This window comes from Primulina huaijiensis, chromosome 16 (genome assembly GCF_012295235.1).
Source record: "Primulina huaijiensis isolate GDHJ02 chromosome 16, ASM1229523v2, whole genome shotgun sequence".
NCBI classification, from domain to species: Eukaryota; Viridiplantae; Streptophyta; class Magnoliopsida; order Lamiales; family Gesneriaceae; genus Primulina; species Primulina huaijiensis.
This window is the reverse complement of record NC_133321.1, coordinates 11,538,907-11,683,085: the sequence shown is the minus strand read 5'-3', so window position 1 is coordinate 11,683,085 and position 144,179 is coordinate 11,538,907. Positions and strand designations below refer to the sequence as shown.

General features: G+C 36.1%; 8 protein-coding genes and 1 long non-coding RNA gene across 32 annotated transcripts; 6 read left to right on the top strand and 3 right to left on the bottom strand.

Annotated features, from left to right (window-relative positions):
* The first annotated feature begins 30,556 nt into the window (after positions 1-30,556).
* Positions 30,557-33,206, top strand: LOC140961885 (protein FAR1-RELATED SEQUENCE 5-like). 3 transcript variants are annotated; one of them, XM_073420651.1, is made up of 3 exons: positions 30,557-32,748; positions 32,823-32,862; positions 32,908-33,206. In XM_073420651.1, exon 1 carries the CDS (start codon positions 31,210-31,212, stop codon positions 32,419-32,421), a length of 1,212 nt encoding a protein of 403 aa, XP_073276752.1. In that variant the 5' UTR covers positions 30,557-31,209; the 3' UTR covers positions 32,422-32,748; positions 32,823-32,862; positions 32,908-33,206. The 3 variants fall into 3 exon arrangements, with proteins under 3 accessions (XP_073276752.1, XP_073276750.1, XP_073276751.1); XM_073420649.1 differs by having other exon boundaries at positions 32,823-33,206; XM_073420650.1 differs by having other exon boundaries at positions 30,557-32,862.
* Positions 33,207-33,843: 637 nt separating this feature from the next.
* On the top strand, positions 33,844-35,527 carry LOC140960912 (uncharacterized). Its single transcript, XM_073419235.1, has 3 exons — positions 33,844-34,053; positions 34,420-34,535; positions 35,054-35,527. The coding sequence occupies exons 1-3, from the start codon at positions 33,949-33,951 to the stop codon at positions 35,373-35,375; spliced, it is 543 nt and encodes a 180-aa protein (XP_073275336.1). The 5' UTR covers positions 33,844-33,948; the 3' UTR covers positions 35,376-35,527.
* A 1,438-nt stretch (positions 35,528-36,965) lies between these two features.
* Positions 36,966-39,058, bottom strand: LOC140961719 (DNA-directed RNA polymerases II, IV and V subunit 9A). The gene is made up of 4 exons (XM_073420383.1): positions 38,919-39,058; positions 38,615-38,690; positions 37,538-37,696; positions 36,966-37,330 (listed from the first exon to the last, which is right to left on the bottom strand). Exons 1-4 carry the CDS (start codon positions 38,945-38,947, stop codon positions 37,250-37,252), a joined length of 345 nt encoding a protein of 114 aa, XP_073276484.1. The 5' UTR covers positions 38,948-39,058; the 3' UTR covers positions 36,966-37,249.
* A 6,739-nt stretch (positions 39,059-45,797) lies between these two features.
* On the bottom strand, positions 45,798-46,819 carry LOC140961277 (large ribosomal subunit protein eL29z-like). 2 transcript variants are annotated; one of them, XM_073419697.1, is made up of 3 exons: positions 46,700-46,819; positions 46,459-46,585; positions 45,798-46,094 (listed from the first exon to the last, which is right to left on the bottom strand). In XM_073419697.1, exons 2-3 carry the CDS (start codon positions 46,558-46,560, stop codon positions 46,011-46,013), a joined length of 186 nt encoding a protein of 61 aa, XP_073275798.1. In that variant the 5' UTR covers positions 46,561-46,585; positions 46,700-46,819; the 3' UTR covers positions 45,798-46,010. The 2 variants fall into 2 exon arrangements, with proteins under 2 accessions (XP_073275798.1, XP_073275799.1); XM_073419698.1 differs by having other exon boundaries at positions 46,459-46,588; positions 46,700-46,797.
* Positions 46,820-52,731: 5,912 nt separating this feature from the next.
* LOC140961275 (putative pentatricopeptide repeat-containing protein At3g16890, mitochondrial) lies at positions 52,732-58,740 on the top strand. Of its 2 annotated transcripts, none has more exons than XM_073419694.1 (2): positions 52,732-54,996; positions 57,941-58,740. In XM_073419694.1, exon 1 carries the CDS (start codon positions 52,778-52,780, stop codon positions 54,899-54,901), a length of 2,124 nt encoding a protein of 707 aa, XP_073275795.1. In that variant the 5' UTR covers positions 52,732-52,777; the 3' UTR covers positions 54,902-54,996; positions 57,941-58,740. The 2 variants fall into 2 exon arrangements, with proteins under 2 accessions (XP_073275795.1, XP_073275796.1); XM_073419695.1 differs by lacking the exon at positions 57,941-58,740 and adding an exon at positions 57,764-57,863 and having other exon boundaries at positions 52,732-54,985.
* A 605-nt stretch (positions 58,741-59,345) lies between these two features.
* Positions 59,346-61,528, top strand: LOC140961276 (uncharacterized). The gene is made up of 4 exons (XM_073419696.1): positions 59,346-59,989; positions 60,080-60,252; positions 60,947-61,172; positions 61,278-61,528. Exons 1-4 carry the CDS (start codon positions 59,911-59,913, stop codon positions 61,391-61,393), a joined length of 594 nt encoding a protein of 197 aa, XP_073275797.1. The 5' UTR covers positions 59,346-59,910; the 3' UTR covers positions 61,394-61,528.
* A 1,443-nt stretch (positions 61,529-62,971) lies between these two features.
* LOC140961241 (AMSH-like ubiquitin thioesterase 3) lies at positions 62,972-75,761 on the top strand. Of its 17 annotated transcripts, none has more exons than XM_073419639.1 (17): positions 62,973-63,137; positions 63,228-63,567; positions 63,711-64,438; positions 64,695-64,899; positions 65,708-65,911; positions 66,763-66,973; positions 68,197-68,397; positions 69,271-69,469; positions 72,337-72,414; positions 72,504-72,550; positions 72,910-73,112; positions 73,280-73,369; positions 73,444-73,506; positions 73,778-73,852; positions 74,777-74,839; positions 74,925-74,977; positions 75,491-75,761. In XM_073419639.1, the coding sequence occupies exons 5-17, from the start codon at positions 65,759-65,761 to the stop codon at positions 75,663-75,665; spliced, it is 1,611 nt and encodes a 536-aa protein (XP_073275740.1). In that variant the 5' UTR covers positions 62,973-63,137; positions 63,228-63,567; positions 63,711-64,438; positions 64,695-64,899; positions 65,708-65,758; the 3' UTR covers positions 75,666-75,761. The 17 variants fall into 17 exon arrangements, 16 of the variants coding, with proteins under 16 accessions (XP_073275740.1, XP_073275741.1, XP_073275743.1 ...); XM_073419640.1 differs by having other exon boundaries at positions 62,973-63,438; positions 63,517-63,567; positions 64,292-64,438; XM_073419642.1 differs by having other exon boundaries at positions 62,973-63,438; positions 63,517-63,567; positions 64,269-64,438.
* A 19,437-nt stretch (positions 75,762-95,198) lies between these two features.
* On the bottom strand, positions 95,199-99,849 carry LOC140962162 (uncharacterized). 4 transcript variants are annotated; one of them, XM_073421043.1, is made up of 7 exons: positions 99,703-99,849; positions 98,594-98,707; positions 98,398-98,527; positions 98,147-98,205; positions 96,411-98,072; positions 96,035-96,179; positions 95,199-95,940 (listed from the first exon to the last, which is right to left on the bottom strand). In XM_073421043.1, the coding sequence occupies exons 2-7, from the start codon at positions 98,594-98,596 to the stop codon at positions 95,270-95,272; spliced, it is 2,670 nt and encodes an 889-aa protein (XP_073277144.1). In that variant the 5' UTR covers positions 98,597-98,707; positions 99,703-99,849; the 3' UTR covers positions 95,199-95,269. The 4 variants fall into 4 exon arrangements, with proteins under 4 accessions (XP_073277144.1, XP_073277146.1, XP_073277145.1 ...); XM_073421045.1 differs by having other exon boundaries at positions 98,398-98,600; positions 99,673-99,849; XM_073421044.1 differs by having other exon boundaries at positions 98,398-98,600.
* Positions 99,850-132,818: 32,969 nt separating this feature from the next.
* Positions 132,819-134,145, top strand: LOC140962019 (uncharacterized). Its single transcript, XR_012172432.1, has 4 exons — positions 132,819-132,897; positions 132,983-133,006; positions 133,228-133,294; positions 133,878-134,145. It is a non-coding gene; the product is annotated as an uncharacterized lncRNA (long non-coding RNA).
* The last annotated feature ends 10,034 nt before the right edge of the window (positions 134,146-144,179 follow it).

The following is a 144,179-nucleotide window of genomic DNA, read 5'->3' as shown; positions in this document are numbered from 1 at the left end:
TTCAGCTAATGAATCGAGATACTCAATTGCCTCATTTGGATCTTTATCTTCAAATGTTCCATTACATATAAATTCAACCATTTGCCTATCTTTAGGTGTTAAGCCTTCATAAAATTGAGAAACAACTCTCCAAATTTCAAAACCATGAGGTGGACAAAGATTAAGCAATTCTTTATATCTATCCCAACACTGATAAAAAGTTTCTCCTTGTTTTTGAGTGAAAGTGATGATTTGCCTTTTGAAAGAATTTGTTCTATGAGATGGAAAAAACTTTTTCAAAAATTGTTGTTGCAATTCATCCCATGTTCGAATGGATCCCGATCTAAGATTTTGTAGCCAAGTTTTAGCTTTATCTTTTAAAGAAAAAGGAAAAAGCTTAAGTTGAATGGTGTTCATGCTACAATTTAGATCATTATATGTGTTGCACACTTCTTTAAACTCTCGTAAATGCATGTATGGATTTTCAGAATCTAAGCCATGAAAATTGGGTAAAAGTTGGATAATACCAGGCTTAAAATTGAAATGAGATGCATCGGGGGGAAAAAACTAGACATGAAGGTGCACTAGTACGTGTAGGATTCATGTGATCTCTAAGTGTTCTTCGTCTATCATGATCATGTTGAGATTGAATTTCATCTTCATTTTCTTGGATGGGTTCTTCTGCCATGTTTTGTAAAAATAAAGGGTTATTTCGAATGAGTCGACCACTAAGTGTACGTGACCAAATAATCATGCAAATGCAAATGCGAAAGAATAAAAACACACAAAAGCAATAAAAATTCAAATAAAGAAAAATAAACTATAAACAAAATTAAATAGACTTGAAATTAAATTATACTTCCCCGGCAACGGCGCCAAAAACTTGTTGTCACTTTGATTGTTGCACTCCCAAGAGCAGGTTGTCCACAAGTAGTATAATTCGGTGAGTCCGATATCGTATCCACATGGAAGCTAACGTAATTACAAGTTTACTACAATGTCTTTTTGCTTTGTTTTTATTTTTGTTTCTTTTTAATTTTAATTGTTTGAATCTTTAATGGGTAAATTTTAATTGTTCAATTTTTAATTTAAGTAGTTGAGATTAAAGGATCCACTCTTGGTATTTTAATAAAGTTAACATTAACGAACAATATTGAACTCCACTTAATAAAATGGTTCCAATATATTAAATAATCATATTTATATTATGTTATAAATTATTATCTTATAAGTATATTATATATACCAAAACTTATAAATGTGGTCAAGTATTTATTGTGTTATATATATTTGTAAACACTAAATCAAGGTTCTCACTTTAAATGGTTGGTAAAACCAAACAAACACTTAAATGGTTCCAAGAATTTAATATTATAATATATTCATGTATAATAAATCAAGGCATCCGCTTTAAATGGTTGGTAATACCAAACAAACATTTAAATGGTTATAAGAATTTAGTGTAACATATAGCAACAATAAATCAAAACTCTCACTTATAAGTAGGGTATAAAAATGCTTAAAGAAATAAATATAATATAAACAATAAATAATGATTAAATAATATAAAACATAGATTCATACCTTTTAATAACCTTATTATCATGCAAGAGTTTCACTTTATCATCTCAACTTTAGGAAGTGAGCTATTCAATATTCAAAGTGTAAAACTTTGAATATGAAATTAACATGCTAATTGTATTTAAATGAAGAAATAAAGGAAAAATATAGAGAGAAATATTATGAACTCAAAGGTTTGTTCATAGAATGAGGGATATCTCAATATATTACAATGTACCCCTATTTATAGCCAAATTTGGGGAGACAACCACAAATAAAATATTATTTTTTTACACATAAGTCTTCATTGGTGTTCCAAGATATTATATTACATTACACATCACTTTTGAAAATCTTCTTCTCCGAATTTGCTTCTTCAAATAAAAAGAAACATGTGGATAATTGAGTTGTCTAGTTGTGGTATTTTTTTCAAACCATTTGACCACGTAATTTGAGAGATATGGTCAAAATACTAGAGCATGGTAAAACTGCCACTCCTTTGGTAACTTTATTTATTGCTTAATTTGATCCCAATTGTGATAGGATTTTTATCTCATGCTTGTCAACAATATTGTAGATATTATAATCAACTTTCTACAGGTCCAAGAATCATCTTAATCTCATTTGCAACGCCAAGTTTATTCTTGTTTTATCGAACCTGTAAAACATAGTAAAAACTTGTAATTACACACCAACTTATATTTTATACAATTTATTATAAAACATATAATATTTAAACATTTAATAAAACAAAACCTATATATTTATATTATAAAACATTTAATTAATGTACAATTTTTATGTTTATCATCTAGTGAGTCTAAAGACTCAGCATGCATATATTGTAAATAACGAGTAAATAATATAGTAAAATTTGCATGGGATAAAAATATCATGTCATGAGGCATACGTGAAAATAACTTATCATGATCAATTATAATACGTGCATAACTGACTGAAAATCATAAGTGAAATGCTTGCTCAATCGAGCTCTGTCATAAATAACATGTCATAAATTTTCTGTTGAGATTGTGTTCTACGCAAGTGGCCCCTGCACTGAATTGAACTGAACTGACCGGTAACTGGCGACCGGACCGGTAATTGGCGACCGGGTGAAGTAATGTTTGTCTGATCAGACTAATGTCACAGTATACTGGGTGAAACTGAACTGAACTGACCGGTAACTGGCGACCGGATAATACAATGCTCCCATGATAGTGAAATGGCCACAAGCAATATCACATAAATCTCAAAAATGAATATTTTATATTTTTATGCACGTAATATCATTAAATGGCATAATTAAATATCTTGTATTATTTTACCACTCGGATTGGATCGTTCCCAGGCTCGCTGCGACCTAAATTTAACATGAAATATATGCAAATGATTTTCTTGACCAAACTTTGTAATTGAATCCGAAAACGAGACAATTACGCCCAACGACTTCGTATTTAATCATGACTCCGCGCCAACCCGAACCAACACCGAACCATCATTTAGTCATGATTAAAATACACTTAAAATGATGAAATAATGCTCCTAAAATATTGAGGGCCGAAATGTTGGTGAATGGAGGCCAAAACCTGAAACGCTCTTTCGAGAGTCAATTTGGCACATCACACCGTAAATTCTCGTACGACCTCTAAAATGATCCGAATCACAAACGGCCAAAAACATGACCTTTCTAACTTGATGAGGCACTGTCCAGTCCAAGGCCATAGGCTAAAAGCCAACCGAGAACTCGAAACACGCCTATGAACAACAACACGCTTGCTGTCAAAATTACAGCAGCAGTGCCTTCGCTTTTCTTGTGTCGTTTTCGAGACTACCGGCCATTGGGGCTTGAACCACCGACCAGAGGCTCTTACCAACATACCAAGGAATTATTTGAACCATGGCTAAGGGCCCTAAGCCAGCCACAATTCGCATCACACCAGCAACAAACCGAAAAGTCCCAACCGAGAGCACCCTTGCGTGCGCGTGTGGTGTTTTGCTTTGTTTGCTGTCTCGTGTCATTCCCGTGGCCATTGATTGACCATGGCAGAATCTAGACATCTAGGGGTATGGTATGAACCGTGGCTAAGGGCCGGAGGCCAACCAAGATCCACACCATGCCGCCAAACTCGAAAGACACATGCAGAATTTTTTAAGGGGTCGAAGGGGAGGGGCTGTTCTTTCTTTTTGTTTTAAAAACCGATTCCGACATGAACCAAGCCTCAAAGGGGCAACTTGGTCACGTCTTAGACATGATAGGGGAGTGTTCTAACCATGGATATAGGCCCCTAGGGCAGCCAAGATCAAGAACTCTCCCTTGACAGCAAGTAACAAGAAAAATCAATGCACCATATGGCATCATGAGTGAGTTGCTGTCCAACTGAATTTCCAGCGTGCGTGGGGCTGGAACCAACGTTCTTTCATGACCCTAACATGTCCTAGTACATGTCTATATGCAGCCTCAAGCCCCTGGAACGAGCCAACGTCCTGAAACCACAAAAGCACTACCAACCGTGGAGCATGAAGGAAGTAGACAAATCTGTGCAGAATTTTGTTGTGTAGTTGCTACAATATTTCGGTTTTGCTCTTAAAAATCATGAACAAATATGGTTTAAAAATATGTATATGACTTGATTGAAGAGTCAAAGAACGATATAAACATGCATTAGATTTGTTTGAAATGAAAACAAATCGATTACGACGACACGGCGCGGAGGAGACGGAGTTTCTTTTCTTCTTGTTTTTCTTTCTTGTTCTCTCCTTAGCCTTACACGATTTTTCTCTCTGAAATTTGCTCTGAATTTTTCGAAAATGGTGAGGGATAAATGGCTAGGGAAATGAGGGAAGTCTACTAATTAATTGGAGAGTTTGAATGGCAATTAAAAATCTTTCTATCCTTGTTGCTTGCTAGGTAGGAATGATATGATATGGTGGGATGATTTGATTTGATTGGGAAATGTTATCAACGGGCCAATTTGTTTTTTGAATTCAAATGTGATGGAAATATTGCTTATTTGTTTATTTATTTGGTGATTAAAAGAAGAGATTATCATATCAAGAAAAAGATAAAAGAATTGAATCAAGGTGGTGAGTTGTCAATCCATATCAAATCTTCAATGAGGTGGCCGATTTTTCTTGTTATTAGATGGAGGAAAAATTGCTTAAATAAATTATTTGTTGGTGATTTAGGAGTTGGGAGGATATCTACCTAGAAAAGATTAAGGGGAAGATAATAAAGAATTGCATTGTCCAACTAATAAAAATCTTTTAAAAATAAAGGAGGGCCGATTTTATTAGATAAAGTAGGGTAGGAAATTGCTTAATTATTAATTAAATGAGGATTTAAAATTTAGAGATTATCTACCATGAAATGGATATGGAAAGGAATCAAAGTTGAGTTGTAAATCAAAAATTAATCCTTTGGAAATGGGGTGGCCGAAAATTTGGATAAAGGGGAGGGAAAATATTTTTTAAATATTGTATTTTAAATCTTTTAAAGTTTTATCTACCCATTAAGTATTTTAGTGAATTAATTAATTGGTTTAGTTTAGTAATTATTTTGCATGCATGGCTAAATATTTAAATCTTAAAGGTAAATTTACTATCATGTTAAATTATAATTTCTTAATTAAAATAAGTCTAGATTAACTTATCTCAATTGGTCACATATTTTAATTTAGGCTATTAATTAAATTATTGGACATAAAGAATTTATTTGCTACTTATCTCAAGTTAATTAAATAAATCTCTAAACCTCCTTTTATTTTAAAATGACTTATTATTTATCTTAAATAAATTCTAAGAATATTTTCGTAATATTAAAATTTATCTCTTTACTCCAACTCCGGTCCGGCCTCACTTATTTAACTGAAAAGGTAGTAATTATACTACTGCGTAAAATAATTAAATTTAAAGAAAAGAATTCAAATACTCAACCAATAAAAATCATTTTAATTTAAATACTAAGAATTATGCATGACTTATACGTAGTCAAATTTACGGGTTCTACAGAGCATGTGCATGTCATGCCTAGATTATTGAAAAAGTTGACTCCAACCCTTAACCTCCCAAGCATTCAATTCTATTTGGGCTTGTAACAATTACAAAGCACATAGACTTTAATTTAATTGTCAGAAACAAATTTGAGAACAATTAAACCTTAATTGATTTTACTCAAGCCCATTAGTTGATAATTATTTCCTATTGGGCTCTACAAGACCCAATATTATTTAATTAATTCAAAAATTGAATTAATTTAATTATTTGGACTCTACTAGGCCCACTAGTGTTTAATTAATTTAACACTTGAATTAATTTAATTTAGTCCATAATAATGTTTATGAAAATCACAATTTTTAAATACATTATTTGTTTGGTCAACTTTTAACTTAGGAACACTTCCACAAATTAAAAGGTTACATTCCTCAAAATCTTCTTATAGAAGTCATACTTCTATTTTCGTTATAGTTATAAACTCCTTTATAAGCCGTTCAACACATTGAACTATTTTACTTCTCAACGGATCTAAAAAGTTAGTACTTGTGTGACCCTCAATGGTTCATAGATACAACTAGCCGTGGGTTCACATCTCAATGTGATTCGGGACTAAACTTAAAATGTCTGCTAATCTTATTGCTTAAAAAGTATTAGAAATTTTTTTTTTTTAAAAAAAAACTTAACCATGAAATCGGCCGAATCCTTAACAATACATAAAAATATTTTTATAAAATATTTTGCACCTTTATAAATCAACAAACTAGTATTTGAAAATTAAAAGAAATATCTCAAAGCATAAAATCGTCAAATGTTTTACCAACCTATAAAGCAATAAATTCGAAAAATATAGCACATACTAAACCTCTCAAAAATCTCTCAAAAGTATACATAGATAGTCGTAAAACTCTTTAACGTAATCATAAATGTAAATCATAACTGCGGAAAAATAGAAACGATGGTACTCGGGTTATGTGCACCTTCCGTCCAGTCAGGTCAACCATCAAGACCTCCATCAAACTCATCTGCATCTATCACACCTAGTGAGTCTAAAGATTCAATACACCATAATCTTTATAACAAATAATACGTATAAAATCACATAAAACAGTAAAAATACTTTTACGAAAAAATAATATTTTCATGATATACATAACATAAACCTCAACATTTTCTTTTTCCTCATTTCATAACATGTATCCTTTTATCATGATCATAAAAATTTTCCTTTTTATTGAATTCACATATTTAATTGTGACTTTCCTCATCCTCAATAGTCATAATTATTTCACTTCTTTCAACACTTTACATTTTCATCACTTTATAAAAATCATGCATTTAATATCTTTTTTTTAAACAAACATGCAACATGTCCTTTTAACTTTATCGTTTCATCATAATTTCTATGAATAAATTATAAAATTCCATAAACTTTTAACGTGACCATTTTATCATATAAAAATCCTTAAACATTAAAATGATCATAATAGCATATAAAACAACATTCAGAGTACTGCCATGACGTTTACCAATTTTCGGTTGTAAAATTACTGTTTTACCCCTAGACGTAAAATTTTACGATTCTGACTTTTTCTTAATTTTTTTGACTCTAACATGTCCCACATAATTATGTAAGCATGAATTAATTTTTTCATAATTTTATTTAGCTTAAATAATAGACTTTTTAATTTATCTTTAATTATTCGTTTTTAATGCGTTTTAATCCCGAAAAATTTCAAACTTAAATATAAAATTCCTAAATTCAAAACTTAGCCTTTGGATAATTATTTGACCCTCGTGAACCATGACTCGACCCCCGTGGATCATGTTTCTATTAATTTTTCTCAAAGAAAAGCCTAATTCGAACCTACTTGATCACCCTTGAGCCATCTTGAAATTCCATCGAGCCCAGCCTGAGCCATCCCCTTCCTAACCCTTTTATGGACCCTACTGGACCAACATGACTCCATGAGCCAGACCCTAGCCCCAACTGTGAGCCACAACCCCAGCTGCAAGCTCCCGACCGTGACTCCCATGCGACAAGGACTTTGTTTGGCACGCTAGGACCTAGCCGACGACTCAGCCCCTGAACCAATCTCTCATGCACCTTCTTAGGACCCTAAGGACTCGCCCTAGCCCCGCCCATGAACCACAGACCGAGCCAGCTTCCCTGCACATGCCGCGCAACCCTGAGAGATTGCACTTGGGCTCTCGGGTAGGAGTCCTAGCTTGCTATGACTCCTCCCAGCCCTCACGACTCGAGTCATAGCATGGCTAGGTGTAACGCCCCGAAAATTTAAAGTTCCACGCAAACCACATGTATGAAATTATTAAATTCTCTTGTATTTTAATTAAATGTTTTAATTGCATGAATTAATTTTGTTGTGCATATTTGCATGTTTAAAAATAACTTTTTTTACATGATTGCATTAAAATGTATTTTTAAAGGTTATTCGAGTTGCGATCGAGGAACGGAGAGCGAGGACTGAAAAATAGAAAATGATTTTATTAAATAATTATTTTTAATTGTTTAAAATATGGTTGATGGCTTTTTATTATTTTAAAAAATAAAGGGTTTTGAGGTGATGTTATACGCTATGACGTAAATTTTATCGGTGTTGATTTTTCAATAAAAATACAAACTTTTTGACAACTCGGCTAATAAATTCACAAACTTTATTTACCAAAACTATTTTAATATTTTAATTAAATCCTAATTATGACTAATGGGCCTAATTGTTGGCATAATAGGCCTAAAGCCTTGTTAGTGTTTAATTAGTATATATTATATATGAAACCCTCCCCACACCATCACACGTACACGCCACTTTTCTGAAATTGTGCACACCGAAAACACCCATCAAACACATGGCACACACATCATAATTGGAGGAAAAGCATCAAGGTTCTTCAAGGAAAAATCAAGCCAAGGTTTTCGCCGCCATTCTTCGATTTGTCAACGTAAAATCATGTGTTTATCACGGAAAAGCACGCCATATTTCTTTCCTTCAACCATCTATCACACCATAATATTTATTTGAACATGTTTTGAAAGAAAACAAGGCACACAACTTGATATTTTCGTAACTATGCTTACATGTGTATTAAACTCTTGAATTGTGGTTCCAAAATCATGTTTTCATGTTGTAAATGGGGCTGCCATGAATTACGAGGTTAAGGGGCAAGTTGTACCGAGTTTAGGGACATTAGAACACACGAAAAACACTGCAATCAAAATAAAAACAAGCTGGACCCAGTTGCACATTTTTGTGTCTAGGTGTTCAGTTTTGGGAACTTGTTGCTTGGCTTGGGTTTTGGTTGGACAAGCGCTGGGCTAGAGTCACATGAGGGGTCAGGGAAGAGTCCTAGCCACACTAGGACTCAAGACAAGAGGCTGGGAAGGAGTCCTAGCAAGCTAGGACTCCAACCCGTGAGCTTCAAGGAGAGAACATCACAGGTTCAGCAGCTGGTGCAGGGCTTGTGGGCTCGGCCAGGGGGTCTGGGCTGGTCTAGGTTAGGTCCTTAGGGTATTAAGAAGGTGCACAAGGGGTTGGTTCAAGGCCTGGTTTTGTGGTCAAGTGGCTAAGCAAGAAAACATGGAGTCCTAGTCTAGGTGGGTTTCTCGGCCATGCTTGAGCTGAAGTGGGGCTTCGGTTTTCAAGCTTGGGGCTGAGTCCTATCGGTTCTAAGGGTGCAAGAGGGTCCCTAGAGGGGTTGGTCGTGAGTTGGTGCAGGGTGGCTCGATGGGGCTCGAGCCAAACACAGAAAACGAGAGGTAAAAGCTCTTGGCAGTAAGTATGCGTGATGTTGCTGTCAAGGTTCAGGTGGTTGTGCGCTGGTCTAGGGGCTTGGGCTGGTCTGGGCTGGGTCTGGGCGTGGTCTAGGGATGGTCAGGGTCAGTATGGATCGATGGTTAACCAGCTGGAAGGGTCCTAGTTGGGTTAGGAGTCCTAGAAGTGCAAGAAGTCTCACCCACACACAAGCACAGATTTGGGTCGGTTTCCAGGAGGTTTCTGAGCGGGCCTGGACTGGTTTTTCAAGCTGTGCTTGGTCAGTAGGGTCCCTAGGTGGGTTGGCTAGGTTTTGGCTTGAGGTCGCTCGGGCGTGGCTCGAGTAAATTAGGAGATGGCTCGGTGTGTTTGGTTAAGGGTCAAAAACGAGATTTAAGAACTAAAAATTGAATCCATGGGTCCACGGGTATGGCTCATGACTTGGAAGGGTAGAATAAATCATAAAAAGGTTATGTTAAAAATTTGGGATCAAAATATTGAGTTTTTGATTTATTCGAGATTTAATCGTTACACGAAACGCTAATTAACGAGTTAATTGAAACGTCTAGTTTTAGGCTTTATAAAATTATGAAAAATTATATTTAAACTTAAATATTTATTAAAAGTCTAAGTTTTAAATTTGAGAATTTTATATTAAGTTTTGGTTTATTCGGGATTAAAACGCATTAATATGTAACATTTAAATATTAATTTAAAAGTCCTTGATTTAAGCTAAATAAAAATATGAGAAAAATTCATGTAGGCCTAAATAAGTATTTGGGACATGTTAGAGTCAACGGAATTAAGAAAAAGTCAAAAAAGTAAAATTTTACGTCTAGGGGTAAAACGGTCTTTTCACACCTAAAAATTAGTAAACGTCATGGCAGTGTCCTAAATGCTATTTTATATGCTAATATGATTATTTTCAGTGATTATGGATGTTTATGAAATTTTATATATTAAATGATGATTTTCAAATGTTCATGGATTTTGATGGTTAAATAATGAACATTTAAAAGAAATGTGCATGCTTGGTTTCAAAAATAAAAACGATATGTATATACATGATTTTTATTAAGTGATGATAACATGTTGAAGGATGTGAAGGGATTGTGACTACTACATGTTGGAGATAACGTGAGGATTATGGTCCCAGTGGGAGCCCGACGATCGTGTTTCCGTTGATACGAATACGATGACATGATTGGAGATGCCGTGAGGGGAGAAGGCCCCAGAGGGAGCCCCGACGATCGTATTTCCAATTACACGAATATGTTAATACGTAAAGCCAAGGCCCAGTTGACCGGTGAGAGTGTTGCTGATGTCCCCGCCGCCCAGTACTGTAGTTACATGTAGATGGATCCATCGCCCAATACGTTTAAGAATACGAGTCAAAATCACGATCTAAATTCAACAAATATGAACATGAATATGAATGTGTTAATATGAATATGAATATGATGACATGAATATGTTGATATGAATATGGATACGAATATGAATAAGTTTATGTTTATATGAAAATGTTTATGCATAAGATTATGAAAATGTTTTTATTTAAGGTTTTACGCATCATGAAAATGTTTACAAAAATGTTTATGTTTTGAAGTTTATGCATCTTCATGAAAATGATATTTTAAGTACAAGTATTTTTCATTGTTGTATGTGATCTGTATATGTATTACTTGTTATCAAGGATATGACGTGTTGAGTCTTTAGACTCACTAGGTGTGATTGATGCAGGTGATGATGATATTAATGTTATGGGAGGTCTTGATGGTTGACTTGACTGGACTGAAGGTTCACATAACCCGAGGACCGACGCTAGTTTTCCGCACTAGTTATGATTTATGATTTTAAGTAATGTTAAAGATATTTTTACGTCTTTTATTTATGTTATGAGAGATTTTTGAGATGTTATAGTATGGGCTATACTTTTCAAATAATGTTTTTAGATTGATAAAACGTTTGACGATTTTATGCTTTAAAATATTTTCCTTTGGATTTTTAAATATTAGTTGGATGTTTATTTTTTAAATGGTGACAAGATATTTTAAAGTATTTATATATATTTATATTTTTAATTATGGAGATTAAGGAGAAAAAAAAAATTTAGTACGTTTTAAGAAAACGAATAGCAGACGTCTCACTAGGACTCTCTCCTTGACCCTTCACCGACCCTGGCTAACCCCTGGACTCATGCCGTGACCGAACCAACGCCCAAGTCCCCCAACCGATCACCAAAAATTCACATGACAGCACCTTCCCGTACCAGCTAGCTTCGTTCGTGTTTTCAGCTATAGGGTGGGTGTTCTAGGACTCTAACTTGTGTAAAAACCTTGCTTGATCATAACCTAAATCATGACAGCCCCTTAACACATACAAAACATTATTTTGGATCAAAAACTCATAAGTTTAATACATGTAGGTGCAATAACACGAAAATAAATATGAGAACTCTATGCTTTTAATAAAAACGTTATTTAAAACCATAATACGATGTGATAGACGAGAAAAGAAAGATTAAGGCATGCCTTTGCATTTTAAACGCACGATTTTACGTTGACGACAAAGAACGACGAGGAGGAGGGTCTATACTTGAATTTCCTTAGAAACTTCAAAACTTTTCCTCTCAATTCAGATGTGTGTGCCGTGTGTTATTGGGGTGGAAGGAGTTTTGATGGTGATAGGAGAGTGGGGCGTGCAACAATGAGGTTTATGGTGGGGTTTTTGCACTTTAAATACTCAATTAATCAACTAACAAGGTTTAGGCCTATTAAAGATTTAATTAGGCCCATTAGTCTTTATTTAAATTATAAAAATACTTTTGTTTAATAAAGTTTGTGAATTTATTAGCCGGGTTGCCAAAACATTTGTATTTTTGTTGAAAAACCAACACCGATAAAGTTTACATCACGACGTATAAAATCACCTCAAAAACCCCTTATTTTCAAAAATATGAAAAAGCATCAATCATATTTTAAGTAATTAAAAATAATTATTTAATAAAAATATTTTCTATCTTTCAACCATCGGTCTCCGTTTCTCGATCGCAACTCGAATAATCATAAAAATACAGTTTTATTCATAATGATAATAAAATCCTATTTAACATATAATCATGCATGTCACATAATCGATTGAGCAATTAAAATCAATTAATTTGCCATTTTTCATATTTTCTAGATTTGCATGCCGTTGGATTACGTCGTCTTAATTTTTGGACTTTACAAAACATGTCCTTATATGAGCATATCCCAATTGCTCCACTCTTACTTATAACCTCCTTGATAATAAGAACGTCAGAACTCAAGTCTGATAGTACCCAACCAATCATGTTAAACGCCTAGCAGCATCGCTTCATGATTCCCTAGGTATCAAATGATAGTGCCTGCAAGAACCATTCTATTATGGTTAGCGTATAGTACGGTCCCTTCAACTCATATATCCTGATCGATTCGACAATTATTGGTATATCGAGAGTTGCCAAAAAATCGATATTATGTGTCATGTCGTAGTTGCATCGATGTTGTAATCTAAGAAACCCCTTTCTTAATTACCACCAACACTCTGATCAGATATTTCAAACTACATACACATAGGATATTCATACCTGAAGGTAAGCAGTGAATCCCGACTACAATGCATCGACTCCTATGTGTTTCGACAAAACACCCAACCTTGCCACCTGATGACCCCACATGAGTCGGTAAACAACTCAAAGTGCAATGCTAGCATATAAAGTCTCAATGTTGTCCCGGGTAATAAGTGTTGGAACTTTTCAAGTTCGCAATCTTTGTATAATTTTGATGTTAACAAAACTTGTTATTTTGTTTCTAATAACCTACCTTAGTGCGCATATAGCTGAAACTGAAATGATCAGTTTACGAGCCAAAACTGAAGCTATCAGATATGCTAACTGAAAGTACCAACTGATCGAACGAACTGAATCAGTTCAACTGATGCATCGCAACCAGCTCAACTGAATGTCTACCTGATAGGTAGTTTAGCAGAAGATCTTCAGAAGCCCGGCCAGCTGATGAAGAGTTCAGCTGATGAAGAGCCCAACTAAACAGGTAACTGAATCAGTGAAATCAGTTCAGCTGACGAGTCAACTGCTTTCACTAGATCAGTTCAAAGACCATTTGCTGATCAGTTTGAAGAACCAGTTCAAAACATCAGTTAGGAGCAATCAGTTGCAGATCACGACAAGCTTACTTAATGGATTACAGCTGTGCGTAAAGGTACAAAAGCAATTGTACTATCACAGTACAATCATGAACGTTGCATCAGAAGCTTAAGGCCAAATGTTCCGGAATGGATTCCAAAGAACAAATTCAAAATGCAACGGATACAATAATTGCGTCTCACTGTACGATCAAGCTTTGCGCATATAAATAGAAGATCAGTGAAGACTCAGCATCAACGATATACACAGTGTGGCTAAAAGAGAGAATACAACAAAAAAGAAGGGCACGCATATCGCGTATCAGCTTACAAGAAGCAATCAGCCTAGTCGTGAGGGAACACTTCAAAGTTATATCAGCTTAGATTAGAAGCTTATTTCCCTCAGTGTATGAGAACATTTTCGGGTAGTGTTCATTGTTCAGTTCTCACACACACGTACACACCACCACCCAAATTAGAGTCTTGCACAAAGACAATAAACTTGTGTATGTAGTCTTTGACACATAGACGTTAAAAAAGTGTTGCCTTGAAGGTGCTGCCTTCAGTCTAGACTAGGAGTCAGTTAGGCAGTGGGTAAGTCCTAAGCTGTGTAGGATTTGTACAAGGTGTTGTATAAATCTAAGTCTTCTAGTGTATCCAACCCGTGGAGGTAGAAAGGTGTCGTAGGAGCAGTTGAAGTCTCCGAACATCCATAAACATATCTTGTGTCTTTTAACTGTTTAACTGCTTGTTTTGTTCTTAACTGATTTGATCAGTTCAGTTCTGTCCATAACTGAACTAATATAAGCTCTAATTGATTTTCCCGTAAATTCAGTTCTTCAGTTGCACAGTATATAAAACATATCAGTTTTCTTAACGAAGGATTATTTCAAGTGTTTTTCGCTTGGTTTAATACCAAACTTGATCTAATTCATCGATGTATACTTTCTTAGAACACGAGCTATTGCAGCTCATTGATTGATTGTGTTGAAAGCACCTCTAAGGTGCCGAGCACACGATCCGTCAATAAAGACTAATGGTGTACAACCATAAACTATGACGTTTCCACTCGATAAATGAGAATCACTTGGAAAATCCTTAATGGAGGGTTGTTCAGTGCACTCTACAAGGAACACCTATCTGCATGCTCGGACATCACAATGTCTCCTACCAATGAAATTTGGTACTCATATTGCAGGCACTACTCTTAAACTCGAGCGACCTTTATCTTTCTTAGTGGCAGCTGAATCGACTAAGAACTGTTTAGAATATACAGTATTCCAAATACGAGTTTTATGATACTCATCATATGAGCATCTCATATTCTTTCTACTATTTGTATATTCAAGGACTTTATCTATACAAAAAGCATGGATATACAGATAAAGATGTGCCAAAATAATAATTTCAAATATTATCAAAATAAAGATTGTTTATACATAGAGTTTAAACATGAACCCTTAGCCAACACTTGGCTCGACGGGCACCTACTCTAACAATCTCCCACTTGCACTAGAGTTAACTACCCATATACTTCAAACCCATCGATTCAAGATGATTATCAAATAATGGTTCACGTAAAGGCTTAGTTAGTGGATCAGCAACATTATCTGCTGAGCCGACTTTGTCAATCGACACTTCTCTTCTTTCCACAATCTCTCGGAGGATGTGGTACTTTCTCAATACATGTTTGGATTTCTGATGAGACCTTGGCTCCTTCGCCTGAGCAATGGCTCCCATGTTGTCACAAAACACCGGAATAGGAGAAACTCCACTAGGAATTACGTCCAACTCTTGGACGAAATTCCTTATCCAAACAATCTCCTTTGCTGCAACTGATGCAGCAATGTATTCTGCCTCAATAGTGGAATCCACAGTACTGTCTTGCTTGGAACTCTTCCAAGAGACAGAAGCACTATTGAGTATGAATATGAACCCAGAGGTTGACTTTGAGTCATCAATATCGCTTTGGAAGCCAGAGTCGATATAGCTTTCCAATTTCAGTTCTCCACCCTCATAGACCAAGAACAGCTTATTGGTCCTTTTCAATACTTGAGGATGACTTTCACAGCTTTTCAGTGTGGAAGATCGGGGTTTGATTGATATCTACTCACTACACTTAGTGCAAAAGCCACGTCAGGATGTGTAGATATCATCCCATACATAATGCTACCAATTGCAGATGCATAAGGAATTCTTGTCATCGTCGCTATCTCTGCATCAGTCTTGGGAGACATAGACTTGGATAGGGACACGCCATGACACATTGGTAGATGTCCTCTCTTGGACTCATCTATCGAGAACCGCTTCAAGATGGTATCAATGTATGTGGACTGGGTAAGACCAAGCAATTTTCTTGATCTATCTCTATAAATCTGTATTCTTAATACAAAAGATGCTTCACCCAAGTCCTGCATCGAGAACTTATCCGCTAACCATATTTTAGTTGATTGCAACATCCCTACATCATTCTCAATTAGTATAATGTCATCAACATAAAGCACTAGGAATGTCACAGCACTCCCACTGACCTTCTTATACACACAGGGTTCCTCAAGATTCTTAGTAAAACCAAACTCTTTGATTGTACTATTGAATCTGAGGTTCCAACTCCTAGAGGCCTGCTTTAGACCATAAATAGATCTTTAAAGTTTGCATACCATATTCTCACTTCCGATAAATGTAAACACTTCCAGTTAAGACATGTAAATCTCTTCCTTAATATCCACATTAAGAAAGGCTGTCTTTACATCCATCTGCCATATCTCATAGTCATACCATGCAGCTATGGCTAACAATATCCTTATAGACTTGAACATTACAACTGAAGAAAAAGTTTCCTCAAAGTCAACTCCTTGTCTTTGAGTATATCCTTTTGCCACCAATCGCGCCTTGAAGGTCAACACCTTCCCATTCGCCCCAAGTTTCCTCTTATAAATCCATTTACACCCTATGGGAACAGTTCCCTCAGGTGCATCCACAAGATTCCACACTTGGTTCGAATACATGAAATTCATCTCAGATTCCATAGCTTCAATCCATTTGGATAAATCGGCATCAGATAACACTTCCTTGAAGGTCCTTGGATCACATCCATGGTTAGACTCATCATGGCCCTCTTCAAGAAGCAGACCATACCTCATAGGTGGTCTCGAGACTCACTCGGATCTTCTAGGAGCTTGTATCTCATCTCTTGGCTCTTTGGGTGTGGATTCAAAAATTGTGGGTGTCTCTCGAACCTCTTAGAGTTCTATCATCTACTCTTTTCTATCCAATAGAAATTCCTTTTCCAAAAAGATTGCATTCCTAGAAACAAACACTTTTGTTTCTTGAGGATGATAGAAATAATATCCAACTGAATTCTTTTCCTTGGATATCCCACAAAGTAACATAAAATGGATCGACTATCCAATTTATCTCCCACTACCTGCTTCATATAAGCAGAGCATCCCCATATTCTAAGATAAGAATATTTGGGAGGCTTACCCATCTATATCTCATATGGTGTCTTATCAACTGTCTTTGAATGGACATTGTTCAACAACATTTCCGTTGTCTCAAGTGCATATCCCCAAAAGGATGGCGGCAACTCCGTGAACCCCATCAAAGACCGAACCATATCCCCAAAAGGATGGCGGCAACTCCGAAACACCATTCAACTGCGGTGTAGTAGGCGGAGTCCATTGCGAGAGAATCTCTTTCTCCCTAAGATACTCTTGGAACTCGGCATTCAAGTACTCACCATCTCGATCCGATCGAAGTGACTTGATGCTTCGTCCCAACTGTTTCTCTACTTCATTTCTGAATTCTTTGAACCTTTCAAAGGTTTCATATTTTTATTTCATCAAATACACATACATATACCTCGAAAAGTCATCGGTAAAGGTGATGAAGTAGGCATGTCCATGATTAGTGGTGATGCTAAGCGGACCGCACACATCGGTATGGATCAAATCCAATAACCCTTTGGCTCGCTCCACGTGGCCCTTAAAGGAAATTTTGGTCATCTTTCTTTTCAGACAGGATTCACAAGTCGTGAGAGAGTTAATATTAGACATATCAAACATGCCTACTCCCACTAGCTTGTTCATCCTTCTTAGGGAAATATGTCCTAATCGAGCATGCCATAATTGTGCCGAATTTCGAGTATCATGTTTTCGTTTGTTTGTTGTCGTTATTGCTTGGACATTGTTTACTGGAATATCTTTCAATTTTAAGTTGTAGAGATTGTTTTCAAGTTCTCTAGTACCAATCAAACATTCATTTTTGTAAATGTTGCAAACACCTTTGCTAAATAAACAAGAATATCCATCTTTATCATGAATAGAAATGGAAATAATGTTTTTCACTAACTCAGGCACAAACAAAACATCTCTTAAAATTAACTTAAAATCATTGTTTAAAAGCAAGTAAACATCTCCTACGGCCTTGGCAGCAACTCTTGCTCCATTTCCCATCCTCAAGAGGTCTCACCTTCCCTAAGTCTCCTACTTCATTCCATCACCTGCAAATCATTATAGAGATGTGAGCCACAACCGGTATCCAATACTCAAGAAGTAGAGTTAATTGAAATATTTACCTCAATATAGAACATACCGTTTCCAGAACCCTTCTGGGCGAGATATTCTCTGCAGTTACGCCTCCAATGTCCAGGGTTCTTGCAGTGATGACAGATATCAGCAGTCTTTCAACCTTAACTGGTTTGGCTTCCACAACGAGATTCAGAGCTTGCCTCTTCAAGGGCACATTCTTCTTGGGACGTTGGAAAAAACGATTCGTTCCTTTCCCATGTGGACCAGTGTTCGCACCTGATGAAGAACCCACATAAAGAACCGGCTTTTCTTTATTGATGGTGGAGTCAAAGGTAACGAACATATTCACCAACTCCTCAAGGGTAGGCTCCAGCTTGTTCATGTTGAAATTCACCACAAAAAGATCAAATGAGCTAGGCAGTGACAAGAGCAACACGTCAGTGGTCAACTCCGAAGGCAACATAAGATCCATGCCAACAAGCTTATTCACGAGCCCAATCATCTTTAGGCCATGCTCATGGACCGAAGCCCCATCCCGCATGCGTAAAGTGATTAGCTCCTTGACGGTAGCATGCCTAAGAGGTCGAGTCTGCTCACCAAAGAGCTCTTTGAGATGCAAATGAATGTCAGCAGCACTCTTTGTATCCTCAAAACGCCTCTGCAGCTTATCATTCACAGAAGCCTGCATATAACACTTGGGCTTTCAAGTCATGGTCACACCATTCCTTGTAAGTCTGCAATTCCTCTGGAGTGCAGTCAGTCGGAGCCTCAACAGGGGCGATTCAGTCAGTGTATATGCTATCCTTTCCGAATTCAAGACGATTTTTAGATTTCTTAGCCAATTGAGGTAATTAGGTCCGGTTAATATGTGTTTGTCGAGTATTGCCGATAACGGATTGCGAATCAAAGACATTGTCAAATTTTGTACTGAAAAGTAAAAACAGATAAATGTTAATGACTATTTTAAAATATTTAGTAAGATATAAAGTATGGACTTTTACTTCATAAATTTTCGCTCCCACTGTTTGGACATCTTTCACTACCCTCTAGTGAAAACGGGAAACTCCTTTCCTCAGTAGGTACGTAAGGTTCAATTAGCAAATTATGATCACGAATAATATCAGCCAATCATAATTCCTAAAAGGTAGTTTTCAAGTGCATCTCCATGCAACCCTCTACGTAAACTTTTGTCTCACGTTTGATTAGAAACCAATAATATGACGTCGTTCATCTTTACGTGTCAAGCCATACCCATCGATGTTGAACCTTAATGGACGGTCGCCATGAGTTCCCTCAATAATATGAGCCGAAATCATGGGAGTTCCACGTAGTTCACATCACAATGTCAATGGATGTCACAGCTTTCCGGTGTCTAAGGCCCCCACAATAATATGAGCCGAGCCCGGAACACGGGTAGCGTTCATCATGCACCCATTGTCGATGGAAGACATGGAAATTATAAAAACCTTTATAATTCCCTTTTTCGGTCTTGATATTAAATTTGAATCTTATTCAAAATGAAGGTTTTTTTAATTTTGAAAGGTCTCATCATTAATTTTATTTAAATGCTCGCCATTTCATCGTATGTTTGCCGGATTCATGCAACTTTGTTATTATCATAATAATAACGCACATACTCATTATTTATAATATATCATGCATATATTATAAACAGTAAACTAAACACGGATGATCAATCGCCCCAAAACTAATGGCTCGTGTGAGCTAAGCACAGGCTTAGGTCCAATCCTAGGGAAATGTATGGGATGCAAATGCAACTTTTACATAAGCCTCCAATATTTACATGTTTTTTATCTTCATAGATTCGATGACTATCCTCACTGTACAAAGACGAGTCTTTCCAGCGTGCTTATGTCCTCACTCACACGCACCCTAGGAAACTTCCCAGGAGGTCACCCATCCCAGAATTGCCCCAAGTCAAGCACGCTTAACTTTGGAGTTCTTATGTGATGAGCTACCGAAAAGAAGATGCACCTTCGTGGTATGAGTAGTACATATCAAATCTTTTAAGCCCTCTTCAACTGTACAGTCCATTACATTGAACAGTCTCGGAATCCCTCTCCTTCCGCTGTAAGATCGGTTCATTCATGTTCCCTCCGCCTAGAAGCCTGCCAAGAGCCGCTCATTGTCCGTGCAACCTCATGGCACCGGCGATCACCCCCCGCCCTCTTCGGCCCCGGACCTCACATGCCCACCAGCTTCAGCTTGGTTCGTCCCCGAACCACACCGTACTAGGAGAGGTCGGCTCTGATACCAACTGTAACGCCCCAGATTCGATGATTGTCCTCACTGTACCAAGACGAGTCTTTCCAGCGTGCTTATGTCCTCACTCACACGCACCCTAGGAAACTTCCCATGAGGTCACCCATCCCAGAATTGTCCCAAGTCAAGCACGCTTAACTTTGAAGTTCTTCTTATGTGATGAGCTACCGAAAAGAAGATGCACCTTCGTGGTATGAGTAGTACATATCAAATCTTTTAAGCCCTCTTCAACTGTACAGTCCATTACATTGAACAGTCTCAGAATCCCTCTCCTTCCGGTGTAAGATCGGTTCATTCATGTTCCCTCCGCCTAGAAGCCTGCCAGGAGCCGCTCATTGTCCGTGCAACCTCACGGCACCGGCGATCACCCCCCACCCTCTTCGGCCCCGGACCTCACAATAATCATCAAGGCCACCATCTTCCAATCTTTATCTTCCACCATACAAATATTTACAAATAAATATCCATGGAAAATAGGGATACATCTCATGGGGTGGGAACGGGCCATAAACTAAGCCCACTTATAAATTGTTACAATCATTCAACACAAAATATCCTAGCATACACCTAGCAAATTGGACTTGGGCTTTTGATCATCCTTCATTCATAATATCACATATCATACACCATCAATTAATTATCTCAATAATCAATTGATCCAATATTATATATCTTAATCCAATCACTAACCGCCACGATTATAAACTAAATCAACAAAGTAAACAAACTCCTTTGTCTACTTTCTAATTAATTTATTTATAACTGAATTTCTTGTAAATCACCATTTACGATAAATAATTAAAGCCCAACTTCAAATATTTAGTTTATGAGAAAATATGTACAACTTTCGTAGATTTAAACTTAAGGGCCCAATAAGACATTTTCACCAAAAATATTTTTGGCTCATTTAAATTTTACAAATTATATTAGCCATCTAAAAAAAAAAATTTTGAAGGCAGGTTTCGGGCTGCCCTTGCTGCCCGAAATACCCCCAAAACCAGCCTCGATTTTGTCGTAACGATTATCTCATGCGATTAGAAATTGACCTCAATATAATATCAAGTATTTTCTACACAAAATAGTAACCATAGCTCATGATACCACTTGAAAGGGGATAGGTTACGGTGCTCGGATACGTAACAGAAGTTTAAAATTATTTTTCATAAAAAAACCGAGCACCTCTACTAGTTGTGTGTAGCAAATACCATAAAACACAAAATGTCATACATAGGATGTTTTAGAAATTACCTATCAATCTAAAAGATTGATTATTGGCTCCAACTAAGTTGTAAACAACTTAGCTCTTGAAAGTAGACAATCTAAAAGCTTCCTTGAGCACTCCTTGCTCAAATTCCTTCTTTCCTTCAAATTAGGTCCACCACTAACAAAGTAGATCCACTCTAATTTTGCACTAGAAAAATTAGAGCATTTTTCTTTGAGAAGTGTATATTTTTCTCAACCAAAATGTAGAAGAAAATTGAGAGGAATCTTAAAAGAAAATTTCGGCCATGTCCTTTTGCAGAGAAGGGGAGGATTTTCTTGGTTGTGCAAAAAGTTGAAGTGAGCATGTGCATGACATGCCTAGATTATTGAAAAAGTTGCCTCCAACCCTTCACCTCCCAAGCATGCAATTTTATTTGGGCTTGTAACAATTACAAAGCCCATGGACTTTAATTTAATTGTTTCAAACAAATTTGAGACCAATTAAACCTTAATTGATTTTACTCAAGCCTACTAGTTGAATAATTATTTTCTATTGGGCTCTACAAGATCCAATATTATTTAATTAATTTAACACTTGAATTAATTTAATTATTTGAACTCTACTAGGCCCACTAGTGTTTAATTAATTCAAGACTTTAATTAATTTAATTTAGTCCATAATAATGTTTATGAAAATCATAATTTTCAAATACATTATTTATTTGGCCACTTTTAACTTAGGAACACTTCCACAAATTATAAGGTTACATTCCTCATAATCTTCTTATAAAAGTCATACTTCTATTTTTCTTTATAGTTATAAACTCTTTTATAAACCGTTCAACACATTGAACTATTTTACTTCTCTACGGGATCTAAAAAGTTAGCTCTTGTGTGACCCTCAATGATTCAATGATACAACTAGCCGTGGGTTCAAACCTCAATGTGATTCGAGACTAAACATGTCCTTATATGAGCATACCCCAATTTCTCCACTCTTACTTATCAACTCCTTGATAATAAGAACGTCATAACTCAAGTCTGATAGTACCCAACCAATCATGTTAAACGCCTAGCAGCATCGCTTACATGATTCCCTAGATATCTAATGATAGTGCATGCAATAACCATTCTATTATGGTTAGCGTACAGTACTGTCCCTTCAACTCATATATCCCGACCGATTCGACAACTATTGATATAACGAGAGTTGCCAAAGAATCGATACTATGTGTCATGTCGTAGTTGCATCGATGCTGTAATCTAAGAAACTCCTCTCTTAATTACCACCGACACTTTGATCAGATATTTCAAACTACATACACATAGGATATCCATACCCGATGGTAAGCGTTGAATCCCCGACTACAATGCATCTACTCCTATGTGTTTCGACAAAACACCCAACCTTGCCACCTGATGACCTCATATGAGTCGGTAAACAACTCAAAGTGTAATGCTAGCATATAGAGTCTCAATGTTGTCCCGGGTCATAAGGACTAATGGTGTACAACCATAAACTAGGACGTTTCCACTTGATAAATGAGAACCACTTGGAAAATCCTTTATGGAGGGTTGTTCATTGAACTCTACAAAGAGCACCTATCTGCATGCTCGGACTTCATAATGTCCCCTACCAATGAAACTTGGTACTCACATCGCAGATAATAGTTTCAAACTCGAGCGGCCTTTATCCTTCTTAGTGGCGGCTGAATCGACTAGGAACTGTTTAGAATATACAGTATTCCAAATATGAGTTTCATGATACTCATCATATGAGCATCTCATATCCTTTCTACTATTTGTATATTCAAGGACTTTATCTATGCAACAAGCATGTATATACAGATAAAGATGTGACAAAACAATAATTTCAAATATTATTAAAATAAAGATTGTTTATAAATAGAGTTTAAACATGAACCATCGGCCAACATTTGGCTCGACGGACACCTACTCTAACAAAAATAATCTCGTCTTGATAAAAAAAATCTAAAAAAACTTTTCTGACGTGGAGGATAAGTCTAGGATGCAACCACATAGCATACTCAGAATTTTAAGAAATTTTAAACCAAGACTCTGATACCACTTGTTGGTCTCACGTGTGGAAATTTGAGATAATAAATATGAAAAAAAAGAATAAATTGAACACCGAGATTTATGTGAAAAACCCCTAAAAATTATTAGGTTAAAAACCACGGGCAAAATGAAAAGAATTCCACTATAATATTTTACGGTGTACAACCACTCACTGTGTTTCCAAAGATAACACACACTCTCTTAATACAGGAGAACAAAAAACCTCAAAAATATTATTGAACTAAGCACTCAAATGCTATAAGATGAGAGAAACTCCCTTATCATCGTAGAACGCGTTTTCAGAAATGTGTTCCCTTTAGAAACAAATAACATGTTCGAATTCTCCACTTTCCATTTAAAGAAGTCTGCCCCAACTTTAATGCATTATGTGTTGTCATTATTTGACTAGATGACTTTGCCGACAATAATGTTCGTAGTATGAGTGACTAACACCTCGATTATGCATGTTATCATTCCACCTCAAATTGCAAATGGGGTTAAAGGATGTAATATTCATGTTAAGTTTCCTTAATGAGAACATGTCCAACAGGCGAGGAAGCCTCGTTGGTTTCCTAGCCCTCCAATGGCCGAGAATGAAGTATATCGAAGCATTCATGTGCAATGCTCAAGATAATCCTTGCACGAAAACTTTCTTTTTAAAATTTTTTTTATTGTAAAATGAAATCAACTGCCAATTTAATATGATCGTTTAAAAAATAAAATAAAAATGAATGGTTGGGATGACCTGGTCATTACAGATCAACGGTCATATCAATCCCAATCTTTAAAAAAAATATTAAAATAATAAAAAAATCAAATCTTGGAAAAAAATACATGATTTTTTTAAAAAAAATTTACAAAAGTAATTGACACCCATTTTTTGAGAATCTGACAATACTATTATAAATTGACATTATTTACATATTCAAAATATCATAATCGTTTCTACTTTCATTCAAAAATTTAATTTTCTTCATCTTTCATTTCATTTAAATATAAATACGAAATGAATCAATGAAAAAATGATGATATCAATATTGTTTTACCAAATTCTTCTCGATTCAATTCTCAATATTATGACAACAAAATGTTAAGCTTTATATGTTCAACCAAACTCAATTATCTAAAAATCTCAATGAAGTATCTTCCCCAAAACCAAAAAAGAAAGGGAAGAAGATCGGTACTGACGATTGAGGTGAAGGCATCACAAGAAAATATTGAACGAAAACCAAAGATGAACGCTGAAAGGTATGCTGCAACTCTTCCACTAATCCAGCACTTGGCACATTGATCACAACAACACTAGTTTCTGACGATTGGTATGAAAGGAATATAAACATGAGTTTTCAAATGGATGGAAAGTACGTACACGAGACAATATTTCACGGATGTTGTGAACGAGTGTTCGCTTTTCAAAATAAATTAGTGAACTAGAAGCATTCAACAAAATCGGATAATCATTTTATATGAAATTATTCATCTGAAATATTTCTTTTAATTGAAATTTAGTAAATTCCTAATTATATATATTGGTTTAGTATGTCCGAGCTGAAACAATGTTCGAGCAATATTATGAGACTTCATGGTCTGATGAGAAAGCTTGGCAAGTACTGAGAGAACAACCAAAATGGAAGATATGGTCTTTAGAAAAATTCAAAATAGTTTCGACGAATGCTACCAAGAAGTTGAAGAATATTGATGGTGATTCATCTCTATCTCCTTTCTGCACACCTTCTGATACATCCATCGTCGATAAAGGAGATGAATTGCTGGAATTTGACAAAACCATTAGACTAATGAGAAGGAAAGCTTTCAAAAAGGCCATGGATGAGAAGGATTGACAGCTCCAAAGTTTGTGGATTTGCTCAAAGAAATGAGAGAAAAAGAGACACAATACTATGAAAAAGAGGATGCGAAGATTGCTCTAGAAGAAAAGTATTTTGCAAAATTTGAGCAAGTTATAGAAAGTAAATGAAAAATGAGGTTGATGTAGAAAGATAGAAAGGAGATGAAACAACAAAATCTAATCATGGAGAAAGATATTAATGATTCAAACCTGAATGATATTCAATGTGAGTATTATATAAAATGCAAGAAAAAGTTATTCGTGAACGATTCAAATACTAATATATTTAGTTCGTAATTTGTTACATTTAATTATTTATAATTTTTTAAGTTGCGTGTGTTTTTTAAGAAATGCGTGGAAGTTTTAAATTTTAATTATATGTATTTTTAATTTGTTATAATTATGTGAAATTTTATTTTGTTATTTTAAGTTATGTACTTTCCTTTTATTTTGAATTTTTTATATTAGTTGTAAATTTTGCAATTTTAATAATGTTAAATTTTATTTTTTTTCGTTGGTAGTTTTATTCTTTTTTCAAATACAAATGATAAAAGAATAAATAAATTAATATTTCAACACCAACTCTGTAATATGATCTCACCAATGTAGGATGATACAGTGACTTTATCAATATTGACATCAACATGAAATAAAGTTAACAACTTCATCACACCAACTTTCTCAGACCATCGTATATGCTTTGATAAGTGACATTAACGACCCTAATACAAATTTCGTCAAACTAGAAAAATCCACAAGATATAGAAAAAAACCAAGATTCGAGTGAGTTACTGTTGGAGTATCATTTTCTACCATCCAATACGTAGTGAAAGTTTAAAATTTTAGTTTTAACATTCAAAACATTCATTGGGTGTCGTATGATTAAAACATCTTTAGGGCGTTTAGAATTATTTACATCTGCGTATTTAATGTTGGACATCAAACCAGTTTGGGATTAGCAGAGTTGGTCATTAAGGATCTTCCTTCTTTTGATCGTCTAATCAAGTCCACGATCAAATATCGGATTCCTTATTTAGATCGTACTAGATATATTAAACAATTTTGCATCGAGACTAGATCGTCAGAATTTCAAAGCTCTTGTGACGATGTGGCCGTGGAAGTAGTCATGAGATTTTTCTTGTGAAAAATTGAAGGTGGCCAAAATTTGCAGTGGAGCATAGGGGAGAAAAATTTTGGTGGACAAATTTTTGTGTGCAAAAACTGTCTCTTTTCATATAATTCTTAATGAAATATTTATAGACTTTGATTCTTGATCACATCATAAGTCTATTTCTTATTAGGATTCATAATCCTAATCTTATTAAGATTCTTATTTTCATTAATTAATTAAATTTCTCATGTTGTTTGTGTGTATATATATGAACTTTAATTTTAGGCATGGTTATATGAACGAATTCCATCACTTGGAAACTTATGGGTATTGCATATATTTCCAAGGTTTTTTCATTGGATTTTATAAAATCCCAAACGATCTCGACACAATTTCCCTTGTGTTTTCTTTCCATAAAAACATAAGGTTTGATTTCATTTTATGTAATTGCATTATTTGATATCATTGTAAATATTTTTATATAATCATAATTATTAGCTCACTCAATTATCCACATATTCTCCATATCTTCCCTTTATCCACATATTTTGAACTCAAATATCATCACATAAAAAATTGAGTGTCATTGTTCCAATTTTCCATGTAAACAAATATTTATAGCTAAAAAAGATAAAACAAAAAAACAACCAAAACACATATAATATATAAACACAAAATATATCTTCTCGACTAACTCTATATGCTCGATAAGAACTTAGACATTACTCCACATAATGTTACTTTAAATAGTTTTTCAAAATTTCCTCAACTTTTCTTTTTGACAAATTAGGAATAAATAATAATAAATAAATGAAATATTACACTTGTTTAATGTATGTTGTGAGACAAGAAATGCATCTCTGTAAAAAAATCTCTCTGGCTCAAGAATTTCAACAAACGCAACAAATAAACATAATATATTAAAAAAAGATTAGGTATCTTGTGAGACTGTCTCACGAATCTTTATCTGTGAGACGGGTCAACTCTACCGATATTCACTATAAAAAGTAATACTCTTAGCATAAAAAGTAATATTTTTTCATGAATGACCCAAATAAGAGATCCGTCTCGCAAAATATGATCCGTGAGACCGTCTCACACAAGTTTTTGTCTATATATATATATATATATATATATATATATCTCCTAGAATGGAGCCACGGTGAGCAAGACTTGAGGAAGGCATCTTGTAGGCTCTCTTCATACTCATATTTAGGGTGTATGCGTTTGTGAAGTGAAGGACAATATTTTTCTGAGTTTCTAAAAGAAGAAAAAAAAATTTCTTGGACGTGAGGAGCTGAAAATTAAACTTTTTGAAAACATAAAAATTCTTATGAAATCGTCTTTAAGTCGACCCGTCTCATAAAAGACCTACTTTTTGGAAAAGAGAGAGTGTGGACGAGAAAAATAGGTTAGAGATTGAACTTTACTATAATATTAGGTTTGGTGATTTTTACGAAAATTTTCATGATAAAAATAATAGTTATAATATACATTGTAAAAATACGCATTAAAATTTTGATTTTAGTAAATGTAATGCCCGAGATTTTTATCCTGTTAATCTGAGACTATTTATTGATTCATTGATATGATTATAGACAGAGCACGACGAGATTGGATTGCAATTTTTGAGTTGGGAATATGTGCGATGACAGAAGGTCTCGCGCATATGCGCGACGGGTGGGCGCGCATATGCGCGACGGGTGGGCGCGTATATGCGCGAGCTGTGTGATTCCAAAATGTGCCGAGACGAAGGTCTCGGGCATATGCGCGATAAGAGACGCGCATATGCGCGAGTTGTCCAGAGTAGTGGGCGCATATGCGCCGAGAAGGGGCGCGCATATGCGCCAGCAGATTACATTGTTATATGCCGAGACAGTAGGTCTCGCGCATATGCGCCGGTTGAGGTCGCGCATATGCGCGAGACGTGCAGAATAAAAAATAAGCCAAGTGTCCTTGCCATGCATATTTAATGGGTTGTCTTCATTGCAGCATGCTATGAACGAAAGAGAGAGATAAGGAAGACTCAGAAATTCCTTCAAACTTCATTCCTACTTAGACCTTTGATTGTGAAGAATCTAACCATCCGATTTTCGATCCGAGATTATATTTGAACTCCTTGCATCATAGGCTTCTAAAGGATGTAAGTTTTGTTATGTTCTTATTTGATTTGGCAATATGATGTTGGGGAGAAATCAGATTTGATTCTATGATATGTTTTTATGATTATTATGAACTCATACTCGCAATCGGATTGAAGAACGGATATGATATGCGATCTTTTTATGTTCCAGCATGTCTTGACTTGGGTATATGCAGATTTCAGTATAGTAGATGCTACTATGATGAGAATTATGAGTTGTTGGTTATAGATTATTGATGTTGGATTGACCGGTATCGTGAGATTACGCCGTTATGCCGTCAAAATGTACCGAGATTTGATATTGAACCGTACTAGTATTGGTGGGAGTTGGAGATTGATCTTGTGATATTTGACATTGCCATTTCAGATTTATATTGACAAGATTCGACTTCAAGATTTCGATCACGATAAAGACTGTGCAACGAAAGGTATAATTCATGTTGATTCGGGGAGATATAACTCGAATTAGATCTGATTTGAGTTTCTCAAAATCACATACTAGATTGTTATCTTTTGATATGTTGATGCTTTGTTTATAGATTTATATTCAAGCATTTATGATAGGAAAGACATTGGCAGACTTGCCAAGCTAGACGTTCGGTGATATCGACGCATAGGAGCAGAATTGCCTCCGATTGTAGATATTCGATACAGACATGACCGAAGTCTAGGAATAAGACGTACCGTCACCCCGATTGGAAGGGAAGGTGACAGACTGTGACGTCTTATTCACACCGGGATCCCTAGAGTTAGAGTCGAGTCGAGTCAAGATATGATTTCGATTTCATTTGCATGCTGATATTGATTTGGTTTCATAGATTATGGAACCTATTGTCATTGATTCTATTCCGGATAGCATGCTTCATGATTTATATTGTGTATATGCATGTGTACATATTTTATACTGGGATTTGTTCTCACCGGAGTTTCCGGCTGTTGTTGTGTCTGTATGTGTGCATAACAACAGGTGGGGCAGGATCAGGGTCGAGACGAGGATGATTGAGAGTTGATAGCGTGGTGATCACGGGGCGTAGCAGAATAACTAGTTGTGGTATTAGGCATGTATTAATACTTTTAAGTACTAGTTTGATTGTATAACTGAAATGAGACATGTATTTGCTTTTAATGAAATACAATAAATTTTATGTATGTTTGTTATGTTAAAAGCAAATTTTTGACCCACATTTTCTAGCAAAGATCCATTTAATCCCAATGATAATCGAGTTAGAGCCCGGGTCCCCACAGTGATTTTTAATAACAGGCAAATAATCTGATAATTATTGACTGGGTGTTGCTACAGGTACACCCAATTTATCTTACTGCGAGATGTACACCCAATATATCATGATATTTGTACTCACTTAGATATTTTGACCAAAAGAATTCATTTTTTTATTTCTTAGATATTTTGACCAAAAGAATTCATTTTTTTATTTCACCAGACGGGCCATTTTTCTTTGGAAAACAAAACCTTCTTCAAGCCATCATCTTCACAATTCTGACCACCACTTCGGCGACAACGCACGACTCCGGCGACAACGCAATATTCCAACGACGACTATTTGGGTGCCCATTTTCACTTTAAATATTCTCCCAAAAATGATTAACCTAGGTATGATTCTATGATATTTGAGTGATTTTTATTTGTAAAATTAATTGCTGCTTTGAGATGATGCATTCTTTATAATGAAACTTATTGTTTGTAGAGAATTTTCCATAGAATTTGCTATGGGTGATTGATGAAACCTCATAGGAACACTAGAAAAGTTAATTTTCAGCAATGGGTAATAATATTTTGAAATTTTGTACAAATTCATGCTATTCTCTTCTTTATGGACGTCGACTAGGATTTCGTATACGTTTGAGTTTATTTTTATTCCTTGTCCCAAAAAGCCTCAGTCAAGATTGCAATATTGAAAAGTCAAATTTAAATAGTGTAGTTGGTGAATATGAACATACGATTGAAAATGAAATGGGAATTAAGGATTGTGCTACTGTGAATGTTGGGGTGTTCGAAGAAGATAACGACGTTGTTCCAGAGGTTGGGATGAAATTTAAGAGTGTTGATGAAATATATGAAATATACAAAAAGTACGCATATCTTGTATGTTTTCCAATCAGAAAGAAGACTTCTAGAAAAGGAAAAAATGGGGTTATCCGAAATGTGGCTTTCACTTGTGGCCGAGAAGGAAACCGATCAAGAGGTGCAACTACTTCTCTACAGCCTAGTGCCACGAGTCAAACAGGATGCAAAGCTAGGTTGAATGCAACTGTAGATGCTTTTGGTGTTTGGAGACTAACAATCGTAGAGCTAAAACATAATCATGAAATATGCCCCTCAAAGTCTAGGATGTATCTATGCAATCGACAACTAACTGAAAATGTTAAAAGGAAGCTAGAGCTTAATGATATTGCTGGAATTCCACTCCATAAAAGTTACAACTCTGTTGTTGTTGAAGATGGGGGATATGAAAACATGACTTTCATTGAAAAGGATTGTCGGAACTTCATTGATAAGGTTAGAAGACTAAGGTTGGGTAAAGGAGATGCAACTGCTATTCATGCATACTTTGCAAAAAAAAACTAATCAAAGTCCTGGTTTCTACTTCTCTATTGATTATGATGAGGATGGTCACCTAAAAAATGTGTATTGGGCTGATAACAGATGTAGACTAGCGTACAAGGAATTCGGTGATGTTGTCACATTCGATACAACTTACTTGACAAATAAGTACGATATGCCATTTGCTCCTTTTGTCGGTGTTAATCATCATGGACAATCGAATTTTCTTGGTTGTTGTTTGATTGCGGGTGAGGATACTGACACTTTTGTATGGTTATTTAAGACATGGCTTGATTGCATGGAGAATCAACCTCCCAAAGGTATTATCACAGATCAGGACAGGGCCATGCAAAATGCTATAGAGATTGTATTCCCTAACACAAGACATAGATGGTGTTTATGGCATATACTTAGAAAGTTACCTGAAAAGTTTGGGTATCACAGAGAAAAAGATTCTATTTTTAAGGACATACACAATTATATATATGAATCATTAAATCCTGAGGAATTTGTTCAGTCCTGGGTTGCAATGGTCGACAAATACACTTTGCACGAAAATTATTGGTTGTCTGGACTTTTTAAAGAAAGATCACGGTGGGTCCCATGTTTTTTAAACACAAGTTTCTGGGCTGGAATGTCTTCAACGCAACGTAGCGAGAGCATGAATGCTTTTTTCGATGGTTATGTGCATTCTAAAACAAGCTTGAAACAATTTGTTGAACAATATGAGCGGGCTTTGCGTAGCAAAGTAGAGAAAGAGTTTCAGGCAGATTTTCGTTCATATTCTCAGATGATTCCTTGTGTCAGTGCATATGATATAGAGAAGCAATTTCAAGCTTCATACACTATGGACAAGTTTAGAGAATTCCAGGAAGAGATCAGTCATCTGATGTATTGTAAAGTGATATATGGTGGGGAAGAGCCTGAGAGGACAAAATTTAAAGTACGTGAGGATGTCGAGGTCAAAGGAAAAATAATAAAACAAAGACTTGTGGATGTCCAGTTTGAAATAGAACAAAATGAGATAGTTTGCAGTTGTCATTTATTTGAGTTCAGAGGAATACTTTGTAGACATGCTGTGTTGGTTTTGTTATTCAATGATGTGAGATCAGTACCACAAAATTATATCCTTAGGAGATGGAAGCGTGATGAAAATCGCTTGTACACACGGGTGAAAGTAAATTATGATGGTTGAATTACTACTCCAGGGCATGAAAAATATGATGAATTGCATCGAGAATTTTCAGGACTAGCAGGTTTGGATGCGGATGATGAGGCAAGATTTCAGGAGGTGAAAAGATGGATTTCAGTCAAGAAGGTTGAGTTCACTTCGAGAATGATATTAGGTCATGAAAGTGAAGATTTAGTTCAACCATGTAATCCAGTGAGATCTGTCAGTGTTGGAGAAGTTGGAACCACCTTTTCTACTCAAACTCTAGACCCGAAGTGTACGAAGAGAAAGGGAGCCCCTCGTGCGGTTCGGAAAAAAAGACCATTGAAAACTAGAACAAAGAAAAACAAGGTATTATTTAATAATTATTTTGCTTATGTTATTATTCTTGGAAATATTTATATTAACATTCGTTATCTTGCTAGGTGCAAATTTAATCGAAGAAAGACAGAGGTACAAATGTCAGTAGCGAAAAAGAAGTTAATAATTTTGCAAATGTTACAAAAACAGTCCAACATGGAATCGACTTTGGATCAAGATTTGGGTTGGATCATGTAACAGCCCCATTACCTTTGTATTTTGGCCAACTAGATAATGATGGAAACTATTGGTTTGACAAATTGGAGCAGTAATGAGAGCATGAATGCTTTATTCCATGGAGTTTTTGGATGACTATGCAGAACAAGCTATTGGAACTTTTTTACTTGAATTTTATAATTTGATATCTGTCGATCCATTTCTTGGAGAATTAAACATATGCTACTTTTCATTTTTGGTATGCTTTTGTTTAATTTTTGGGATGCTGAAACATATGCACTTTTTTTTGTAAAGTGGACATCGTCCAAAGCTTCTAAATTGACGTCGATTGACAATGTGTGTTATGTTTCCCAAATAGAAGATAAAATAAATTGACATAAATTAACATTTTATTATGCATGAGTTCATGTTTTGTATAACATTTGTATCAATTATAATATCATATTTCACTTGAAAGATTAAATGACATTTTTATCTCCTGGAAAATAGATGAATTGGCCGTTATGTGAAAAACATATAATAGAATGAATAATGAAAATGGGAAGAATTTTATAATATGTTGATTTTTTTTTAAACTTGGAAATAAATTTATAATAGTGTGGTTAAAAAAAAATTCAATTGAAAGAAGTGAACTTTTTCATTACACAATGACTTCCAAAAAATTGAACTGTAATTGTTTAGTTTTTATAGGATAATTCGGTCATTTTAGATATGGTTGTAAAAATTGTTGTATAAATAATTGATGTACCTTTAGCATTCTCCTTAATGACTATAAAAATTAAATAAGAAAATCGATTTATTTTGTTTTTTTTTTTTTTTTTTTTTTTTTTTTTTTTTTTTNTCGATTTATTTTTTTTTTTTTTTTTTTTGTAATTGTTCTGATTTTTTTAAAATATAGATTTTTACATGAATACCCTGCCTGAGACGACGTCGTATAGGGTTTTCATCTCCACATTTCTGATAAATGGACAGGAAAGTCATCTCCTTTTCCGAAATCACCGAATTGGTTAGGGTATGGGATCCTCTGTGATTAGCCCAGAGGACGTGCTGGAGACTCTCATGAACGATGGCACAATCGACGCAATGCGACTCAAGATAATCAATCAGCTCAAAGCCAACGTGAGCTATTCCTCGTGTGCTTGTTTTCATTTGTGTTATGTTTTATGATTTTTTTCCATTAAGATAGATTATGTGTTGGAAATCATTGGATGGTATACGTGTAAAGCAATGTATTTGAAAGTTTTTTCCAAGGTCTTGAATTTTCCGAGGTTCGATAGACGATTTGGTGATGCATGTTCGAGGAATTGAACTAAATTATTTTACTTGGAGCTGATTTTTTGGCAGCAAAGTGTTTCTGGCCATTGTCGGATTTTTTTTTTACCGATAGAAGCAATTTTCTCATTAGATTGTTGAGTGCGGAATCGAGGTTTTTTTTTTTTTTTGAAAGTGGTTCGATTTTTTTTATGGTGGGCTACTTATACGCAGGGGGAGCTGAAGAGTAATGCCATAAAAATGATGGAGCAGAGTAAGGTACTCAATACTCCTGGTGCTGAAAAACAGACAAAACGAGAGTTATTCGATGCACTTCGACAAGAGCTCGAGTAAGCGATCTTATGTTTCCATGTTCGTTAATGTTGGATTATGAGTAATAGAACAATTTTAAAATAGCCATTAATGCTTATGCTTGTGGTAAGTGCCCATTACTTGATTAAAAGATCTTCGATGATGTTTTAGATTACTGCTAGTGGAGAATATCAAATCTTATGCTACACATTATTAAAATTCAATAGGTGACGCAGTGTGGCAAATGATGCGGTCTCAAAGAAGGTTTTAAGTGTATGGTTATGGACCTTTGAAGTCATTAAAATATTGAAGTAAAACCGATGATTTCTCCCACTTCTGGGAGTTTCATTTACTTGAGTTCGACGACTTCCAGCTTCTTAAGAAATTCTTATGTAAAATCATCCTGGCTAATTCTCGGGGTTTGCATATCGTGGATAGTCAAGTTTTAATGTGATGGTTTACTTTATTGCTGAAAAACGATTCATACTTTGGTATCTCAAATTGGTAACAAGATAATCATTTAGAAAAGTCTCATATTGGCCCCAATTATATGCAGAGGTCCTGTACTCGAGAAGGCATCCAAATCAGTATGGGAGTTGATTTTGGATCAAAATGGTTTGGGAAAGGAGATAAGTGAAACTGTTGAAAGAATCTTTTGTCAACTAAGTGGTCGAGACCCTCCATTGTTTCCTCCACCAAGCAATGAAACCCAGCCTGAGAAAGAGAAAAAGACTGCCTCGTCTTCCTCTTCATCCAAGAAAAGAAGTTTTAGCGAAGTGAGCAAGGAAGGAGTACACGTACTTGCAAACGAGTCTTCTGATGGATCGGCCATGACTGATAATGTTACTACATCTATATCACCACATTTGGGAAAATAGGACGGCATGTATCCCTGTTGATATGTGCTGGCCAACTTAGTTTTGTAGTTGTGAACGAGCAAAAAAATGTCTTGGAAATCCGATTTAACAAATACGTAGACTCTTCTTGTTCGACAATTGTTATGGGGATGTTTCTATCTTTTTGTGTGTTATATGCATGCTCTAGCATATGTATCTTATGATAGTAATGAGATTTGTTTGTGTTTTTGGTGTTCCTTTGTTTAGCATTTGACCTTGACATGTGAAGTCCAGAAACTGATCCAAAAGTGTTCGTATTCAGGTTTTAAATTTTGTTGTCGTCTTTACAGGCATTTCATATTGCAACTTATATATATTATATAATATAATAATTTTTTTTCTAGTCCCAAATTGAACTAAAAGGACAAGTATTAATTTCAATATATTAAGAGCATAATATTTTTTTTCTAAAAGTCCCTATGTCACCTACATGCCATTCATATTATAAATTAACAATTTACTAAAATTATAAAATAAATAAATATCAAATGTTTTCAAAATAAGAACTTGCTCTCTGGAAAATATACTGCATAGGTTTCGAACGGCGGCGACTTGCTCATCAACGGTTGTAAAGACTAAGAATTAAATAAGTATGCTACTGCAGCAAGTTTTTTTTATAAGATCTAAAGTAGTGCTTGGAGATATTGATTTTAAATTTTTGTCTTGCTTGGATAGATAAAATTCAAGTGGATTTCAAATCTATTCCATATCAATTTACGCAACCCTCAAATCCTTCCCCAATAAAATCCTCTAAACTCAAAAAAATAAAAAAATCAACACTCCATTCAAATCAAATTCATTAATCCAGATACAACATAAAATTATATTGTATCTTTTGTAGGAATACAATATTGACAAAAACTTGTGTGAGATGATCTCACGTGTTGTATTTTGTGAGACAGATCTCTTATTTAAGTAATCCATGAAAAAATATTACTTTTTATGCTAAAAATATTATTTTTTATTGTGAATATCGGTAGGATTGACCCGTCTCACAGATAAAAATTCGTGAGACCGTCTCACAAGAAACATACTCTACAATGTTAGCTACTGCCAGGTCTCTAAGGCATTCTTGAAGTAGGTATAGTCACCAACTTTATACTTCATTGTTGAATCTTGATTGAGAACAAGTGATTCTATATTAGTCTTTACATAATTGACGTTCCAACTTTAAAATAGTTTCATAATTATTCTCGTTCTTAAGAGAGTTCTATAATCGTCTTTTGTTTCCTTTCATTGCTATGGTTTTTAGGGGCCCCGAGATAGGTGTTCAGTCTGGTGGAAAAACGAGGGCAAGGAAAGGAAAATGGCGGTTGGTGGGAAGATCGAATTTAGCTATGGCGCCCAAAACGCTTGAATTTCAGGTTTATGCAATGTTACACAACTTTTCATCCCCTGATACAAAATCATTCAACTCACGTTGCCACACTTCACCGTAGCATAAAATAACGCCATATATACCATGGAAAAGATGATTAGGTAATAGGTGCCAAAGTGACCCCCTGAGACACGTCGTCGTAATACCCGGGGGCAACTTTATGATACAGGGATTATTACGTCTCCAACACGGCCAATTCTAGATTGAAATATTTTGGAATTTTGTTATCAATCATCAAACTGCAAACCCACGAAGCGATGTAATGAGCCACCATAATGGCATCTCCCCATGGAAAGATGAACCTTACTTTAAGTGTATCTTGCATAGATGAATCTTCAGTTACAAAAAGTAAAACGGGAATTGACGAATTAGTGTACTTGCATCTCTTTCAGAATACATTAAAATCCTGCAATGGAACTCTAACAATGAAGTAGGGTCGGTGAGCTATGAGTGACTTTGTGTTGCACAAAATGCAAATTCAATCCCTCCAACGATGGCCACAGTTCGGATTGCAGCAAACAAAGAACAGAGTCATTCCTTCTTCTCCCCTAGCAGTTGCCTGCTCGGAGTATCAAAATATGAACGGGAATCAAATGAAACTCTACATGGTAAAATTCGAGTACATGACATTGAGCAGGAAAATAAAAACCTGAGTTGCAATTATCATTACATTAGCAAGAAACTGCAGTGGAATGTGAGTCTCTCCTATTCTGAACAATGAAAAGTAGTTTACAAGGACATATCACATTAATAAATGATATAGTACCTGAAAGAAAACAGCTTCTCCATGACCACAACTGGGACAACGAAGTGATTTTGTACGTGGAAGTGTAGGATCTGCAGCTACGTCCTGTAAAACTTGGGTGCGCTCCCCAACAGAATGGTGTATTTCATTTCGGTATACACAATTGTTTTCGGAAACCTCCTGGAAGTTAACAGACAAGTCGAAATCATCACCAAAAAATTAAGGAAATCATAAACTTTGGTCAAGAGAGAGTCAAAACCGTCAATTTTCACAAGCTGAAAGAGTCGCAAAATTGACGAAGCCAAACCAAGAACTTTGGATATTTGATCAAAAGGAGGAAGAAAAGTAGCATAAATTCATAGAATACAACTAGAGAATGCCAGAATACAAGAATCGGTTATAAAAATCTTCCTGGATGTGATAACTCATGAAAATATTTCAAAGTTGGAATGTCAGGTATAAAAAGACCAACATTGGATCAACTAATCTCGATCAAGAATCAGATAAAATTAGTACTACTAGTTCAAGAACGCCTAAGATGTGATTACTAACTCACAGAAGCCCAGAAGGGCACATGCCGAACAATACAGGGAACACTGATAACAATTTCAGTTTCCGATGAACAAACTGAGAAAGAGGTATCTCTTCTCCATCAAGGTCGTCTGGTGACATTATTCACTGAGCTTCAAGATCTAAAAGAGATGATCAAACGAAAGACCATTCCTTACATACGGTTACAATAGATTGCGGAAAATTCAGTACGCTAGCAGTACAAACTTGAGAGGGAGACAAAGATGGGCGAGTTTGTATTTCACCAGCAATAGCAGTGTGCGATAGGCTCCGTATATCACAGTACAAATACAAATACAAATACAAAATATTAACATATGAAATCTTCCATAAAAAAAACTTAACAATTCTCAAGTAAATCAATAAGAGCCTTTCATAAAAAAATAAAAAGAAAAGAAAAATAAAAAAGAGACAATCAGTCAACATAGCCCTAAACCCCAAAACCCTATGATTCCCAGCCATTTAATTTGATTTAAAAAATTTACCACAACCACGCACAGAAATAGTAAGACAAGGAAACAATTGGACCTGATGATCACAATTCCGGCAAGCATAAAGCAGAATTTTCTGTTCTTTATCTTCCTTGGGATACAAAATATTGTTGCTGCACACACCCACAAACACAGCAAAAAAAAATTTTTTGTAAAAACTCACAGATAATAGCACATAAATGAATGATAATTTCACCAGAAAGTTTTAGAAAAAGGCAAATGCTCCCCATAGCATATAGCACATGCTTTCACCCCCAGATACTACATTCATGTCCCACCACCGCCCCCATTTCCCACGTCAACCCACACACACAAACATGTATGAAGATAAAATAGCATACCATTCACAGCAAAATTTCATGGTACTCATGGTGGAAAATGGGCGGCGTTTCGAACGGGTTCTCTCTTCTGTTCTCTTCTGTTCGAGTATTCTTGATTTCTTTGTACTCTATAATTATTATTTATTATATGAAAATAAAGTCGGTCACGTATCTCAACTCGAGAAAAAAATATTTCAAAAAAAAAAAAAAGATATGATGAGTATATAAGTAGATTCGATTTATGATTAATATGAAAAATAATAAAAATATTATTTTTATATAAGTAGATTCGATTTATGATTAATATGAAAAATAAGAAAAATAATATTTTTATATAAAAATATTTTTACATGAGTTTGTTGAGTCGGAAATCACTCCAAAAAATTGATCATTGAGACAGTTTCACAAAAATTTTTGTAAAAAAATATATTTTTATCAATTGTATCATGTTAATACCAATATCACAAAATTGATACTTATCACTAAAATGTTTGTGAAAAAATTATTATTTAACTTTCACTTTTTATATAAGTTTTGATTTTCATGAAAAATATTTTAAAGAAAAAATGTTAACAATAAATTTGATGAACAACATTCTGTTCAAAATAATAATGTGATTAGTAATATTATCTCTTAATTATATATTGTGATTGATTTAAAAATGTAAGTAAAAAAAATCATAAGACATGAGATGAAATATAAAAACAAAGAATTAAACATCCCTTGATTTCAAAAATATTAGAAATAAAAAATTAAGATTGAATAAAAATATCTATTAATTTAATAAAAGTATTTTTTATTTAATATTGTGTTTTTCTAACGAACTTACTTAAAAATAATAATCAATAAATGGATACAATTGTTAAGAAAATAAAATGGAGCATTATAATAAAAAAAAAATAGATGACGTATATTTAACATCAATTGGAGTGTAAATATTATTCATTTTTTTTGGAATATAATAGTTATCTTTAATGAGAAAATAGTTCATAAATGTTACTTGGTTGATATATGATTTTAAAATATTAAATTATACAGTTGACACAAACAGTAAATTTTAAATTTTGAAATATGATATTGTTAGGATCGAAAATATATTTAGAAAGTGAACAATTTTTTTTTGTATTTTCCTAATTTTGAATTATTCTTAACAATTTTCATGTTAAATATTCTTAAAAAGCAAGATTTGGTGTACCATTAAAAAGTGTTAGTGTGGAAATGGATCGACTTGACTAGCGATATATTATACTTGGTAGTTTAACAACAAACAAACTTTGCAGGAATATAAATGTGAAATATAATGACACAAATATTTTTATGGATGTTCGGAGATTAAATTCTCACTTCATCCCTTCTTCTACTTAAGAACGTTTTCACTGAAAGACTTTGGTTTTACGGCGTCTTATAATTACTCATTTCAGTTATGATTTATCACAGTATAACTAAAACTCTTTGTGATCACTTTACAATCCTGGACATTTAAAAACTCTTGGTTCACCAGACAACAAATATAAAATTCAATCGTTAGACTTGACGGCTTGAGTTGTTTGAGTAGCACATAAGGGGCTAGAAATCGAAAGATTAAGTGTGATCAAGATCTTTGAAATAAAACAGGCTTAAGAATATTTGTGGTTGACCAAGAGAGCACTGTGTTACCAGTAAACAACACAAATTAAAGTTTGACACTTCTACGGCCAGGAGCAAAAGCATATTGGAGCTGATTCATTCGGATGTTTGGCAAGCACCGGTTGTATCCCTAAGAGGAGCGAGATATTTTGTCTCGTTCATTGATGATTTCTCTAGGAGATGTTGGGTGTATCCAATCAAGAAGAAATCAGATGTTTTCCAGGTCTTCAAAGATTTCAAAGCTCGGGTTGAACTTGATTCAGAAAAGAAAATCAAGTGTTTGAGGACTGACAATGGAGGAGAATATACCAGTGACGAGTTTGATGCATTTTGTCAACATGAGGGCATCAAAAGACAATTCACGACGGCTTACGCACCTCAACAGAATGGAGTGACAGAGCGGATGAACAGAACCTTGTTGGACAGAACAAGAGCTATGTTAAGGACTGCGGTTCTAGACAAGTCATTTTGGGCGGAAGCAGTCAGAACCGCTTGTTATATTATCAATCGTTCTCCTTCAGTGGCGATTGATCTAAAGACTCCGATGGAGATGTGGACTGGGAAGCCGACAGATTATTCTCATTTGCATACATTTGGAAGTCCGGTGTACGTTCTGTAGAATGAGCAAGAAAGATCAAAGTTCGATTCGAAATCTAGAAAATGTATCTTCTTGGGTTATGCTGATGGAGTAAAGGAGTTTGGCTTGTGGGATCCTACTGTTCACAAGCTTGTCATCAGCAGGGATGTTATCTTCGAGGAAGATAAAGTAAAGGGAGACAAAGGCACACTGAAATCATAAACTACTATATTTCAGGTGGAAAATAAGACAGACGAAGGTCAAATTTCTTGTGAAGCAGTACCAGAGCACGAATCACAAGAACATGTTGAGTCTGAAGTTTCCAATGTGAGGCAGTCAACTCGAGACAGAAGACAACCAGGTTGGCTTTCAGATTATGTCACTGAAAGCAACATTGCATATTGTCTATTATCAGAGGACGGTGAGCCATTGACTTTCCACGAGGCTACTTAAAGCTGAATGTATCCTTGTGGATGATAGCAATGCAAGAAGAGTTGGAGGCATTAGACAAGAATAAAACTTGGGATCTTGTTACAATACCACGAGAAAGGAAAGTCATTGGAAACAGATGAGTCTATAAGATCAAGTGTGATGGTAATAACTAAGTGGAGCGGTATCGTGCTAGGTTGGTGGTGAAAGGGTATGCCCAGAAAGAAGGCATTGACTTCAATGAGATATTTTCTCCTGTGGTTCGGATTACAACAGTCAGAATAGTGTTGGCATTGTGTGCGGTGTTTGACCTACATCTAGAACAGCTAGATGTGAAAATAGCGTTTCTTCATGGAGATCTTGAAGAAGAAATTTATATGCTCCAGCAGAAGGTTTTGCAGAAAAAAGCAAAGAGAACTTGGTTTGCAGGTTGAACAAATCTCTGTACGGTCTCAAACAGGCGCCGAGATGTTGGTACAAGAGATTTGATTTATATATCATGAACCTTGGATACAACAGACTGAGTGCAGACCCTTGTACGTATTTCAAGAGGTCTGGTGATGATTATATCATTTTGCTGTTGTATTTGGACGACATGTTGATAGCAGGCCCCAACAAAGATCATGTCCAATGATTGAAGGCACAGTTGGCTAGAGAATTTGATATTAAGGACTTGAGACCAGCAAACAAGATTCTAGGGATGCAAGTTTACCGAGATAGAAGTAATAGAAATATTTTGCTTTCCCAAAAAAATTATTTGAAGAAAGTCTTGCAACGCTTCAACATGCAAGATAGTAAGCCAATTTCGACCCCTCTTCCTGTTAACTTCAAGTTATCCTCTGAGATGTGTCCTAGCAGTGAAGCAGAGAGGATGGTGATGTCTCGAATACCATATGCATCAGCAGTGGGAAGTTTGATGTTCGCCATGATCTGTACAAGACCGGACATTGCTCAAGAAGTGGGAGCAGTTAGTCGGTATATGGTGAATCCTGGACGAGAGCATTGGAGCACTGTTAAGAGGATCCTTAGATACATTAAGGGTACCTCGAACGCTGCATTATGTTATGGAGGATCGGATTTTACACTCAGAGGCTATATCGATTCAGATTATGCAGGTAATCCTGATAAGAGAAAATCTACTGCTGGTTATGCGTTTACACTTGCAGGTGGAGCAGTAAGCTGGGTTTCAAAACTGCAGACAGTTGTGGCGTTATCTACAACAGAGACAGAATACATGGCAGCTACTCAAGCTTGCAAGGAGGCAATATGGATTAAAAGGTTATTAGAAGAGATCGGGCACAAACAAGATAATGTTCTTTTGTTTTGTGACAGTCAGAGTGTCTTGCACATTGCAAGGAATCCAGCCTCTCATTCCAGGACGAAATACATTGGAGTACAATTTCATTTTGTGCAAGAAGTAGTAGAAGAAGGAAGCGTGGATATGCAGAAGATCCATACGAAAGAAAACATAGCTGATTTTCTGACTACGCCAGTGAACACTGATAAGTTTGATTGTTGTAGATTCTCAAATGGCCTAGCAGAAACGTAAGCAGCAGGGAATGGCAAGATTGAAAAGATGTATGGAGATATGTTTGATTCTCAATCAAATCTCCAAGTGGGAGATATGTCGGCAATAGTTTTCAAAGAAAATGGGGCCAGTCAATAAATGAAGTAGACGAATTTGACTACAGCATGTCGACTGAATTCGTTGAATTCAGCATGGGTTGGCAAAGTAAAACGCGTCTTTACACTGACAGAGGCTCTATAAATAGAGCTCCCCCTTTCATTTTGAAATCATCCCTTCTTCGCGTTTTCTCTCATCTTATAGCATTTGAGTGCTTAGTTATATAATATTTGTGAGGTGTTTTGTTCTCCTGTATTAAGAGAGTGTTCTTTTTGGAAACACAGTGAGTGAGTTGTACACCACAAAATATTATAGTGGAATTCTTTTCATCTTGCCCGTGATTTCTTACCCTAATAATTTTTAGGGGTTTTCCACGTAAATCTCGATGTCCAGTTTATTATTTATTTTCGGATTTATTATCTCAAATTACCGCAAATAAGACCAATAAAAGATACTTGAAATATCTTAACATCTACATATCATATTGTCAAGATTGAATGTGCTATATGAAATTTTAATGATTTATCTAGACACAGAGTTAATTATGCTTATGTCTTGGTTGAAATTAATGTTGCATGCCTAGAAAAAATGAGTCGAAGGTGACATTGTCTATTGGTGAAGAGAATATTAAATTTGTGTAAGAACAAGATATCGAGTTTTGCAACATTGGCAATCTAGCGAGACATATCAAGGATGATCGTAATCGAAATATCCTAACAAATACACTTTAAAGACATTGGGATCTAGATCTGAAAGCAACTATATTAAAACTTATTTGAACACGATCAAGTCTCAAGTGTTGTGGTTTTCGATAAATAAAATACATTTTTTCTCTATATATTGTATTGGTCAGTTTGGTTTTAATTTGTATACTTTATCATCTTAATTATCATTATGCACACTAATTCATGATATTATATCGAATTTATCATAATGAAAAATATTGTATGACATGATAACGATACCGAAATTTTCGGTTTAATATCGATACGAAAATATAAAAATTCGATATATTATTTTTGAGTAGGTCTCTTGTGAGATGGTCTCACGTATCTTTATCTGTGAGACGAGTCAACCATACCAATATTCACAATAAAAAGTAATACTCTTAGCATAAAAAATAATACTTTTTCATGGATGACCCAAATAAGAGAATACTCTTAGCATAAAAAATAATATTTTTTCACGGATGACCCAAATAAGAGATCCGTCTCACAAAATACGATCTGTGAGACCGTCTCACACAAGTTTTTGCTATTATTTTTAAGTAACAAAATTATAAAGAAAATAAGAAACTAAAGTGTCATACTCATAACGACCAAATTTTAAAACTAATTTTTTTTCTCAAAAATCAGAACCACTTGATCATTTATTTTCATTTCACACCTCTGCTCTCTGAGTCTCTCTACGCTCTTGTGCTCATGCTCTCTCTCAAACTCTTTTGCAGCCCTCATTTTCATTTCGATATAAAGCAAATATTCGATACAATCGATAGGCTACTTATACCATATCGAGATCTCAACACATTATCTTTATTTTTTTTTCTGTTTTCCATACCAAAAATTTCAACAAATTTCAGTATTATATATAATATGAGAGAAAATTTTTGATATACTCTACCAAGACATCCCTAGTTTATCTAAATCCAAACGTGGAGAAAAGGTTAAAGAAGACGGGAATAAGTAAAAGCAAAACGAAACATCACATGCTATAATTTGTTATATGCTACTATTTTGTTTCCCCGAGACAACCCTTTTTCATCCACCTATATTAAAATTTTAACACCATGCACTTGCAAGTAATTAGTGCACACTTTAAATTGAAGTATTTTCATAATTATTATAATGATTTTTTTTTTTTAAGTCTAAATAACTAAATATCTCTTCTCAAAGCGGACTAAAAAAATATATCCTATGGGAAGCGTATCGAGAACACTAGGGCGGATGATCATTTTTCAGGGTAAAAAGTTGACAAATCTAACCCACCTAAACTAATCCATCTATCCATCTATCCAAATACATAAATGCCCGACTTCGAGAATCAAAATTTTAGAAGATATACAATTGACATAATGGAGAAAGGATCTAAAAGCAATTGATATTTGAGATGTGAGTTCGGATGGAAACATAAAGATTGCAGTTCTTGATGGGTTAAAGTGTCATGCAGATGAAGTTAACTCGCTCATCCTGTACTATGACATTATTCAATACCGGCATGGAATCAAAAATAAAGTCTCGTGCCTACCAGAGATTAGCACAAGCACAAAAAAGTTCAAACGAATATGACACTAAACTGCAGACGAAGATCAATGTTACTTGAATGAATCTACTCGTAAAATCAGAGCTTAATAAAAAGTTTCTACTGAAAATTATGACCATCATCAAGAAGACAAATGCTCTCCATAACCAATCCTTAATTCAAAAACAGTTAAGTTCGAAAAACTGTAAACATAGATGTAAAAAACAAGCACAAACAAAGACCAAATCTCGTGTATCAGTTCAACACCACAAGAAGTTTCCACTTTAAGTTCAAACAAAGCACTTACCGCAATGGATTAAATATAAGGTAATATGCAGCACCAAGAAAGAAATAAACCATTTTCAAAACAAATGACCCATCACACACAGCCGATGCACTAGGATAATAGAGAGAAAGATGGCAAATTTATGCGATAATAATCTTAGATGTTGCTAAAAAAAGTAGTGATCTAGCAGTAAACTGAAGTCATACAATAATCCAACATAAACTCCGGAATCAACAAAAACAAAATAAAGAAAAACGCTTGATCCAAAACACCATATCAGCTCTTCCTAATTTCCAGGAGGTTAGGAAAGGGCATTGCAATTTCATTGAACATCTACTCTTCCTCGCTCGCGGTCTCGCCGATCTTCTTGTTGTGCTTTCGGGCATACCTCTGGTTCCTCAAGAACTTCGGGTCCATCTATACAAATACACAAATATTATAACAATCATGATATAATTCAGATCCGAATCAGAAATCTTCATCTGACAGCAAACAAAAAAACCCTAGATTCAATATACAGAGGCAATTCATGAACACGAGTTTTGATTAACTCCACATGAAACTTGACGCACCAAGCCAGAAGCTCGGTGCGTGCAGACTACAGCACTAGTACACTACAGATTGAATGAAAAGGGAATTTCATGTCACGCATATACTAATCGATGCAAAGAATATTACAGGTTAATATACGCAGAGCACACCATAACAAACAGATATCAAAACAACACCACATCGGGTCAAAGACCAGATTAAAAATTCGCTAGACATGAATAAAACTAACCCCTTTGGTGGATGAATGGCGATGGCGCTTGGGTTTCTTGATTCCATTCCTGTGGGCCTTGTACGACTGATTGTGAGCCGTGTGATTCTTCGACTTCGCCATTTCCAATCCTTCGCTGCTGACAACACTGCTTGAATAAAGAAAAAACCACGCGATATCACAGATATCAGAACAGACCTCGAATTTGTCCACAAAACATACATACAGATCGCTAAGAAATCCCTTTCGAAAAGCTATGTACCTGGATTACTCGGTGGCGGCGAGGGATTTCTAGCAGGAGGACCTTCGATGCTGTTATATAGGAGCGAAGGGTTTTGATTTTGAACCCTAAGTTGTTGGGTTTTAGGGGACTAATAATCTATGGGCCTTAAGGCAGTTTGGATTATGGACCTTAAACTAAATATTGGATATTATTAAAAATATTATTTATTGTTATAAAATAAAGTAAAGCCCAACAAATGAATAATTCAAAGACAAGTAAATTTAATATATGAAAAATATTATATGAGTGACCTATTTATAGATATAAAAATTCTTAGATATTGTAATAATGATATTTCAAGGAATTGATATGATCACGATTATTTACCATATTCAGAAGATTTGATTATGATTTTTTCCGATTATCCAAATTTTTTATTATCTTGACATATATAATATTACAACACACCTCATTAGATGTCCTTCGACATGTGTGTCTCGTTAAAATCTTACTAAAAAAATCAATGAGATAAAAACTCAGCGAAGGATAAAATGGACATCCATGATATTACAACACTCCTTATTAGATGTCCATATTATCTTATAAGTGTTTTGTTATCTTAAATCGGTTAACATGATGTCACCATTTGCATATTTGATAGTGCAAGTGTACTTTTGAAACTCAACAGAATATTAATTGTCACATAACCGATTTATGCTAATTAAGTTGTAACACTGATTTTCAATCAATAACAAATCCTTAATGATCACCTCGCTATGGATAATCTTACATTTACTCACGACCTTACCTTTAGAATTATTATTGAATGTGATTTCTTACCCTCTGTAATCAATCACTTCTGATAACAACCTGATATCACATGTTATGTGCCTTGAACACTTACTGTTCAAGAACCAGATGATTTTTTAAGAATCTTCTTCTTTTGTAACTGTAATAATCAAGATAAGACATTGGTACACAAGATTAGTTGCATTATGAACGGATTAATCCTTTCGAGACCTACACTTGAATTATCTGAATAGATTTTTCATCATGTGTTATCAATGAGGTGCAGTTGTATGCAGAAATACGTGATATGTGTTGTGTTATCTTTTTGACTAAATGTTGTTTGGGTGTCCAACCGATCATGGCCAAAGAGCAGACAAAATCAAGCGGGTCACAACGACTTAGAATTCTCCGATTCAATGTAACCTAAGCCGCGATGTATGCCTTCGTTATCAAAATTTACATTTTGGCTGGGTTCAACTTCAGGTTGATCATGTTCATATATTATATTAAGACCTGAAAGAATTTATAATTTTATACTTGCCCTTATCTAGACACGATTGAGTTTTTACCTCAGAAAGAATGCAATCATTATTGCCAAACTCTAACTCAATTCTATCACCGACTGGTTTTTGCAACTTATGTGTATTTTTTATGAAAGTAGAAGACATGTTCCCAGAGTTGATTAAGAGTGTCAACCGTTTGTTTTCATGCAACGTTGCTTGGAATACTCTCTGCATATCATCATTCTCAGTCGCTAAAATATTAACATTTACTTTCAGAGCGTCGATCTCTTTTTGTTGCAAACAACTAGAATTAGTTGAATTGTCTTTCAAGATTTTGCTTTCTGCCTTTGATTTCATAGAATAATTACGAGAATATTTTGTACTCATCTGCCATGTCGTACAGTGTTGTGACAAAATCATCATGTGTAAATTAAATTAAGTCAAAATTAAATATCATATCATCGATAGTTTCCAACTCAAATTCAGAAGTCTTCGACTCAGCATCTTCCATTAGACACTGGACCTTCTCATCATCGCTTTCACTTGACGAGGTCCCCGACTTCCAGCTGGACTTTGCGGCATCCGGTTAGCATATATTATATCCAAAATAACCTGACCAGCCTGAATATGGCTTATAGAGAATTAAGTTGGTGAAATAATGGTCAAGTCAAGTCGTTTGGTGTATCCGTGATTTTCAACTTGTTCTTGCAACCACAATTTCGCTTAGATAACATCCGAACTAGCCCAACCTACATGAAATATGAATTGTTTAAAATTATGTTTTATGTTTAGCTAGTATACTCATTGGTCATTTCAATAATTGAGCTATGAGATATCATTTAAATACTGCAGCTCGCCCGAGTCTAATCATTTGCAAAATTGGAGTTATAGCTTCTAACTTTAGGTTGCAAATTTATACTTGAGTAAATATGTTAGAAACAAAATAACAAGTTTATTATCATCAAAATGATGATTGTTAGCGTTTTCGTAACCCAACATAAATATGATGATTGTTAGCGTTTTCGTAACCCAACATAAATATTTATTATATGGCATTACTCATCCAATATATTATTATATACATACCATATAAAAATGTCATACTTATGATAAAAAGGGTATTTTTTTATTTTTTTATTTGCAAAACTCGACTTGCATCAATTTCAATAAAAATTTCAAGAATTTCATTTTATTTTATGAAATACGTGAGTCTAAAAATGTTTGAAATACAAATAACTATAAGTCCTGCAATATTCTCTCAGTTTATTATTTAGATAGATGCATTAATTCAGGTGAAAATTATTTAAGAAAGATTTTAAATAAATCAAACTTTGATACATTTGAAGTTTAGATAAATTAAATTATCAAGAAATATAAAAATGAATTTAAAAGTAATAAATCTATACTTCTATACTGAATCTCTACAATAGAGACAAAAAATAGTGTCTTGTTCTTTTTTTTGCTCTTCCAATTTCGCCCTTATGTGATACCAATATTACTGTAGAGCCCAAAATTCACTACACGTAAAACTCATGCATTTATTTAATTGTTAATTCATTAATTTAAATTTAAAATGAGTTTTAGCCATGTATGATTTATTTAAATGTATTATTTTAAATTAATTAGGTTTATGTGTGATGCACGTTAAAATGTTTTTCGAGTTTCATGTTTCAGACGATTATTCGATGCGGGATCGAGGGGAAGAGACCGTCGACGATTTTTGGCAATTTTAAAATATGATATTTTATTTTAAGTTAGGATGTGACATTTTAAATAATTTATTAAGTTTAGCATTTTAAAGCCTAAATTATTTGTTAAGAGATTTTAGAATTTTGACACTTTTAAAGTTAGCATTTGTATATTTTATTTCAAATTTTAAGATGCTATTATTTTGTGAGGAGTTAGTATTTTGGTTAGTATTTAATTAACTTTTAATTAGAGACTAATTATCATTTAAGCAATATTTTTCCCTTAATTACTTTCAAACACTCACACACCCACGTAAAACACACACACCATCACAATTCAAATTTTTTATTTTTGATAGAGAAGAAAACTAGGGTTCTTGTCTCTAGTAGCAGCCGCCCCACTCCTCTGTATTTCCAGCAAAATTTCGTTGGTTTTCTTCAAAGAAAATCGAGCCAAGTCGTCCGGGATCGTCTCTCGCATCATTTCCGCTTCGGTATCGCCGTATCGTAAGTTTTTAATTATCAAAAGGCACGTATATTCTGTTTCTTTCTGTGTCGATCATGTCATAGTATGTGTTACGTTGTTTTATGCGTAAAAATCCATGTGTGATGTACGAAGTTTGAGCAGAAACAAGTTGGATCGATTTTGAAACGTTTTTATATCTAAAATTTCGAAATTTGATGTTCTTTTGAAAACTGCGATTTTTCGGTCATGATTTTGAGAAAACTTTCAACATAAAAATCGTATAACTTTTTGATACCTTCGATTTGATATAAAACTAGAAATTTTTGGATAAAAATTGAGTGAGTTATGATAATTTTTGTGGGACTGCTCAAACTGCGTTTTCTGAAAATATGTTATTGATAGGTTTTTTGAAGTTTTATTGTTGCAGGCTTCGTTGGGGATCAACGGGTGATCTCTGCTGTGTTTAGGTATATCTAAAATGATGTTGGGAGTGATTATTGGTTTTCATTTCGTGTCGTTAGGCTTTTGATTAAATTAAAAGTTGTAAAACTTGTTTTGGTGTCGAATGTCGTATTCACGGATTTGGGTTGCGTTGGTTGTAAGGCGTAATTGTTTTGGAGTGTTTGTGGGGGCTTGAGTCATTGCCATAGCGTCCTAGGATGGGTCTCGAGGAGTCGTTTCATGTTCGGGATGATCGAGTTAGGAAAATTAAGTCACAAGCATGGGATTTCTCGTTGGTGCGTTCCTCCCGTAGGTATACGGACCCGGGGCCAGACCCTCACATGTGTTCCGTGCCTTTGTTTTCTTCGGAGTGTCAATTTGCAGAGTCTACATGGGCCCTCACACGGACCCAGGCACGGGGTCCGTGTCCTCACTTCTTTTCGAGTAGGCTTTTACAGTACCTACACGGACCATGACCCGGAGGGGTGCACGGGGTCCGTTTACTCTCATTTTTGGGAAAAGTATATTGATTGTTTTGGAGTTCTATGTCATGGTTTAGTACGATGATTAAAAGAGGTCAAGTCCCGAGTGAACTAGAATGTCATAAGCTATTTATATACTTCGGTGGTGAGCACGAATACCAACGTCTAAGTTATGCAAGTTAAGTATTGAATCCATGTTAGTATATTGCAGCAGCGGCCCCAAGCGAGATCCAACGAATCCCACGACGCCAAGTTAGTATGTTGACGTGCAAAGAAAATATTTTTAAGTTTTTGAGGTATGCTAAATGTCTTGTGACCAATTTATGTATGGGTTGGAAAGCGTTAAAGCATGAACGGAGACCAACCCACCCCGTTAAAGCATGAACGAGTTTAGATCATGATTAGAAAGCGTTAAAGCATGAACGGGGACCAATCCACCCGTTAAAGCATGAACGAGGATCTCATGTATGTGATAGTGGATTCGTCCCTGTCAGCCTAGTATTGTGGTTTAGTCTGATCAGGCGATTATGTATGGGTCACTTGCTTTGAAACATGCATCTACGCAAGTAGTAAAAAGTACGGTACATTACAGTTGGTATCAGAGCGGTGTTCTTGTAACTGGTTATGCTTACTGCCAGTTGCAAGAAGCTCACGAAGTCACACCGAAAGTCTGTAAGTTTTCATGTTTTAAATTATGTTATGTAGTAAGCATCGAATCATGATTTCAGCATGTGCATATTTAAATCCAAATTACGTGCATCTTATGCTATTAGTATCATGTTCATGCATATTGGGTTTACGTGTTGGGTAAATTTTGAAGCAGTATGCCTCCCAGACGTATGATTAACCGCGAAGCAAGAGAGGAGAACCGAGAGGCCCGAAATGGGGTGTTACTTTGTGCCCCTAATAGCTAACGATGTTTGGGAGAAGCAGAGGCATTTTATGGATGGTTTACGGCCGATCTTGCGCCGTGATGTCCGAGTTGCTGGTCCTACTACTTATGCAGTTGCCGTGTCTAGAGCTTTGGCGGCAGAGCAGGATCGGCGGGATATCGATAACGACAGGCAGGGCAAGAGGCCCTATCAGGCTCCACAACAACAGCAGCAACAACGACCTCAGTTTAAGAGGCCGTTCCAAGGGCTGCCAAGGAAGAAGCCATATAGGGACCGCCAAAGGGCAAGGGTCCAATTCAGCAGCAGGTGGCGCCTCAGAAGCCCGGTAATTTCCCAGTGTGTCCGAAGTGCAACCGCCAGCACCCAGGACAATGTTTGTATGGGTCAGGCAAGTGTTTCAAATGCGGAGCAAGTGACCACATGTTGAAGGAGTGCCCGTAGTGGAGGCAGCCGACTCAGGGCAGAGTGTTCGCCATGCATGCACAGGAGGCGAACCCAGACACGACACTGTTGACTGGTAAATTATTTAATTCAGTACAATATTAATTTTTTTGCCTTGCATGTTTGCTTTGATTTGGGATTATTAGGATGCTAATTGGCATTTTGGTGTCTTTCATCGCATAACGTTAATAATAGAACTTTGGGGATATAAGATTTTGATATAAGATAAACTAAGATTCACCTTCTATAAACTTTTCAATAAAAAAGCTGAGGTTGCTCGTAAAATTAAGAATATCCCGATTGGACCGGTAATGATTAAGTATCCCGATTGCACCCGGTTCTTTTAGACAAACCGGTTCTTGTGCGAAATCAATTTAAGGGCAAGCAGAATTCTTCCATTGTTGCAGGCTACCCATGAGAAATTTCTCATCTTTGGCTTCTAGGGTTGTACAGGAATTCAAGAATCCCACTCAGAAAGTCCGAATTCCCAATAAAATTGCTTCAGATTCCTCTAAACTGAAATATCGGGAAAATATCCGTCAAAATTTAGTGACAGGTAAGCCTAAATTCAAAAATTCAAACTTTGATTTAGTTTCAACTCCCAAAGCTCGCATTTTAGGTTGTGAAAATAAATCTTTCTCGAAGCCTATTGATCATCGATATTTAGCTGAAGTTTTGTCCAGAAAAGACTGGTACTTGCTGCTGAACCATGAGCTCAAGGCGCAAAGAATCAGTTTGAGTAGTCGTGTCGTTGTTAGCATTTTGCGAAACCAAGAAAACCCTTTATGTTGTTTGAGATTTTATATCTGGGTTTCGAACATCGGAGACTCGTTTGGTAAGGATCAATCCATCCGCGTTGCTTTAAGCGATGCCCTTTATAGGGAAGGTCCCATTTTGCTGTCAACTGAGTTAATACAGGACATCAGGAACTCAAAGTGCAGAGTGACGGAGGATTTTCTGTGTGTTTTGATAGGTAGTTGGGGAAGATTGGGGTTAGCCAAGTATTGTGCTGAGGTTTTTGAGCAGGTTTCTTATCTGGGACTGATTCCCAGTACAAGGTTATATAATGCTGTGATAGATGCTTTAGTGAAATCCAATTCACTTGATTTGGCTTACCTCAAGTTTCAGCAAATGGAGGTGGACAACTGTGTCCCAGATAGATTTACCTATAACATTCTTATTCATGGAGTTTGCAAGGCTGGTGTAGTGGATGAGGCACTTCGCCTTGTCAAGCAGATGGAGGGATTGAAACACACTCCCAATGTGTTCACATATACCATCCTAATAGATGGGTATTGTAAAGCAAAAAGAGTGAATGATGCATTTGGGGTTCTGGAGAGAATGAAAACCATGAAAGTGAGGCCCAATGATGCCACTTATAGATCACTTGTTACTGGAGTTTTTCGAACCCTGTCACCACACGAAGCTTTTGAATGGCTGTGGAGATGGGTGAAAAAGGAGCCCAAGCTTCCCAAAGTAACTTATGATAGTATACTCTATAGTCTATCGAATAATTCTCTAGCAAGGGATGCAGTTGTGTTTTTAGGGACAGCTGCAGGACATGGTTATATTCCCGACACTTTGACATTTAACATCACAATTACTTGTTTGATAAAAGGATTGCAAATTGAGGAAACTTGTCAGGTATTTGATGATTTCATCAAACGAGGGGTGAATGTGGATCCGGGTACTTGTCTAGCACTTGTAGGGGCCCTATACAACTCAGGAAGACAAAATAAGGGCAATCAATATTTAAGTTGGATGCTCGAGAAAGGACTTGTGTCAAATGTCTTCACATTTAACATGGTAATTGATTGCTTTTGCAAAGCCAAAATGATGAACAGCGCACTTGGAACATTAAAAGAGATGTCTAATAGAGACATTCACCCTAATCTTGTTACTTTCAACACCCTTATTTCTGGGTTTTGCAAGGTTAGGGATGTGGTCAAGGCACAAGAATTGTTACTAATGCTTCTAGATCATGGCTTTAAACCAGATGTGTTCACCTTTAGTTCAATTATTGACGGTCTATGCAAGGTTAACCATATTACTGATGCTTTTGATTGTTTCTCAGAAATGGTGGAGTGGGGAATCTCTCCTAATGCTATTACATACAATAGCTTAATTCGTTCATTGTGCTTTTCCGGAGAGGTTGTTAAAGCAATGAAACTACTGAGAAAAATGCACGTTGATGGCGTACAACCAGATGTTTACTCTTTTAATGCTCTAATTCAGAAGTACTGTGAGATGAATAAAATTGATAAGGCACAAAGGCTTCTCATAAGCATGCTAACTCTAGATTTGCAGCCAGATAATTTTACTTACATTTCCTTTATCAAAGCATTATGTGAATCTGGAAGATTTTATGAAGCTAAAGAGTTATTCTCTTCAATGGAAGCAAATGGTTGTTGTCCTGATGCCTATACATGCGATTCATTCGTTGATGCTTTAGTCAAGTCACACAGATTTGAAGAAGCCCAACAGGTATGGTTGAAATGCAGAGAGAAAGGAATGACATTAAAAGTGATTCCCGTTTGATCTCATGGCTCGTGGTTGGACAATTGTGGTATCAAAGAGATTCACCTGTTTTGGTTGCTGTGTGCATCTTGGCTTTGAGTGCTGGTATGTATACAGTTAGAAACTTTAAGATATTTTTTCAAATTCTATGGCACATGCTTGCGATTATGTATGTCCAGATATATGGTGTGCATTAAAGTATGATTATCGTTCATGACTGTTTACGGATAAACATTGATGACGATTACTGTGAGTTGTGTATTAAACCATTTATGTTCAAAACATTCTCGGTTATGATCTAATTCTCCAAACAGCATAATAATAACAAAAATGATAGAATTTAATATAAGAACTAGTCTATTTGATAATCTGAGTCGAAGACTCAGCCAAGGAATTGTTCCTTTGCAAGAGAAGGACCTCTTACCCTAGCATAAGCCAGCCTAAGCTGAAAAGAAAATCCTCCCCCTCAAAATATCCGACTTCCCCCATATTTATTTTCTCCCCACTACACTCGTCAAAATCTCTCAGTCTCCCTTTATGGGTTGTTACTGATGTCATTTCCGAAATCTCTTCCAATCTTGTCAATTAGAGCTTTATTTAAATTGTTCAGTAATTCCTTTGTCAGAATTCCCTCTTATCATGGGGAACGAGGATAAGAGAATCCATTAAGTTCTTTTTATAGTTTCCCTTTATTGACTTGAAATTTTTATTTTGATTTTCTGTTGTTTTATGAGCTAAAAAATTTTTATTTTGATTTTCAAATAACCAAATCACATTATAATTAAAATAAATAATAATTATTCTAAAATTATTTACTATCACTATCGTCATCATCATTATTTATTTTTCTTATAATTATAATTATAATTATTATAAAATAATAATAATTATTAATATTTTATTTTGTAATATCATCATTATATTTTTATTGTTCTATTTATTATTATTATTATAATTGTAAAATTATTATTATTTTTTATAAATAATAGTTATTATTATTGTTATTGATATTATAATTATAATTGCTATAATTTCTATTAATTTTTTATATTATATAATATTAATATATATTTTTTTATTTTTGTTGAATTAATTATTAATAATATTCTATTTATTATTATCGTTGCTGTTGCTATTTTTATTGTTATGATTTTTATTAATAAAAGACGATTATTATCATTATTGTTTTATTTATTTTTTTTAATTTTATTATTTATAATATAATTATTAATTATTTTAATGATATTTATTGTGATTATAAAATTATTATTATTAATTTATTACTATTTGATAGGATAGGTCGAGGAATAATCAGTGAACTACAATTGCTCGATTCTTGAAATATAGAACACCGATAAATTAAATCGAATTTTGTTTTCAAATCAAGTGGAAGACACTCGAAATAATCTTTCGTAGAAACAGAACAAACATTTTGTTTAAACATGTAAAAGATGCAAGTTGAATGTGTAAAGAAAACTTTTTTGGTTGAAACATGTTATCAAACACTTGGAATACAATATTTTGGTATTTGAAATACACATAAAATGATTCAACAATGCATCTTAAAAACAGTAGAAAGTAAATAATTGCAATAAATAAATAGACACGAATTTGTTTATGGATGTTCGGAGATTAACAACTCTTACGTCACCTTTCTTCTCCTTGGGAAAGATCCATTAGAAGACTTTGATTTATACAACACGTTGTACAAGCTCATTTCAACTTAGGACTTATCTCTTGCCTAATTGAAACTTCTAGCACACTTTCGATTGTAGGCCGCAACCTCACAATCCGCATAATGTTTAATGTCTCTTATGCCAAGATTACAAACACAATATTTAATGCCTTCGTGTGAAGATTCACTCAACTAAACTTTGAAACTCGACTCTCATTTATGTGTTAATGATTGTGTGTGATGATTCAATCTATTACAGTGTGCGTATATCTCAAATGTATCATCACACTTGGGCTTGTTTCTCATTCTAGATAATTTCTTCATGTAGGCTTCCCATGTTTTGAATCCTCTTAAAAAGCTTGTACTTGATATTCAAGATGTTGTATTTATAGGCTCCAGGAATGATATATACGTTAGACACAAGAATATGACCATTTGGAAAGTTTTTGTACTGTTTGTGTTATTGAAACAGTCATTTCCGTCTTGCTGGCCACTTTTCTCGAGCTTAACTGATTTTGAAGTTTTTATCCAGTTTTGCTTGTCTGCTCGACTGAACCTGCTCAACTGGTCATTCGGTTTTGCTCGTGTGCTCAACTGGTCATTCAGTTTTGCTCATCTGCCCAACTGGTCATTCGGTCCACTGAACCTGCTCAACTGAGCCTAACTGATTTCAGTCTGCACAGAACTCGTATCTCTATCGTCATTCATCTGTATTTTACACTCCGATTCAGATTTTCACTTCTGAATATGATTTGTAGATTTTTATCTTAGCTTCATAACGCACACTGAATCGTTTCATTTGGATAACCGAGCTGATCAGGTTGACCAAAGTGCCGCAACTGCTCATGCTCAACTGATTGCTGTTTTCATGCAATCAGTTTGGTCTTGCAACCATAAGTTTGCCTAGATAACATATATATATANATTATAAAGTTGGGAAAATGAGAATGTGTGTTCCCATTCCAAGGGCTATGCCAAGCAAAAGAATGAAATGAGGTTGAGAGTGTTCGGTCCTACCCTATTTCATCCTGTCAAGCACGTCCTTGATGTATTTGGCTATCCAATTCCATATGATTTTGATATTTAATAATCCAAAGAACAATTTTCTTGCAAGTTTATAGATGATTCTACTTGTTATTTGTCTAAGTTCATAGTGAATTTTCCTTTTACCTTCCTGGCATTAATCAAACTTATTTTTAAAAATTCAGAGTGTGAGATGGGTCTTTAACGAGATTGGGATGCCAGCGAGAATCTTCAAGAAAAGACCATCTAATTGAACACACTGCTGGTAATATGACTTTCACATATATTTTGAGACTCTGACTCTAATGTTCATGCATAGACATTGTTCTAAATGGCGGTCGAGGCGGCCGCCTAGTGCCTAGGCGGTAGGCGGCCCTCGACCGCCCTGCCTACGCATGATGTGGCTATTTTAAACTGTCCAAACTATACGGTGGTGGGCAAGCGGTCGAGGGCGGCGGGCTAGCGGTGAGCAGGCGGTCTAGGTGAGGCAGTTAACATTTTTAAGTTGTAGTCAATACAAATTTTTAAAATCTAGTCAAAGTCAACTAATTTTAAAACTCAAAATTTTAGTTATTTAAATAACACTACTTTCTTTTTTTTTTAACTTTTGGTTCTCACTCCTTCTTACTATCAACCACTAAGCCCACCACACAAACCGTCCACCGCTTCCGCCGCCAGTAGCAAGAAGCTTTAGGTTAGGCATTGTATATTTATTATTTAACATATTTTTTTATAATATTTCAGATTTTGTGATTTCAAAAATCAAATTTGTTTTTTCTCCTATTGTTATTGATTTATTGTTGAAGATTAATGGCGGAAAAAGATAAACAACCGGAGTTGGAATTTAAGCCAAAGTCTAAAGACATTATTTGGGAATATGGGGGTGTCATATAATAAAGAGAAAAAGGATTGGATCACATGCAAGTTGTGTAAGAAGCTTATTAAAGGAGGAGTTTATAGGATGAAACATCATATTGCGGGTATTGTAAAACAAGTTGAAGCATGTCCTAAAGCATCCGATGAGGAGTTTATATATTTATTTGCACATTATCTAGATGATATTATATTGTATGAAGCTTCTTTATGTTTAAACATTATTTAATTATACATCTTACATAAAAATGATTATTATTTGTGATTATATTTCATGATTATATATGATTATCTATAAAAAATTTAACCGTGCCTAGGCGGCCGAGGCGGTAGGCGGTCTTCTGCCATTTACAACATTGTCTATAGACCACTCAAAGAATAATCCTTAAAATCCTGCTGCCTAGGTGCCGGAGGCGGTAGGCGGTCACCGACTGCCCCGCCACCGCTCCGGCCATTTACAACATCGTGTATAGACCACTCAAAGAATAATCCTTAAAATCCTGCCTGATATCTGTAGCTTGGTAATCTTGATGTTGATAGTAAAAGGACTGGTCCATATTTAGTGATGCCGCCCATATAAACATTTGCTAAACTTAATGGGATGTGCACCAACAATAAATTTTCCCCTATGGTTATGCAGGATGTATAAGTTTTAGGTGGCGCTAGCCGCTATGTTTACGTATGATGAATGGAAGTGACTGTAATTCCTATGACACAACCAATATGTCGCTTTATATCTGAATCCACGAGAAGGGAAGAATGCACAGGGTTAATTTTCCATCACTTGATGATATCTGGAATTCATGAAATATTGATTTCTTGTTGTACATCACCTTCAAATTTGGGTGGTTGCTAGAGCTTTTCTTTTTGTTTTTGGAATGGCTAAAGATGTTTATCAGATTAGATGAAGATAAAGGTAATTTATCATCGTTAAGAACATCAGATTTTTTCTAATTTATCTTAGTTAAATTGATTGGATGATGATTTTTTGGTGGTACTGTAGGGATTAACTTGTGGTTGCGGAAGCTAATTATTTTTATTAATATTTAACTAAGCGAACATTCTCAATGTCCGTTATTATTACGGCACTTGATTTTTAATGCAAGGTCCTTAGTATAGGTTTGATTTTTATAAATTTAAAATTATATGAAAGTTGGTGGATTTAGTCCAACTGTCCCTTCCACATGTTGCCGTTATTTTACCCAATAATTCTATTGACAAGTAAGGCAGATTACCTATAATTCTACCTTTTTACTGAACGCTGTCTTGTTGAACAAGTTTCTTCATTAAGACCAAATCTTTCCTCTACAAAATTGAGATATCTTTGTAACTGTGACATATCTGTTCTTTTGGAATGTCTTGAAAAGGAAGTGGAAATTTACTTGTGGTAGTTGGGACAGTTATATAAAATCTCGTTTTTATCGAAATATCGGGCATCTCTTTGTTACTTGTTACTGTAATGGCATTCTTAGTATTAACTAAAAGCCATCTTTTAGTTTCTGTTGTGATTTGTTTCTCCGTTTCCTTCTGCAAATTCGGTATAAATTAGTGAAACATCTCGTCATTTTCTTGATTAGAATCATTTTCCTCAGACTTGACACTGATTTTGGATTATATTTTCTCCTCAGGGAGAGCATTTGACTATCCTCACTTAGGAGCTGCAGGCGTATTTGCAAGAGGATATTTGCCTGAAGCAGAAGGTGAAGGACAGGGAGATCAGTACTTTCCTGAAGCTGGACTGATAGGCACTAATCCAGCTCTTCTCCTGAATGAAGCATCCGAATGTTTCAATGATAAGCATGTAAGAAATTGCTCTCATCCTTCAAACTTAATCATCACTCTTAAATATAGTTGAGATGGACAATTGAGTAAATGCTTTACAAATGAATTCTTAAAATATTTTCATTTGAGGGGTAGCTGCCGGTGCTCTCCTCCCGCTCGGCCTGATTCTCGGTCAACTGAATGGCAAGAATACTTCAAAGTTTCATGCCCTAGTATGGTATTCAGAAAATTGATCGTGTAGGCACACAGCCAGAAACTCAAAAGAGGGGGAGAGGTGGTGATTTAATGTAAGAGGTGAAACTTTAAATTTAGGAAAATAAAACTTTCGAACTTTTTTCATCTAACTGGCATTGGCTCCTGTATTTGCGTCGGCAATCATTGGTAGAAATCTACATAAGATAACTGGCTTCGATTCATCTTGGCTTCGATTCATCTAAATACTTGGCAACTCCATCCCACCGCACCGTTGTAACACATTATTGCATAAAAATATTTTGATTTCTACATCAAATATAAAATCTATGTCCAGACTGTTTTTTCAAACTTTAGAATATTCTCAGAACATCTTCTGCTAAAGTTTTAACGACAAAGACAGTCGTCGGAAGGGTGAGTCTGCAAATTGGAAAAAAAATCGATCAATGGTAATATGTTATATATTTAACTAAAAATGGGACCCTAAACATAATTTCTCTTTTATTCTGTTATGTCCACAGATTTACAGCAGCTGTAATGAAGCTTACAGACTAACTCAAACCGGTGAACTCAGCGTGCCACCTGAATACACGGATCAGTACTGCAACGGACCGTGCATAGCCGAAACACGGCATGTACTAGATTGCGTGGATGGTATTGTAAAAAACTTCTTATTCTTCAACAGGGCTACTCTTAGCAACTTGAGAGATGTAATCAATGGTGGATGTAGCTATGGTCCTAAAAGAGGTACCAAACGACACCTTAATAAAACCTCGTCCCTTGCCTCGATTCCAACTTACGATTAATCTCTATCATGTGAAGTGCTGTAAATAAGGGGTTGTGTTGTGACAGGTAACTTCAACGTGGCTGAGCATTTTCGATCAGATGAAAGTAGTGCGAGCAAGGCGGCTGGACGTGCTGCGGTGTACGTGTTTGTGCTTGTGATGATGTTTCATATATTGTTCTAAATGCACAAGCTGTTGGAATATGTTGAGAAGGATGGGGATTCTTGATTTTTGATGCGAAGAAACTTATTACTTATTTACCGACGATTTCGATTAGGGATAAATCTAGCAAGTGGACTAGATCATATTATAGTAAATGAATGATGAGTCCAAATATCGATCCCAGTGATACTAATATTAATTACTAGAATTTTTGTCACTTAACTTAAGCTAGACAAAATAATTAAAATGATGATGTATGGATTATTAATTTAAACTATTAAAATAAAATAATTACATTAAAAACGACGGATTCAAATATATTCAACTTCAAATAAAAAATTAAGACACATAACAGCACTAAACTCTATTATGTTGACGCATGTAAAATTCAATTAATTTTTAATTTCTTGACAATTATGGTGAAATCTTCAATTTCTCTGTGGAATTTTAGTTTTAAACTGAAATCGTACACTGAAATCGAATATTATTTCTAGTCAATATAATTGTGTATTGATTGACGTTTTTGTTCTTATATTTAAGCAGTCATCTTTCGATTTGTGATTAATCAACAGAAACATAAATATGTGATCAGACTATTAACAAGAAAGATTAAATCAACATCAATAAATAATTTAAATTAAGAAAAATAATATATTGACAATAAATCCAAATACTAAACAGAATATCGTTTGGGCATATCGTGGTCTTAAACTAAAAAAATTTATTCCATAAAATCAAAATAAAACAAGAACACAATGTTTGAATTCATACAAATAAATTTTAGGAAGGAAAAAGAAAATCTCAACGTGGTTGACGTGATTCCTCATTTGAAGTTGTCTTCCTCCTCTCTCAAACCCTAGCAGCTTCCTTCTTCCTCCAAGTCTCAAGAGAAAGTTGTCGAGTTGTCTTCTTCCAAATTCTCCTTCTCTTCACGTAAAATTTTGTTTTCTCTTGTCTCTCTGTTCTCTTGAAGTTATGTTCTCTTGTTCTCTTGTTGTACCTTCTATTTCAACTTTAATGAGTCCAATCCTCCAAATCTTTGAAGTCCATATCACGTTCAAGTTGTTAATAATATTGTATATATTTTATTTTTAAAAGGCGAGCTTTAATCTGTATTAAGATTTGTCCAGATTTTCTTCCCAAACTTCAAGAGTTTTCACGATAATGTTTATTCTTTTTTCTCAAATTCGAGAACTCGTCGTAAGCTTGAATTTTGATTTTGGGAAGTGCGAATGGAGTTTTCTATACATGGAATCTCTCGAATGTCACTATGTTTTGTGGGATATGTGATACAAGAATTCTAACAATAAGAATTGTTTTAACTTAATAAAATTAATAATATAAATGTCAAAAAATAAAATAAAATAATGCATTTTCTAGTAGAACTTTCAAATTTAAAATCATATCCAATTATATGGTTATATTATTGTCAAATTTTTTACATTATAACATTAATTCACAAAATAATTACACATTAATTAAAAATAACCTAAACATCAAAATGGCCAACTGCAATAATTATTATAAGTTAAAATTAAATACTTTTTTTATTAATTAATTTAACTCTAAATAACGTCTTAACGAGAAAGCAATTTATTTTAATATATTAATTATTAAACAAATCCCTTTCTTCCTTCTTGCGGCTGCCGGAGAACCGGTTATTGGCCGCAGCGACTTGGAAGATCAACGCCGACAATCGTTTTCGAATGATATTGTTTTTTTTACTCTTCGGTTGGGAACGATGTTTCGTTATTGTTGAAATTTTGTAGGGAATCCAATGTTTGGAGTGGAGTGATTGATTTCTATCATTTATATTTGACTTTGTGATTTATTGAGTTGGTATACGTAACTGCAGGCAGATATATACACAGAGGAGAAAATATGTGTGCCAATATGCCATACTGTTCGGATATTGCTTGAAAAATGCTGTCCGTCAATGTAATTATATCCGGTGGCTAATGTTACAAGTTATGTAATGAATTTTGAACAGTTCGGCGTTGGAAACTGTGCTATATCATTGAGATTACGAGTTTATGTCCGAAAGGAGGACTATTTGTCACAAAAAGGTTAGTCCAGTGTTCTAGTAGTTGCAATTTTCTGGCGTCCTGGAAGTGTTGATTTAACTAATGGCATAGCGGAAATAGTTGGGCGTGTTAGATGAGCTGGAGACTTCAAGACCTCAATTTATACGTCAGGTAAATCCTCAAGTTTCGTGTCAGTTAAATGAACTGAGTAAAGTTACGCATCTTAAATACATAGGTTTGATGTCCCAAACAAGGTTTCTTATGCGTCCTCACTGCCTTCTTTGGAATGACGGGTACGCATCTTAAATACATAGGTTTGATGTCCCAAACAAGGTTTCTTATGATTCCTCACTGCCTTCTTTGGAATGACTTGAATCAATAATGAAGCTTCCTTTACCTCAGTGATGAATAAGAATCATCTCTTGCTTATTCACAATGCGAAGGTAGAAATTGTTGCGGTCATCTCAGCGAAGTGTCAATTATTAACATGCGGTCATCTCAGTGAAGTGTCAATTATTAAAACGTGCCATAAAGAAGTTGATTTTGCATCCTTTGGGTTTATTGTTGGACATTAAGTTTTTAGCTGTTACGGCTTCCTTTACATTGAAAAACCTTTTTTGGTGGACATCAAGTTTTATTAGTGACAAAGAATTTCCTTATTAGCTGTTGTACATTTTTCTTGACATAGAAAAAACATGCAAGTGATAGGAGTTCACCTTGCTCGACTTAGTTATGTATTGGTTTAATTTGTCGATTATCAATTTGGGCAGCCAGAAAGTATTCTTTTGGGCTATTTATCACTTCTTTCTGGATATCACTTCATCATTTGAACAAAGTCTTGTACCTGGTGTTTTTGTTTGGGTGGATGCAAGGTTCACTCTTCCATTTGTTGCAGTCAGTGAAGATAATGGAAGTTTTTTGAGACTGGCTCACAAAAATACTGCGAAAAACTTGGAAATTAGCAAACTGTGTATATGTTCAATGTTGTATGTAAAGAAAAATGCACTTGTGTTGCACTTTGAAGATGCACTCGAGTTGCCAGGTAATTAACATCCAGTGCATAACTCATAAATATTTAAAATTTTGATATTGAACAATAGTCTTTTAAATGTAAATATCCGCCTGCACAGATTTGATTATAAACAGTTGGTAGAAACAAAGTTAAATTCAGACAAAGTAATTTTAAACTTCCTCCAATTAATAACTAATATAAACATTACTTCAGTTTAGCTCAATAATAAAAAAACTTAATTATTCTAAGGTTGTAAGATTGACAATGAATTCTGTGCTATCTTTAGATGATGGTGGATGAATACATCCTGCTGAAGAATCTGAAGTTCCAGCAAAGAATGAAATGGATTACTGTGATTTTCAGTTGGCTAATGTCGGAAAACCTTCTCTTCCTCCTCATGTTTGGCACAAGGTGCTGATCCAAGATGTGGAACACCCAAACTTGCACAAGACGGGCTGCAATTTACTAATTCATACCACGATCTTCATATGGTAAGTGCAGCAATTTATTCTTGAGGTTTTTTATCATTTGAACAAATTCTTATACCTAGTGTTTTTTGTTTGGGTGGACGTAAAGTCTATTTGTTACATTAGGTAAAGATTACGGAAAAATATTTCAGATTGGCTCACAAAAATACAGTGGCAAACTGAGTGTATGTTGTATGTAAAAGCAAGATGCACGTGAGTTGCACTGTAATTAACTCCTGGTGTCATAAATATTTCAATTTTTGTATTTTAAATAAGAGTTGCATACTGATATTTCATATTTGTCTATTGGTAAAAACCATATATAAGAGTTTGAATGTATGTTAATGTTGTTGATAACAAAAACATTAAACATAAAGATATTATTTGCTAAATGATACAATTCGAATTATTGGTATTATAAACATGCCACCGCTACCATTATTATTGTATTAAGTGAACTTTTGTATCTTAAATATCTACTATCTTGTGAAAAATTGAATCATGGTCAAAGTTCTTTCACCATGTAAAAAATGAAGAACCTGGAAAGTCTAAAAAAATATTTGTTAAGATAAAAAAAACGAATTAATATTCTTTTGGAACGTGTACTTTAAATAATTTATTTTTTTCATATTTATAGTCTCTTACATATTATTTTAATTTGACATTTTTGATAAAGTTTCTAAAACATACATTTAACACCATTTTCCAAAATTTTGCCATATTTAAAATGCAATCACGTGCATCACACGTGCATCACACGTGTATCTTGCTAGTACTAAAAAACTTTATTGATTCTAAGGTTGTAAAATTGACAATGGATTCCGTGCTTTAGATGAAGGTGGATGGATAAGTCCTGCTGAAGAATCTGAAGTTCCAGCAAAGAATGAAATGGATTAAAGTGATTTTCAGTTGGCTAAAGTCGGACAACCTTCCTCCTCTCATGTTCTGGCACAAGTTGCTTATCCAAGATGTGGAACATCAGAACTCGCACAAGACGGGTTGCAATTTATCCGATTCATTCCACAATCTTCATATGGTAAATGCAGCAACTTTTCTTGAGGTTTTTATCATTTGAATAAGTTCTTGTACCTGACATTTTTGTTTGGGAATATGTCAGGCTCATTGGTCTATTTGTTACGGTCGGTGAAGATAATAGAAGAGTTTTTCAGATTGGCTCACAAAAATACTTGCAAACCAGCAAACTGCGTGTATATTGTATATAAAAGCAAGATGCACGTGTATCGCACGATGAAGATGCACGCTAGTTGTATGGTAATTAACCTCTAATGTCGTAAAAATTTAAATTTTTAGTTATTTGAATAAGTCGCATGCTAATATTTGTCTCCTAGTAAACATTTTAATTTAGACAAATACATAAAATATATAAAAGAAAGATATTATTTGCTAAATGCTACAATAAATTATTAGTATTATTCCACTACTATTATTATCATATTAAGTAAACTTTTTTATCTTATCTATTTATCATCTTTTGAAAAAATGAATCATGGTCAAAGTTATTTTACCAACTAAAAAAATGAGGAATATTGAAAAGCTAAAAAAATATATGTGAAGATAAAAAATATGAATTAATATGCTTTCGATATGAAAGAATTTACATCTATGTATTTTGAATTATTTAATGTTTTTCTTATTTATATGCTCTTGTATATTATGTTTATTTGACATTGTAGATAAAGTTTCTAAATCATAACTAATTTCAAAATTGTACAATTATAATCATTAACATATATTTAACACTATTGTCCTTGTTTTTGCTATTTTTAAAATGAAATCCCATGCATCATACGCAGATATTGCTAGTACCAAAAAAGTTTATTGGTTCTAAGGTTAAAAAACTGACCATGGATTCTGTGCTATCTTTAGATGATGATGGATGGATACATGATACATCCTGCTGAAGAATCTGAAGTTCCAGCAAAGAATGAAATGTCTTACATTGATTTTCAGTTGGCTAATTTCGGGCGGCAACCTTCTCCTCGTGTTCTGGATCAAGTTTCTGATCCAAGATTTGGAACATCGAAACTCGTACAAGATGGGTTGCAATTTTTCCAATTCATACCTTGTTCTTCATATGGTAAGTGCAGCAACCTTTTCCTGAGGTTTTTATCAGTTGACCAAATTCTTGTACCTGGCATTTTTGTTTGGGTTGATGTAAGGCTCATTGGTCTATTTGTTACAGTTGTAAAGATCATGAAAGATTTTTTCAGATTGGCTCACAAAAATTCTGTGAAATATTTCCAAACTGGCAAACCGCATGCATGTTGCGCTGGTGCCCAATGCGTGCTTATACAGTTGAAATAATTATTTAAACATGATAAGTTTTGTTATTTTCAAATTAATGAATTTTCTATTTTTTCTATTAGGAGTGATATGGTCGTGTAAAAATTTAATGATAAAGATAAAGATAAACAAATAATTTTAGAAATTTAAAATATTTTTGAAAGTGAATAAGATATTTTGGTTATATATAATTTATAAATTTACTAAAATAGGTTTTTTATAATGATTTTTTATTAAATAAAAATTGAGTAATTTTGTAATTTAATAGGGGTACTTTTGTTACTTAAAAATGTTATATCAAGACACCAATAATAGTTAGTTTAAGCATCTCATGCTTTATAAGATAGTATAGATGTAAAAATAAGATGCACTTGTATTGGACGATGAAGATGCATGCAAGTTGCACGGAAACAACTTCTGGTGGTTTGAATATTTCAATTTTTATTATTTTAAATAAGTTGCATGTTAATATTAGTCTGTTAGTAAAATTTATATATAAGAGTTGAATTTATAACAAATACATAAAATATATAACAGAAAGATGTTATTTGCTAAATGACATGATTCAAATTATTAGTGTTATTAATATGCTACCGCTACTGTAATTATACATTCAGTAAACTTCTGTGTCTTAGTTATCTGTTATCTATTGAAAAAATGAATCATGGTCAAAGTTCTTTCGCCACGTAAAAAGATGAGGAAAATTGAAAAGGTAAAAAATATTTTTGTAGATAAAATTTTGGAAAGAAAAATTTTGCTTTTATGTACTTTAAGTACTTTAATGTTATTCCTATTTACATTCGCTTGTATGTTTATTAATTTGATGTTTTAGATAAGGTTTCTAAATTATAATTAATAGCAGTGTAGTATAATTATAATCAAGAACATATGTTTAACACTATTTTCCTAGTTTCTGCTATATTTAAAATGCAATCATGATTCACGTGCATCTTGCTATATTAAAAAATTAATTGATTCTAAGGTTGAAAATCGACCACAAATTCTTGCTATCTTTAGATGATAATGGATGGATACGTCCTGCTGAAGAATATGAAGTTTCGGGGAATAGTGATATGGATTTCAGTGATTTTCAGTTGGCTAATACCAGACAACCTTCTCCTCATGTTCTGTCACAAGTTGCTGATGCAAGATGTGGAACATCAAAACTCGTGCAAGACGGGCTGCAATTTTTCCATTTCATACTACGATCTTCACATGGTAAGTGTGGCAACTTTTTCTTGAGGTTTTTATCATTTGAACATAGTCTTGTACCTGGTTTGTATGTTTGGGTGGATGTAAGGCTCATTGGTCTATTTGTTACAATCAGTGAAGATTATGGAAGATTTTTTCAGAATGGTTCACAAAAATACTATGAAAAACTTGCAAACTGCGTATATATTGTACGTAAAAGCAAGATGCACGTGTATTGTACGACGAGGATGCACGTGAGTTGCACGCTCATTAACTTTTGGTGTTATAAATATTTAAATTTTTGGTATTTTAAATAAGTTGCATGCTAATATTTGTCTATTAGTAAAAAATTTGTATAAGAATTGAATTATCAAATGCGTAAAATATATAAAAGAAAGATGCTATTTGTTAAATGCTACAATTCAAATTATCAGTTTTATTAATATGCCGCTGCTACTATTATTATCATATTAAGTAAACTTTTGTGTTTTAATTATGTATTATCATTTGAAAAATTGAATCACGGTCAAAATTCTTTCACCAAGTAAAAAAATGAGGAACATTGAAAAGCTAAAAATATGTTTGTAAATATAAAAATATGAATTACTATGCTTTTGGAAAAAAAGGTTATATTTATGTACTTTAATTAATTTAATGTTTTCATATTATATTCTTTTATATACTATTTATTATTTATTTAGACATTTTGGTTAAAGTTTCTAAATTATAGTTAATATCAGTATTGTATGATTATAATCAATAGCATATATTTAACAATGTTTTTCCAATTTTTTCTATATTTAAAATGCAGTAACCTGCATCACATGTGCATTTGACTAGTACACAAATTTATTGATTATAAGTTTTAAAAATTGACCATGGGTTTCGTGCAATCTTTAGATGATAATGGAAGGATACATTCTGCTGAAGAATCTGAAGTTCCAGTAAAGAATGAAATGTATTACAGTGATTTTCAGTTGGCTAATATCAGACAACCTCCTCCTCCTGTTCTGACACAATTTGTGACACAAGATGCGGGATGTCGAAACTCGCGCAAGATGGGTTGCATTTTACCAATTCATAGGACGCTCTTCATATGGTAAGCCTTTAGTTTTATAACTTACCTTGGAAATATCTGAACATAGCTGCAACTTTTTCTTGAAGTTTCTCGGGTTTTTATCATTTGAACAAATTCTTGTACCTGGTGTTTATGTTTGGGTGGATGTAAAGGTTCATTCGTCTATTTGTGTAGTTGGTGAAGATTATGGAAGATTTTTCGACATTGGCTCACGAAAATACTCGAAAAACCTAGAAACTCGTTGTACGTAAAAGCAAGATGCACGTGTGTTGCACGGTAATTAATGGTGTTATAAATATTTGAAATTATGGTACTTCAAATAAGATGCATGCTGATATTTGTCTATCTGTAAAAGATATATGTAAGAGTTGAGCTAAGTAATATCTATATCTATATATTTTTTTGGATTCAAATATCTATATCTCTACGTTATAAGTTTGTGGAAGGTTAAAATTACTTCGATTTTAATTTTGCTTTTCCTAAGTTGTTACACACAAATGTTTGCAGGAAGATATTTACAGAGAGGAAAAAATATATATATTCAAGGTACATTCTTGAAAATTCTACCCGTGTATGTAATTATAGCCAGTGACTAACGTTAAAAGTCAATTTAATAAATTTGAACAATCGGTGTTTGGAACTACGCCATTCATTGAGATTATGAGTTTATGCTCTACTGGTAGAACTTTTAACCAAAAGGTAATCCACTGTTCCGATAGTTCCAATTTCCTTGCCACAGATTCAGCTGGTCCTGGAAGTGTTGCTTTAAATCATGGAATTGCAGAAATTATTGGTTTTGCTAGATGAGCTAGGGATTTCAAGGCACGAGTTTTGTCAATTAAATAAACTGGATAAAGCTCACGTCATCTCAAATACATCAGTTTGTTGACTCTGACAAGCTTTTTTATGCATCCTCCCCGTCTTCTTTGGAATGGACGGCATGAGGTAGTAAAGCTTCCTTAATTGTGGCGCTGATTCATCTTGCTTATTCACGATGAGAAGGTAAAATTTTCTTGGCCATCTCAGTGAGCTAGCGATGATTAACATGTGCAGCATAGAAGTTTCTTTGAGTTCGTATTGCATTAAACGTGGGATTTATTGAAGCACCATTTAGTTTTGTTAAGAAGCGGTAGGACAACTTATTTCAGTTTAGTGGAAATGCTCGTGAAACATCTTTGGAGGAAATGCTCTGTCAAAGAGAAAAAGAAGGATTATATTGAACTTGTTTGGACTCTAAGTTTTCAGTAGTGTGACCAAGAATTTTCTTTTTACCCGCTGTTACAGTTTTTTCACATAGAAACAAATATTTTTGGTGGGGGACCAAGTTTTCATTAGTGTGGCCAAGAATTTCCTTCTCAGCTGTTGTTACAGCTTTACATATAAAAAACATGCAGGTGATAGGATTTCATTTTGAATGACTTAGGTTGTTTAGTTAAGTTGGTCAATTAATCTATTGAACAAGTACCGATTGTTCTTTCAGGCAATTTATCACTTCCATTTCATGTCTTTCCTCTAAGCACTTGCCTGGATATCAACTGATAGTTTACCTCATACCAACTTTATGTATTCTTTAAAACCATGATTATTTATAGCAAATTAACATATGTTCAATTGTCTGCTATTTTTTCTCGTTCCTTTTTTTTTTTTTTTTTTTTTTTTTTTTTTTTTTTTTTTTNCACCAAGTTTATGAATTTCCTTGTAATCTTATTTATCTTCACACTCTTTGATAGCCATCACGGTGAGTGTGTTCAGATACCAAGCTTTTTTGCCCAAAAGCTTTTTTTAAGTTTGAATTGAAAAAACATGTTTTTGGTTGGGCTTTTTATTAAAGAAAAGAAATGATTATAAAAGACAAAAACTAAAAAATGTGTTTTTAAATGCTTCATCTCTTCTTGAAATTATTTCTATTTTTTTTAAGTTCTGTCAAGCCTAATGCTTTTTTATCCAGATTATCTTAACCGTCTTCATCAAACCACATAATCATTACATTTGAATTCCGTCATTGAGTTCCATTAACTTGCAAGTTCAGAAGCTGTTAGTACTAATTATATTTCACTTTAAAAATGTTAGACGTGAAAAATGGGAAAATGTAGTAGTAACAACTTTTTGTCCTCTATTGTGTATTGTTTGCAAATGGAAAATATTTTTCTTAAAAATGGTGGTTAGTACATGTTACACTGGTTTTAATGAGTCATCCTTTCTCCCTTCGTTAACAAATTGTTGATCATTAATGATCAGTCTGCAAATCATGCTTATTCTATTAACTGAATCTCTCAATTACCCCTTAAAATTTATCATTATGCTAACTGAATGGTGGTTGTATTTCAGAGATTATATTCCATTATCTGGCAAGTTTATGATCTCCAGAATATCTTTTAAGGAAACACTTTAAAATCTAGATTCCTTATTATTAGCAAAATGTAATGCTATTGACATAGCAGTGAAAACTTACAATATTTTTTAAAAAATATTTGCATTCTTAATCAGGACATAATGCTAACAGGATACTTTTACCTAGGAACCTTAAATTCAAATGTATAAGATTCTCTATTTGCATGCATGATATTTTTCACACACGTGAGCACATACGCGTCATTAGCATTCGAGGTTTGGATATGTCGTGTAGTTTTGCAGTATCTTTTAAGGTGGAGCTGGCATTTGCAACCACTGACTCCTGTCTAGTTCTTCAAGATGTTGTCATCTGTTTTAATTTGTTACCAATTGTTTCTGTCTTCAAGCTCTTTCTATTGTCTCACTGCTAAGTTCCATTTCAATGAGTGAATTGTGAAGGAGGGTTTAATACAATATTTTATTTAGTTTCGACGTGCCAAGTATATTGATCTACTCTGGAATTTGGCAGATCTCTCAGTTTCTCTTGTCCAAAGCAGGAAGCATTTTCCAGTCATTAGTTTTAAAATCCAAATGGATATTGTGATCAATGGTTGTGGTCCAGTGCTGAGATTAAGGTAACCATAATGACCCCTTTCCTTCTTTTGTTTAACTTGTTCCCAACACTGAGAGTTGTTCGGAAATTATTATTTATTTCATGTTCCAGGATAACTATTGAAGGATGGTTTCCATGGGTTTCAGTGAAACTTGAAGGTATGAATTTTATTAGACTGAATTATTTTTCCAATTTTCTTTTCCGGATAAGGCTGTTGAATTGAGTAATTTCTATCATAGCCTTAATTATAAGATGATATTTTTTTCCAAATTACAGCTTTTTTGAGGCTCATCATACAGCTGAATGTTCAATTCTTGATTTTGTTAGTATCTGTGTTCCTCCTATATGCTTGTTAATTAGCCAATACACGGGTGCACACTTGTATGTAGTGAGTTAATTGTCTGTAATATTTCATTATTGATTTTGACCTAATGACTATTTAGGATAATGATTCAACGTTGCCAAAAATATATTTTGATTCTAAGGTTGAAAAATTGACCATGGATTCTGTTCTTAGGTGATGGAGGATGGATACATCCAGATGAAGAATCTGACTTTCTGGTAAATAATGAAGTGGAATACAGTGATATTCAGTTAGCTAGTATCAGACAACCTTCTCCTCCTCCTGTTCTGGCAAAAATTAGTGATCCAAGACACGGAACGTCAGAACTCCCACAAGACGGGTTGCATTTTGCCAATTCATACCATGATCTTCATATAGTAAGTCTTTAGCTTCATCCTTTACCGTGCAAATAAATATCAGAATGTAGCTGCAATTTTTTCTTGAGGTTTCTAGTTAATATTGAGGTTTTTATCATTCGAACAAATTCTTCTACCTTTTTTTGTTTGTTTGGGTGGATGTAAGGCTCATTTGTCTTTTGTTGCAGTCTGTGAGGCTGATGGAAGATTTTTTGAGATTGGCTGTACAAAATACTGCAATGAACTTAGAAACCTGCGGTGTTCTTGCTGGTTCACTTGTAAAGCTTCGTTCTTTTAATTTCTCCCAAAACCATCCATTATGGTTTCTTATTTGCATCTCCTTGATTTGCAGCGGAATAGAGTTTTTCAAGTCACTACACTCATAATCCCCAAGCAAGAGTCAACTTCATATTCGGTAACTTAAGTTATTATTGTGAAAACTGTTTTGACTGCCAAATGCTCCAGTTCCCCAACAATCAACCACTTTTTTCTATATTTTCATTTTTCATAATGTTATTTTATTTTAATAAAGATTTCTTGTTATTTCCAATAATCTAAAGGAAAATATGTGTTCGGCCACAATCCATTTCAGTTGTTTTGCAGTTTTCTGGAGCTTATTCAGCTAGGATGCACAATTTTTTTTTATCAAATTACTTTTGACTGAAATACTCTTCATCTATCTGCAGTGCCAGACTTTGAATGAAGAAGAGATTTTTGAGGTTCAAGACAACAACTCACTTTTTTCTCTTGGGTGGATTCATGTACGTCTTAAGTCTAGCTTCACTGAAATATTTAAAACTGTTCTGTCTTGTTCGATTACAATGGCTTCTTAGCATAATTGAATTTGATGAAACTTCTATGACATCAACCAAATGGCTATGTAGAAAACTGGTTCGTGGTTGAAATTTGAATAACAACCTAATCTGTGTTGCAGTTTTTGAAACATAAACAAGGGAAAAAAATTGGCAATGTTAGTTGTGTTTATGGTTGCTTACTTTGTCCTCAATTTGTGAGAGAGGCATTTTTTTTAACTTCTATGTTCAGGGCAATGTTGAGTTATTTGTCATCTTTGTGTTAAGTTGATGGCAACATATATGATATTATATTTGTTGATGTGAAGATTCATGCTCGGCTCCTTTTTTGTGGTTCGTAGTTTGCGATCTTTGGGTTAGCAGAGACTTGTATCCAACTCCTGTACCAGTGGTCTTTCCTGTACCAGTGTGTTGGCATCCATAACAATTTGTCATCTTTATGTTAAATTGATGACTGCGTGCAAGATTTCATGTGCATTGATTTGAGGAGCCAATCTGTGCTCTGCACTTTCTACTTTTGGGTCAGCTGTGATTTGTATTCAGCTTCAGCACCAGTACCCACATGCATAATCATTTGAGATTTACCGTATAAGTTTTAAATGAAAACTTTTTTCTGTCTGCTACAAATCCCTCTTGCCTTTGATGACACCTGCCTATTTAATGTAATTCAAGAACCATGTGCTATCTGTGTTTGCATTGTTGTGAATTGTTCTGTGTTTTGCATAGTTAAATGGCTTTTGAAGAAGTTTTTAGGATGCTAATTAATTTCAAATCTGTTTGTTTATCGATATAGATATGGTTATTAAAGATGCTACAAATATGGAAATCATGAGCACATTTGATTACACTTTTGTCTTTCTTCTTGGTTTGCAGACTCATCCAACACAAACATGTTTTATGTCTTCTGTTGATCTGCACACCCATTTTTCATATCAGGTATTATATATTGATACTTTTTTTTGGTACACTTCTTTGACCTGAAGTTAGTACTCTCTTAAGATTCTATTTGGTTTATTAATAGGTCATGTTACGTGAAGCAATTGCAATCGTCATGGCTCCCACAGACAAATCGAGGTAGAATAGTTTGCTTCCAAACTTACCGTATCTTGGAAATTTCCTTTCTTTTACTTTTTGAATCAAATCGTCTTTGGATTATATTATTTCAACTTCCATATAAATAGTTGCTAAAAGAACATGAAGGAGACGAATGGGGTCAAGCCTGATCTCTGTCAAGTTTCGTCTTTTTTCTTTCGAAGAAAAATCTTAGTATATATTTGGAGGGGGTTTCAAATCAGGCTTGCTCCACTCGAAAGTCTTTAGTTTGTTTGAAAAAATCCTTTTATTTAGTGTGAATATACCTTATTTATATAATTATTCGAAGTTCTACTCAATTAAATATTTAGATCAAATTCAAAATACTATAAATCCCCTCATAAAATGTTTAGTGTGAAGAAGGCACATTGCTGTGTCCCTCGTGAAAACAGTGTATTTCTTAGTTTCAACGTGATATATTCCATCATGCTGTAACTGTTTATTACATGTTTTTCTATTTTTTCTTAAATAATCAATGTTCTTGTATTGTTACAGTCCCCATGGAATCTTTCACCTGTCTGATCCAGCTGGTGTGGGGCTAATTCGAAATTGTGAGGAACGTGGTTTTCATCCTCACTACGAGCCGGAGGATGGAAGTCCCATCTATGAGCGTTGCTCCCACGTTTATATCGACCCTTGTTTGAAGCACGATGTCATAGATCTTCGTTGAGTTTTTTCATTTCATTCCATGAATGTATTTAAAGAAACTGCTTGTATACTCATCTATGTAGACAAAGTTAAAAGAAAGAAAAGGTTTATTCATCGAGATATGGCAAATTTATTTATTTGGTACCGTTGAAGATGCACATAAGTTGCACAGTGATTAATGTTGAGTGTCAAATATTAGAAATTCTGGTATTTCAAATATCGAAAGTGTAAGCAAGATGCACGAATGTTGCACGTAAAAATTAAAATTACCGAAATGCACGTATGTTGCACGTAAAAATTCATGAAATACACGTATGTTGCACGATGTCATAGATCTTCGTTGAGTTTTTTCATTTCATTCACTCTGTTGTTTTGAGTAAATGTTATGAATTTCAGAAAAATTTATTCTTGGTCTGCAGACTCATCTAATACAAGCATGTTTTATGTCTTCTGTTGATCTGCACACTCATTTTTCATATCAAGTTGAAGTTATTAGTACTCTGCTTAAGAGTTTCTTTGGTTCATTAATAGGTCTTGTTAAGTGACACAATCGCAATCTTCATGGCACCTTGCTATGTCCCTCGTGTATTTCTTGGTTTCAAAGTGTGTTCTATCTCATCATTTTTTGTAAGAACTTGAGAAGCACATGCAATACTCGTGGAAATAGATTGTTAATTTATACCCAAAAAAATTTAAATAAATGTATTAAATATTTAACTTTGAAGTTTTTACATATTTGAGGTACTGAAATATTATATTATGTCATAGATTTTCGTTGAGTTTGTAAACAAAGCAATTTGCACGTGTTATATATATATATATCAAAATTTTTAATATTTATGACACCAACATTATTTTTCGTATATAAATGTTGAAGATGCACGTAAGTCGCACGTACGGAAAATAATGTTGGTGTCATAAATATTAGAAATTTTAATATTTCAAATAAAATGCATGGTAATATATTTTTATTAGTTAAAAATATATATATGTGTGCATATTACATATTTAAGATGCACGTGAGTTGCATGGTTATTAGATTAAAATATTTATTGATTCATTGATGAAGTATATGAGAAAAAGAAAGTAATACATAGTTGTAATATTTGTAAGAACTTGAAAAGCATGTGGAAATAGATTGTTTATATTGAAAACTATTTAAATAAATTTATCGAATATTATGTTAGCTTTACAGTTTTTTTTTTAATATATATTGGAGGAACTTGAAATACATATAAAAAAAAAAGATATTTTATGCATAATAAATGAAATGATCTTTACAATATACAAGGATTAAATTCTCTGAAAGCTTATATTATCTTCAAATCTTCCCTTATATTATCTTAACTACTTACAATTAATGTTTGAATCTCATTCTTCTTTGGTGTTTGCCTTTTTTTCCTGGTTAATTAGCTTATATTTTCGTCATTTCAAATTTCGATTATTTTATTTCCACCATCATTACTAATTTGTATTTCTTTTTTATTAAAATAATAATAATTATTATTAATTTGTTACTTTGGTTGTATATATGACCTATTCTCTTTGCATTCTATTTTCTACTAGTGCATGATGATGCTTCTTTATATTCATTCTTTGGTTTATTTGAATTTTTGTAAAAGTTTTCCAATTGTTTCAATGTTAATAAATAAGACTCAATTATGCATTTCTTTCACAATAAACTTATAATTTGGGTAGAGCCCAGTAATACGGTTAATTTTGTATTCTATATGGTTAAAAAAATTCAAATTATATAGTTGTAAAACTATAATAATTGTTAATATTATTTGATGTGTGAAATGAATGGATAAATTTTTTAGTTATTGCTAAAACTATTAATAGACTTGGACAAAAATATTCAAGTTTCAAGAGTCTGCGTTAGCATATATGTTATTTTATATAAGAATTTTAAATGTTAATTTTGAACAATGATGGTATATTATCATTCATGTACAATTGAAAACAACAATAATTCGAAAGTTATAGCAAGATGCTCGAATGTTGCACAAAGTATCGAAATGCACGTGTGTGCACGCAGAGAGTTGTACTTTTGTTCGACGGAGTCTGAAGCAAAAATTTAAAAATGGATCATCATCTTGTTGCGATAAACAATGCTAAAGTTCAGTTAAAAAAATAATAAACACGATAAATAATATATAAATACATCAGAAACAATATATTACAAAAAACAAATAAGTCAATAAATATTTGAAATAATTATATAAATAATAACCGTCTAGTTGTTTTAGAATAAAAATATATATCAAATCTATACAATCCAGTTGTCAGATAATTTCTTTGTCAATCAATAACATAGTTATTTCATTCGGTCTATTTTGTGACATTGTTGATCGAACATAAGTCTTTATTAACTTCAACTTCGATAAGATTCTTTTTGCTTATGCAACTGTTACTAGTATGGTTAACAAAATCTTACAAACAATATAAGTATTTGATAATAAATCATTCAGTTTTGCCAAACATTGTAGCACCTTCAAAAAATTTCGAAGCTCTTTACAATACTTCATCAAGCTAGTTAAAGACTAATTCTTTAACTTCTTCAAACTCAACAAATACCCCAAAGTCTCTTGATATTGTTTATATTGTTCAAATCAAACACTTAGAGTAAATCGAATTTGATCATTCATAAATAAAAAAATATTCAAATTATTCTTTTTTATTTAATATTTGGCCAATTTTTTTTTAAAATTTCAATAGACCACCAAATCAAAATATATATGTTACGCACCCTCTTTCTAGGACCGAGCCCTTAGGCGGTGGCCTCCTTGGCCTCATAAAAGGTCCGGCCCTAGTTGCATGTTGCAGATTCATGTGGATTGCTGGTAACTAACACCCCCAATTTCTTCCTTTGAACCTCAAGTTCTTACTATGCTCAAAAGTCTGTCTCTTTGGTTTGTTAATAGTGTAAGAAAAACGTGACACATGTTAAAGAAGAAGCGTGTACAAATTGATATTGGCGACGGCCAAGAAAATTTAGATGCGTACACGATTCTCCTTCTGAATCTCGGCTTCCGATACATTCATCGATGGAATGAAAAAACGCTTATAAATAGAGACGATTGAGGTCTCTAAGCACACACATCTCATAAGAAATATACACCATCTACGGAGAACGTGAAGTGCTTAGAAGGCTTCAACCATAAGGAATTCAGAGAAATAAAAAATTTTCAATGGTCGGAGGTAATTCTCGATCCGCTTCCGCATATTATATATCATGTTTATATACGTGTAAAACATGATTTTTGAGAATAATTTCTAACATTTGGTATCAGAGCCGTGATACCTCTGACTTGAAATTTTTTTTAAGAAGCTTGAAGTTGGGATATGAATTTTAAGAAAGTTTACGTACCTGAAAACTTCTTCGGAAAATTTCTTCACGTTGCACTTTGAAGTTCTCGGAAGGAAAAGTTTCTGAAAATTGTGAAATGAATTTCGGAATTGCATGCGTGAAGAAAGATGGAAGAAAGATTGTGATAATTTATGAATGAGTTGATTATATTCATCAATCATGCTGCAATACATTAAATTCGAAGACCCATCAATTAAATTTGATATTGCATGATGTCGGATAAGTACTACATTTATTTATTATTTAAAATAAAATAATAAATAAAATTAATGAGGACCCACGGTAATAATTTATTTTATTATTATTATTATTGTTTTTTAAAATAAAAAATAATAATAATATTAAATAAATAAATAATGATTAATGTGTTATTAAGTTATATGTATAATGTGATATATACATATAGCATTTGGTTCAATAATTTGTACACATTAAAATAATTCAAAGATCGACGTACTTTCTAATACATGTTTAGAAATTATTTTTTGCATGTTAGATATAATGTCAAATATTATGGATAAGTNATTCAATAATTTGTACACATTAAAATAATTCAAAGATCGACGTAATTTCTAATACATGTTTAGAAATTATTTTTTGCATGTTAGATATAATGTCAAATATTATGGATAAGTGTTTAATGTCTACATGCAAATTTAATATTATGTTTGCATTTATTCTTGAAATTTAAAATGCAAAATAATTGGTACATCAATATTCACATAATGTCCATATTAAATTATATTAAGTTGCTTATAATTTGAAATGAACATATTAAGTAATATGTGAATATAATATTATAAAATAAAATATTTCAGATATTCACAAATGAACAAATAATCCTCACTTTATCACTACTCTGATAAAAGAGAAAAACTGATGAGAAGCTCACATTTTCATGTATATGTGATCCTCACTTTATCACTACTCTGATTGAAGAGAAAAACTGATGGGGAACATTTTTGTTCATATTAAGTAAAAATGTGAATATAAAATTATTTAATGAAAATTTTTGGCTTATAAAGATTCACATAAATGTGAATAATTAAGTTGAATAATAATTATAAGGTGACATAAGAAGACATGATCTGAGGGAGTTCTTCATAGATCGGTTTAAACTGCCTTGACTAGCTACTGGTCTCCCTGAGGAACGTTGCTCTGACTAGGAGTTAGGTATTTAAAGGGCCTTAGCACTACCTATCTTTCCTGGGAGCACTCTTGGAAAATGTTGATAATGTTACTAAATAATTATTATATAAAATATTAAAGTAAAGCCAAAATTTTGTCCGGTGAACCGTATAATTTTAAATAATTGAGGAATAGCCACAGCATCCTTAATTATGGAAAATTATGCATTAAGTGGATTTGGATCACATAATGGACATCAATTGTAATTAATTATATAAACATAATAAATTTTACCCCACAGGGATTTTTATTATATTTATATAACTAATTAGGTTAAAATATCAAATTATATTTTTCTTAATTTACCCACAGGAGTTAAGGAAAATACATTTTGATAGTTTTATCATAAAGTTACAGAAAAATCTTATTGAATTAAAATTTTAGCCCACAGGCAAATTTTATGTCACTAGATTTTTAAAACATGAATTACATTGGTAAAACATGATATTGTCTCAAAATTTTAAGCATATGATATTTTGTGCAGTTATGCAACCTGCGAGTTTTTCTGATATGAAATGTGACATTCCCGAACTAAAGGGCGATAACTATAAAATATGGAAAGAAAGAATTCTTCTTCAATTAGGGTGGATGGATATTGATTATGCTATACGGAAAGACGAACCATCTGCTATTACTGAAAACAGCATTCCGGATGATGTTGATCTTTATGAAAAATGGGAGCGATCTAATCGACTCTGCGTAATGTTCATAAAGACCAAAATCTCTGCTGGTATGCGTGGTTCTGTCGACCAGCATAATAATGTCAAAGAATTACTGAAGGCTATTGATGAACAATTTCAGTCTTCAGATAAGGCACTTGCAAGCACCCTAATTATGGAATTCTCTTCATTAAGGCTCACCAGTGTGAGAGGTGTGCGAGAGCACATAATGAAAATGCGGGACATAGCGGCTCGGCTCAAGACACTTGAAGTGGAAATGTCTGAAACTTTTCTTGTGCACTACATTTTATGCACTCTTCCACAACAATATGGACCCTTCAAAATTTCCTACAATACACATAAGGATAAATGGTCAATCAATGAATTAATGACCATGTGTGTTCAAGAGGAAGGAAGGCTGTTGATGGAAACAAGTGATAATGTCTTTATGATTACACAAGGAAAGTATAAGAAACAAGCCAAAGTCAAGGGAAAAGGAAAAGGAAAAGGAATAATTCCACCTCAACCTGACATTAAGAAAGAATCCAAGTGTTTCTTCTGTAAAAAGACGGGACACATGAAGAAGGATTGCAATAAATTTAAGGACTGGCTTGAAAAGAAAGGTATTCCTACTTCATTTGTCTGTTATGAATCTAATATGGTTAATATGATTTATAACACATGGTGGATTGATTCTGGTTCTACAATCCATGTTACAAATACCTTGCAGGGTATGCAAAACCTAAGGAAGCCAATAGAAAATGAGCGGAGCATCTATTCAGGAAACAAGATGTCTTCGCATGTGGAGGCTATTGGGACTTGCTGCCTAGTGTTGAATAGTGGTTATATTTTAAAATTGGAAAAGACATTTTATGTTCCTAGTTTTTCTAGGAATTTAATTTCGGTTTCAAAACTTGTACCCCTTGGTTATTCATTTCAGTTTTTGGATAAATCAATAAATTTGTTTTATAAATAAAATCTTATTGGTACAATGGTTGATGGTCTTTTCTCTATTTATTTACAAAATAATAACACCACTATGCATGTTCAAGGAGGTATTAAAATATGTGTTATAAATGAAGATTCTTCTATATTATGGCATCGGAGATTGGGACACATCTCCATAGAGAGGATTAAAAAATTAGTAAATGATGGAGTACTCAGTACTTTAGATTTTACTGATTTTGAGACTTGTGTGGATTGCATTAAGGGAAAGCAGACTAATAAGTCTAAAAAGGGTGCCAAGAGGAGTACAGAAATGTTAGAAATCATACATTCAGATATTTGTTGTCCAGATATGGACATGCAAAGTCCGAAATACTTCATCTCTTTCATTGATGATTACTCACGATACATGTATATCTACATGCTTCATAATAAAAACGAAGCACTTGAAGCCTTTAAGGTTTTTAAGGCTGAAGTGGAGAAGCAATGTGGAAAATATATTAAGATCGTGAGAACTGATAGAGGTGGAGAATATTACGGTAGATACACTGAGAATGGACAAGCACCTGGTCCGTTTGCGAAGTTTCTTCAAGAACATGGGATTGTTGCCCAATATACTATGCCTGGTTCTCCGGACCAAAATGGCGTAGCTGAGAGGAGAAACCGAACATTATTGGACATGGTGAGGAGCATGTTTCTTAGCTCTAAACTTCATAAATCTTTGTGGACTGAAGCTCTTAAGACAGCTGTGTATATATTAAACCGAGTTCCAACCAAGGCTGTCCCAAAGACGCCATTTGAGTTATTTAAAGGTTGGAAACCGAGTTTACAACATATACGCGTTTGGGGTTGTCCTTCTGAAATAAGAGTTTACAACCCACATGAAAAGAAACTGGACCCAAGAACTATAAGTGGATATTTCATTGGGTATGCCGAAAAATCCAAAGGGTACAGATTCTATTGTCCATCTCACAACACTAGAATTGTGGAATCAAGAAATGCAAAATTTCTTGAAAATGACTTGATTAGTGGGAGTGATCATGACATAGTTTTTGAGAATGATCACATTAATGCACAACCCTCTTATTCAATGGACAGATTGGTCGTTATTCACACCCCTCAAGACCAAATGGGTGTTAGACAACCAGTTAATGAAGTTCCACAAATTGCTGATGAAAATCCAGTAGATCAAGTTGTTAATGAAGAACAACAAGAAATTGTTGATCAACCAAACAACCTTAGGAGATCTACTAGAATAAGAAGATCAGCAATATCTAGTGATTATGTTGTGTATTTACAAGAATCGGATTTTAACATCGGAGCCGAAAATGATCCTGAAACGTTTTCACAAGCCATGAATTGTAATGAGTCAAAACTATGGTTTAATGCTATGAAAGAAGAGATGAATTCTATGGCAGTTAATGGAGTCTGGGATCTTGTTCAGTTGCCTGATGGTGTAAAAGCCATTGGATGTAAATGGGTCTTCAAAACAAAGAAAGACTCATTAGGCAACATTGAAAGGTATAAAGCAAGACTCGTTGCTAAAGGATTCACTCAACAGGAAGGAATCGATTATAAGGAGACTTTTTCTCCTGTATCTAAAAAAGATTCTCTTCGTATCATTCTAGCATTAGTTGCACATTTTGACTTAGATTTGCAACAAATGGATGTGAAAACAGCTTTTCTCAATGGAGAACTAGAGGAAGAGGTTTATATGAAACAACCTGAAGGATTCTTCTCTAGTAATGGTGAGCAATTGGTTTGTAAGCTTAAGAAATCTATATATGGATTGAAACAAGCTTCCCGTCAATGGTATTTAAAATTTCATGATGTTATCTCTTCATTCGGATTCGTTGAGAACCTCATGGATCAATGTATATACCAGAAGGTCAGTGGGAGCAAGATTTGTTTCCTTATTCTATATGTGGATGATATATTACTTGCAACCAATGATAAGGGTTTGTTATATGAGGTGAAACAATTTCTCTCTAAAAATTTTGATATGAAGGATATGGGTGATGCATCTTATGTCATTGGCATTAAGATACATAGAGATAGAATTCGAGGTATTATAGGTCTGTCTCAAGAAACCTATATCAACAAAGTTTTAGAGAGATATCGGATGAAAGATTGTTCACCAAGTATAGCTCCTGTTGTGAAAGGCGATAAATTCAATTTGAGCCAATGCCCAAAGAATGATCTAGAGCGGGTACAAATGAAAAACATTCCTTATGCTTCTGCTGTCTGATGCTTGATGTATGCTCAGGTTTGCACTAGACCTGACATTGCATTTGTTGTTGGGATGTTGGGAAGATATCAGAGTAATCCAGGTTTAGACCATTGGAAAGCTGCAAAGAAAGTAATGAGGTACCTTCAAGGGACCAAAGATTATATGCGTATGTTCAGACGAACTGAGAATTTGGAAGTAATTGGCTACTCTGATTCAGACTACGCTGGCTGCATTGATTCAAGAAAATCCACTTCAGGATATATTTTTATGCTAGCTGGTGGAGCTGTATCTTTGAGAAGTGCAAAGCAGACATTAACTGCTACTTCCACTATGGAAGCTGAGTTCGTATCTTGTTTTGAGGCAACCTCACATGGTGTATGGTTGAAGAGTTTCATTTCAGGGCTTAGAATTATGGATTCTATATCTAGGCCATTAAGAATATATTGTGACAATTCAGCTGCTGTTTTTATGGCTAAAAATAACAAAAGTGGTAGTCGAAGCAAGCACATCGACATTAAATATTTAGCCATACGAGAACGTGTTAAAGATAAGAAGTTACTTATCGAGCACATTAGCACTGAATTGATGATTGCGGATCCTTTAACTAAGGGCATGCCACCATTGAAATTTAAGGATCATACAGAAAGAATGAGACTTGGTTCCTTTATGTAATTTTGTTGTAAGAACAAATTTAATGAAACTATGATGTGATATTTTCTCATATTTGTTGTGTACACATTCATTGATTTGAGAAATATCAATAAAGTTGGACCTCGAATAAACATAAGGTTTATTCATTAAGTTATACAGTTTGAGATACATAATGCATTGTGATACATGGAAGATAATACTCGTTTGTAGAGGAACTATTGCCATGATTCATGTATTTTGTTTTCTCCTATGGTAAAAGAGATATATGTGTCAAGTGGGAGAATGTAAGAAAAACGTGACACATGTTAAAGAAGAAGCGTGTACAAATTGATATTGGCGACGACCAAGAAAATTTAGATGCGTACACGATTCTCCTTCTGAATCTCGGCTCCCGATACATTCATCGATGGTATGAAAAATGCTTATAAATAGAGACGATTGAGGTCCCTAAGCACACACATCTCATAAGAAATATAAACCATCTACGGAGAACGTGAAGTGCTTAGAAGGCTTCAACCATAGGGAATTCAGAGAAATCAAAAATTTTCAATGGCCGGAGGTAATTCTCGATCCGCTTCCGCATATTATATATCATGTTTATATACGTGTAAAACATGATTTTTGAGAATAATTTCTAACAAATAGGTCATATTACGCGAAGCGATTGCAGTCATCATGGCTCCCACAAACACATCGAGGTAGAATAATCAGCTTCCAAACTTTGTGTATCCCGGAAATTTCTTTAAGTGGTTGCGACATATACATGACGAGGACGAAGGGAGGTCATTCCTAGTCTCTAACTAATGGACCAAGAGAATACAGTCTTTAGTATGTAAATGGAAAGTATTTCATGCCATGCTATGTCCCTCATTTTCATGGTATATTTTTATATTTCAAAGTGATTTTTCTATATTTTGTAACTTCTAATTATAAGTGTTTCTATCACTTGTTAGAAATATTATTTTCTACAATGGGCTTACATATTTAAATAACAATTATGTTATATATATACTATCTAATTAATTTTGAGTCTAATAAATGATTTATAAAGTCTACTAAATTATATATTTAAATTATGGAATTTAATGTGTAGAAATCATATAATATTAGGATTGATGGGATTCTAATGAAAAGGTGCCCCACATTGAAGGAACACATTGAATGGTTGTAGTCCCCAAACCAAATCTATATATATACATGTAGTTATTCTTCTTTCCCCGTTCAAGAGAGGATTAAGAAATTCTAATAGGAATCACAAGTGACAAACTTGTTGACCCATTGAAGAATTTAATAGAGATTTGGTTGTGGAAGACTTCATCCAAGACAAATTATCTATCATGGATTCCGGTATGTTTTATAGTATTTATTTATGATAATTTGACATGAATGTTTAAAGATCTTGTTGTGGTTATGAAATTTAAAGTGCCAACATCACTTTCTTAAAAATTCAATTCACTTATATTATTGCAATCCTCGTGTCATGTTTCGACTATATGATCTAACTGGTGCATGTTTCAGGTAGATTCAAAATTGTGAGCAAAATGATTTTCTTCCTAACTATGAGCTGGAGATGCTCCCACGTTTATATCACCGCAGGGCCCATACATATATATGTATATATATACATGAGGTAACGACTTAATAATCAAAATTGATACTACTAAATATTATGTTGATATATTTTGAGAAACTCTTGTTAATAAAAGACAGCATATTTCAAATATCTCGACCTCACTTAATCTTTCGATTTTTAGCTGCTAGTTTAAGTACACGCTTATCAGGATCATATCGGATCATCAATGATCAATCTGTGCTGCTTTAACAACTCAAGTCATTAAATCTGGCAGTTTGGTTTTGTCTCATTGTTATTTCCCTCAAATTTGATTACCTTCCTACTTTATTTTATTTCAATATACCAATCATAATCATAACCTTAGAGAGCCACGCAAACAAAGTTAAATGAAAGTGTTTTCATATAGATACATTTTTACTTTTTATGTGTGCTTGCAAGACGTACCTAAATTGCAAGTATAAAAGTAAAATGCACATGTTGAAGATTTACAATATAGATTATATGAAATTTTTGTACTTCAAATAAGATGAATAATATATGTCCATTAATAATAAAAAAATATACATAAGAGTTGGGTTTAATTAAGGTAATGTTTATATTAGAGTAGGTTTCTTGTGAGACGGTCTCACGAATCTTTATCAGTGAGATGGGTCAACCCTACCGATATTTAGCATAAAAAGTAATACTCTTAGCATAAAAAGTAATACTTTTTCATGGATGACCCAAATAAGATATCTGTCTCACAAAATACGACCCGTGAGACCGTCTCACACAAGTTTTTGCCTAGTTTCAAAGTGATATTTCATTATTTTTAGCTACTTATTATCAACTTTTTTTTAGTTATTCTTAATTTTGAATTCTTTATCTTTATTTCTAGTTATTGACAGTCAGACCAGTATCGATATGTTCTTAAAAAAATAAAAAATGGAGTAGTTTTTTTAAAAGTTTAAAATAATTTTTTTATGCCATAACTTCATACAATCAGTATAAGATGCTTTTGTATTATATATAATAAAATATTATTTTAATTTTTTGGCTCGTATTTTTCCATTATAGTTGCATGGTTGCAATATTATTATTTAATTTATTTTACTCTTTTGAGATTCACCGTTTTTAAGCCGATCCTTTTATCTTCATAAATTTCTTGAGATATTTTTCTAGTTTTTCATCAATAATAGATAATACTATTTATAATATAATCATATTTTATATCGTGTGCCAAATATAATAATCCGTATTATATTTTGTGTGAAGAGATCGAGCTTTGAGTTGTACTGATATTATTTATTACTTATTGCGAAATTAAAAAGTGACCGAATTTCAAAAAGTTATAGAAAATGAAAAATATGTTAGATAAATTTTAAATAGTTAAAAAAAAAACACAATTATACTGTTAAATACTAATTACGTGTAGTAAGAAAGTGAAACCTATATATTCCTTTTTTATACTTATAATTGTAAATAATTTTAAAAAAATAGAACTTCAACCATGTTTCATTTTCCCCAAAAAAAATATAAGTTTCATGCCTAAAATAAATTTGAAAAATTATATTTTTGATCAAGTAATTTATATTTTACATTTTTAGTAATGAAGCTTACATTTATTTTTTCATTTTTGCTCACTTTTTTAATCGGAGTTCATCCTGTAATTTGCATATATTTTTTTTTCTTTTTTTGGTTAAAATTGAAACTGATACCCAACTCAATCCCAAGCGCTAGCTCATAGAAGATGATTGTCCAAGTTCATATATGTAACTTTCAGGGATTTTATTGAACCGATGTGGGACAAATAACGCACATCACTCTCACACTCAGGAATGAACATCTGGATCGTGAAGTTTACAAGAAATAATCGGGTGGCTTATAGGACAGTCCAACACACCTAACTCAATTTTAAAAGCTAAAACAAACGAGGATTGTTCAATTTTTCTTATATACAACTTAGCTAATATGAGACAACTGATGATTCTAGGTCCTTTCTCGAACCAGAATTATTGCAAATTGTGCCCCGTTTTTTCAGAATATGGTTGGCAGAATCAAGACCATTCTGAATCAGATTTTATATTTTCTTGTTTTTTTTTTAAAAATAAATAAACCGGTTAAACAATGTTTATTTTTTTATAAACAGGGGGCCGAAATGCAATAAAACTCTAAAAAAACCCAAACTTTTTAATTTGTGGATACCAGTATTTTTGGACAAATGTTGTAGAACCCGTTAAATCAGACTACGTATAAGCCATGCATAATTTCTAGTATTTTAAATTAAAAATGATTTCTTTATTATTTAAGGCATTTTAAAGTTGTTTAGCCATGATTATTCATTTTAATCGCATAAGTTAGTTTTATCTTTTCAGTTAAATAGTGAGGCCGGACTGGAGTTGGAGTTTTAAGATAAAATTTAATGATAAGAAAATATTCCTAGAATTTATTTGTGATAAAGGATAAGTTATTCTAATATAAAAGAATGTTTAAGAATCTATTTAATTAACTAGAGATAAGTAGTAAATGAATTCTTTTATGTCCAATAATTTAATTAAAAGCCTAAATTAAAATATGTGACCAATTGAGATAAGTTAATCTAGTCTTATTTTATTTAAGAAATTATAACTTAACAAGGTAGTAAATTTAATTTAAAAATTAGCCATGCATGCAAGATAATCACTATCCTAAATTAATTATTTAATTCACTAAAATACTTAATGGGTAGATAAAACTTTAAAGATTTAAAATACAATATTTAAGCAATATTTCCCTCCATTTAATAGCATAATTTCGGCCACCATTAGAAGATTTAAAATTTTATTTGACAACTCACAATTTTAATTCATTCCCTTATCTTTTTTTGGCATAGATAATTCCTTCAACTTTAAATCCTCAATAACTATTAATTAAGCAATTTTTCTACCTATAATTATTTAGAAGATTTTCGGTCACCCCTTTGTAGGATTTAAATGATTTGACAACTCATTTCTTTTGATATCTTTCCTTACCCTCTTTCTTGATAGATAATTCCCTAAATTTCATTCACCACTAATTAACAATTAAGCAATTTAATCCCTTGTTTTGAATAATAAAATCGGCCCTCACCCCTAGAAAATCAACCTCAAATCCTTTGATATGTTATATCATTCCTTATCTCTCAAACTAAAAAGATAGCAAGATTATTTTCTCCCTTTTATCTTGCAACCTCCCATTTATTTTCCTAGCCTTCCCTTCCACTTCCCCTTTCTCGAAATTTCAGTGCCCTTCAGCAAGAGAAAATCGTGAGTTCTTGAGAGAAAAACAAGAGGGAAAACAAGAAAGCAAAGCAACTCCGTCTCCGCCGCGCCGTCTCGTCGTCTAGTTTGTTTTCTTTTCAAACGAAAATTTAAGGCATGTTTATACCATTATTTTCTCTTCAATCAAGTCATATTATTATTTAAAACATCATATGTGCATAAATCATGAAGCAAAAACCGAAATTTTGTCAAGACATTTTCGAAAAACGTAGTGCAGATTTTTCGGCTCTCACTTGTGCTTCACGGGTTGGATTGCCTTTGTTGTTTCAGGGTTTGGCTCGGTTCCAGGCGCTCAAGGCTGCATCTAGGAACGTACTAGGGTGGGTTAGGATCATGTTGGTTCGTTGGTTTCAGCCCCATGCACTCAGGAATCAATGCTTGACAGCAACTCTCCATAGTTGCGAGTTTGAGTCTCGAAATTTCAGTTTTTGTTGTTTAAGGTGAGGTTCGAATCTTGGTTGGCTTTCGGGCCTGTAACCATGGTTTGAACCCTTCCTTATCATTTCTAGGACATGACCAAGATGACCTTTCAAGGCTTGGTCCATGGTTGCATCGGTTTTCAAATAAAATAAGAACAGCCCCTTCGATCTCCTTCATTTCCTGCACGTGTAATTTCGGCTTTATGGTGTTGGTGTGGATCTTGGCCCTTAGCCATGGTTCACACCATACCTCTTGATGTCTAGATCATGCCATGGTCAATCAAATGACCACATGAATGGTCCGTGACAGCAAGAACAAGCGAGACACCCCACGCGTGCATATGCGTTATCGGGTGGGAGCTTCGAGTGGTTGCTGGTGTTGTTCGAATTGTGGCTGGCCTAGGGCCCTTAGCCATGGTTCAAACCACACCTTGGGATGTTGGTAAGAGACTCCGGATGGTGGTTCAAGCCCCAATGGCCAATAGTCCCGAAAACGACCCAAGGAAACGCACCAACAGCTGCTGTATTTTTTTGACAGCAACTGTACCTGCGGTTCAGAGGTGTGTTTTGAGTTCTTGGTTGGCTTTTAGCCTATGACTTTGGACTGGACAGTACCTTATTGAGTTAGGAAGGTCATGTTTTTGGCCGTTTGTGATTTGGTTAAATTTAGAGGTCGTACGAGAATTTACGGTGCAATGTGCCAAAGTGACTCTCGAAAGAGCGTTTCATGTTTTGGCCTCCATTCACCAAAATTTCGACTTGTACAACTTTAGGAGCATTATTTCATCATTTTAGGTGTAATTTAATCATGACTAAATGATGGTTCGGTGTTGGTTCGGGTTGACATGGAGTCATGGTTAAATACTAAGTCGTTGAGCGTAATTGTCTTGTTTTTGGGTTCAATTACGAAGTTTTGGTTAAATTAAATCATTTGCATATTTTTCATGTTAGAATTAAGGCGTAGCGAGCCTGGGAACGATCCAACCCATTTGGTAAATTAATACATGATGTTTAATTATGTTATTTAATTATATTATTACGTGCATAAAAATATAAAATATTCATTTGTGAGATTTATGCGATATTGCTTGTGGCCACCTCACTATCATGGGATTGCAGCTTATCATCAGATTATTACCTCACCCGGTGGTCACTAACCGGTTCATGTTCATTTATTGGTACGGATATCCAGTCCAAGGGCTGTGATGATCTCTACCGCCCAGTATATTGTGGTTTAGTCTGATCAGGTGATTCAGTTCAGTTCATGGGCCACTTGCGTAGAACATAATCTCAACAGAAAATTATTACATGCTATTTCGTGACAGGGCTCTACGAAACAAACATTTCACTTACGATTTTCAGTTCAGTTATGCACGTATTTATAATTATTCATGACACGATTTTCATGATACGCTTTATGACACGATATTTCCACGTTACATTTTACGACATGATATCTTTACATGGCATGGAATTTTATGATATATGTACTTGTTATTTACGATATATGCATGCTGAGTCTTTAGACTCACTAGACTTGATTGTTGTAGGTACTGATGAGGTCGAGACCGAGGGCGGGGACCGTTGAGCCATTATGGGTCGGCAGTAGTAGGAACCCGAGTACCTCATTTTCAGCTGTAGAGGCCTCTAAATTCGTGCTTGAAAATTTGCGGAAAAATTTAAAAATTTTCTTTTTCATTAATTAAAATGCCTCCTTCATAAATAAATTGATAAAATAAATTTGATGTTCAAAATAGCAGCGGAAGTAAATGTTTGTTTGCAAACTAATAATTTAAAATAATCCAACAACAAGAAAAATGTTTGAGCCTAAAAATAGTAAATGCTAAAGATGAGGTCCTCGGATTCCACTACTGCCGACCCAAGCTAGCTCACTGGTTCCCGCCATCGGTCTCGATATCATCAGTACCTACAACAATCAAGTCTAGTGAGTCTAAAGACTCAGCATGCATATATCGTAAATAACAAGTGATAATAATAAAATCGCATGCGAAGGAAAATATCATGTCATGATTTATTGTAATGCGTGCATCACTGAACTGAAATCGTATCATGAATAATTAATATTACGTGCATAACTGAACTGAACTGAACTTAAAGTAGAAAGTGAAATGTTTGCTCCGTAGAGCCCTGTCATAAAATAACGTGTAATAATTTTCTGTTGAGATTATGTTATACGCAAGCGGCCCCTGAACTGAACTGAACTGAACTGACCGGTAACTGACAACCGGGTGAAGTAATAATCCCATGATAGTAAAGTGACCACAAACAATATCGCATAAATCTCAAAATGAATATTTTCTATTTTTATGCACGTAATATAATTAAATAATGTAATTAAATATCCTGTATTAATTTTACCAAAGGGGTTGGATCGTTCCCAGGCTCGCTGCAATTTAGATGTAACAAGAAAAATATGCAAATGATTTATTTGACTAAACTATGTAATAGAACTCAAGAACGAGACAATTACGCCCAATGACTTAGTATTTAATCATGACTCCGTGCCAACCCGAACCAACACCAAACCATCATGTAGTCATGATTAAAATACACCTAAAATGATGGAATAATGCTACTGAAATTACAATACTCGAAATTTTGTGGAATGGAGGCCAAAACATGAAACGCTTTTTCGAGAGTCACTTTGGCACGTTGCACCGTAAATTCTCGTACGACCTCTAAACTTAACCAAATCACAAACTGCCAAAAACATGACCTTCCTGACACAATGAGGTACTGTCCAGTCCAAGTCCATAGGCTAAAAGCCAACCAAGAACTCGGAATACACCTCTGAACCGAAGCACACTTGCTGTCCAGAAAATACAGCAGCTGTGTTAGCGTTTCCTTGCGTCGTTTGCGAGGCTAATGGCAATTGGGGCTTGAACCACAAACCAGAGCCTCTTACTAACATCCTAAGGTATGGTTTGAACCATGGCTAAGGGCCCTAGGCCAGCTACAATCCAAACAACACCCTAGACTACTCGACACTTGCATCCGAGAGCCAAATCTGCGCGTGTGGGGAGATTTGCTTCGTTTGCTATCATGGACCTTTCCAGTGGCCATTTGATTGACCATGGCATGATCTAGACATCAAGGGGTATGGTATGAACCGTGGCTAAGGGCTAAGAAGCCAACCAAGATCCACACCAACACCACAAAGCCGAAACTATACATGCAGAAAAATGAAGGGGCCGAAGGGTTGTTCTTGTTTTTGTTTTAAAATTTGATGCAACTATGGACCAAGCCTTGAAAGGCTGACTTGGTCACGTCTTAGACATAATAAGGAGATTTTATAACCATGGCTATAGCCCCTAGGGCAGCAAGATCAGAAACATCACCCTCTTGACAGCAACTTAAATTTCGAGACTCAAAATGACTCCATGGAAGAGTTGCTGTATTTTCTCAATTCCAGCATGCATGAGGCTTGAACTAATGGACCAAAATGGTCTTGACACACCCTAGTACGTGTCTAGGTGCAGCCTTGGGAGCCCGGACACGAGCCAACCACCTGAAACGACACAAACAAGTTCAACCGTGAGAGCACAAGGGGAGGGCCGAATTCTGCATGTTCTTCTTTTCTGAAATTCTTTGTGTATTTCGGTTTTTGCTTAAACAAAATCAAGAGTATGATGTTTCAAAATATTAATATGGCTTGATTGAAGAGTGAAAGAAGAATATAGACATGCCTTGGTTTGTTTTGAAAGAAAAACAAACGAAACGACGACGCGGCGCGGAGGAGACGGAGTTGCTTCTCTTGTTTTCTTTCTTGTTTTCTTTTCTTATTATTACCGTAGCCTCTCACGATTTTTCAGTGCTGAAGGAGACTGAAATTTCGAAATAATGGAGAGGGAGAGAAGGCTAGAAGAAATGAAGGGAAGTCTACAAGATAAATGGAAATTTGAATGGTAAAATGAATCTTGCTATCCTAGTTGTTTGAGAGATAAGGGAAAAGATTTGATTGAGGGAGTGAGAGATAAGGGAAAAAAATTCCTTAATTATTAATTATTGAAGATTAAAAGGTGAGAGAATTATCTCCCAAGAAAAAAAATAAGGAAATGAATTAAAAATGGAGAGTTGCCAAATATTTTTTTTTTAAAATTCAACAAGGAGTGGCCGATTTTTTTTAAAAAAAAAAATATGAAGGGGAAATATTGCCTAATTCAATAATTATTGGTGATTAAAATGAAGGGATTATCTACCAAGAATGGATAAGAAAAGAATAAAAGGAAATGAGTTGACAACTTTTTAAATCTTCTAATGGTGAATGGCCGAATTTTTGCTTAATCAAGGAGGGAAAATATTGCTTAAATATTGTATTTTAATTCTTTAGAGTTTTATCTACTCATTAGATATTTTAGTGAATTAATAAATTAATTATGGTATAATATTATCTTGCATGCGAGGCTAAATCTTTAAATTTAATTGCTAACATGTTAAGTTGAAATTTCTTAATTAAAATAAGTCTAGATTACTTATCTCAATTGGTCACATATTTTAATTTAGGCTTTTAAATTAATTATTGAACCTAAAAGAATTTATTTAGTACTTATTTCAAGTTAATTAAATAAATCCTTAAACATTCTTTTTCATTAGAATAAATTATTCTTTATCTTAAATAACTTCTAGGAATATTTTCTTAATATTAAATTTTATCTTCATACTCCAACTTCAGTCCGGCCTCACTTATTTAACTGAAAAGGTAACAAGTAAACTACTGCATAAAATAATTAAATTTAAAGAAAAGAATATAAATACTCATGCAATAAAAATCATTTTAATTTAAATATTAGGAATTATGCATGGCTTATACGTAGTCTGATTTACGGGTTCTACATCAGCACTTACTATTTTTATTCCAAACTCCGTTTTTATTTTGGTAGAATTATTTTAAGTTGCTATCCTTAAAACATTATTTACTTCCGCTGCTACTTTAAACAGTGGATCTTTTTATCAGTATATTTTATGAGGCATTTTATTTATTTAAAGAAAAAATTTTAAATTTTTCAGCAAATTTTTAATTACGAAATACGGGCCTCTACAAATGTTTTTGCTTGAATCTCTTCTACAAGAGAAGAAACCTATGAAGCATAAGTTCTCTTAGTTTCTGCACTAGAGAGAGCAGGATTATGACCTTTTATTGCCCTATACCATATAAGATTCACCATTTGATAAACTCCCCCATCATATGGTAAAAAGGAGAAAAAAAACTACAAAAGGAGCATCAAAGAGAATCTGTATCATTGTAGAACTTTTCCGAAACGAAGACATCGACTTATGAGTTCATTAAAGCCATCACAATACCAAGATATCAGCAACTACTTCATCCATCAAAGAATTTAGAATCCTAGACTGAATCTGTGTCCCTAGCTCAAACGCTTCGGTTTCGAAGTCGAGCCATCTTCCATGTTTGCTGCTCATGTCTTTGTCTACAAGCTCATCAACCAAAGAATCTCCAATGGCAATCCAGCCTGAAATTTCGTCATAGATTTCTTCAGCTAATCTCTCCTTTCTTCTAACCCAAGACAGTCCCTTTATCCATTGTTTGCTTCCTCCAACTGTATACTGCCTGCATTTCAGTTCCAAGCATTCACTCACACAGTGGAACAAAACTCTACGGTTTGTTTCGGGAATGGGTCCACCAGGTCCATTCAAGAACTTTTTTTGTCTCTCCATTTGATCAAATAGATGAGGGTTTATAATCATACGAGCTCTGCCCAATGCATAATCTGTAAAACTTTGTTCTAGATTACATATTATGTCCTTAATATATACTAATTCCCATTTCATTGGCTTTTCACAATCAGCCACGGTGAAGGTAGTTTCTTGACTCTTTGCTAGAGTTTTAGCAGTTGTTGAAGAAGCTGAGTCTGACAGCTCGGCATCTCCTTCAATTGTAAGGAGAGTCCCCAGAGTATATGTACCAGTTATTCCATGTGCATAAATTGACGAGCTATTCTTCTTACCTGGGATTAGTCATAGAAGCTCAGTTTGTAAAGGCTAATTATATTGACTTTCGAAATGTGATAGTGTCATAAACAGTAGAAGAATTTATCTTACAGGCGGCAGCACTGAAATTAGTACTGGCAGTATCTGAAGAATTGCAACTTTCAACAAAAGAGTGATGCTCAAGAACTGAAACTGGACTTGGAAGCCGACACAATGTGGAGTTGCAATGGTCGATGGTTTCTTCTCGTGTTCCCTCCTGGAGAAAGCCATCAAAATCACTTGATTAGATCAAAACATATTATAGATAATTCTAAACAAACTCTCTATCATCATCTTTTGAAATTATTTATCGAAATTTGAAGAATTAAAATAGACAAGGAATGTTTTGAACATTTGACAGAGCATCTTTTCACCTAATGGAACAAGAGAATACATTCTTGAGAAAATATGATGCTATTAATAAACTATTTACAAGATCCATAACTACCTGGTACTTCTGTCCAGTTGTCATGAACTTCTGGGAATCTGCCGGAAAAAGGTTAGAGCCCTCTCCACTAAATAGATTATCTGTGTGCATTCCAGCTTTAATGTCTTCTTGTAGCACAGTAGGTTCAGTATTTGGAGAAGGCATGGAATCATGTACAACATCCCTTGCTTTCAGATCAGAAAACTCTACTGCATGGGTCAACTCTTTTAACTTTTGTTCCAAAAGAGCACTTAACACATCACTTCCTTTGAGATTATGTCCCCCGAAAGAAAATTTTGAAGAACTCATACCTTCTGAGCTCAGCAGAGCCTTCTTACTTCGAGAATCTGATGTGAAGATCTTATGGTTCTCCCCAATGTCCATGGACGGGCCAGGGCCTGATCGTGTCATTGGAGAAGTGAATGTGAAAGATACGATATCCGTTCCATTACCTCTACTATCTCGATCCCATCTACTTTGCTCATCTATGATAGCACTAGATTGATTCGTTTTCCCATTTTTATGTGTTCTCATGCTCTGAGAAGCCTGATTTCTTTCAGGCTGATAATTCCCATCAATAGATCGTTTCTTACGAGTAACTCTTTCATATCTAGAACCAAACACTTCTCCTTTATCATCTTTAAACTCTGAGCCCCACTTTCTGGAACTAACTTTAGAGGTGCCACTAAGGTTTTTAGGATCCCTATGGCTTGAGGAGGTAGAATCTACGGTGATCACTTTCCCAACTGACTTTAACGGGGATTTTCCTTTATCAACTAAGCAATTTTGCTTCTGATTGTTCTGGCGAAGCACACTTGAAGAGATGTGTGTGGTTGGTTTCTTAAGTGCACTCTGAGTTATAGACTGGTTCAATTCACTTGCTTCTTTTACAGCCACACTTCTGCTGCCATTTAAGTTAAGGCCTTCTCTTTTCTGAACATTGGCCTTTGCCTGTAGTGCGAGTGAAATGGACTTTCCTCTATTTTTCCCTAGGGAATTTGATTCTTCAATGTCCATTAATCCATCCCAGCTTTTGTTCAACAACTGTCCCCTGAGATTCTTCTTGGTACAACATTCACTTGAATCATGAGAGCGTTCAAAAGGATTTGAAGTTTTTTGGGTGGCTTGTGCCTTCTCTTTCAAGTCCCTTATCCTTAAGGGACCCGAAGAAGAGCCTACTAAGGGAAGCTTAGATTTTGTACTAGCCTGAGGTCCAGGTTCAATAATTCTTGCAGCTGCTTCCATTATCTGAGCAGCATCTTTCAGTGAGATAAAGTTCACGCTTTTGATAGGAGAGAGAAGTTTGTGATGTGTAATTGGAATTGATTTAGCTGATTTAGGAGGCAAGATTTCAGTTTGGAACTTTTCGATTGGTCTGTGTATAATCTTCTGCTTTGGCTCCATAATATTCTGACCCCATACCCCTCCTCCTTGCAAAGGATCTTGAGCAGATCCAAGATTTTTAGTGCTGTAATAAGAACCTCGAACAGAATGAGAATCGAAAAGTGGAGTTGAATAAGGCTCGGGTATGCTGGATTTTGGCATGGAATCCAATCCCATAAGCCTCGCAACAACTCCAGGGGCCTTGGTTGCATAAATGTCCTCATCAGTGACTGATGATGCACAACTATAATCACTGCCTCCTTTTATACTTGTGCCGGCTGATACCTCATACTCGTCCAACTACACGTCACAAAACAATATTTTATTTTGGATTTTGGGGGAAAAATTCAATCTTTTGCTGTAAATATTCTTACCATTTGAAGCTGAGTCATTGGCAAATTCCCATCACACCTCTTTTTCTGTTTGAATTGCTCTACATTAATGAGAAAAGAAAAACCTTGAGCTTGGATGCATACCACTTATACTCACAAATACAAGAAGTTCTCATAAGTAAATTCCGGATTGGGAATGCTACACAGCAAGGTATTTTTAGTAAAAATGATTTTGGCGGATGCTAAAAGATAAAAGGATTATACAAACCAATGATCACAAATTTGAATGATACCTGGTAAGTCTGACTGGCTTGAAAACAACTTTTTCCGAGATTTTACATTCCAATCAAACATCTGGAGGAAGCCACCAACATAATTTCCACCCTTGGAGCTCTTTTTGTCAATCCCCATGTTCACAAATAACTACAGCACCCAATTCACTTTACAATGAAAGACATGAGTAGAGACAATCAATAATCCATTTCTTACCATTCATCTGCAACTCAATGAAATGTGAAGGCAATTAGATACTCTGGGCTTTGTGAAGTAGTGGATCACACGAAGGTGTGCTTTCTAAAAGCTTCACCATTGACATCATTTAAGCTACAGGGGAATCGAGAGGTGGGACAAATATGCCTTAGATCGAACCAAAGAACATACAAAGAAAATATTTTCCACATTTCTCATGCAATCAAACCAGCCAGAGGGGTAAGAGCGTTCAGATAATTTATGCACAAGCAAGATACTATCAGAGCATTGTGAGTAAGTTTTAGCTGCCAAACCAGAATCTGATGCTCTCAATCAGATTACAATGTTCACTCAATCAATGTGTTCACCACAAAATTAATCCAAAAGTGAGATGAAAAGGGCACACAGAAATTAAGCACAAAACTAAAAAAAACGCCTTTACCAACTCACTTCTGAACATCATTTTGATCCAAAAGTCATATCTCGTTAGTCAAGTGCTACCTTCACCACCTTGATGAATCTTCACAGAACAAATGGGGAGAGTAGCAGTGACCGACGAATGGATTAAAATGTTGAATTTTGAGGACAATTTGAGTATTTTGGGAAATATGTATCTCTAGAACATTATACAAGAAACTTAAAAATCTCTTGATCTGAGTGGCCGCTCTCGTGCTCCACTCCCTTAGTCCCCCGCTTCGATAATCACTTAAGAATTGACTCTCTGTTACTAAGTTTTCAGACCAATCAAATTCCATTATTATTCTCAAAACACAAAAAAAAAAAATCTCATTGATTGAATTCCACTTGCTTTATTTCTTAGTTAGTAGTTACACTTTTTAACATCAAAATACACCAAAAACACTAGACAGTTCAACCTCGTACAAGCAACACAATCACACAAACGATCACTAAGTAAGAAACGACCCCATTTGGATAACAACACTCCATGAGTCCACGAATGATAAAACACAACCTAAACTAATGAAATTCACGAGACAGTAAAAAAGATCACCAAAACCCATGAAAATGGAACCCTTTCAGATAAAAAAAACATAAGAAAAATAAAGCAAACTCAAATCGGTAAAACTCACACAACCCACCTGAAAAAACAAAAAACAAGATCTACTAACCTTCCCCCAATCGGAAAGCTGCAAACTTTCGGCGTCAAAACATACACATGTGAGCAGAAATGGAAGTTGAGAGGTGTAGATAGAGAGATATGGAGAAGGGGGAAGGCTTTTTGGTCACAGAGCAGTGGAGCAATAAATGAAGGGGAGTGGAAAATTTTTCGAGCTATAATAATGGGCAGTGTAGCAGAAAAGGTTAAAAAGCTTGTAACGTCTCTTTGGCGAGAGGGAGTGATTTCAAATTCCGAATAGAGAAATTTGTGGGCCCATTTTCTACCGTTTTATAATTGTTTTTGAATAGTAGATTTGGTTGAATTATATATATATATATATGTATATATATATATATATATGTATAAAATTTGCATCTCAAATAAATATTAGCGACTCAGTCGCACCCGTTCGGTGTATCATAATATTAGATATTAATAAAATTTGTTAATATAAGTCATATTCTTAAATTTTCATGTATAGATATTTCAGCGAAATGAGTTGAAATTTTTAGAAAAATTAACGTTACAGTTATATTTTACATATTTGTTTACAGATAATGTGAGATTTTTTGAATTTTAAAATTTGAAAAATACAAAGGATAGTTATAAAAAAATAAACTAAAAAAATTGTCAATTTTTTTAGTTTATTTTTTACTTCTTTTTTAAAATAATAAATTTAAAAATAAATGGGCTAACTAAAAGTAGACCCAATAAAGACAGGCTTTAATTGGGTGGATTTAAATGAAACCATCGTAAACCGAGCTTAAATATTTTTAGCTTGATTTTTTTGGACAAGTTAAATTTGGCAGACAACCTAGTTTGTCCTATTTATTTGTAAACTTGATTGAAAATTATATAAAGATATCCTTAAATGGCATTCAAAAATTAAAGTTTATTTAAAAATACATTCAATTTTAAATTTATAGCCATTGTTATTGGATAACATATTTTTTTGGGTCCACTAACTTGTTCAATTTTGAGTATTAGTTTATACTTGTCAAATTTCGATTTTGATGCATTAACTTTTAATTTCTGACTATTTTGGTTCAATTGCTTACATGTTGTAGAACATTTCGATACTACATCATAATTTTTCAGAGTCATGTCAACATTTCTCAGTATCACTTCAGCACTCCGACGTAATAGAACTAAAAGTAAACAAAAATCAAATTCAAAATTTGAATAATATACTCAGTGGACCAACCCGAGATCAAATTAGTTAGTAGACCAAAAAAATTTATTTTCTCTTCATATGGAAGCTTTTATTTTACTTTAATCTAGGGATGTTGATACTCACGGAAAATTTTAGGGTCCCCTTCCTGCAAGTGTCACTAGTCTAGACGTGGGCTTTAAGATTACCCTGAGCCTGAAATCAAGAATAAGACCGTTAGAAGGGGGCCAGGAGGGTGTCCTGGCGTAGCCCCTCCGACGCTCAAGTCAAAGACTGAGGATATATGTGGGGAGCAGCTAAGGGTGCTGCTGAAAACAATATCGTGAATGCCAAATCATACGCTCAAACCTGGTATTTATAGGAGAATACCTGGGCTGCTCATGGGCCCTAGAGATGGGCCGGGAGTTTGGGCTTGATCTTGATGGGTTCATCCCTGGGGCTGCTCATGGGCCGAGAGTTTGGGCCTGATCTTGATTGGGTTCATCCCTGGGGTATCACCAGTCTCCCCCTCACGAGTCGAACTGAATCGTAGGTTCAAAGTTCGATTAATTGTGTTGTCCTTAGTTTACCGGCGATGAGGGCATATCGTGCCAGAAAAATTAATTCCGTTTGTCGTTAACGAACGATGTTACCACTGCGAAAATTACGGGGATCGACCTGCCCGGTCAGGTCGTGGGGTTGCCCCCAAAAGCTCTTGAGAAGCCATCACTCGCAAGGGAGAGGCCGTGCATTTTTCCTGCCGTTCGTCAATCTCCAAAGATCTGAGCTCCCCTATAAATAGCAGTCGTCTCCTCCTTTCAATTTCACTTCTCCCCTACATAATTTTCTCTTCAATTTCATTTAACAGCTCTCCCCAGCCCACGCCTCATATGCGCGTTAACCCCAACACAGCTTCATCATCCCCTCGCTATCACCGTCGTACATACCCTAGCCATCGCATCACTCGAGCCGCCGCCCGAGCCTCGCCCAGCCACCACCTCGCGTCGCCCCACTCTCGCCTGAGCCAGCGCCGCGCCTCGCCCCTGCCAGCGCCTGCGCGTGCCTAGCCGCCCGCTTAGCCACCCCGCCCTCGCTAAGCCAGCGCCTCGCCTGCCAAGCGCGCCTCACCCTAGCGCGCGCTCGCCCAGTCGCACACTCTGCCACTAGCTCGCCCGGCGCGCACACAAGCGCCCAGCACTCGCCCCGCCGCGCGGACACCCCTGCCACGAGCTCGCCCAGCCGCGCGCACACGCTGCCACCAGCTCGCTCGGCACGCACACAAGCGCTCAGTGCTCGCCCAGCCGCGCGCACACCCCTGCCTCGAGCTCGCCCCGTGCTCGCCCAGCCGCACGCACGCCCTGCCCCGAGCTCGCCCCGAGCCGCACGCTCGCCCTGCCCCGAGCTCGTCCCGAGCCACACGCTCGCCCTGCCCCGAGCTCGCCCCGAGCCGCACGCTCGCCCAGCCGCCCGCACGCCCTACCCTGAGCTCGCCTGCCACGCTCGCCCTGACCCGAGCTCGCCCGGCGCGCCCTCGTCCCGTACGAGCGTGCATCACACTTGTGCTTGTCACCGGTTCATCCTTGCGGCTTTTTGAGTATTCTTCCACGTCTCCTCCGGGTCAGTTCTCTCTTTTTCCTGTTTGATTATCCATAACACTTATTTCTTTTTCCGATTTTGTATCTGATATTATTAACCCGCTAGGCCAAATAAAATCTCCAGCTCTACTTCTCTTCTGCTAGGCATACTTTAAGCAAGAAAATAAAAATTTCAATGCTCTCACCTATTAACTTCTCTACTAGGCAAAGTCGTAGTAGAAAAATCAAAATTCAACACCCCCACCCTCTAACTCTTCTGCTAGGTGACACCTTAAGCAGGAAAATTTAATTTTTCACGCTACTCCTCTACTAGGCGATGCCTTAGTAGGAAAATAAAATTTTTCTCCATCACTCTGCTCCTCTACTATGCGATGCCTTAGTAGGAAAGTTTAATTTTTCTCCTGTCCTCTATTCCTCTACTAGGCGACACCTTAGTAGGAAAATAAAATTTTTCTCCTTCACTCTGCTCCTCTAGTAGGCGACGCCATAGTAAGAAAATTTAATTTCTCTCCTGCCCTCTGCTCCTCTACCAGGCGATGTCTTAGTAGGAAAATAAAATTTTTCTCCTTCACTCAGCTCCCTGCTCCTCTACTAGGCGATGCCTTAGTAGGAAAATAAAATTTTTCTCCTCCTCACCTCTGCTCCTCTGCTAGGCGATTTCATAGCAGGAAAATAAAATTTTTCTCCTCCCCACCTCTGCTCCTCTGCCAGGCGATGCCTTAGCAGGAAAATAAAATTTTTCTCCTTCACTCTGCGATGCCTTAGTAGGAAAATAAAATTTCTCCACTCTCACCCTCTAACTTCTCTGCTAGACGACGTTATAGCAGGAAAATAAAATATTTCTCCTCCCCACCTCTGCTAGGCCGTGCCTTAGCAGGAAAATAAACTTTTTCTCCTCTCTAACTCTGCTCCTCTGCTAGGCAACGCCATAGCGGGAAAATAAATTTTTTCTCCTTCCCAACTCTGCTCCTCTGCTAGGCGATGCCTTAGCAGGAAAATAAAATTTTTCTCCTTCACTCTGCTCCTCTACTAGGCGATGCCTTAGTAGGAAAATAAAATTTTTCTCATCCACACCTCTGCTCCCATGCTATGCGACTTCATAGCAGGAAAATAAAATTTCTCAACTCTCACACTCTAACTCCTCTGCTAGGCGACGCCTTAGCAGGAAAATAAATTTTTCTCCTCCCCACCTCTGCTCCTCTGCTAGGCCGTGCCTTAGCAAGAAAATAAAATTTTTCTCCTCGCCGCCTCTGCTTCTCTGCTAGGCTATGCCTTAGCAGGAAAATAAAATTTTTTTCCTCTCTAACTGTGCTCCTCTGTTAGGCGACGCCATAGCACGAAAATAAACTTTTTCTCCTCCCCAACTCTGCTCCTTTGCTAGGCGATGCCTTAGCAGGAAAATAAAATTTTTCTCCTCGCCGCCTCTGCTCCTCTGCTAGGCGATTCTTTAGCAGGAAAATTAAATTTTTTTTCTCCCTAACTCTGCTCCTCTGCTAGGCTACGCCATAGCAAGAAAATAAAATTTTTCTCTTCCCCAACTCTGCTCCTCTTCTAGGCGATGCCTTAGTAGGAAAATAAAATTTTCTCACTTTCATAATACACCAACATTCAAGAACTGAAAAGAAGAACTTGATTTTATTGAATTCTCACTGATTATATGGGAAAATGCAAAGATGAAATACATCGACGATAAAATCCAGAATGATACTCCCTAAGATGGTAAGCATTCCAGGGTCTCTTTAAAGCCTTTCCTCGAGCATTCTCCAAGTAATGAGCTCCAAAATTAAATTTATCAATCAGTCTGAAAAGTCCCTCCCACCCTGGGTCCAACTTTCCCCTCTGATCTTCTTGTACCTTCAACAGGAGCAAGTCACTCACTTTCTCTTTTCATAATCATGTTAACCTCCACACGCGCTCTTTTTCCTTCCTCCCTCACTACCCTTTCATAACACCGACGCGCGACTTTTTGGTCTCAGCACAAGACTCCGACTCCTTTTCCCACAGGAAATTTAAGCTTCTGATGATAACTTGAAGCTACGGCTCTAAAATCCTTCAGGGCTTGCCGTCCTAGAATTCCATTACACGCTGACGGGGTATCCACCACAGTGAAGGCTATCATTTTTGTTACCCACCGAGGATCAGTCCCCAAGGATAGGGGAAGAACAATCTGTCCCAAAGACGGGAGGGCGTGTCCTGCAAACCCATACAGCGGGGTGGAGACTGGCTCAAACTCAAATCTTTCCACTTTCATTTGATCCAATGTGCTCTTGAATAAGATATTTACGGAGCTTCCATTATCAATGAAGATCCTTGCCACATCGTAGTTGGCAATGGTGGCCGTCACAACCAAAGCATCATTATGAGGAGCCACGATACCTCAAAGGTCTTCCGGCCCGAAGCTGATGACAGGATCTTGGGACAAGTCTGCACCTCTAGATATCTCAAAATTCTCCAACCTCCTCCCGTGTGCTTTCCGAGCTCTCCCAGAGTCTCCATCAGTAGCACCCCCCGAGATCATATGAATCATTCCTCTCGTAGGATGGTTGTCCTCATCCATTCCCCTCTTCGGTTCGACGAGCTCTTGAGGAACATCTTGACCTCGACCTTCCCTTCTCTGTTCCCCGACCCTCTGATTTATCCATGGAGGACCTCGACCTCGCCTAGAAGACGGGTGAGATCTCAGTTCACTCCCGGACGAAGATCCTTCTTGTCTACCCCGCGGCGGAGGCCGAGCATCGCTCTCAATCCTCTGCGACTTCTCTCCCCTCTCCCCTGACTCCCTCACCTCCATTACTTTATCCCGATTCCTATTCAGAGGAACATGGGATGAGAATTGTCTTCTACTTTTGGTTCTGTCCTCCTCCCTCTCACCTGCACCTCTCTTCTTACCGCCTCTCTCGGCTCCCTCCACCCTACCTCCCCCGGGCCGATTTTCCATTCTTCTGTACCGTTGGGCATCCTCTAAGTTGACATATTTCTTAGCTCGAGCCAACAGATCATCATAGCTCGACGGAGGCTTCTTGACCAGCGACTTGAAAAACTCCCCTCCCCTCGGTCCTTGTGTAAAGGCACTTATCATAATGTCAGAGGTAGCCATCGGTATCTCTAGCGCTGCACTGTTGAAACGCTGGACAAATTCTTGCAAAGTTTCAGTCTCTTGCTGTTTCATCACGAACAGGCTCAAATAATTTCTCTGGTGCCTCTTGCTGCTGGCAAATCGATGCAAGAAAGCTGTAGCAAAATCCTCAAAAGACTGTATGGAGTTGGGCTGCAGGGTATTAAATCATTGCTGGGCTGACCTCACCAACGTGCCAAGAAACACCCTGCACCTGACTCCATTTGAATATTGGTGTAACAGAGCCGCATTCTCAAATCTCCCCAAGTGTTCTTTGGGGTCTGTATGCCCGTCATATTCTCCAACGTTTGATTGTCAGAAATTCGGAGGAAGTCCTTCCTCTAGAATTGTAAGCGAAAAAGGACTTCCTCTCTTGGGTGCCGGCGCTCTACTTCCCAGTTGCTGCCTCAACATCCGTATTTCATTCCACATCTCCTCCATCTCGAGATTCTCCCCACCCCGGAGGGATTGCGTCTCTTCAACCCTGCTTTGATGACCCTCAGCATTCTCCTCTCGCTCCTGGCGAGTGGCTTGTCCTTCAGCAAACATAGACTCTTGGTTCCTCTTCAAGGCCTCGTCTACTGTCTGGGTGATAAATTGACCCAACTGTTCCAGGGTCAAGTTCCCCACATTCTCATTGGGACGAGTTTGCTCGACCCTAGTCTCATGAATGGGATGCTCGGTTCTTGTCTCTTTACGAGGTTGTTCCTGTCTCGCCTCAGCATGAGATGGTTCGAGTCCCCTCCGAGGACGCGATGATGCTGAAGTGGCTCTCGCACTCCCTCTCTTCCCTACCATCTCTACGTCTCAACTCAAATTTCCCCCAGACGGCGCCAAGTGATACTCACGGAAAATTTTAGGGTCCGCTTCCTGCAAGTGTCACTAGTCCAGACGTGGGCTTTAAGATTACCCTGAGCCTGAAATCAAGAATAAGACCGTTAGAAAGGGCCAGGAGGGTGTCCTGGCGTAGCCCCTTAGACGCTCAAGTCAGAGACTGAGGATATATGGGGGGGAGCAGCTAAGGGTGCTACTGAAAACAATATCGTGAATGCCAAATCATACGCTCAAACCTGGTATTTATAGGAGAATACCTGGGCTGCTCATGGGCCCTAGAGATGGGCCGAGAGTTTGGGCCTGATCATGATGGGTTCATCCCTGGGGTATTAGATGTCAATGAGTCATATTCTGGTAGGATTCTATATCATCCGTCTTCATCTCTATATATTATATTCACCTCTGTCATCGTCCTCATTCTGTTCGAGTATTCAATTTTTGTCTTCATCTTTATACCCGTCGGAGAATCGGATATCAATATTCTAGTCAAATATCCTATTACCACATACACTTATATTTTTTTTCCAAATTTTAATTATCTTGACGAATCCATTCTATACATATTTACCTAATTCTCATGAGCAGAATAAGAAAAACAAATTAAAGATAAAAATTAGTAAACTAAACATCACAGAAGAAATAACAAAATATTAAAATAATTTATTTAAATGTCCCATTTGATCATTTTAAATATCATTCTTTGTATATTATTTTCCTAGCTATTTCGTTTATCCAAAGAATTTATATACTTAAATTATATAAGAATCTTGATAATTATATTGGAGATTTTCATGTTTATTAGGTGCGTGCATACCTATATCATTTAAATTTTCTTCACGATTTGTTGAAATTTGGAGCAATTATTATACAACGTTTTGAATTTTTAAAAGTCTAATTTTAAAATGTGAACGTGAAAAGTTGCTTTCTTGTGACTTCCATTAAATATGAGCAATCACTTTTTATTTTTTATTTTANAGACCAGTGACGAGCTAAGGAGAAATAAATTTATATCGTTTTTTTTTAAAAAAAAATTTATATTTTCAGCTCTCAGATACAAAATCCATCATTATCGAGCTAAATTAATATGTAAGGTCCAAAATAAGATAACGTAACCTAACCGCATGCAAAACTAGGGAACATGGAAAATGTCTAATTAATTGCATAATTAAATATATGGTTCATGCTTACATGTTTAAAATGCACATTTCGACACAAATGCATGGAACTATGTTTTAAAACTTATTCGAGACGCGATCGAGGAACAGAGACTGATGGCTGAAAAATGGAAAATATTTTTATTAAATAATTATTTTTAATTATTTAAAATATGGTATATGCTATATGGCATTTTCGAAAATGAGGTGTTTTGAATTGTTTTTATACGTCGAATTGTATTTTTAAACGGTATTCAATTTTCGACAAAAATATGAACTTTTTGAGAACTCGGCTAATATTTTCACGAACTTTCCTAAACAAAATATTTTAAAAATTAGTTAATAAGCTTAATAGGCCTATTATACCATGTTAATGGACGTAAACTTACATCACTTGTTTTATATCAAAATAAAAGCCTAAAACCCTACCCATAACCCCCTTAAACCCACGCCCCACCCCTCATAATCATACAAGGACTCTCCCTCCCCCTCACCACACGCACACACGAGATTTTGAAGAAGGGAAGCCACAGTTTTGAGGAAGAATTCAGCCTAGGGTTTCTACATCGCCGTTCTTCGCATCGCCAACTCGTTTTCGTGCGTAATAAACTCAAAGGCACGCCTTAACTATCTTTCAAACATCTTCCGTACCATATTATATATATTTGATTATGTTTGCATGAGGAATATGATGCACAAGTTTTATTTTCGTTTTTAAGGATATACATGCATAAAACTAGAGTTTTTTTTTTAAACTCTTCCTAGTGATGCACAAAGGGGCTGCCATGGTAGGGGAACTTGAAGAGATATTTTTCAACATGTTTAAGGGTCTATAGATGAAGGTTTAAGGGCTGGACAGTAGGGTGAAGCATGTTGAACGAAAAATTGGAATTTTGGTGGACTAGGGTTTCGGCTAGAAGACCTTGGGAAGCACGACACTTAGATGCTGTTAGGGTGCATTCATGGGTTATATTAGGGTCTAGTCATGGTCCTAGATGGTTCAAGGGAAGGCTGGGTCGAAAGCTAAGGAGAAGCCGCAGCTATGGACGGTCGTGCATGGCTTATGGACGCAGCTGAGAAGGCTGGGCTCGTTTGGGGCGTTAGGCTTGGTCCAGCAGCTTGTTGTGGGCACGGTCAGGGTCCTGGGAGGGTGGTCTAGGGTCTGGTCATGGTGGACAAGGGCTAGGGTCGAAGCTTGCATGGTTAGGATGGCTAGGGTTCGAAAATAGGAGCTAGGGTTTGGTGCAAGAATTTTCAGTAGGTATCCTAGGTTGATCGAGGGTATTAATGGGCTTGAATTAGGTTGAATATGATTTATTTAGGTGTTATTAAACTTTGGTTCATGTTTGGTAAAATTTGGTTAAGTTACGGATCAATAAGAGTCAAAACCGGGATGTACGTCTAAGTATAAAAACGAATCGAGAAAATTATCGAAAACCTAAATTTTAAGCCTAGGGTAATATTTAAGGGATGTTTTAAGGTAATGAGTAAAGTTTGGAATGATTTGGGACGTCGTTTCGAGGTCTAGGGATAAATATGGAAAGTTATGCTTTTAGGGGTAAAATTGTCATTTTACACCTAAAATTGTTAGACGTCCTTGCAGTGCCATGAATTCCGTAATACATGTTAAAATGATTATTTTAAATGTTTAAGAAATTTTATGATGAAACATTAACGCTAAAAGACGTGTTGCATGCTTGGTTTAAAAGAAAATTGATTTATATATATGCATGAATTTTTATAAGTGATGAAAATATGAAACAATGAAAGAGGTGAAGTGATTGAGAATAATACGAATATACGATGGTATGATGACATGATTGAAGATATCATGAGGGAAAATGTAAGGTCCAAAATTAAAAAGACGTAATACAACTACATGCGAATCTAGAAAACATGAAAAATGAGTAATTAACTGATTTTAATTGCTAATTGATTATGTGACATGCATGCTTATATGTTAAATATGATGTTATTATCATCATGCATAAAATTGTATTTTTAAGGAATATTCAAGTTGCGATCGAGGAACGGAGATCAAGGGCTGAAAAACGTAAAATGTTTTTATTAAATAATTAGTTTTAATTGTTTAAAATATGATTGATGGTTTTTCATATTTTTGAAAATAAAGGGTTTTGAGATGATTTTATACGCCGGGACGTAAATTTTATCGGTGTTGGTTTTTTAACAAAAATAAGAACTTAATGGCAACCCGGCTAATAAATTCACAAACTAGTCTAAACAAAATAATTTTTGTTATTTAATTAAAGGTTTTTGGGCTTAATTAGAAGGCTTAATAGGCCTAAGCCCTATTAGTAGAATTATTTAATATATAATATGTTAAAACCCTACCTAGCAACACACAAACTCACGGCCACTTTGAAAATTCAGAAAAACTCTCCCCTAAAACACTCAAAGTTCACGGCACACACACACACACTTTGGAAGAAATTTTCAAAGGGTTCAAGGAAAAGCTAGCCAAGATTTCACTCCGTTCTTCGATGTCAACGATTTTTCGTGCGTATATAACGTAAAGGCACGACATACATCTCTTTTTCTCGTCTATCACATCGTATTAACATTTTAATTATGTTTGTATGAAAACATGAAGTTCATATTGCTGTTTTTCGTTCTTTTTGATGCACGATTTTTATACCATCGGTCTTATGCCATGATTCACGTTTTTTTAATACCAAGGGGCTGCCATGATGTTAAGACTTGATAAAGTGAAGTCTTTACACATTAAAAGAGGTCCCAGGCATACACCGAACACCACACATCAAGGAACAAGAAGCTGGTTTAATATGGCTGTCATTGGGTTTAAGGGTTCGGGTTTGTACTCCACGGCGGGCTTGGTGTTGGCTCCTATCCAGGGGCTAGCCAGGGTCGTGGGAGAGTCAATGGGAGAGTCCTAGCCATGCTAGGACTCGAGCTAAGGGGCTTGGGAGGAGTCCTTGACAGCAAGGACTCCTGCCCGAGAAGCTGTCAAGGAGTTGCGCAGAGTTCGCACAGCTTGTGGGGGTGGAAGGGCTTGGTCCAAGGCTCATGGGCTGGGCTAGGGCAAGTCCTAAGGGTCCTAGGGAAGTGCACAATGGGTTGGTTCAGGGGCTGGGTTCGTTGGTTATGTGCTAGACACAAGAAACTAGAGTCCTTGCTGTTGGTGACTCTCGGCCAGCATAGGTGGGGAGTGGGGGCTCACGTTTTTTGGTTTTGAGAGGGTTTCTAAGTGATCTAAGGGTCCAAGAGGGTACTCTAGGATGTTGGTCAGGTTTTGGATCCACATGGTTTGAGGGTGACTCGAGAAAATCGAAAGATGGCTCGGGGTCGAAGTTTAGGTGTCATATTAGGGTTTCTAACTAAAATAAATTGAAAAATGGCTCACGGGAGTCGAGTCGTGGTTCATAAGGGCTAAAATAATATAAAAAGGCTAAATTTTGAATTTAGAAATTTTATATTAAAGTTTGAGATTTTTCGGGATTAAAACACCGTCAAAACATTTAATTAAAGATAAATGAAAAAGTCCAACATTTAGGCTAAATAAAATTATGAAAAAATTAATTTAGATTTAAATAATTATTTCGGACATGTTAGAGTCAAGAAATCAAGAAAAAAGTCAAAAAAGTAAAATGTCAAGTCCAAGGGTAAAACGATCTTTTTACACCAAAAATTAGTAAACGTCATGGCAGTGCTCTGAATGCTATTTTTATGATATTATGGTTATTTTTAAACGTTTATGAAATGTTCATGATTAAATCATGATTTTTAAATGTCCATGGATTTTTATGATTTAAGGTTGACATTTAAAGTACATAATGAATGCTTGGTTTCAAAACAAAAATGTTATGTTATGTATGATTTTATAAAGTGATGAGAATGTTAAACGTTGAAGGAAGTGAAGTAATTGTGGCTATTGAGGTAACGGTATGAGATAACGGTAAGAATGAGAATATCGTGAGGTGAAAAGGCCCTAGAGAGAGCACATTTATGGGAAAAGGCCCCAGAGAGAACTCCGACGATCGTATTTTATTCGAAAGAGGACAGGCTAGGGCCCAATTGACCGGTAAGAGTGTTGCTGCTGTCCCCGCCGCCCAGTACTGCGGTTTCATGTAGATGGATCCATCGAATTTTTGAGGTTTGAGGAAAGTCACAATTAACGATCTGAATTCAACAAAGGAAAAAGAAAAAGAAAAGGAAAAGAAAAAAGGAAAAAGGAAAAATGTTTATGATCATGAAAAATGTTTATGTTATGTCATGTTGAGGAAAAAAGAAAGTTAAAGTTTATGTTTTCAAGTCATGAAATGTTATTTTTACGTAAAAGTATTTTTACTGTTGCATGTGGTTTTACACGTATTATTTGTTATAAAGATTATGGTGTGTTCAGTCTTTAGACTCACTAGGTGTGATGGATGCAAGTGAGGTTGAGGGAGGGCTTGACGGATGATTTGACTGGACTGAAGGCGCACACAACCTGAGGACCAGCGCTTCTACTTTTTCCGCATTTACGATTTATGAATCATGATATATGTTAAGGATTTTAAGACTATTTATTTATGCTTTTGAGAGATTTTTGAGAGGTTTAATATGGGCTATTCTTTTCAAACTTATTGCTTTTTAAGTTTGGTAAAACAGTTGACGATTTCATTTTATGACTATTGCACTTGATTTTTCTAAATGCTAGATGGTTGGTGTTTATTTAAAAGGGTAAAATATTTTATAAAAATATTTTTATGTGGGAAATGGCCGAAAATTGAGTGTTTTAAAAAAAAATTTCTAGTACTTTTTAAGCAATAAAAAGGGCAGACGTTTCAGTTGGTATCAGAGCCAAGGGTCCTGTAAAGGGTTGTGCCACCATCAGCGCCGGGAAGGTCAGTCGTCAAGCCTCAAGTTGTAAGTTTTACATGCTCTATGTGATTTAATATGATGTTACCTGGATGACAATATGAATGTTATGTTTACGCTACATGTTTACTAGCTTTTTGAGTATTTATGCTTTGCATGTTTAAATTGCTAAAATGAGTTAGGATATGTCACATGATTAGATAACTTAGATTTAAATGCGTGTTGGTTACGTTAGAATTTAGAAAACATTCAGATAAAATTCCTCCTAGACGTGCTCCCGTTATTGAGAGTCAGGAAGAGAACATCGTAAATCACCAAGGGAATAATCAAGGAAATGCACCACCACCACTAGGGGATGCTGCTACTTGTGCTCTTGAGGGGATGGCTCGTCTCTTAGAGCAGCAGATACAGCAGCAGCAGCTACATCAGCAGTTAAAGCAGCAGCAACTGCAGTAGGCGCCTAGGCCACAACATGACATTTATGATCAGTTCCGAAGGCTAGGGCCGAAGGAATTTTCTGGCACCACCGATCCTTTTGCTGCTGAGAGTTGGATCCGTTCACTTGAGGTACATTTTCGTTACTTGGATATGGGGGATGCGGATCGTGTGAGGTGTACTACTTATCTATTCACGGATGACCCTTCTTTATGATGGGAGGGAGCCAAGCACAGTGTTAATCTTGGTACTATCACTTGGACTCGTTTCAAGGAAATATTCTATGAAAAATACTTTACTGCCGATGTTAGAGGACGACTGATGAGGGAGTTTATGACCCTCCGCCATGGGGACGCGACTGTTGCCGAATTTGTGAAGAAATTTGATAGGGGTTGTCATTTTGTACCCCTCATTTCCGGGGATCCTGCGATGAAGCTTAAGCATTTCATGGATGTCCTACGACCTATCCTTCGCAACAATGTTATGATGATGCGACCTTTGGATTATGCTACTGCCGTCGCTTATGCTTTCCAGTCTGAACAGTCTTTGAGAGACATCGATTTTGAGATTCAGCGCAAGAGGCAGCAACATCAGAATAATAATCAACCTAACAAAAAGCCGTACACGGGTCCTCCTAGACCTCAAGGGCCTCAAAAGCCCCAAGGTCAAGTCAAGAAACAAGCACCACAAAAGCCACAGAATCCTGGACTACCAAAGCCTGCTGAAAGGCAACCATGCAAGGAGTGCAACCGTCTTCATCTTGGCAAATGTGAATGGGGATCATTTAAATGTTTCTACTGCAAGGAGGCTGGACACAAAGCTATTTATTGCCCAAAGAGAAAAGCAGCTACTACGGCACGAGCTTATGTTATGAATGCTGAGGAAGCTGAGGAAGAGGCAGACACTACACTCATCACTGGTAACCTAGTCATTTAACATTTTTATATTGCTTATTATTGCATGAAATGTTAAATTGGTTATTAGAATTGATTTGGGAACAAGATCTAACCTAGTGGAATTTAGGTTGCATGTTCTACCTTAGTTGGATGTAAGTTATGATTTTAGAAGCCATAGGAAATGATGTCAATTTTGTGCCTTATTTTATGTAAAGGAAGGTTTAATTCCAAATAAAAATTTTTAGGGCCAAAATTTAAAGAAAATCATAATAAAGGGGATTTGGGAGAATTTCGAAATTTTGGGATATAAATTGTAATTTTCGAAAGTTAAGGGACCAAAACGCAATTACCGAATTCTTAAAAGACCATGAATGTGATTTTCAAAATCTTCAAGGACTAAAATGAAAAATTTCGAAAACATAAGGGCCATAATGCAAGTATCCGAAATTTTGGAGACTAAAATGAAAATTTCAAAAAATTGAAGGGCTAAAATGCAAATTTTCAAGAAATGCTTAAGTTCAACACACAATCTACATATAACTTTGGGAATTAATGATAGTAAATCCTTAAGCTTCAATACGAAAAGATTTAAAAGACATCTTTCGCCACAGGGAAAATCATCATTCTAGGTGTAGCTACCTATGCACTGCTAGATTCGGGAGCTACACATTCTTTTATATCTGAAACCTTCATTGAAAGACTGAATATTACTCCTCAAGATATGAGTGTGGGTTTCAAAGTTTCTATTCCATCCGGTGATCAAATGCTCACGTCTAAAATTGTCAAGAATCTGGAGCTTCGTTTATTCAAGGATGTTGTGCGGGCAGATCTTATTGTGCTTCCTATGCACGAATTCGATATTATACTCGGCATGAATTGGCTATCAGCAAATGGAGCTTCGATTGATTTTCGTCAGCGAACAGTGTCTATTCGACCGCCTAGTGGTAAACCTTTTGTCTTTGAGGCGGCGAGAAACAAGCAAATGCCACACATTATCTCTTGTTTATATGCGAGGAAGCTTATTAAACGGGGATGCCAAGCTTTTCTAGCATGTGTCACCACCACACATGCATCTATCAGTTAGAAGTTAGAAGATGTTGATATTGTCAGAGATTTTCCTAGCGTCTTTCCCGAGGACGTTTCTGGTATTTCACCTGATCGTGAAATGGAATTCTCTATTGATCTTATGCCGGGCACCTTTCCTATATCTAAAGCACCTTATCGTCTAGCACCCGCTGAAATGAAAGAATTGAAAGATCAAATCCAAGTATTGCTAGACAAGGGTTTCATTCGCCCTAGTTATTCTCCATGGGACGCACCGGTGTTATTTGTGAAAAAGAAAGATGTTAGTATGCGTATTTTCATCGATTACCGAGAGCTTAATAGGGTTACTATAAAAAAATATCTACTGTCAAGAATTGAAGATTTATTTGATCAGCTGCAAGGAGCATCGATATTTTCCAAGATTGATCTGCGATCTGTATACCATCAATTGAAATTAAAAGAGTTAGATGTACACAAGACGGCATTTCGCACGAGATTTGGGCACTATGAGTTTATGGTCATGCCATTTGGGTTGACCAATGCGCCAGCGATCTTCATGGATCTCGTGAATTGCATATTTCAGCCGTATCTGGATCAGTTTATTATATTCTTCATCGATGACATATTGATCTATTCCAAGAGTAGAGAGGAGCATAGTCGTCATTTGAGGACAGCACTGCAAGTACTACAAGACAGAAAGCTTTATGCAAAATTCAGCAAGTGCGAGTTTTGGATTGATAGAGTGACATTCTTAGGCCACATCATTTCGAGAGATGGCGTTGAATTTGATCCAAGCAAGGTTGAGGCAGTGAAAGAGTGGTCAGTACCGAAGAGTGTTACCGAGATTCACAGTTTCTTGGGACTGACTGTCTATTATCGCCAGTTTATTCAGGGGTTCTCGTCTATAGTGGTACCCATGACCGCTTTGACAAAGAAGAATGCAAAGTTTGTTTGGGGACCCCAGTGTCAGGACAGTTTTGACAAGTTGAAGCAAGCTTTGATATCAGCACCATTGTTATCTATGCCATCGGGGCAAGGGGAATATGTTCTTTATACCGATGCTTCTAAACTTGGTTTGGGCGCAGTCCTGATGCAAAACGACCGAGTTATCGCCTATGCATCGAGGCAGCTGAAAATTCGCGAAAAGAACTACCATACTCTTGATCTTGAGCTTGTAGCAGTAGTCTTTGTACTAAAAATTTGGAGACACTACCTTTATGGGGAGAAGTGCAAGATATTCACCGATTATAAAAGTTTGAAATACTTCTTCACCCAAAAGGAGTTGAATATGAGACAGCGCAGATGGCTTGAGTTAGTAAAAGACTATGATTGTGACATTAGCTATCATCTAGGAAAAGCTAATGTAGTGGCAGACGCGTTGAACAGAAAAGCAGCAGTTATCACTCAATTATCACTCCAAAAACCGTTGCAGTCCGAGATACAACGGTTCGAGCTTACAGTGTATGCTAGGGGCGAGGCCCCAAATCTTGCCATATTATCAGTCCAGTCGACTTTGGGATATAGAATTCGAGATGGACAGTCCACTGATGAGCAGTTGCAAAAGTGGAGAGCTAGAGATGAAGCCAAGGGCTGGAATTTATATTCAATGGTGGATGGTTTAGTTCGCTATCGAGATCGTCTATGGGTTCCTAGTGACGATTCTTTGAGAGATCTGATTATGAAGGAAGCCCATGACACACCTTACTCCATCCATCCGGGAAGCACAAAGATGTACAAAGATTTGCAGTTGTTATACTGGTGGCCAGGCATGAAGAGGGACATTCTGAGATTTATATCCGAGTGCTTGACTTGTCAGCAAGTCAAAGCAGAACATCAAAGATCAGCGGGAAATTGAAGCCACTCCCTATTCTCGAGTAAAAATGGGAAAATATCACCATGGACTTTGTAGTGGGATTGCCAAAGACCGTTAAGGGATTGAATGCCATCTGGGTGATAGTGGATCGTCTTACGAAATCAGCGCATTTTCTACATATTAAGACGACATTCACCATGATTCAGTACGCCGACTTGTATATTCAAGAGATAGTTCGTCTGCATGAGATTCCTGTATCTATCGTTTCTGACAGGGATCCGAGATTCACGTCATCTTTTTGGAAAAATCTGCATGCAGCGATGTGGACCAAGTTATTGTTCAGTACAGCGTTCCATCCTCAAACCGATGGTCAGTCAGAAAGAGTTATACAGATTTTGGAACATCTACTGCGAGCATGTGTTATTGATTTCCAAGGCAGTTGGGAACCAAAGTTACCTCTAGTGGAGTTCACCTACAATAATAGTTTCCAATTATCAATCGGGATGGCTCTTTTTGAAGCACTCTATGGAAGGAAATGTAAATCTCCTATTCATTGGGATGAGGTTGGAGAAAGAAGAGATATTGGTCCAGATGTGATTGAAGAGACTGCCGAGCTTGTAATCAAAATTCGTGAGAGAATGAAGACTGCACAAAGCAGACAAAGAGTTATGCGGACAAAAGACGAAGGGACTTAGAGTTTACAGTGGGCGACCATTTATTTGTGAAAATAGTACCTATGAAGGGTGTTATGCGTTTTGGCAAGAAAGGCAAGCTTAGTCCAAGATTTATAGGTCCGTTTGAGATTTTGGAGAGGATTGAGACACTAGCTTATAGAGTGGCATTGCCACCAACACTTTCTGGAGTTCATAACGTGTTCCATATTTCGCTGCTGCAAAAGTACATGTCGAATCCGTCACATGTACTAAATTATGAACCTCTTAAATTAACTCCAAATATGACGTATGAAGAAAAACCTGTCCAGATCTTAACAAGGCAAGAAAAAAGATTGCGAAACAAAGTCATTCCAATGGTCAAGGTCAAGTGGCTGAATCACTCGGAAGAGGAAGCTACTTGGGAAACCGAGAGGGACTTGAAGAGTCGCTATCCAGAACTATTTGGTAAGTTCTAATTTCGAGGACGAAATTCTATTTGGGGGAGGGGAGGAATTGTAAGGTCCAAAATTAAGAAGACGTAATCCAACTGAATGCGAATCTAGGAAACCTGAAAAATGAGTAATTAACTGATTTTAATTGCTAATTGATTATGTGACATACATTCTTATATGTTAAATATGATGTTATTATCATCATGCATAAAATTATATTTTTAAGGAATATTCAAGTTGCGATCGAGGAACGGAGACCGATGACTGAAAAACGTAAAATGTTCTTATTAAATAATTATTTTTAATTGTTTAACATATGGTTGATGGTTTTTCATATTTTTGAAAATAAAGGGTTTTGAGGTGATTTTATACGCCGGGACGTAAATTTTATCGGTGTTGGTTTTTTAACAAAAATACGATCTTAATGGCAACCCGACTAATAAATTCACAAACTAGTCTAAACAAAATAATTTTTGTTATTTAATTAATGGTTTTTGGGCTTAATTATGAGGCTTAATAGGCCTAAGCCCTATTAGTAGAATTATTTAATATATAATATGTTAAAACCCTACCTAGCAACACACAAACTCACGGCCACTTTGAAAATTCAGAAAAACTCTCCCCTAAAACACTCAAAGTTCACGGCACACACACACACACACTTTGGAAGGAATTTTCAAAGGGTTCAAGGAAAAGCTAGCCAAGGTTTCACTCTGATCTTCGACGTCAACGGTTTTTCGTGCGTATATAACGCAAAGGCACGCCATACATCTCTTTTTTCTCGTCTATCACATCGTATTAACATTTTAATTATGTTTGTATGAAAACATGAAGTTCATATTGCTGTTTTTCGTTCTTTTTGATGCACGATTTTTATACCATCGGTCTTATGCCATGATTCACGTTTTTTTTAATACCAAGGGGCTGCCATGATGTTAAGACTTGATAAAGTGAAGTCTTTACACGTTAAAAGAGGTCCCAGGCACACACCGAACACCACACATCAAGGAACAAGAAGCTGGTTTAATATGGCTGTCATGGGGTTTAAGGGTTCGGGTTTGTACTCCACGACGGGGCTTGGTGTTGGCTCCTATCCAGAGGCTATCCAGGGTCGTGGGGGAGTCAAGGGGAGAGTCCTAGCCATGCTAGGACTCGAGCTAAGGGGCTTGTGAGGAGTCCTTGACAGCAAGGACTCCTACCCGAGAAGCTGTCAAGGAGTTGCGCAAAGTTCGCGCAGCTTGCAGGGGTGGAAGGGCTCGGTCCAAGGCTCAAGGGCTGGGCTAGGGCGAGTCCTAAGGGTCCTAGGGAAGTGCACAATGTGTTGGTTTAGGGACTGGCCTCGTTGGTTAGGTCCTAGACACAAGATACTAGAGTCCTTGCTGTTGGTGACTATCGGCCAACATAGGTGGGGAGTGGTGGCTCACGTTTCTGGGTTTTGAGAGGTTTCTAAGTGATCTAAGGGCCCAAGAGGGTACTCTAGGATGTTGGTCAGGTTTTGGATCCACATGGTTCGGGGGTGACTCGATAAAATCGAAAGATGGCTCGGGTTGAAGTTTAGGTGTCATATTAGGATTTCTAACTAAAATAAATTTAAAAACGGCTCACGGGGGTCGAGTCATAGTTCATAAAGGCTAAAATAATATAAAAAGACTGAATTTTGAATTTAGGAATTTTATATTAAAGTTTGGGATTTTTCGGGATTAAAACACCGTCAAAACAATTATTTAAAGATAAATAACAAAGTCCAATATTTAAGCTAAATAAAATTATGAAAAAATTAATTTACGCTTAAATAATTATTTGGGACATGTTAGAGTCAAGAAGTCGAGAAAAAAGTCAAAAATGTAAAATGTCAAGTCCAGGGGTAAAACGGTCTTTTTACACCAAAAATTAGTAAACGTCATGGCAGTACTCTAAATGCTATTTTTATGATATTATGGTTATTTTAAACGTTTATGAAATGTTCATGATTAAATTATGATTTTTAAATGTCCATGGATTTTTATGATTTAAGGTTGACATTTAAAGTACATAATGCATGCTTGGTTTCAAAACAAAAATGTTATGTTTTGTATGATTTTATAAAGTGATGAGAATGTTAAACGTTGAAGGAAGTGAAGTAATTGTGACTATTGAGGTAACGGTATGAGATAACGGTAAGAATGAGAATATCGTGAGGGGAAAAGGCCCCAGAGGGAGCCCATTGATGAGAAAAGGCCCAGAGGGAACTCCGACGATCGTATTTCTATTCGAAAGAGGATAAGCTAGGGCCTAGTTGACCGGTGAGAGTGTTGCTGGTGTACCCCGCCGCCCAGTACTGCGGTTTCATGTAGGTGGATCCATCAACTTTTTGAGGTTTGAGGAAAGTCACAATTAACGATCTGAATTCAACAAAGGAAAATGAAAAAAAAAAGGAAAAGGAAAAAGGAAAAAGGAAAAATGTTTATGATCATGAAAAATGTTTATGTTATGTCATGTTGAGGAAAAAGAAAAGTTAAATTTTATGTTTGCATGTCATGAAATGTTATTTTTACGTAAAAGTATTTTTACTGTTGCATTGGGTTTTATACGTATTATTTGTTATAAAGATTATGGTATGTTGAGTCTTTAGACTCACTAGATGTGATGGATGAAGGTGAGGTTGAGGGAGGGCTTGACGGATGATTTGACTGGACTGAAGGCGCACACAACCCGAGGTCCAGCGCTTCTACTTTTTCCGCATTTACGATTTATGAATCATGATATATGTCAAGGATTTTAAGACTATTTATTTATGCTTTTGAGAGATTTTTGAGAGGTTTATTATGAGCTATACTTTTCAAACTTATTGCTTTTTAGGTTTGGTCAAACGGTTGACGATTTCATTTTATGACTATTGCACTTGATTTTTCTAAAATGCTAGATGGTTGGTGTTTATTTTAAAGGGTAAAATATTTTATAAAAATATTTTTATGTGGGGAATGTATATGGCCGAAAATTGAGTGTTTTTTTTAAAAAAATTTCTAGTATTTTTTAAGCAATAAAAAGGGCAGACGTTTCAGAAAAGGCCCCAGAACGAGCCAGTTCACGGGAGAAGGCCCCAGAGGGAGCCCGACGATCGTATTTCCATGGACATGATATGATGATATGTAAGGTCAATGCTCAGTTGATGGGTGAGAGTGTCGCTGATGTCCCCATCACCCAGTACTATGGTTACACGTAGTGGATCTATCGACCTTCAGCTGAAATGAAAGTCACAAATAACGATCTGAATTCAATAAAAAAAAACGATATATATATATATATATATATATATGATGAAAAGGAAAATGTATATGATGAAAGGAAAAATGTTTAAGTTTATCCATGTTCATGAAAAGCTATTTTAAATAAAAGTATTTTCACTGTTGCATGTGATTGTATATGTATTGCTTGTTACCAGATTAAGGTTTACTGAGTCAATAGATTCACTAGGTGTGATTGATGCAGGTGAGCATGATGTTGATGTTACTGGAGGCCTTGATGGTTGATCTTGCTGGACTGAAGGTGCACATAACTCGAGAAACAACACTAGTTTTTCGCAAATAAATTAAGTTTATGATTTATGTTTACATTAAAGATTTTTATGACTTATGATGCTTTTAAGAGGATTTGAGAGGATGTTAGAGTTAAGTTTATTTTTGGAACAATGTTAGTTTAGGGTGGTTGACGCTCTACGAATTTATATTTTGAATTGTGTTCTTTTTTATTTTTAAATGGTTAATAAGTAAATTTAATTTAAAAGAAGTTGCAGCAATTATATTTTTATATGTATAGGGTCGAGAGTATGTTTGATAAAAAAAAATTTCCTAGTATATTTTTAAGAAAAACGAGTAGTGGACGTTTCATTATATCTTTCAGAGCAATAGAGTTATTCGGCGAACGCACGAATTTATGGGATCACGAAAACATCGTGTAAGTTGTTTTCGATGATACAGACTCATGAGACTCACATCAGTTTGTGTAACACAATAGTCATTTTTTTCATCTAATATGTGTACACCCAACGGCGTTGGCGAAAGTTGCATTTGCTAGGCTTAGGGATGTTTGTTATGCAATCTTTCAAGTATAAATTATCATATGGTCGTACATGAATCAATGAAAATTCATTTCAAATATTTTTAAAATTTTGGGTGAAATAAATATCAAATTGCCAATTTGAAATATCAAACTCCAATCAAGCAGAGGTTAGTTAATTTGTGAGTTACATGATCATGATCTTTAAGGTTGCGTTTCGAATGAAAAATTTGATTTATAATTTATATATTAAATTCATTGTATTCATTTGGTTCAAAATTCGAATGAATGACTTGAAATCTCTTATGTGAAAACCGAAATTTCGACAACTAAGTAGCACCAAAAAAAATCAAAATTTCAGCCATGTAACAACTCATTCTTCATGGCTATTCAGGGCCTTAAGTTCAAAATTAAAGGGGCACCATGACTAGCTAATATGCAGCCAAAAAATGGTTGATATATAGCCATAAAGGTCTGGTCAATGGCCATTAAAAAAAAGGACTATTCAACTTTCATTTTTGCCCTATAAATACATGCAACTTTGTGAAGAAATCATACCAAAAGAGCAAACAAATTTCTGTCAATTCAAGCCAATAGCGACCAAATTTTTACACTACAACACTTTCTTACCCAGAAACCATAGTTGCTGAAGATGTAACAAGATCACGATCAAAATCTTTTCAGAAAATTTGAGTTCATGAAGAACAATTTTGAAAAATTTCAAGAAAACTATTTTTTATGTATCTATTTTTATCTTGTTTTTCTCAATTTTTTTAACGAATTTTGTTTCGGTCATAACATAAAAGATGTTCAAAATATTTCCTAGTTTACAAATGTTTGGCTTATCATCTTCACAGTCATCAGAAAAATATTTTTGGATGGCCGAAACAAACCAAATGATCATTTTTATTTTTCAAACTCTAAGCAAAATCCATCATGAATTTTTTTTAAAAAAATTTCAATACAAATTTTGTAGATCGAGACGAGGTGAATCCACTATAAAAATTTCATCGACACGTGACCAACAGAGCAGTCTCACTCGTCGCTGCAATTATGCGTGCCATGTGCTGCCCTGATTCGGCGGTTTCCAATGGCCGAACATTTTTGTACTATTTTTAGGGAAATTTTCATGATTTTACAACATGTATTTTAATTGTTATCAATGTTTTAAACCGAAACTACCTAATACATTTTTTGTACGAAAATGATTTTTAAAGGTTATAACACCCACCACTGATAATAAAAAGTGTAAAATTGTGAAATGATATTTATAGGAAATTATCTTGGCTTCAGTGGGTTAAACAACGGAGATGGAAAAGTAAACTATTGAGGTGAGGTTTCTATATGAGTTCACTATCGGTTTTTTTCAATCATGACTATTTTGGCATTCAGTCTGGAATTTACATTAAGATTTCATAGATTATTGATTTATTTATACATACTGAATCATATTGTGTATTAATGATTTATTGGTCATATTGTACATCATATTTGATTTCTGGATTATTATTGGTTCTTGACTGGTTACCGATCGGCTATTGACTGAACGATTGAATGAATGGATGACTGAAAGACTGGAGCCCTAGATAATAGTCTATGTACCGTATTGCTAGTCCACTGGACAATGCGACTTCGAGCCAAAAAGTTAGTCCAATTAACAATGGGTTATTAACTCGAGTATATAGTTAATCTGAATAATGTGACTTCGGTTCGAAAATATGAGTTCAACTTGGCTCATAAATGATCGATTATATGGATCTTACTTGAGTATGTGAGAAAACGTGCTACACCGAATGTTGGTGGCAGCCACCTCTTAGCTTAAGATATTCACTATAGATTTCTGAACAATTTCTACAATTCATTTGACAAGATGTTTTCATAACGATATGTTACTACTGATACATGTTGTCTCATATCGAATTATTGCGCTGATAAATTAGTGTTCGACTTTTTATAATTATATAAGCTCAATTTATTATCTCACTAAGTCCCCAAAGACTTAAATATATATTTTTTCTATTTATTCCAAATTTCAGATTCATGATTTAAGGATTTCGAATAAAAAATGAATTATGGAAATTTAAATATTGTTTTAGCAAGATCCTGAAATTACGTTGTCTTTCATTCAAGATCGTACCGATAATATTTAAAGGTATCTTTGTAAAGCCAAGGATTGTACATGCTTCTGCTAATGTAAGTTAAAAAATGATAATGATATTGTAAGTCGTGGATCACATGTGGTATTCGAGACTCCCGTGTTTATCCTGAATAATTTTGGATGATAAAAAAAAATTGTTAAGAAATTTATGTATTTGGATTATAAGATGATAGTACAGATATATCAATATCATCCTCTTAGAAAAGAAGAATACCGGCACAATTGATGACATATTCACAATCTCCGTTGTTTCGTTCTTGCATTGAAGAATAATGAATCTCTGAATGTTAATTCTATTCTCACCTTGTTCCAATATTTTCTTCCGATTTCAAATAATTTTTATAAAAAAATTTCTTGATGAAATCTTGTCTGCCGCAACCCGAAATAATCCCTCCAACCTTGAAGAAATCAAAATCAAGAAGAGGAACAACATATTCCACGCCAAGAGCAAAATCCAAGATATGTCTTTGACATTCTCCAACAATTGGTGCAGTTTTGTCAACAACTATGAACAAGAAACTTTAGGGAAAATAAACAAGGTCTCTAAAGATTCGTAGAAGCAAGTAATCGAACTCTCTAGAGATTCCTTAAGTTCCACCGCCCAAGTTCTACGACAACATTGATGTATAACAAGCTGAAGAATGGATAGAAAAAATCGAAAAGGTTTTCTCAATTCTTAACTACTCGGAGGAAATCAAGACTGATGAAAGAAATGGGAAAGAAATAGACCGAAAAGATTCAGGATTTCATCTACGTGGTAAATATGTGGACCAGATTCCTCAAAAAGTGGAGATTGTAACACTCCTAAAAATTCTACTGGTCCAAAAATTTAATTTGCGTAACCTAAGTGCATGCAATCTATGATTTTTATTTTTAATTATATGTTTAATTATTTGTATGCAAGTTATGCATAATTCATGCATGATAGGATTTAATCCCTGAAATTTTAAAAAGGCACGCATTATGGTTTCTAGATGCATTTCACGCTCGATTGAGGAGCGGATACCGGAGAATTTTCAGGAAAAATTATTTTATTTCACGATTTATTTTTATAAATTAATATAAGGTGTTTTTAATTGTATTTTTCAAAAATGAGAATTTTTTGGGTATTTTCACCCGCAAGATTTTATTTTTTTCGGTATGCAAATTTTATCAAATCGGGAGATTTTTTTTAAGGGTTAAGCTATTATTTTCAAAAACTTTCCAACACAAAATATTTTTCGGGAGTGTATTTGAATTTAACGGGCCAACTTTTAAACTCATTAGGCTTAAATATTATTTTAAACCTTTAATTAGCAAGGTTAGACCCCATTAATCTTTTAATTAGTATGACATTTAAATCTATTCAATCCTTTTATCTCCCGCAACCCCATGACCGATATTCACCTATTTCTTTCAATACACACCCCTCCTTTTCAACACCCAGCAGCTGGAAGCATTCGATTTTTGGCTTGTGGTCGCAAGAGATTTTCTTAGGGTCTCCATTGCACCGTTCTTGTTCTTCCACTCATCAGGCACGCATTTATACCATTATTTTTGCATCATCTATGTCTTATACTATCGTGTGTATGTATATGTATGAGGATTTCATTTTCGATCCAGCCATGCACAGGGGCGTTTTCAGTTTTCTTGTTCAAAAACATGCATCATGGGTTCACTACTCACGTTTGCTGCGATCTGTGTTGTCAAGGGGCTGCTGGTGTAGTGTTTCAGGGTCGTTTCTGTCAAGGGCCCGAGTGGTATAGCTGCTGGAAGCGTGGATGGTCGAGAGGGTGAGAAATATATGTTGGTTCGGTGATCGGTGGATCGAGGTAGGGAGGCTTCGGCTGTGCATGGGTTCGAACCCGGCCACGTTTCAGACCTTGCTGAGTCTAGTAGGATGTGGGACGTGGACCATAGGTGTTGGGTTGAGAGAGAAGTTCGGTCATGGGAGATTGAGTAGCCGAGAGAAAATGGGTTAGGCCCGGCCATTTTATGCCATGGTTTCGTGCAGCAGCTGTTGTTTGGGTTTGGCTTAGTTTAGAAGGGGTCATTAGGTTCCTAATGGTGTGGTTAAAAGATTGGATAGGTGGTGGGATTAGAGAGGACCGAAAGGTTGTGAGTTGGGGGCCATGTGTTGTCATGAGATTTTAGAATAAGGTTGGCCGAGAGCTTGTCTTTTTTTTTTTTTGGATCCTTCAGCCGAGAGTTTTGGAGCTATTATTAGAGTGTTAGGGGCCTTTTAGTGTTTTTAAGATAATGGTAAAAATTTGGGAAAAATTTGATTAAGTTTCGAGTCGATTCGCGTTAAAACCGGGACCCCCGGTCCAAGTTTTAAAATGAATCGGTTTAGTTGTATATTTGGCTCGAGTTTACGTATAGAAATATTTTTAAAAATGTTTTGGGACATTTTAAGGAGTTTGGTAAGCTTCGGGTCAATTTTAGAGGTCTAGAGGTGAAACGATAATTTTTGGGTTTCCAGGGACAAAATGGTCATTTTGCACCCGGGGGTGAGATTTTGGTCCTGGCAGCGCCTTTAGCACAATTCCATGATATTTAACAGGACACGGTTATGTATACGATTTTACTGCTGACATGAAATGTATGTTCATTGTGCTATTTTTCACTATTTTGTGTCTGTATATGTACTCGTTATTTCCTGACATAGGTGTGTTGAGTCTTTAGACTCACTAGGCGTGTGTGATGCAGGTGAGCTAGATTCTGAGGAGACTGGAGGTGCTGGACTCTGAGTCAGTGGACCAGGTGGGCTACACGACCCGAGGACCTTTGATTTTCCGCACTTTTACGATTTTATGTTTTTTAGAGGATACGATGATTTTTACGATGTTTCATTTTACAGTGGATGCTTGGATTTTTATCCATCTTTACTCCGTATATTTTATTGGTAATTAATTATGATAACTTTTAAATGATGTTTTAAAGTAGGATTGCGTGCATGCGATTTATTTAAATGTTATTTCCAACACGAGGGCTTTATAAAAAAATATATATATTTCCGCATTTTAAAATGAGTAGAAATTTTAGTTGGTATCAGAGCAAGGGTCCTGTATAGGGTTGTGCCACCGCCAGCTTCAGCAGCTCAGTCTTCAAAGCCTCAAGTCCGTAAGCTTTTACGATTTAAATATTTTAAATGATTTATTGTTATCACCTGCATGATTTCATGATTTATGCTTCATGATGATTTACTGCTTATGCTGTTTTTACACTGTAAGGTCCATTAATTTCAAAACTAGATTAATTGCTTGATGGGTTACGTTTTAATTGGATTGTATTCAGGTATGCCTCTCAGACGCGAACCCAAGATGGTCAGAGTGGATGATATTCCTGAGGGTGGCAGGGGTCCTCCACCACCACCGCCAGGGGACCCAGCTACCCGAGTCCTCGAGGGTATGGCTAGACTTTTGGAGCAGGTACATCAGGTTCCTAGACAGTAGACTGATATCTTTGAGCAGTTCCGTAGGCTCAACCCGAAGGAGTTCGGGGGTACTACTGATCCATTTGTTGCAGAGGGATGGATTAGGTCGCTGGAGTTGCACTTTGATTATCGGCAGATGAGGGATGGCGACCGGGCCAAGTGCGCCATCTATATGCTGAGGGATGATGNAGCCACATCCACAGCATGTGCGGCTCCCTCCCACCAAAGGGACACATCATCCCTCAGCATATAGATGGCGCACTTGGCCCGGTCGCCATCNCGAGCCTCCGGCAGGGAGAATTATCAGTGGCGGAGTTCATCCGCAAGTTTGACAGGGGCTGCCACTTCGTGTCCATGATAGCAGGGGATGACGCCCAGAAGCTGAGGCATTGCGAGATATAGATTTTGAGATGCAGCAGAAGCGGCATCAGGCCCAGTTCAGTGCACAGCCGTAGATGAAACAGTTTACCGGGCCATCTAGACAACATGGACAGCAGAAGTCCTAGGGTCAGCACAGGGGGCCAGGACAGCAGAGGCCACCCTAGGCACCAGTGGTTCCTAGGCAGGAGGGAGGACCGCCTTGCAAGCAGTGCAACAAATATCATTATGGAAAATGCATGTGGGGTACTACAGATGCTTCGTATGCAAGCAGGAGGGGCACAAGGCTGCAAATTGCCCTCAGAACAAGGGTCCCACTACCAGCAGGGCTTATGTAATGCATGCCGAGGAAGCGGAGGCAGCGCCAGACGCGACACTGATTACCGGTAACCATTTTATTTAAGATTTTAATTTCGCATGATTGCGTGTGTTTAATGCTCGTTTGATGATTAAATTATTGGGATCGATAATGTAAAAGAAATTAGGATGCATACTCTACCTACTTGGAATTAAGAATTTAATTGTTTGACTAGAAAATTTTAGAGACCAAATTGTTATAATGGGTAAATGAAGGACCAAAATGCAAATTTCGAAACTTTAAGGGGTTAATTTGCAATTTATGATTTTTCTGAGGTTGAATTTCGAACTTTTGGAGATTTATAATTGGGTTAAGTCAGTGATATTTTGATGATTTTGAGCTAACGGTCGATAAGGAATTCCTTAAGTTCAACATTATTAGATTTGATGGTATGTTTTGTCGCAGGGAGGAGGAGGATATAGATGTGGTCAGCGAGTTCTCCAGTGTGTACCCTGACGATGTCTCAGGAATTCCACCAGATAGAAAGATGGAGTGCTCTATTGAGCTCATGCCAGGGACAGTGCCGATATCTAAGGCACCCTACCGATTAGCGCCTGCAGAAATGAAGGAGCTTAAGGATCAGGTTCAGGATCTGCTGGATAAAGGTTTCATCCGCCCTAGTTTTTCTCCTTGCGGCGCACCAGTTCTTTTTGTTAAGAAGAAAGATGGCAGCATGCGTCTGTGCATTGACTACCGAGAGCTGAACAGAGTTACAATTAAGAATAAATATCCGTTGCCTAATATCGAGAACTTGTTTGATCAACTTCAGGGAGCCTTAGTGTTCTCTAAGATAGACCTTCGATCCGGATATCATCAGCTGAAGATGAGAGAGTCAGATGTTCATAAGACAACTTTTCGGACGCGTTATGGGCAATATGAGTTCTTGGTGATGCCCTTCGGTTTGGCGAACGCGCCAGGGATCTTCATGGATCTCATGAATCGCGTGTTTCAGCCATTCTTGGATCAGTTCGTCATAGTCTTCATTGACGATATACTAATCTATTCGAAGAGCAGGGAGGAGCGCAATCATCATCTGAGAACAGTATTGCAGACTCTACAGGATAGACGATTGTATGCCAAGTTCAGCAAGTGTGAGTTCTGGCTCGACAGAGTGGCATTCTTGGGCCACACCGTATCTCAAGATGGCATAGAGGTCAACCCAATCAAAGTAGATACAGTCAGGGATTGACCAGTTCCGAAGAGCGTGACAGAGATCCGCAGTTTCTTGGGATTGGTAGGTTATTACAGGAAGTTTATCCAGGGCTTCTCTTCTATTGCGGTGCCCATGACCGTTTTGACAAAGAAGAATGCCAAGTTTATTTGGGGACCAGAATGTCAGGAGAGCTTTGATAGACTGAAGAAAGCCTTGACCACCGCACCCGTACTAGCTATGCCATCAGGGCAGGGAGAGTTTGTGGTCTATACCCATGCATCCCAGCTTGGGTTGGGTGCAGTTCTGATGCAGCAGGACAGAGTGATAGCCTATGCGTCCAGACAGCTGAAGGTCCATGAGAAGAATTACCCGACTCATGACCTAGAGTTAGCAGCAGTGGTATTCACCCTGAAGATCTGGAAACACTATCTGTATGGGGAGAAGTGCAGGATTTTCACATTCACAGATCATAAGAGCCTGAAGTACTTCTTCACACAGAAGGAACTGAACTTGCGTCAGAGGAGATGGCTCGAGCTTGTGAAGGATTATGATTGTGACATTAGCTACCATCCGGATTTTTATTTTTAATTTATGCAAGTTATGCATAATTCATATATGATAAGATTTAATCCCTGAAATTTTAAAAGGGAACACATTATGGTTTCTAGGTGCATTTCACGCTCGATTGAGGAGCGGATACCGGAGAATTTTCAGGAAAAATTATTTTATTTCACGATTTATTTTTATAAATTAATAAAAGGTTTTTTTATTGTATTTTTCAAAAATGAGAATTTTTGAGTATTTTCACCAGCAAGATTTTATTTTTTTTTTCGGTATGCAAATTTTATCAAATCGGGAGATTTTTTTTAAGGGTTAAGCTATTATTTTCAAAAACTTTCCAACACAAAATATTTTTCGGGAGTGTATTTGAATTTAACGGGCCAACTTTTAAACTCATTAGGCTTAAATATTATTTTAAACTTTTAATTAGCAAGGTTAGACCCCATTAATCTTTTAATTAGTATGACATTTAAATCTATTCAATCCTTTTATCTCCCATAACCCCCATGACCGATATTCACCTATTTCTTTCAACACGCACCCCTCGTTTTCAACACCCAGCAGCTGGAAGCATTCGGTTTTTGGCTTGTGGTTGCAAGAGAATTTCTTAGGGTCTCCATTGCACCGTTCTTGTTCTTCCACTCATCAGGCACGCATTTATACCATTATTTTTGCATCATCTATGTCTTATACTATCGTGTGTATGTATATGTATGAGGATTTCATTTTCGATCCAGCCATGCACAGGGGCGTTTTCAGTTTTCTTGTTCAAAAACATGCATCATGGGTTCACTACTCACGTTTGCTGCGATCTGTGTTGTCAAGGGGCTGCTGGTGTAGTGTTTCAGGGTCGTTTCTGTCAAGGGCCCGAGTGGTATAGCTGCTGGAAGCGTGGATGGTCGAGAGGGTGAGAAATATATGTTGGTTCGGTGATGGGTGGTTCGAGGTAGGGAGGCTTCGGCTGTGCATGGGTTCGAACCCGACCACGTTTCAGACCTTGCTGAGTCTAGTAGGATGTGGGACGTGAACCATAGGTGTTGGGTTGAGAGAGAAGTTCGGTCATGGGAGATTGAGTAGCCGAGAGAAAATGGGTTAGGCCCGGCCATTTTATGCCATGGTTTCGTGCAGCAGCTGTTGTTTGGGTTTGGCTTAGTTTAGAAGGGGTCATTAGGTTCCTAATGGTGTGGTTAAAAGATTGGATAGGTGGTGGGATTAGAGAGGACCGAAAGGTTGTGAGTTGGGGGCCATGTGTTGTCATGAGATTTTAGAATAAGGTTGGCCGAGAGCTTGTCTTTTTTTTTTTTTGGATCCTTCAGCCGAGAGTTTTGGAGCTATTATTAGAGTGTTAGGGGCCTTTTAGTGTTTTTAAGATATGGTACAAATTTGGGAAAAATTTGATAAAGTTTCGAGTTGATTCGGGTTAAAACCGGGACTCCGATTCAAGTTTTAAAACGAATCGGTTTAGTTGTATATTTGGCTCGATTTTACGTCTAGAAATATTTTTAAAAATGTTTTGGGACATTTTAAGGAGTTTGGTAAGCTTCGGGTCAATTTTAGATGTCCAGGGGTGAAATGATAATTTTTGGGTTTCCAGGGGCAAAATAGTCATTTTGCACCTGGGGCGAGATTTTGGTCCTGGCAGCGCCCTGAGCACAATTTCATGATATTTTAAATTTTTATGCATCATGTTTATGATTTTTACGCAATCATGATAATTATGGTGCATGCTTGGTTTAAAAGAAAAATTACGTATATGTATGCTTTTAATTAAGTGATGAATATGTTGACACGTTTTGAAGGAAATGATTTAGTTGTAACTAACACGATGACACGATGACATGTAAGGTCGGCACTCAGTGGTGGGTAATGCTGTCGCTGATGATCCTCGTCGCCGGGTACCGCGGTTACACGTAGATAGATCCATCGACTGACATGATGACATGATGATACGAAAGTCAAAGCTAATGAACGGAATTCAAATTAAGTAAATTTTTGACAACTCACCATTTTGATTCTTTCCTTAATATTTTCTTGGTAGATAATTCCCCCACCTTTTTAATCACCAATAATTAAACATTTAAGCAATATTTCTACCTTGTATCTAGACTATAAATCGGCCCTCTCACTCCCTCAATCAAATAATATCAAATCATTTCCTTATCCTTCAAACTCTAGGATAGAAAAGATTTGATTTTGCCATCTAACCTCCCATCTATTTTGCAACCTTCCCATTCATTTCCTAGACATTTCCCTCACCACTCCACCGAAAATTTCAGAGCATTTTCAGAGAGAAAATCGTGGGAAGCTCAAGGAAAAATAAGAGAGAAAACAAGTAAGAAAAGAGAACTCCGTCTCAGCCGTGCCGTGTTCGTCGTAATCGTTTGTTTTCTTTCAAAACAAATTCAAGGCATGTTTATACCATTATTTTCTCTTCAATCAAGTTGAAATGACCCGATTTAATTATATGTTCTTTGGCGATAATTAAGATTAATTATTTTAAATTGAGGAATTTAAAATAATTAAGTCAAATAATTAAATCGTGTGTTGAAATATGTATTAGAAAATATCGGTTTATAGACGAAATTAAAATACGTATTTAAAATTTATAGCACACGAGAGTTGAAATAAAATAGATCGGGTCAAATTTCGAACCCAAAAGAAAAGATAAACAACACATATAATATTAATATATATATATATAAAAGTAAATAAATAAAAAAAAAATAAGAAATCATCATGATCAGCATCACCGATTTCTCTCTCCTCGCCCGTAACATTCTGTCGAAGGATTTCACCATTTTCGCCACTTTGACCGCCGATTGTGGCTGCACCGGTCGCCGAAAAATTCAAATAAATATATGGTTGGAAAGCTCTTGACGAGAGCTACATTTTGGTACCAATATTTCAAGGTATTTTGCTACTTCGATTTTCGGCCGTCGGAGTTGGTGACGATTTTCCAACCATTTCTTGACTGAATTCGATAGTTTTTGGTTGTAGGTTGCTTATAGTTGAGCTTAAGATGTTTTTCGCAGCTAGTTAACTCATTGTTCCGACGAGTTCAGTCCCTGCCGCCGGCCCCTACACCACCGCGCGCTGCCGCCTGTTGCCGGTCAGCTTCGGTGTAGGCTCGATTTTAGCCACTGTTATTGGAAGTACAAGCTGTAACGGTACGACTTGTTGTCATGTGAATGTAATTTAATTTCGACTCAAATATTGTATCTTTACTAATTAATTATCGGGTGATTATTGTAGGTTCCAGAATTGTGCGAGTTGGAGGTATAATCTGGTGAACATAGAATTTATCGCAGTCGCTTAAATATTTGTTTAACGTCCTTCAAAGCTAAAAAGAATATTTTGCGACGATAAAATAGAAATGATTGATTTTAGACATTTTAATCGAATATTGGAATTTTAGGAATTTAAAATGTCTAAATAGTTGAATTTAAATGGTTGTGGAATTTTTATATGATAATAAGACCATTTAAATAAATATTCAGGTGATTTGTCTGAGTTGACATTTCCAGGACTTTGTTGAGGATTTAAGTTACTGGTAAATTAGTCGAGGTACGTAGAGATCAGTTATTTTCACGATGTCTGACAGAGGCATCTGATGATCCTTTGTATGATTTATTTGCTATTGGTTTATTTATGTGGTATTATATGCTGACTCGCATATTATCAGTTGGTAATTGATGTGCAAAATAAAATAAAATATTTCTTTTGTTTACACACATTTTATTTTAGTTAGACACATCAATACCACTGAACATATCATATTGAGCCTATCTGTTATTGAGATCCAGTTATATTTCGGTTGAGATCCGTTATATATATGGTATGATATGGTGTTCTGGAGATGTTTGGCTACCTTGATTCGATCCGGCTTAGGTAGTTGCTGGCTTCGAGGCTGGGCCATATCTCAGGCACGGTCCGCTGAGTCGTGGACCAGCTCGAGCATATATGTATGATTGTTGATATCGATCATTTGAATCCTGATATCCTGATATCTTGCACCTATACATGCATTGCATTCATGCATGGCATCATTGCATTTCTCTGTCATATATCGTGGTTTCTTGATGTCTCGTACTGGGGTTTCTGACCCCCGAGAGGGGGCTGTCGTGTCTTTTGTGTGTGGACATGACAGGTGGTACAGGTGGTTCGACCTCAGGCGCTCGAGAGGAAGCCTCAGGAAGTACCAGAGTTCCTTGAGAGTAGGTTCAGTTGTATTTAGGTACTGCGCGGTGTTGCTGTCTCCAAGATACTATATGTATATATTTGGAGGATTGTATTATGGTATTATCGAGCCTTGTCGGCTCTATGATATTTTGGTTTGTATATGTCATGATTGTGTGTCTGGCTGACACATGTTTATGATGTTGTGTTTATTGAGGGCATATGTCGTGTATTTTGAGTATTTGATTTTCTGGTATTTCCTATTTATGCGAAGGTCATGCCGAAAATTTTATAGGCCCAAACGCGAATTTTTAAATCGCTTTTCCGCTGTTTACTGATTAATCATGATTGCATGTTAATAAATCGTTATTAGGATAACGGGCCCACACACAAGTCATATTATTATTTTAAAACATCATATGTGCATGAATCATGAAGCAAAACCGAATTTATGTCAAGACATTTTCGAAAAACATAGTGCATATTTTTCGGCTCTAACTTGTGCCTCACGGGTTGGATTGCTTTCGTTGTTTCAGGGTTTGGCTCGGTTCCAGGTTCTCAAGGCTGCATCTAGGCACGCACTAGAGTGGGTTAGGATCATGTTGGTTCGTTGGTTTCAGCCCCATGCACTCAGGAATCAAGGCTTGACAGCAACTCCCCATAGTTGCGAGTTTGAGTCTCGAAATTTCAGTTTGGTTGTTTAGGGTTAGGTTCGAATCTTGGTTGGCTTTCGGGCCTGTAACCATGGTTTGAACCCTTCCTTATCATCTCTAGGACATGACCAAGATGACCTTTAATGGCTTGGTTCATGGTTCCATCGGATTTTTAAAAAAAACAACACAAGTGTCCCTTCGGTTTTAAAATTCTGGTTTTGTTGTGTTTCGGTTTTGGGGTGTTAGGTGGGTTGTGGTTGGCTTCTAGCCCTTAGCCATGACTCATACAACACCTTAGCATGGACCATGGTTAACCTCATAACCATTAGATCCTTCATTTGACAGCAAAACAAGCAACACCCCACTTCGCGTGCCATGTGTGTTCTCGGGTGAATCTTGGGATTGTCTTGGGTGTTTGCTTGGATTGTGGCTGGCCTAGGGCCCTTAGCCATGGTTCAAGCCACACCTTAGGATGTTGGTAAGAGGCTCTGGTTGGTGGTTCAAGCCCCAATGGCCAATAGTCTCGAAAACGAAGCAAGGAAACACGGCCGCTGCTGCTGTGTTTTTGTTGGACAGCAAGTCGGCTTCGGTTCAGAGGCCTATGGCCTTAGACTGGACAGTACCTCAATGATTTAGGAAGGTCATGTTTTTGGCCGTTCGTGATTTGGTTGAGCTTAGAGGTCGTACGAGAATTTACGGTGCAATGTGCCAAAGTAACTCTCGAAAGAGCGTTTCATGTTTTGGCCTCCATTCACCAAATTTCGTGAGTTTCAATTTTTAAGAGTGTCATTTCATCATGTTAGGCGTATTTTGACCATGACTAAATGATGGTTTCGTGTTGGTTCGGGTTGGTACGGAGTCATGATTAGAAATTAAGTTGTTGGTCTAGTTAGCCCCGTGTTTGGGTTCAATGACTAAGTTATTTTCAAGGGAAAAATCATTTGCATATTTTCATGTTAGAATTAGGTCGCAGCGAGCCTGGGAACGATCCAACTCATTTGGTAGATTAATACATGATGTTTAATTATGTTATTTAATTATATTACGTGCATAAAAATATAAAATATACATTTTTGAGATTTATGCGATATTTCTTGTGGCCACCTCACTGTCATGGGAATGCAGCTTATCATGGGATTATTACCTCACCCGGTGGTCACTAACCGGTTCATGTTCATTTATTGGTACGGATATCCAGTCCAAGGGCTGTGATGATCTCTACCGCTCAGTATACTGTGGTTTAGTCTGATCAGCCGATTCAGTTCAGTTCATGGGCCACTTGCGTAGAACATAACCTCAACAGAAAATTATTACATGCTATTTCATGACAGGGCTCTACGGAGCAAACATTTCACTTACGATTTTCAGTTCAGTTACGCACGTATTTATAATTATTCATGACACGATTTTCATGATACGCTTCATGACACGATATTTCCACGTTACATTTTACGACATTATATCTTTACATGACATAAATTTTATGATATATGTACTTGTTATTTACGATATATGCATGCTGAGTCTTTAGACTCACTAGACTGGATTGTTGTAGGTACTGATGAGGTCGGGACCGAGGGCGGGGACCAGTGAGCCATCGTGGGTCGGCAGTAGTAGGAACCCGAGGACCTCATTCTCAGCACTTATTATTTTTATTCCAAACTCAGTTTTATTTGTCGAATTATTTTAAGTTGTTATTCTTAAAACATTATTTAATTCCTCTGCTACTTTCAACATTGGATCTTTTTATTAGTATATTTTTTGAATGAGGCATTTTATTTATTTAAAGAGAAAATTTTAAATTTTTTCGCAAATTTTCAAGTACGAAATATGGGCCTCTACAGTTTGTATCAGAGTCTATGTTCTTGTGAAGGGTTATACTACTACTGACCTCAAGAAGCTCACGAATTCACGCCTTCGGTCTGTAAGTTTTACATTTATGCATTTTGTTTAAAGCATGAAATATTTAACAGCATATTTTCATGAAATGTTTTACGTCAAGATTTTAATTATGCAGTATTTATTTAAATTTAAGGAAATAATGGAGATTATGAATGTTAGTTACGTATGGATTATGTATGGAACAGTATGCCTCCTAGACGTATCCTTGAGCGCGCGAGAGATGATGAGCCTCGTCACGAGGACAGTGAGAATCAGAGGCAGGAGAGGAATGGACCTCCACCCCCTCCACCAAACATTAATGCCCAGATTCTAGATGGGATGACTCAGTTCTTCGCACAGTTTTGCGAGGAACAATGCTGTGGCAGCCAGGCCGACAGGGCCCGAGGCTACTTATGAGAGGTGTATGAAGATGCGTCCGAAGGAATTTTCAAGGACGACGGATCCCATGATTGCCGAGGGCTGGATCAAGTCCCTCGAGGTTATCTTTGAGTTTATAGAGCTTGGGGATGCGGACAGAGTTCGTTGCGCCACCTATTTATTCGGAGGAGATGCCCGCTTATGGCGGGAAGGAGCATCAGTAGGCCTGAACTTGGCTACTTTGAGCTGAACGCGCTTCACGGAGGTATTTTACTCCAAATATTTTACTGACGAAGTGCGTTCTAGATTGACCAGGGAGTTCATGACCCTGAGGCAGGGAGATCTGACGGTTACGGAGTTCATCTATAAGTTTGAAAGGGGCTGCCATTTTGTGCCCCTGATTGCGAATGATGTGAGTGCCAAGCTGAGGCACTTTCTAGATGGACTACGACCGGTCTTGCGCCGTGATGTTAGGGTGGCTGGCCCTACTACCTTTGAAGTCGCTGTTTCCAGAGCTCTTGCTGCAGAGCAAGATCAGATTGACATTGAGAGGGATTGCCAGGGTAAGCGACCAGTTCCAGTACCACACCGCTCTCCTCCTCAGCAGCAGCATAAGAGGCCTCATCGCGACCCGCCCAGAAACAGAGGAGCACAGCAGCGACAGCAGGGACCCAGAAACAGAGGACCGCAGCAGCGACAGCAGGGACGCGCAGTCCCGATGACCTTTGAGCACCTAGTCTGTCCCAAGTTCACACGCCGCCATCCTGGAGCATGTATATATGGCTCAGGGAAGTGTTATAAGTGTGGTAGCCCAGACTACTTGCTGCAGCAGTGCCCTCGGAAGAATCTGCCTACCCAAGGAAGAGTTTTTGCCTTTCATGCGTCAGAGACAAACCCGGAGACCATGCTTATGACAGGTAACTTAACGCTTTAAGTTAATAATTAGAGTACCATGTTGTGGGAATTGGGTTTAATATTTTGAACTTAGAATTTCGTTAGGATTGCATGCTCTCCTCAGTATTATTTTTGGGAATTTAAGTTAGAAAAACTTTGGCCTTTGCATGTCTATAAGTTAGTTCTTGTGATTATTGGGTTCAGCTTGATGTTCCAACCTTTCAGGGAGAATTTTTGTAGCTGGGTCATCTACGAAAGCCTTGATAGATTCAGGGGCTACTCACTCGTTTATTTCGGAGGTCTTTGCTAATTTTCTCAAGGTCAAAACCATTGGGCTAAATGTAGCCTATTCAGTAGTATTGCCTTCTGGTGAAGAGATGGCAGCTACCAATGTGATCCGAGACATAGATCTCATGTTTCATGGCAATCTTGTTTATGCGGATCTGATTGTTTTACCGATGACAGAGTTTGACATCATTCTGGGGATGGACTGGCTACTAAGGAACAGAGTTTTGATCGACTTTTAGCAGAGATCTGTTCTAGTCCGACCGCCTGAGATGACGCAGTTCTTATTCGAGCCAGACAGGTACTTTCCTTTACCGCGCATTATACCTTGTGTTCAGGATAGGAAGCTCATGCATAGAGGGTGTCGGGCATTTTTAATGACTTTTGTATCCGTCCTCGTGGCACCCAGTCAGTCAGCATCCGATGTCCCAATTGTTAGGGGTTTTCTAGACGTGTTTCCTGATGACGTCTCTGGTATGCCACTCAAGCGAGAGGTGGAGTTTTCTATTGAGCTTATGCCAGGTACGGTACCGATCTCAAAAGCACCGTACCGATTAGCACCGACAGAAATGGCAGAACTGAAGAAGCAGATCCAAGAACTTCTTGACAAGGAGTTCATTCGCCTGCGTTTTTCACCATGGGGCGCGCCAGTTTTGTTTGTGAAGAAGAAGTATGGTTCGATGAGGCTTTGTATTGACTACCGGGAGTTGAACAGGGTCACAGTGAAGAACAAGTACCCACTGCCGCGGATTGAGGATTTATTTGATCAGTTGCAGGGAGCTTCGGTATTCTCCAAGATTGATCTGCGTTCCGGTTATCACCAGTTGAGGGTTAAAGATACTGATGTTTTCAAGACTGCTTTCAGGACTCGTTATGGCCACTACGAGTTCCTTGTGATGCCGTTTGGTTTGACTAATGCGCCAGCGATCTTCGTGGATCTCATGAATCGCGTATTTCAGCCGTATCTTGATCAGTTTGTGATAGTATTCATAGATGACATTCTAGTCTACTCGAAGAATCACGAGGAGCACGGCAAACATCTGACCACAGTTTTGCAGACCTTGCAGAAGCATAAACTATTCGCGAAGTTCAGTAAATGCGAATTCTGGTTAGAGAAGGTGGCATTCTTAGGCCAAATTGTTTCTGGCAGCGGTATTGAGGTAGACCAAGCGAAATTTGCAGCAGTCAGAGATTGGGTTGTGCCGCAGAATGCATCAGAAATCCGCAGTTTTATTGGGCTAGCAGGATATTATCGGAAGTTCATTCAGGGATTCTCTTCCATCGCAGTTCCTCTCACATCATTGACAAAGGAGAATGTTAAATTTGTGTGGAGCGAGGAGTGTCAGAAGAGCTTCGATACTTTGAAGCAAGCTCTTATCTCAGCACCAGTATTGGCCATGCCGTCAGGGCCCGGGGAGATTGTTCTGTATACCGATGCTTCGAAGCTCGGTCTAGCGCAGCGTTGATGCAGCATGGGAAGGTGATAGCGTATGCTTCTCGACAGTTGAAAACCCATGAGAAGAACTACCCTACCCACGACCTAGAGTTGGCAGCCGTAGTATTTGCCTTGAAGATTTGGAGGCATTATTTGTATGGGGAGAAGTGCCAGATCTTTACCGACCATAAGAGCCTCAAGTATTTCTTTACGCAGAAAGAACTGAACATGCGTCAGAGGAGCTAGTGAAGGATTACGACTGTGACATTAGCTACCACCCGGGCAAAGCTAATGTAGTCACGGATGCATTGAGCAGGAAAGTCGCAGTGATGGCTCATTTGACGATTTCTAGACCCCTTCAGTTTGAGATGCAAAGATTTGATCTAGAGACTTATCCACGAAGTAGAGTTCCCCGTCTATCTACCTTGACTATACAGTCCTCTCTTCTAGACCGTATTCAAAGTGGGCAGTCAGCAGACGAGCAGTTGGCAAAGTGGAAACAGAGAGATGAGGCCAAGGCCAGTATCTTGTATACAGCTAGCGACGGTATTGTGAGATATCGAGACTTTGGGGCTCTCCCCCGCCATGACTCTGATTCTTATCGTACGAGAATGTGGGTTCCTAGCAGCGATTCTATTCGAGCAGATATTTTATCAGAAGCCCACATGTCGCCGTACTCTATTCACCTTGGGAGTACGAAGATGTACAAAGATCTGCAGTTGTTGTATTGGTGGCCAGGAATGAAGAAGGATATCAGACGTTTTGTATCCGAGTGTCTGATTTATCAGTTAGTGAAGGCGGAGCATCAGAGACCAGCAGGTATGCTCAAGTTTCTTCCTATTCCCGAGTGGAAGTGGGAGAATGTTACCATAGATTTCGTGACCGGTTTACCAAAGTCAGTCAGAGGATCAAATGCTATCTGGGTGATTGTTGACCGTCTTACCAAATCAGCGTACTTCTTGCCTATTAAGACGACTTTCACCATGATTCAGTATGCAGAATTGTATATCAGGGAGATAGTCCGACTTCATGGTATTCCGGTTTCGATCGTGTCTGACCGAGATCCTAGATTCACTTCCTCATTTTGGAAGAGTTTGCATTCGACTATGGGTACGAAATTGTTGTTTAGCACAGCTTTCCACCCTCAGACAGATGGGCAGTCAGAGAGAGTTATCCAGATTTTAGAGGATCTTCTGTGTGCATGTGTCATTGTTTTCTCTGGTAGTTAGGAGTCGAATTTGCCATTGGTAGAATTCACCTATAACAACAGTTTTCAGCTGTCTATAGGTATGGCTCCGTATGAAGCACTGTATGGTCGCAAGCGCAGATCGCCTATTCACTGGGATGAAGTAGGGGAGAGATCAGAATTGGGTCCGGAGATTATTCAGCAGACTGCCGATGTAGCAGTCAAAATCCGTGATAGGATGAGGACTGCTCAGAGTCGGCAGAAGAGTTATGCGGATCAGCGGAGGAGAGATCTAGAGTTTGTCGTCGGCGATCATGTTTTCGTGAAGGTAGCACCTATGAAGGGTGTCAAGCGGTTCGGAAAGAAAGGAAAGCTCAGTCCGAGATTCATTGGATCATTTGAGATCCTCGACAGGGTTGGGACGTTAGCTTATCGTGTTGCTCGTCTGTCGAATCTAGCCGGAGTACACAATGTGTTCCACGTCTCTATGCTGAGGACGTATATGGCAAATCCTTCGCATGTCTTGAACTTCAAACCGTTGCAGCTCACTCCGAACCTGTCTTATGAAGAAAGACCCGTGCAAATCTTAGACAGACAGGAGAAAAAGCTTCGGAACAAACTGGTGAAGCTAGTGAAAGCCAAATGGCTTAACCATTCGGAGGAGGAAGCTACGTGGGAGTCTGAGCCAGAGATGAGGAGTCGTTACCCCGAGTTATTCGGTAAGTTTTAATTTCGAGGCCGAAATTTCTTTTAAGGGGGAGAGTTGTAGAACCCGTTAAATCAGACTACGTATAAGCCATGCATAATTTCTAGTATTTTAAATTAAAAATGATTTCTTTATTATTTAAGGCATTTTAAAGTTGTTTGGTAATGATTATTCATTTTTAATCGAACAAGTTTAGTTTTATCTTTTCAGTTAAATAAGCGAGGCCGGACCGGAGTTGGAGTTTTAAGATAAAATTTAATGATAAAAAAATACTCCTAAATTTAATTTAAGTCAAAGAATAATTTATTTTAATGTAAAAAGAAAGTTTAAGAATTTAATTAATTAATAAGAGTTAAGTAGTAAATAAATTCTTCTATGTCCAATAATTTATCTAAAAGCCTAAATAAAAATATTTGACCAATTGAGATAAGTAATCTAGGCTTATTTTAATTAAGAAATTGTAACTTAACATGTTAGTGAATTTAAATCAAAAACTAGCCATGCATACAAGATAATTACCATCCTAAACTAATTTATTTAATTCACTAAAATACCTAATGGGTAGATAAAACTTTAAAGATTTAAAATTCATAATTTAAGAAATATTTTACCTCATTTATTTAAAAGAATTCGGACACCCCACTTTAAAAGATTTAAATTTTTGACAACTCACAATTTTGATTCTTTCTTTAATATTTTCTTGGTAGATAATTCCTCCACATTTTTAATCACCAATAATTAAACATTTAAGCAATATTTCTACCTTGTACCTAGATTAGAAATCGGCCCTCTCATTCCCTCAATCAAATAATATCAAATCATTTCTTTATCCCTCAAACTCTAGGATAGAAAAGATTTGATCTTGCCATTTAACCTCCCATCTATTTTGCAACCTTCCCATTCATTTCCTAGACATTTCCCTCACCACTCCACCGAAAGTTTCAGAGCATTTTCAGAGAGAAAATCGTGGGAAGCTCAAGGAAAAATAAGAGAGAAAACAAGTAAGAAAAGAGAACTCCGTCTCCGCCGCGTCGTGTTCGTCGTAATCGTTTGTTTTCTTTCAAAACAAATTCAAGGCATGTTTATACCATTTTTTTCTCTTCAATCAAGTCATATTATTATTTTAAAACATCATATGCGCATGAATCATGAAGCAAAACCGAATTTATGTCAAGAGATTTTCTAAAAACATAGTGCAGATTTTTCGGCTCTCACTTGTGCCTCACGGGTTGGATTGCTTTTGTTGTTTCAGGGTTTGGCTCGGTTCCAGGTTCTCAAGGCTGCATCAACGCACGCACTAGAGTGTGTTAGGATCATGTTGGTTCGTTGGTTTCAGCCCCATGCACTCAGGAATCAAGGCTTGACAGCAACTCCCCATAGTTGCGAGTTTGAGTCTCGAAATTTCAGTTTGGTTGTTTAGGGTGAGGTCTGAATCTTGGTTGGCTTTCGGGCCTGTAACCATGGTTTGAACCCTTCCTTATCATGTCTAGGACATGACCAAGATGACCTTTCATGGCTTGGTTCATGGTCCCATCGGATTTTCAAAAAAAACAACACAAGTGTCCCTTCGGTTTTAAAATTCTGGTTTTGTTGAGTTTTGGTTTTGGGGTGTTAGGTGGGTTGTGGTTGGCTTCTAGCCCTTATCCATGACTCATACAACACCTTAGCATGTCTAGCATGGACCATGGTTAACCTCATAACCATTAGATCCTTCATTTGACAGCAAAACAAGCAACACCCCCACGCGTGCCATGTGTGTTTTCGGGTGAAGCTTGGGATTGTCTTGGGTGTTCGCTTGGATTGTGGCTGGCCTAGGGCCCTTAGCCATGGTTCAAGCCACACCTTAGGATGTTGGTAAGAGGCTCTGGTCAGTGGTTCAAGCCCCAATGGCCAATAGTCTCGAAAACGAAGCAAGGAAACACGGCCGCTGCTGCTGTATTTTTGTTGGACAGCATGTCGGCTTCGGTTTAGAGGTGTGTTTCGAGTTCTTGGTTGGCTTTTAGCCTATGGCCTTGGACTGGACAGTACCTCCATGAGTTAGGAAGGTCATGTTTTTGGCCGTTTGTGATTTGGTTGAGTTTAGAGGTCGTACGAGAATTTACGGTGCAATGTGCCAAAGTGACTCTCGAAAGAGCATTTCATGTTTTGGCTTCCATTCACCAAATTTCGTGAGTTTCAATTTTTAGGAGCGTCATTTCATCATGTTAGGCGTATTTTGACCATGACTAAACGATGGTTTCATGTTGGTGCGGGTTGGTACAGAGTCATGGTTAGAAATTAAGTTGTTGGCCCCGTGTTTGGGTTCAATGACTAAGTTATTTTCAAGGGAAAATCATCTGCATATTTTCATGTTAGAATTAGGTCGCAGCGAGCCTGGGAACGATTCAACCCATTTGGTAAATTAATACAAGATGTTTAATTATGTTATTTAATTATATTACGTGCATAAAAATATAAAATATTCATTTTTGAGATTTATGCGATATTGCTTGTGGCCAACTCACTGTCATGGGAATGCAGCTTATCATGGGATTATTACCTCACCCGGTGGTCACTAACCGGTTCATGTTCATTTATTGGTACGGATATCCAGTCCAAGGGCTGTGATGATCTCTACCGCTCAGTATACTGTGGTTTAGTCTGATCAGGCGATTCAGTTCAGTTCATGGGCCACTTGCGTAGAACATAACCTCAACAGAAAATTATTACATGCTATTTCATGACAGGGATCTACGGAGCAAACATTTCACTTACGATTTTCAGTTCAGTTACGCACGTATTTATAATTATTCATGACACGATTTTCATGATACACTTCATGACACGATATTTCCACGTTACATTTTACGACATGA

Bases quoted from the DNA above. Each gene is read 5' to 3' on its own strand.
- LOC140961719 (XM_073420383.1), bottom strand. From the start codon at position 38,947: ATGAGTACCATGAAATTTTGCTGTGAATG. The intron at 37,697-38,614 runs GTCCAATTGTTT...GTTAACTTCCAG, and splicing joins GCCGGAATTGTGATCATCAG to GAGGTTTCCGAAAACAATTG. The intron at 37,331-37,537 runs GTACTATATCAT...TACTCCGAGCAG, and splicing joins GAGAAGCTGTTTTCTTTCAG to GCAACTGCTAGGGGAGAAGA.
- LOC140961275 (XM_073419694.1), top strand. From the start codon at position 52,778: ATGAGAAATTTCTCATCTTTGGCTTCTAGGGTTGTACAGGAATTCAAG.
- LOC140961885 (XM_073420651.1), top strand. From the start codon at position 31,210: ATGCAACTGCTATTCATGCATACTTTGCAAAAAAAAACTAATCAAAGT.
- LOC140961241 (XM_073419639.1), top strand. From the start codon at position 65,759: ATGAAATGGATTAAAGTGATTTTCAGTTGGCTAAAGTCGGACAACCTT. The intron at 73,370-73,443 runs GTAAAGCTTCGT...CTTGATTTGCAG, and splicing joins GTGTTCTTGCTGGTTCACTT to CGGAATAGAGTTTTTCAAGT. The intron at 74,840-74,924 runs GTATTATATATT...GTTTATTAATAG, and splicing joins ACACCCATTTTTCATATCAG to GTCATGTTACGTGAAGCAAT.
- LOC140961276 (XM_073419696.1), top strand. From the start codon at position 59,911: ATGGCATTCTTAGTATTAACTAAAAGCCATCTTTTAGTTTCTGTTGTG. The intron at 59,990-60,079 runs GTATAAATTAGT...TTTTCTCCTCAG, and splicing joins CGTTTCCTTCTGCAAATTCG to GGAGAGCATTTGACTATCCT. The intron at 60,253-60,946 runs GTAAGAAATTGC...TTATGTCCACAG, and splicing joins AATGTTTCAATGATAAGCAT to ATTTACAGCAGCTGTAATGA.
- LOC140961277 (XM_073419697.1), bottom strand. From the start codon at position 46,560: ATGGCGAAGTCGAAGAATCACACGGCTCACAATCAGTCGTACAAGGCC. The intron at 46,095-46,458 runs GTTAGTTTTATT...GTATTTGTATAG, and splicing joins GCCATTCATCCACCAAAGGG to ATGGACCCGAAGTTCTTGAG.
- LOC140962162 (XM_073421043.1), bottom strand. The intron at 98,073-98,146 runs GTAAGAATATTT...TGTGACGTGTAG, and splicing joins CAATGACTCAGCTTCAAATG to TTGGACGAGTATGAGGTATC. The intron at 95,941-96,034 runs GTAAGATAAATT...GACTAATCCCAG, and splicing joins TAATTTCAGTGCTGCCGCCT to GTAAGAAGAATAGCTCGTCA.
- LOC140960912 (XM_073419235.1), top strand. From the start codon at position 33,949: ATGGGATCCTCTGTGATTAGCCCAGAGGACGTGCTGGAGACTCTCATG. The intron at 34,054-34,419 runs GTGAGCTATTCC...ACTTATACGCAG, and splicing joins TCAATCAGCTCAAAGCCAAC to GGGGAGCTGAAGAGTAATGC. The intron at 34,536-35,053 runs GTAAGCGATCTT...AATTATATGCAG, and splicing joins GCACTTCGACAAGAGCTCGA to AGGTCCTGTACTCGAGAAGG.